The following is a 144,179-nucleotide window of genomic DNA, read 5'->3' as shown; positions in this document are numbered from 1 at the left end:
CAAAATTAATAGACAATAAAAACACTTTCTTCTTGTATTACATGCTCGATATATCTATCTACACAAAAAATTTGGAAATGTTGTTCAAAGTTTGATACTAAATTCTCAAAATTGATGGACAATAAAAAGGAAAGATAGAGAAAGACACACACAAATTTGGAAATTTTGTTCAATGTTTAATGCTAAATTCTCAAAATTAATAGACAATAAATAAAAACATTTTCTTCTTGTATTACATGCTCGATATATCTATCTATAGAGAAAGACCACTCCGCTGGGGATCGAACCCAGAATCTCTGGTTTCGTAGACCAGCGCCTTATCCATTGAGCCACGGAGTCGACTTGTTGCTATGGCTCCTAGGGTCTATTACATATCATTTGTTTGCTTTTATTCAATCTAGTTTAATTTTCATAAACTAGTCATAGATAAAATTAAAATTATTTAAGGCATTTTTAAATCTAATTACAATATATACATGTAAGTAACTTTGTATAGTAACTAGAAAATGTGTTTTTAAGAATCTATAAAAGAATAAATAAATAACATGTTATAAATGGTTAAACTACATTGGTAGTAAAATTTTATACACTACCAATCTTTTAATATTTTTTTATTTTATTTTTCGAAAGGTATATGCTTTGGTAAATGACTTTAACATATGGTCATCACTTAAGATGTTGGCGTGACCATATCTCCCTCCAATATAATGGATATGTAGCAAAAACCAAATATAAATATTATTTTTCACAAAATATAACTGATATAATAATATCTTGTACTCCAGAACTAAACTCTTATGAGATGTACATTTTTTATCTTTAAGGTTTTTGAATATCCCTTATGAGAGATATTTAATAACTTTAATTATGATAATATTTGTCTAAATTACTCCTTATCCCTCCATTAAACATCTTACTTGATTAACACTTCATTAATTGGAAAAGGCAGGATAAATTTGAACAAAAAGAAGTAAGAAATTTATTTTCTTTTAAATGTTAAATATTTTAATTTAGGTGATCAAATTGACTAATATTTGTTATGGGAGGAGGGCAGAGGGGTTTTTTTTTATTTTTTATTATTTATTCTTTTGATTTACATAGTGGGTAGGGAAAGAGGAAATGGGAGAGGGGATTATAACGTGGATTCAAACCCTCACCAAGAAGGTGAAAGTTCAAGTAACCAACCAACTGAGTGGGATCGGAAAGTGAAATAATATAACGATCCAACCACCACAAATCGGTCAGTACACAAAATGAATCTCTTTTTTTTTTTTTGGTTAGATAACAACAGATTTAATAAAATCTAAGTAATGATCACAACAAATATTGTACTTAGAATAACCATACAGCACAATATAACAAGTAACAATCATCCAAACAAGCAGTCTCAATTGGTAATTTAGTATTATACCCGATTCCTGATATGTTTATTCACTAAAACACAAAACATTATAGGAAATACAGTGGTGTACATTTCCATCCAACTTTATAATTGATTTCTGCTATGCTCCTCTATATTAGTATGTAACAATAAACTCCAGTTCACAGGGACTAATATTTCATATGGAGGTTAATCAGCAATACGTTTATCATCCATACCCCTCAAAAATCCAACTTCCAAAGGGCCATCGCAGAACGCTGTCACAACAAGAACTGAAGATGAAATTTTTAGGCCAAAAAAAAAAAAAAAAAAAAAAAAAAAAAAAAAAAAAAAAAATATATATATATATATATATATATATATATATATATATATATAAAATAAGAATTACAGAGAGAAGAATTACCTATCTACATGAATGTAGAGCAGAGAAACTATACTTGCTCATATTTGTACAAAGAAACCAAAAATTTTAGTAGACTTCCACATTCCATTGCTCTGCCTTCTTCAACTGCTTTTTGTAATCTGCCCAATTAATACCTTCGAAAACATAGCCAAACGTTAGGCTTTGAATGATATGTCTGGTGGATTTAGACCACTACTAAAAAATCGAAATTAGCCACTAACAACTTATGTAGCTAAACAACAAAATTCGGATTATCAAAAAAAATTGTTAGCTCCAAGCAATTTAGTGACGGATTAGCAACAAAGTTTATAGTTAATTCTAGTTTTTTTTTTTTTTTTTTTTTTTAGGTCGTGAGTGTCTATATTGGATTTAAGTTATATACACTGACGGTTTAAAACATTTTTACACTATTGATATACGTTAACTGGCTATAGTAGGTAGTAATTGCTCTACCTTAGAATTACCAATTAGACTTGCTATGAAGAGTAACCTGTTATTTTAGGCCACTTTAACTTGATGATGTAACAAACTTATATCACTTGCGGTGAACAAAACTCGAATTCTTTTGCATGTGTATGTTTGAATAATGAGTTATTTGAACTTATGTTACCATCTCTTTCAGCAAGTGAAGTCATTATGTCATCAATTCCCTGCTCCATGCCCTTGAGTCCACACATGTACACAAATGTATTGTCTTTCTTGAGCAAAGTCCATAGTTCTTCAGCATATTGAGCCATTCTGGTCTGGATGTACATCTTTTCACCTTTCTCATTAGTTTGCTCCCTGCTCACAGCAAAGTCCAGTCTGAAGTTTTCTGGGGCCTTCTCCTTCATTTTCTCGAATTCCTGCAACAAGTTCCAAAGTTATAAATCTTAATCCTGCATTGTTACTTAATAATGTTTAATCCAAGAAGCATTGAAGAATCCAATTACCTCCTTGTAAAGCAGTGAGCTACTTGTTGGAACACCCAAGAAAAGCCAAGCCAAACCATTGAACTGCATAAACCCAAAGCCGTATTTAAGGAAATAATGAGATAAGGTAAGATAATGCCACTAAAATTCTAGCCATACGACTCTGTCAAGAATTTCTGCTAGCAGCTGTGTAGTTTAATTACATACGCAAATGCATAATCTAATAGATTCAAAATGAGTGTGATCTCATTATACATAAGCATTTTTTTTTCGTCTGTATATGTAGTTCGAGCAAAAGTTATAGGTTCAGTTGAACCCACAAAGCCCCGAGATCCGCCTATGTTTTGAAAGCATGGTATAGAAGAACATTGAATTTTCCAATATACAATAGTCAACTTTAGTATTTTCACCATTACATTCATCACAGTACCCCTTTTATCCCAATTGTATGACAACAGATAAAATACTTATGACTCCTCAAGCTAACCTCTTCGTGAGTTTTTTAGTTCATAGAAGTGAATGTTTTTACTTAAAATTTCAATGAACCCTTTTCTTTTCTCAGCGTGTCCATGAAACCGACAATAAAAATGATTTGTTAAAAATGATTTCTCTGGCATACCTTGTAATCCTCGTGCTTCTCAAAGAACATTTTCCACAAGAATGCACGGAAAGGAGCTATTCCAGTTCCTGTGGCAAGCTGCAAGATGAAAAGATTAAAGTCTAATTACATCTGTGCTTGGGCATATTGATGTTATAGTGATAAGAAGGAGCACTGGCAATATTTACCATTACAACTGTAGCATTGGGATCCTTTGGCATGAGCATTTCTTTCCCAACAGGTCCAGTAATCTTAACTTCAGCTCCAGGCTTCAAGTCGCCTATTATATTAACATTTGAAAGCAAGTACATGGCTATAAGCATCTATATCATATATTCATTGAGTTTATTTCACTTTCGTGGAAAAGACCAAATTAAAAAGATCAGTGCTGCTATCTTAGTTTATGGTTTTAGGGAGTCCTTGATTCTTACATAAGAAGTTCGAGCAGACCCCTTTAACTATTTCCCCTTTGTCATTGGTGTAGACAAGCCTTTTGACACACAGAGACACCTGTATGAAACCTCTGGTTAATACGAATACTAGAAGAAGGATGATAGCTAGCTAACTAACATATCTTAGTGAAATTGAAATACTTGACCTATGTTAATCAACCTGCTGAGCATGACCTGTGTAATCAGTGGGAGGGACACCTTTTACTAAGGGGTGTCATACAACACCGCTTCAAAAATAGATTTCCTTACACATGTGTATAGTGAAGATTTTTTAAAAGATAATGTGTATATATACAATGGGCCGACACCACTTGAAAATACTACGAAGTAAATACTTATCAAACTGAGACAGTAAGTAAAACCATAACACCACTCTTACAAGACAAATTGTGACAATAAGTCGACACATATTATAAAAAATGATGTGTATGCCGCTGCATGTAGTATTTTGGATAGAGTTTGAATGAATTGGAATTTCAAAAGCTTACGGTTTTGGAGTCTCCAAAGTCACCGAGGGCACTGCTAGCGATGGAGTACAATCTGAGCTTGTGAGGCTTTCCATTACTGTCAACACCATCTGGAATCACTCCAATGGATTGGCCTTCTCTGTATGGTATCTCTCCTGATCAACCCCAATAAAAATAATCAGTTACATCAAAGAGTTTACAAAGAGTTTAATTTCACAGCTAAAAGAATTTTTACTCAACCAATCAAATCACCTAATTCATAATAAGTGAAACTAGTTACATGAAAACATAAGTCAGATAACCTACTACGACATGTTAAATTATGTTAACAATGTAAAACTTATTTACATTGGTAGTGTATATAAGTTAAATCGTTTGACAAATTCAGTAAAACAAAATGAACTACTCCTATTATGTTAAGGCGATACCCTCAGTGGAAAAGACCATATGCCAAGTTTCTCCAGGGGCATCATCTCCAGTGATCTTAGTGTTGAGAAGACATCTACCAATGTAAGGTTCCTTTGGCCTGAATTTGTTTACAACTACGCCCTCGTCCTGTTTCTTTGATACCTTCTCAACCTTTGCAGGAGCTTCTGTTGTGACTTGAGCTCTAATAGGAGACACTTTTCTGCCAACTGATACATTTCTGTGGGACAAAGGAACCTGCTCAAACAAATATAACTTGTGTACACTATGAAGTCACTTCAAAGGTAATTAAATTTCACTATCCATGATCAGTGGAATAAGTAATCTAGAAAAAAAGATGGTTGATCTTCTACAACGTGTTAAATTACACTGATTAATAAGTGAAATATATCTTGTCACAATGTCTGAGTTGAAGGTTGAACAAGGAAATTAAAGAAACAAATTTGGATAAAAAAGTGTACCTTGTTGAAAGTGATTTTTTCCGCGGAAATAAAGGTGGTTCTGATGGAAAGAGAAGTGGAATTAGAGGATGGAAGAGAGACTGAAGCACTTAATGCAGCAGCCATGGTTATGATGCTGAGAAATATAGTACTATAAGAAATTAAGAGTGGTGTATCAAAATGTTGGTTGATAAGAATAATTTTAGGACAAAGGAAGGGGGTAGGATCTTTTTCTGGAGTTATGAGTTGATTAAGCATTGTGTGGAGGAGATTGGAAGAGCCACATGTGAGGATAAGAAAAAGGGAACCTGATTTTCCCCTCTATTATTGAAAATAGTTCACATTTCCCCATTATACTTTTGGTCATTTTTGCCCCTACCGTTACCTAAGCAGCAATATTTGCCCCCCATTTGGGCGGCAGTCCACCATGGCAATTAAAATTCCACGTGGCCTGACATTTGGATGAGCCTGACCACCCTCTCCCCTCTCCATTTCTTTCTTCTACAAACAAACAAAGCCACCTCCAACCACCATTGAAGTCACACCCCACCACCATCTCCTCCAACAATTACATCTTCTTTTTTGCTAACCCATCTCACCGGAATCACCATAACCGCCACTACTATCACTTTAGCCTGATACTGTCCATTTATCTAACTTCAACCCAAAAACGTCACAACCATTAAAATTCTTAAAACCCATTTGACAAATCTGAAGATACTTTTAGATAAAAAGTTTAAATCTTTCAATAACATAAAAAAATGTCTTTTAACTCTTGTAAGCATTAACATCATTGCTAATCTTTCTGCTAAATCTTTACGATAATATGAAAGATTAAGAAAAAGTGTTCATCATTGTGTAAAAAATACAACATTTGGGTATTGAATGCCTGAAAGTTTTGAAAATAAGAGGGTTATTTCAAATGAATCTGAGGGCGGTGGTGGGAAGATTGAGTTGGGGTTTGAGAGGATAAGTGGTATGACAGGGTAAAGATTTTGATTGGTAATGGGTTCTTTTTCATTTGGGTTGAGATGGAGGAGAAAGGGGAAAAAGGTTGTTTTGTTGTCTTGGGGGTGGTGGTGTGGTGTATCGAAAAGGTGAGAGAGAGAGAGGACTAGGCAGTGACGTGTGGTGGTTGTGGAGATGGGTTCGCCGGAGTTAAGGTTGTTTTGGTGGTGTGGTCGCCGACAGTAGGGTGGTTGCGGCGGTTTTCCGGTGTTTGAGGGTGGTTGGCGGCTGCTCCCAACAATGGGAAGAAGAAATTATTTTTAGGTTTAGGGTTTGCAGATCTATTTTTAAGTTACTTGAATCTAATTTGCAGAAATTGTGTGGCTTTAATGGTGGTTGGAGGTAGAAGAAACAAATGGAGAGCGGAGAGGGTGGTGAGGTGGCATGCCACCTCATCCACATGTCAGGCCACGTGGAATTTTAATTGCCATGGTGGACTGCCGTCCAAATGGGGGGCAAATATTGCTATTTAGGTAACGGTAGGGACAAAAATGGACCGAAAGTATAACGGGAGTAAATGTGAACTATTTTCAATAGTAGAGGGTAAATCAGGCCCTTTGCATAATTCAAGCCTAAGGTCTTTTGCAATAATATAAGTTGTAATATGTGGCAAATAAGGAATACGTCTTTCGATTTTAAATGTTCATTATAGACACGATGCAGGACGACTAAGGCAGAAAAAGAAAAGCAAAGTCAAAAGTCCTTGTATTAGGGTATAAAAAGGGGTTGGATTTGGAAATTTTCTAGAACTGAAATTTTTATATTTTTTACCCCCCTTTTTTTCATTTAAATGTGCTTTTTTAGTTGCCTATTAATTTAATATGGGTAGTCAATTTTTTTTGCTTGAAATGACATTCTCGTCATTTTTTTTGCCCGAAATGACATTCTGAAATATTTCAAAAGGTCACTCAACTACGAGGAATTATATAGCAAAGTCATTCGACTTTGTTTTGTATCAATCATATTTGTCATAAAAAAAATCCCACTAAACCCCCTTAACTTTTTGGATTTGAGAAACAATACCCCCTTCCCCTTTTGAATGAGACAATAAACCCCCTTCATCTTAAATCTAACAGTCAAGGTGAATTGACAAATTTTATGTATTTTTAAAAGCTCACAAATGATCCTTAATTAGTAGGATTCTAACATGCATTCTTACAATTTTATTAAGAAAATCAATTTATAGTATTACATATAAATTAAAGTTCCAGTTTTGAAAAATTAATATTTCAACTATCTCTTGTTCTATTTACTTTTCCTCTTTTGATTTCAGCATCCAAATTTTTAGATTAACTAGTTGGATATATCGTAATATTTTATGTCATTCTTACATATTAAATAGTTTATATTTTTTAAAACATTTCACTCGTAAGCATAATAACTAAAAATTTACAGTTTGAATCTTAAAAATCAGATATTTTATAATTTTAAAACTCAGTAAATTGTTAAAGCAAAGGAAGTTTTATTTCACGCCAAAGGAGCATGAGGTAATATGTACTTGCATAAAAAATGTTAGAGCAGTTAGACGAGTTTGCTAATTTTATATGTACTATTATTGAGTTCCTTTTGGTAATTTTTTTATATTTTAAAAATATGAGCAATAATATATCACATTTTTAAAATATATAAAATTTGTCAATTCATCTTGACCATTAGATCTAAGATCAAAGGGTTTATTGTCCCATTCAAAAGGTGAAAGGATATTGTTTTCAAAGCAAAAAGGTTAAGGGGGTTAAGTGGGATTTACTCTATTTTTTTTATGACAAATATAGTTGAGTGATTTTATAAGAGAAAAGTTCTAAGTTGAGTGATCTTATTGATACAAAATAAAGTTAAATGACTTTCGAGTGACCTTTTGAGATATTTACCCAAAATTCATACATACTTACATAGTTTAGTTATTTTAATGTGACAAAATATATTTTATGACTTTACTGTCGTGGTTGGGTAAAGTTTAAATACTTTAATGTGATAGAAATAGTTTCGTTATTACTGTTATGCAGCAAAATATTTAGTGATTAGATATGAAATTAACTATTTTACTTGTGTTGTTGTGAGCCATATAGTCAAATTTCGACTGAGATCCTTTTTTTTTTTTTTTGGTAGGGTGAGAAAACATTTTATGCCTGCATCCAAGGGGGCTTTATCCTTCATCAGATAATTTTTTAAACACTTGTTATTAACATCTGGTGGCAAAACAATATTTGACCCTTCATCGCTCTTTATTGCAAGATAAATCCCATTATCTGGAGAAAATTTAATTTCTTTATTGCAATGCTGCAAATATTCAGTTTACTTGATGTAGAGTGAAGATGGTGGACACAGGACTTTAAGAGCTGTTTAAATTGACAAATATTGGCATGAAATATCCTCAACAGTTGGAAGTGAATCAGTCATAATGTAAAATAGAATATTTGGACACAGATGTCACATAAGAACAGACACTGTTACTTCAATAATATCAGGTGCTTCATAACAGAGCTAAATTAGGATAGAATATTTTTCATATCAGTATCATATATTCTTGATTTTGTAAAGTATATTTCTGATTCTTATACCTTTAATTGCTTGATAGGATTCATTAATTTTACTGATATTGTGGGATCTGTTACCACATAATTCTTTGTATTTAAACAGCACATTGTCAATGAAATACAACAGCCTTTTCCTGTGTACTTTGCTCCTTTATGGTATCAGGGCAATCAACACTCAAACGAGTATAGACTCTCAATCATCTTCCCATCTCATTCACAAAGTTTTTTTTTTCTTTTCCCCTATCAACACCACCTAAAATCAATGGCGGACTCATCTGCTTCGGACATTAATCCAAACAACAATGAAATCAACCCCTCTTCCACTGTTATTGATGTTGCTGCAACCAAAACTCAGATCATTAACATCAACCCAACTGCACAACTTCCAATCAAACTCACTGGTGGTGCAAACTTTGCAACATGGAAAACTCAAATCCAAAAGGTCATGAATGGGTTTGACTTGATGGGTTATCTCGATGGATCCATAACGCCACCTCCATGCACCATTAATCAAGGCACGCAGGATGTTGTCAACCCAGATTTCAAAATCTGGTTTCAGCAGGATAATCTCATCGGCAACGCCTTAATGGCATCTGTCGACTCCACCATTGCACCATCAGTTGCCTCTACTGAAACTTCAAAAGAAGCGTGGGATTATTTGCATACCACATATGCGAATAGATCTCAAACCAGGATCTACAGTCTTCGAGATGCCCTGGCCAAAGTTCAATGAGATCAAAAATCTGTCACCGATTATCTCAGAGAAATAAGAATTATCACTGATGAGTTAGCTGTTGCCGGTGCTCGCATTTCGAATGAAGAATTGGTTGTAAAAATTCTGAGTGGTCTTGGACCTGAATATGAAGCCCTAAGTACTGTTATTCGTTCAAGAGATTCACCTATATCATATGAAGAATTGGCACACAAGCTCACAAATCATGAACTTTATCATAAGCAAGCTGAAATGAAGAAACCAACAACTCCCATCACTGCTCAAGTTGCACAGAGAACAACCAATAATAATAACAATGGCAATAGGCAAACTCACCGCTGGTCTGGTCAGCCTCAGTGGCATCCCCAAGCTACTCCTCCTGGATTGCTAACCAAAACACTCAAAGCAATGGCAACTTCTCCCAGCCATGGCGTCCCTCCATTCCTTTGCAGGCCAAAATGCAAATTCAATGTCAATTGTGTGAAAAATTTGGCCACACTGCAAATGTTTGTTGTTCAAAGTCACATATCATATTGAAGCCAAGGCTATGTATGCTGCTCGATCTTCTTCTGCTGCTGCTCCTTGGATTCTGGATACCGGTGCTTCACATCATATTACTATTGATCCTCAAAGCATAGCCTCTCCACATGAATACACGGGTCTTGAACAAGTTTCAATGGGTGATGGTAATGGTATTTCGATAACCCACACTGGTTCCACTACACTAAATACTCCCATTCGTTCCTTCTCATTACATAATATTCTACGTGCTCCATCTATTAAAAAGAATCTTATATATGTTTCAAAATTTTGTCAGCAAAACCAAACATCTATTGAATTCTTTCCTTTTTCTTTTGTTGTGAAGGCACTGACTACGGGGGCACCACTATTACAAGGCAGGAATAGAGATGATTTGTACGAATGGCCAAAGTTTGCGACTTCATCGTATTCATCTCCTGCAGCCTACACAACAAATACTTTTAAAGTTCCTATATCTCTGTGGCATCATCGTTTAGGACATCCTAATATCTATCTTTTGAAGCTTCTTTTAAGAAATTACCATTTGCCTTATTTTGATAATTTTCAATCTTGTAATTCATGCAATTGCAATAAAAGCCACAGGATTCCTTTCTCACAGAACTCTTTGCAAAGTTCAAGGCCCTTTGAAACACTTTACACAGATGTTTGGGATCCTTCACCTGTTATCTCCCTTGATCAAAAGCGTTATTATGTTATTTTTGTCGATCAATTTACAAAATATATTTGGCTTTATACACTTAAACAAAAAATGATGTGCTCAAGGTTTTTTCTGAATTTCGGTCACTTATTGAGAACTTTTTTAATACTAAGATTCTCACCCTCTATTCTGATAGGGGAGGAGAATTTAAGGGACTAAAATCACTTCTTGTTGAATTTGGCATTCAACATTTATCCTCTCCCCCATATAAGCCACAGAGAATTGCCTTAGCTGAAAGACGTCATAGACACATTATAGAAACTGCTAGAACCCTGCTTCACCAAGCATCACTACCACCCCAATTTTGGAGCTTTTCTTGCCAAACTGTTGTTTACTTAATTAATAGATTTCCTGCATCCTCTACTAATATTTCACCATATCAAGCTCTCTTTGGTACCACTCCCAATATTTCCTCAGTTTTTACGTTTGGTTGTTTATGTTATCCTTGGCTAAAACCATATACTAAAAATAAACTTGAACCAAGATCCACACCATGTGTCTACTTAGGATTCTCCACTCACTTTCATAGTCATCAATGCTTTGATCCCGAATCCTCAAAAATATATTTCTCCCGAGATGTTAAATTCCTGGAAAATATTTTTCCTTATGAAAATATTTTTTTCAAATACAAAGGATCCTCTCATAATATTTCATGGTTTAATTCTATATCTAATTCAAATACATCACCTTTTACTCAATATTCTCCAAATCATAAATTATTTTTTCCTATTACTCTACGCAGTCCGCTCCCGATCAAAGATCCAAACTCGGTTCTTCGTACAAATGACTCTACTAGACCAGCAATAGTTGTGCACCCTCAGTCAGAGAGTAATGCCATCAGAAAAAATCAGGTAACTTTCTCCCCTCTCAATATTTCTTCCTCTCCTATTGATTCGCACACGATTACCCCTTCTGATTCCCCTCCTCAACAACACCACTCAACACAACCTAACGTCCCTTCTCAGACCGACCAACCTTCACTACCTCATCGCCCTGTCACTCCTTCCCAAAATCAAATTTCTAAGCCCAATCCAAAGTATGCGTCCATGGCCACAGTCACATCACAAATACCACCAGTCACAATCAAATAAGCTTCCAAGGACCCACCATGGAGAAAAGCTATGCAGAGTGAATTTTAAGCCCTCATGAGTAACAAAACATGGGACCTTGTCCCTCCATCTGATCAACAAAATATTGTGGAGAATAAATGGATTTTTCGCATCAAGCACAAAGCCGACGGATCGATTGAACGGTACAAGGCTCGCCTTGTAGCAAAAGGTTTCACTCAGCGATCTGGAATCGATTATGTTGATACTTTCAGTCCCGTTGTCAAACCAACAACCGTTCGGACAGTAGTTGCCATCGCCACACAAAACAAGTGGTCGCTTCATCAACTAGACATAAAGAATTCTTTCTTACAAGGTACATTGACAGAGGAAGTCTTCATGAAACAACCCAAAGGTTTTGAGAATCCCGATTACCCGAACTATGTATGCAGACTGAATAAGGCCATATATGGTCTCAAAAAAGCACCTTGTGCTTGGTACACCGAGCTCACAAATTTTCTCACCTCTGCTGGTTTTCGCAAGACTCATTCTGATCACTCTTTATTTACCTTACATTCTCACGCAACTGTCATTTTCTTGCTTGTATATGTAGATGACATTGTTATTAAAGGAAATAACATTCAAACCATTAACAACATCAAGAAGGCACTCTCCAACCGTTTCTCTCTCAAAGACCTTGCCCCCCTACATTTTGTCTTGGGCATTGAAGTAATTCCTCAATCGGATGGCTTATTTCTTTCTCAGACCAAGTACATAATGGACGTGTTGCAGGAGTTCTCTATGCAGGACTATCAGGGTGTCTCAACACCTCTCTCTACCACGAGTGCACTTCGATTGAATGATGGCTCCCCTCCTACAGATGCGAAGCAATATCGAAGTGCAATTGGCAAGCTCCAATATCTTGCATTTACTATACCGGACATAAGTTTTGCTGTTAATAAGCTTTCTCAATTTATGCACCAGCCACCTCACACACACTGGCAAGCAGTGAAGCGTCTCCTTCAGTATCTCAAATCAACTATCCATCACGGAATTCTTTTTCGTCGCGGATCTAATGCTTCCCTCCATGTCTATAGCGATGCCGATTGGGCAGGTGACTACGATGATCGCACTTCTACTTCTGCTTATATTATCTATCTTGGATTAACACCAATCAGTTAGTCGTCGAAGAAACAAAGAACAGTCGCTCGATCTTCAACTGAGGCTGAGTATCGTGTTGTTGCTCATGCCGTTGCCGAGACAAATTGGCTCACCAATATTCTCAAAGAGCTTCGTATCTCTCTTGATAATGCACCAACTATCTACTGTGACAACATCGGCACCACCTACTTGTGCCAAAATCCAGTTTTCCACAGTCGAATGAAGCACATAGCCATTGATTTTCATTTTGTCAGGGATCAGGTTCAACGTCAATAGCTTCGCATAGTCCACGTTCACTCAGCTGACCAGCTAGCTGACCTACTTACTAAGCGCTTATCCAAAGCACAAACTCAACGGGCTGTCTCCAAGTTAGGGGTCGTTCCACCACCCCCTAACTTGAGGGCGCATAATGGAGCTAAATTAGGATAGAATATTTTTCATATCAGTATCATATATTCTTGATTTTGTATAGTATATTTCTGATTCTTATACCTTTAATTGCTTGATAGGATTCATTAATTTTACTGATATTGTGGGATCTGTTACCACATAATTATTTGTATTTAAACAGCATATTGTCAATGAAATACAACAGCCTTTTCCTGTGTATTTTGCTCCTTTACTTCAAAGCCTTTTTTCCCCTTCTAAATCTTCTGTGTTTGAACTAGGAGCTGAAATAATTTTTCAATTCTATGCGTTGGTTGCATTCATTCATATATTCTAAATTATGAATATCATGGTCCTGAAAAAGAAGGTCTGAAAAGATGCACAATGGCTGATTTAACATAGAAGGTCGGAGTTACCATTTGGGTATTGAATACAATTTTAGTATTTACTTGGCTATAAGTATTTGAAAATACTGATATTCGTGTAATTTCATGCAAAATATTGAAATACTGGTTTGAAGGTGTATTAAAAGTGAATTACTTGTTTTCACTCAAAATTTTCATGGGCGTTTGGTAAACACTGGATTTGAAGTTGAAAATAGCGTATTTGAAGTTAAAACTAAGAAAGAAAGTTTTTACTTTGTAGGCAGTTGTGTTTGGAGGACTCCTCTGGAAATCAAGTTTGTAAAGTTGAAAAATTGTGGGCAATTCATAAGGTTGTCTGTAGTCGAACTGTTTGATAATTGTCTTCCAACAATAAAATGCTGGATAATTCATGCCTGTATTGAAAGTCTATCTTCACAACAACAACAACAACAACATACCCAGTATAATCCCACCATGTGGGGTATGGGGAGGGTAGAGTGTATGCAAACCTTACCCCTACCTTTTAACGGGCTGAAATTCTATCTTCACCTGGGCACATATATTTACCTCACTGTAATTGTTACACATTCTTTAAGTAGTCTTGATGGGAAGGCTTTCCATGAGAAACTAAGAGAATTGCCTTTCTGGTCTCATGGAGATCACCAGTAGATCAGTTGCGAGAGCTAACAACTAGTATATTCACAAAAGTATGGTACTCCTTTGTCGAAAAGACTTATTTACTATTTCTTTTTGAAACTTCACATGGTGAAATCAGCAACTCTTACGAAAAAAGAGTGAACAGTCTTAAGCAGAATGAAAGAAAAACCACAAAGCCGAAGGAAATTCATTATTCATATTTCATATATTGCAAGAATAACGGATTTATGTGTCCTAATCTTACATATAATAGTACAGCTTGTGAAGCTAAAAGCAACAAAGGAGCAATGGGGATTCACTGAGGTCTTTTTTACACAATTCTTGCTGGCAAAATAGATTGATTTTATACACTCCATGACTAATGAGTCATAGCATTTCATAGTTTTGATGATTCGACAAACGAGCCAAGGACCAGGTCCTCCATCATGTCCCATGGGAGTACTGCACGGTACTTAACAGCTGTAAAGTTGCTGCATTGTTCAGGCAGAACTGCAGCAGCACAGCTATATGTAAGCTAAAAGCTAAAAGCCCTTCAAAAGTCACCATCTATGGTTACATGTTTCTCACATGCTCTCTATTTGGTCTCATATATATACAACATGTTGGGATTATTTGACCTAACACTTGAAAAATAAAAAAATCTATATTTCTCTCAAGTGTGGCGGCTACCTTCCTCAAGGTGTACATAAGAACAAGATCTCAACAATCAGAGGGACCATTTCCTGCCACTGAAGACATCTGAAGTCCCTAGCATAGTTGGGTCTTGTTTCATGTTCTTAATATGTATTCCTACACTGCTTGTCAAGAAGCATCATAGTAGGACAGATTTCAATCTTTGTAACTTTATTTTCTTGGCTATAGTTAGCTAAGTATCAGTTAAGTCGTTGGCTAGAGTTAGTCAAGACTTGGAGCTTTGCAATAAAGTTATTTTAAAGGTGCTTACAATGGGTGTATTGTAAGGATTAGGGATTAAGATTTTAATTCCTAGGTTGCAATAGGTTGTAATCTGAAGTTGCTCAGTTAGTGAAGTTGGAAATCTTACTGGCGGTAGGTCGTGGTTTTTAATCCCTTGAGCAAGTAGTTTTCCACGTAAATTACTTGCCTTATTTACTTCCTGTCATTATCTGTGAAAACAGTTTAAGAACCAGGTCCCTTAGACTGTTTTAGTAAACTCTCAGGTTGTGAACTAGCAAAGTGTGAACCCATAGGTTCTATCAACTGGTATCAGAGCAGGGACTTTCTAAAAGGGTAATACCTATTAATACCTAATTTTTGACCTCCCATAATTTATTTTAATTGCTCAAAATACTTGAATGTTAAATGGGGTAATATATGTTTTCTTTTAGAAAGTTAGGGTGGTTTTATAAACTATGAAAAGAATGTTTTACCTTTGTTGTTTGGTAAAGTAATTTCTATAATGAATCATTTGAAAATTATTTCACAGCAATTAATGATGTACTTTACTAATTTCAACCAGAAAATAGTGTAAAATAGCTATTTATTTAATTGTGAAATTATCAGAAATTAATTAGAAAATATTCACCCCATTTTAATTCAAGGAAATTGATTGATTGAAATAAATAATCATTTTTATCCCCAAAATTTTATTTCGGCATACTCCATTTATATAGGCAATTCTCAAATTAATTATAATTAATTTAGATGAATAATTATGGTTATATTTGTAAATTTCTTATTGTATGTTTAATCATGGCTACAATTGAAATAATCAATTAGTTAGGCAAACAGGGCCACAATTGAAAATAACAAAATTCATGTTTTAAATCAATTAAGGTCATGCTTGTAAATTCAATATTTTGTGAAAATCAGTCGTGTTTTAAATTAATTAATTATTTAGTTCAATTTAATTACCTAGCAAATCAATCCCTTTAATTGTTTTTTTACCGACCCATTAATTTCCATTTTTGTCCCTTATATATACGTATGTAATACATCTATGCATATATATATATATATATATATATGCATATAATAGATTTGGGTTGCCCATTTCAAAGGGACTGAGTCCAGCCCAACAAGGGCCAGACCCGACCCAATTTGGAAATAAGAGAAAGGGGACAAGGCCCCTTTGCCATTTTCGTTAATAACACATACATCTATAAACATATATATATAAAAATAGATTTGGGCTGCCCATTTCAGAGGGACCGAGTCCAGCCCAACAAGGGCCAGACCCGACCCAATTCGTAAATGAGAGAAAAGGGACAAGGACCCTTTTCCATTTTCGTTCATAACGCCCAAACGATCTTTTAGGCGTCTCTCTTCCCTCTCCCTTCCCCAAACCCTAGCGCCGCCCCTCTTCCCTTTCTCTCTCATCGCGTCATCAGTGCTACTTTTGGCAAAATTGCAGATGTACGGTGCTTTTCCAGGTCTGGTATAACCGGATCAAGCAAAGCATTAAATGCTCCCACTCGTTTTCGCCTAAGCCCACCCAAACACGGTATTATCACTCGATTTTCTTCACCTTTTTATATTTCAACGGTAATATATCTGCAAATCTTTATTTATTTTTGGTTTTTTGTGGTTTTGAATCCATGAATCTCATTGGTCCAAGAATGAACCGAATGGATCGACCATTTGAGGGCAAAATCTGACCCTCCATGTTTTATTCTATTTGAATCGTGGTCGTTGAGGCCTGAATTGAAACTTGATTTACAAAGTTCGCACCTTGTCCCACATCGGCGGGAATTAGGGTTTTCACTTCAATTTGGGGCTATAAATAGAACCCCTAGATTACATTGTTTGACAACTTTGGGCAGAATATAATTATATTCACTCATATACTCGAAATACCTATGTTTTTGGCATCTTTGCTTTAAAACTTTAAGAGTTCGAGTAAGTTGAAATTTTAAAGTTTTGATCTCTGGTTTTTCTGTTGGCTTTATGATTTTGAGCATATTTGGGGGGAACAACTGAGTTTTCCAAGTCCAATTCTTGACCAAGGCTGCACTCGAAAAAGGTAATCTTTCATTCCTTCTTCCTTTTTATTTTCTGTATTTTATTTTTTGTTGTTATGTGTAGTTTAGTGTAGGTTTAGTTCATATTCATGTTGGTGTTTATGTGTGATTAGTACAACTTAGTTTAATTAGTAAATCTGTGATTGAAGTCATTATTGATATTCAAATTAGGTAGGCCTATTTTAATATCATGTGTAGTATAGTTTTATAGCTAATACTGCTCAAAGTCTACCTAAACTTATGTTGTCTTTATATTTCCTGCTTGTTATGGTTTCTTTTGGTATAGTTGTGTTAAGATTGGAGTAGCTAGACCATGATCCAACACTACTATGTATTGTTGTCTGTTCTGCATCAGGTCAGACTCTAGTCTAAGCATCACTGCATGATGTCTTGCTTGTGATTAACAGAGTTTACTTGATTATGGGCCTGTATTTAGTTATTGAGTTGTTCTTGGAACATTGGCATGTTAACGGGGAAGTCTATAGAGCTAGTTAAGATTCTTAAGAAGAGGAAGATTAATATAGCTTGTGTCCAAGAGACCAAATGGGTAGGTCCTAAAGCTAAGGAGGTAGACGGGTATAAGCTTTGGTTCTCTGGTAGGTCGAACTATAGGAATGAGGTAGGCATTATAGTAGATAGTGAATTGAGGGATCAGGTGGTAGAGGTTAGGAGGGTCACTGATAGGATGATGTCGATTAAGATGGTCGTTGAAGGGCTCACTTTGAACATCATTAGTGCATATGCGCCGCAAGCGGGCTTAGGCGAGGAGGAGAAGAGGCGCTTTTGGGAGGATTTGGACGAGTTAGTGGGAGGCATACCTGCCTTCTGAGAATCTATTCATGGGAGGTGATTTCAATGGGCACATCGGGCCTATTTCGGGAGATTATGATGATGTGCATGGAGGTTTTGGCTTTGGGGACAGGAATGGAGGAGGAGTCGCACTTTTGGATTTCGCAAGAACTTTTGGGTTAGTGATAGCCAATTCGAGTTTCCCAAAGAAGGAGGAGCACTTGGTAACCTTCCGTAGTTCGGCGGCTAAGACTCAGATAGACGTTTTACTCCTTAGGAAGGATGATAAAGGTCTGTGCAAAGACTGTAAGGTCATCCCGAGCGACAACCTTACAACTCGACATAAACTCTTGGTAATGGATTTAGGGATCAAGATGACGAGAAAGAAGAGGGTCGTGGGTGATCGGCCTAGGATCAGATGGGGGAGTTTACCATGACTAGTGCCTTGGAGATGGGAGAGAAATTGCAGGTTGTGGGGGCCTAGGATAGTAGTGGGGATGCGACCAGTATATGGGATAGAACGGCTAGTTGCATTAGGGTAGTAGCTAGGGAAGTGCTGGGGGTCTCGACGGGTAGTCGTGGTGGGCATCGAGGGGATTGGTGGTGGAATGGAGAAGTGCAAAGGAAGGTGGAAGATAAGAAGGTGGCGTATGCGAAGTTGATAGAAAGCGAGGATGAGGTAGAGAAGTAGACGAATGGGGAAATTTATAAGATGGCGTGGAAGGAGGCGAAGTTGGCGGTTTCAATGGCAAAAACGGCAGCTTTTGAACGCCTTTATGCTGAACTAGAAAGAAAAGGCGGGGATAAGAAATTGTTCAGGCTAGCCAAGGCAAGGGAGAAGAGGGCACGTGATGTGGATCAAGTGAAGTGCATCAAGGACAAGCATGGCAAAGTATTGATGTAAGATGCTCACATTAGACGGAGATGGCAATGATATTTCCACAAACTCTTGAATGAAGAAGGGGACACGGACATTGTGTTGGGAGATTTAGAACACACAGGAAGGCGTTGCAATTTTGGGTATTGCAGAAGTAGTAAGGTTGAGGAGGTTAAGGGTGTTGTTCGTAGGATGCGCAAGGGAAGAGCGACCGGACCTGACGAGATTCCTGGAGAGTTTTGGAAGATTGCGGGCTCGGCAGGTTTGGAGTGGCTGACTAGGTTGTTTAATGTCATCTTTAAGACGGCAATGATACCCCAAGAAAGGAGGTTGAGTGTAATGATCCCTCTATACAAGAACAAGGGCGATATCCAGAGTTGCAACAACTATAGAGGTATCATGCTGCTAAGACATACTATGAAGTATGGGAAAGGGTGGTAGAGATGAGGGTAAGGAGGGGCGTATCTATTTTAGAGAACCAGTTTGGATTCATGCCGGGATGCTCAACTACAGAAGCCATCCATCTTGTAAGGAGACTGGTGGAGAAGTATAGGGAGAGGAAGAGAGACTTACACATGGTATTCATCGACCTAGAAAAGGCTTACGACAAAGTCCCAAGGAAGATCCTATGGATATGCTTGGAGGCTAAAGATGTACCTGTGGCGTACATTAAGGTGATCAAGGACATGTATGAGGGAGCCAAGACCAGAGTAAGGACAGTAGGAGAAGACTCAGAGCACTTCCCAGTTGTGATGGGGTTGCATTAAGGATCAGTTCTTAGTCCATTTTTATTTGCCTTGGTGATGGATGAACTGACGCGGCATATTCAAGGTGAGGTGCCATGGTGTATGCTTTTCACAGATGACATAGTCCTGATCGACGAGACTCGTAGCGGAGTTAACGCTAAGCTGGAGGATTGGCGACAGACTCTGGAGTCTAAAGGGTTTAAGCTGAGTAGGACCAAGACAGAGTACTTGGAGTGCAAGTTCAGTGAAGCACCTCAAGAGGCTGGCGTGGAAGTGAGGCTTAGTACCCAGGTCATCCAGAAGAAAAACAATTTCAAGTATCTTGGGTCTATTATGCAAGGAGGTGGGGAGATTGACGATGATGTCATACATCGTATTGGGGCAGAGTGGATGAAATGGAGGCTCGCTTCCGGAGTGCTATGTGATAAGAAGGTGCCACCACAACTTAAGGGCAAGTTCTACAAAGTGGTGGTTAGACCGACTATGTTGTATGGGGCAAAGTGTTGGCGAATTAAGATCTCTCGCGTTCAAAAGATAAAAGTTGCCGAGATGAGAATGTTGAGATGGATATGTGGGCACACCAGGAGTGACAGGATTAGGAATGAGGCTATCCGGGATAAGGTGGGAGTGGCCTCGGTGGAAGACAAGATGCGGGAAGCGAGACTGAGATGGTTTGGACATGTGAAGAGGAGAGACACAGATGTCCCAGTGCGGAGGTGTGAGAGTTTGGCCATGGATGGTTTCAGAAGAGGTAGGGGTAGGCCGAAGAAGTATTGGGGAGAGGTGATTAGACAGGATATGGCGCAGTTACAGCTTACCGAGGACATGACCTTAGATAGGAGGGTATGGAGGACTCAGATTAGGGTAGAAGGCTAGTAGATAGTATCGTTTATCCTTTCATATTAGTAGTCACATTATCACGATATAAGTTTTTATGCTTTGATTTTCGCTACTATCTGTTATTCTGTATTTTGATTATCTTATTTTATCTGTGATAGTCACTGCCCCTTTGCAAAATGCTTCATCATAGCTTAGTCGATTTTTTTATTTTCATTTCCATATCGCTTTGAATTTTCTTGGCCTTATCTGACCTCTTTTATGCTTTCTATTGAGCCAAGGGTCTTTCGGAAACAGTCGTCATACCTTGGTAGGAGTCAGGTCTGTGTACACTCTACCCTCCCCAGACCCCACAGTGTGGGATTTCATTGGGTTGTTGTTGTTGTATTTAGTTATTGAGTTTCCTGTTTTGGCTTAAGCTATGCTATGTGGTTTTAATGTTGAACTCATTTTCTAAGATAGACAAGATAGATTTAATCAAACCATAAAGTTGAATGCTTGAGGGTTTATAATATTGTTGAGGTTTAAGTGGTTAATAGGACTTGGTCAAGTATCAAACTAGTTGAAAATGGACTGTCTAAGCTAATTGATGTGGCCTGTATGAACATATGATCTCCATACCTCACCTCTTATAACCTAGATCTTGCTTGATATTTCAGTAATTGGCAAAATACGAGGCTAATTACGCGTTTTGAATGGCTTAAAAAACTTAGGATCAGAAATCATCTTAGTCAATTGATTAGGCAAAGAACAGGGTCTAAAAAGGATTAATGTTAGACTTGCATTAAAGATAATTGATTATTTGGAGTCTGATATAGATTTTAAAAGTTAAAAGGGAAGGTCTAAACATGTTAAACTTTTGGTTGTCTTTCTGCACCTAAGTGTAGAAGGTCATCAATATCCCAAAGTGTTTTACTATGTTGGGGTGGTTAGGGAAGCTTAAAATAATTTAGAAGGGACTGTGAGTTGATTAATCTGTCCAAACTTCTATTTGACAAATCAATAATGCTTCATTTGGTATGGTTCTTAGTTGTTTGTTTCTTGACTAGTGCATTGGCATCAATAGGATCTGTTTTATGTGTCTTAGATTGGGCTGAAGTGAAGTTTGTGACATGCTTAATATGATAAGTATGCTTGGGTGTAACAAAGACAAGTTATTTAAGTGCTTGTGCTTTGTTTAAAGCCTTAAGGCTATCATACTCAGTGATGGTTCACTTGGCTTCCTATCTGATGCCATTGTTAACTGCTTGTTCTTGTTGCTGAGTTGTCTTCTGTCCTCTTTGGTTCCATAAGTAATTCATCACTTTTTTTTGTTTAACTTAAAACTGCCATACCTATAATGTTGAAACTTGTATACCTTACCTGCATAACTGATATACGGCTGTAGAATTTGTATACTGTCCAAGTTGGAAGGTATATACTTGTGGAGTGTATGTCTTTGTATGTCTATGTATATGAAGTGTATACATCCAGTACATTAGTGTCATACATTAGTAACGAGGTTAGTAGGGTCCTTATGGATTAAGCTTAAACCTTCCCTAATGTTAGCCATGCTTGGGATTCTTGAAATTCCCTTAGAACTTGTGCAACATTGGGATGAAGAGGGTGAAAGCTTTCTAATATGAACCCTCTATACATCTTCATAGATGTATACACCCTATATACACAGAACCTTATTTAGCTCTGTGGACTGAATATTGGACATATTCGATTAGTTGGGCCTTAGCCCATTTTCTGTGATGGTTTGATTGACTGTTAGGTGCATTTACATGTTTATTAATCCTTTTCTCTCTTTATTTGTGGAACACTCTCCTTGCATTTTTCTGGGTCATCCTCTTCGCACAGGGATTGGGTTGCGGCCCAATTCCAACTTGTCCATTGCTGAGTATATATATGGAAGGGAAGCTAATATTTTTGAAGGCCCAATCATGGATGAAAATGGTGAAGGCCCAGCCATGGGTGAAAATAGTACTAATGGGGCGGGTAGCCCATTAGTAATTTAGATTTCTTCTTCCCCATTCTATAATTATTTGTTGTTTGTTTTTTTGGGTTTGTAAAATTAAACCTTACTATAGTGAAACCTTGTGGGATGTAGAGTTAGGAATATCACCTAGTTGGTAGGTAATTAAAGATAAAAGGGGATCAAATCTTTCAATGTTTAATTCAAAACCGATTTTCAGAAGAAGCGGGATATTTGACCAAGTAAAACGGATTTCTAAAATAAAAAGATAAAAGGATTTTCTCTTGAGACGGAAACTGTGACATTTTTATGATGTTGATCTGTGAGTGGTATAAAGGCTTGTACATATTAATTATGGATTTCAAAATAATCGGAATAACTCTAAGTTAAAATTGAAAATGATGTCAATGAACTTGGAGATGAATAACTTGTTTATTTGGACCTAGAAGCCCATCGTAACTGGATTAGACTCTCTTGGACTGAAAAAGCACATTTTTAGACTGTTTTACGTCGGAAAAACTGGAACGTCTTTGCTGAGCTTTAAATCCTGACTGATTCTGTATAAAATGGACTTTGCCTTTGGGCCTGAAATTAAAAAATATTGGACTTAATAAATGGGCCGAAAATGATTTTGAAGACCAGCCCAGTTCGTGATATAGAAGTGGACTTCTCCTTTGAGATTTTGGACCCCCAAAAAAATGTGATATCCTTGGGTTAAGTATTTGGGCCGAGAAGAAATGGACTGGCTCAGATTGTTGGTTTGTTGGACTATGGTTTGGACTTATTGGGCTTCACTAAAAAATAAACTTAATAAAACAGACTTATATATATATATATATATATATATATATATATGTATATATCAAAATGGGAATATATCCCATATTTTCATAAGTATATAAAACCCGTAAATACTAAACACATTTCGTTAGGACTAGAATAGTAGCGACTCTACTCGGGAGCGATCCCGGGTGTATCCTAGTTCGGAAAACGAAGTGGGTTGAACACTTATGCGGATTTTCTAAACCAAAACCCCTTATTTATAGGGGGACTTTTTGCTGGATTTTTCCAAAAAAAGGAGATGATGATATGAACATGAAAATGCTATATTTTTGCGGAAAACTTTCACACATAAGAAAATAAACCTTACAGTGAAGCTCGTAGGTCAAACGTATTCTACGGATCTTTAATACCAGGGTGCTTAAAACCTTCCCTGAGGGATCACCAGAACCCTTACCTCAAAATTTGGTCCAAAAAGACTTTCTTGATCTGAAAAACTCTTTGAATCCGGTTTTCCTAATTTTCCTTTTGAATAAATTAGGTGGCGACTCTAATAACATAAATATCCAATTTAGAGCAACAACAACCTCGGATTACTTTTATACCTTAACACGCGTAAAAGCGAACCGTAACAATACCTAGAAAGGATCCTCTTATGGCCAGTTCACCAAACCTAGAGAAGAGAGAATCTAGCACAAGACCGCCAAGATTCAATGTAGAATATTATGATTGGTGGAAGGCAAGAGTGCAGGGGGTTATAGAAATGAAGGATAGTGAGCCTATTTAAGATCTTGAGAGAGGATAGTCAAAGAAAGATGACTCAAAAAGTGACGACCTCGACATGGAGTATTTCACTCAAAGATTCCAAGATATGGCTCGAAGAATCAGTGGGATCCCAAAGAAAGGAAGATCCAGCAGGAACAGCAAAGAAAATAATTGTTGCCATAAGTGTGGAAAGCATGAACACCTCTCAAAAGAATGCCCTCCTCATATACAGATTCATTACAAGAATCACACTGAAAATACAGCTGCATGGAACCAGGTCCCTGTCAAGAAACCCAACAGAAGAAATGATTCTGACTGCTTGGTGAAGCAAGCCATGGCTACCAGAAAAGACTTCTTCAATAAGTCTGAAGATGACCAAGGTGATACAACTATGATGGGTGTTGACAATGAACCTGCAGAACATGAATCTACATTTATACTCAGGGTAAGATCTTTTGCTGGTAATGGTAATAAAGAAGATGTCAATGACCTTATAGTCCATGAGCAAAATGTGAGATATCAAGGAAAATGTGAAGAAGTAAAAGAGGGAGACCAGGTTCCTGACAACAAAGCAAATCTTTTGATACTCAAAAGGATCTGGAAAGCTACTCTCAGAAAAAGTTGATATCTCTTCCAGATCTTTTGATTAATATCTATCATGGCTTGGCTGATATGTTTAAGCAATCTAGAAACAACGGGACTGTATCCACAATGAATCCAAAGAAACAAGTCAAGGGAGAGACCAGAGAAAATGTCTTGGAAATCAATCAAATGAAGAAGTTAACTAACATTTCTGCTAGACTAAAACAGGATATCTATGAGATTCATCTTGAGATTGAGAAAGAACTTGAAAAGGCCAAAGAAAATCTCATTGTTGAGCTTGCAAAAAATAAGCTACTTCAGGAGAAGGTAAAGCAGACAAAGACAGATCTTGATATGTCATATCTCTGGACATGGACTTTTGGTAAAGATATCTCCGTCCGTAATCGATATGATAGGAGAAATAACTCTGGTGCTGAAAGAATCAAAGTCTCTCATTTTACTCAGGGAAAATACAAATCTGTGTCTGGAAAATAGAGCTTCTCTCATCATTACCACACTGGTTATCTTGAGACTTGGGACAAAGAAAAGGCTTAGCCTGAATGGAGAAAAAGAGAGGTTTTTTTAAACGAACCAAGAGACATGGGACCCGGTCCCGGGAGAATAAAAGGTAAGCAACAAGGATGTGTGAACAAAGATAAAGCCTATCCATTTTACTGCCACTTGGGACCCAAACGGAATTGGGTTCCTAGGGTGAACAGGTGATCACAATAGAAGGCTGGAGTGAGAGAAGGCAGTGAACATGATTAAGATGTTAACAGTTCTGAGCATATAACTGGAGAAATGGATAATCTCTCACTCAAAGCCTTAAAACACAGGAGTGTTCCAGTGTGTAACATGAAGAAGATGATTCATTCTTCATATGAGCAAAAGTGCAAGGCACTCTCCCTGATAGATTGTACACCTATGCTAAAAGAATTGAGTTACAAGTGCATGAGTGAGTGTCAACCGAAGGGAGGCAAGTTGAGCAAGATTCAAATGCTTCCACAAATGGCTACTCGACTGTTCTCAAATCTGTAAACAATAATGTCGTCAGTGGAAGAAATGGTCCAAATGAAGCAAGTGAAGGGTGGCTTGTCCTAAGAAATGTGCTAAAAGGTACTCACTCTGAGTGAACTGTGGAATGCAAAGCCAAAGATCATGGTTTCTCCATTATTATAATGAAAGTTGAACATCAGATAGTTGATGCTGCACCAGACACTCTTGAGGATAAACAAAGAAACAGAAGCCATGCCTCAGTAGATGTCAATAATAAATCATGTATAGAAGAACCTGGTCCCTTGAATCCTGAAGAACGCATTGAGGATGCTAACTGAATAACTGCTACACAAGAAGAGCTCTTTTTTGATTTGATTAGAAACAATGTGTGGTACCTAGTCCCCAGTCTTTAAGACAAGAAAAGCATCTTGAGTTGTGTGGATTCTTTTCTGCAACAAGGTGGTAGTTCAAGGCTACAATCAAGAAGGAACTCAGGACCTGGTCCTCTACTATTCCTTAAAAAATAATGTTGATTTGAGTGGACATGCTGATGCTGACTATATTGGACTCCTGGTAGCTAGGAAGAGCACATCTGGATTGTCACATTCTCTAAGCAACATGAAGATTTCGTGTGCTGACTGATTGTGTGTTCAAGCTCTACAAAGCTCTTTATGGTTTAAAGCAAGCCTCTCGGGCATGGAAAGAGGAAGAAGTATGTTGAGTGTGTAAGGTTCAAATCAAGTCCAAAGAAATCTCAGTTCAAAGCTGCAAAGAGAATCTTAAGGTATCTCAAGAGGACTCAGGACCTGGTCTTCTACTATCCTTCAGGAGGAAATTCTGATTTGGCTGGAGATGCTGATGCTGATTGTGTTGGATGTTTGATAGGAAGAGCACATGTGTGGCACATGATCTGGAGACACGCTTGATCAAGCTCATCTAGCTGCTCCTCCTCAAGATTCCCTAAATGATTGGTTATGTTAAAAGAAAATGTATAGTGCTAAAGGTTTTTTTTTTCGCATCTAACTCACCTCTATACTGTTGCAGGTATACACACATGGCATCTTCAGGACATCATAAGTGTAGGTGACATTGTATTTTTCAGAGTCTTTCCCTAATTCTTAAAAGAACGTCAAGGAACCTGGTTCCTGTGACTTAGGTTAGCAGTCTCTTTAGCACTTATATGTTATTTAAACTATCATAAGGTGCAATGTCATTAAATTCCTCCTACCAAAATTTTTAAAAATTGGAGCCCAAAACGATTCATATTCTCTGAGCAATCCAGGCGTGTAGGAAAAATATTTTGTCAACCTATTAGAACTACATTCTCATTTAAACCAAAATTCTTGTCTTCTTCTCTCTCATTACTCGTTTCATCTTCCATCTCTCTGTGTAACATTCTCATTCCTCTGTCATTTTTGTTCCAAAATTGACCATGTCTCAAGATGATTCCATCCTTTCCATCATACCAGAAATGGACCCTTCTCTCCCATTTTCCTAAAACTCAACTCCATCAGACCCAAAACCGCTAGAATCGCCCTCAGAAGCACCAATCTCCACTTACCAAAACTCATTTGTCTTACCACTAAAGCCCAAGGTTTCTGGTCTCTCTAGAAATTGCAGGAGTCAAACCTCAAAGAAATTCATCTCTTCCTCCACAACCCCTGCTCCAAATGAAAAGGCTAACTCAAAAGAAAGTGGTCGAACTCTCATTATCTCAAATTTCCTCCTAAATACTAAGGATCTTGAGGAGAAAGATGATGGAGTCGAAGTTTCAAGCCAAACTGAGGCCACTGAGAATATGGGTATCAAGGATCAAAACAAAGATGCAGAGAAATCGAGTCCTGTGGTCATGCATGAGACTATTAGGGTTGATAGTGATAAGAAACAAGAAAAGGTCATTGATAATTGAGATTCTGAGGAAGGCTCTCTAAAATCAAGTAACTTCATTCCTCCAGTAAGTAATAAAAGTATAGGAGATTCTGATCTTGTTGAAAATTTATCTGAAAAGAGGTTAGATGTAGAAAATGAAAGGGAAAATATTGTTCTTGATTCTGGTGATATTGTGAACACTGTAGATGGTAGTCCAAGGTTTCGAAGGAAAAATATTCATGATCAAGAAACAGGGGATACTAACAAGGGACCTGGTCCGTTAACAGAAATTACGGATATAGAAAACACTGTGAATATCCTGTCTACTATAGTCGCACCATTAGGCTATTCTTTTCTTGAAAAGGAACCTGGTCCCTCTAATCCATCTCAGGAAGATATTGTTGATTTAGATGATGATGTTGTTTTGAAAACCATATTCAAAAGGTCCTCGAATAGTGTAAGGCAACAAGGTAAAATTTCAAGAAAGCAAATCACTACTAAGCCACCCACCACTAGGCAAAGGAGCAAGGCTCAACGTGAGACGGGTCAAAAGGCTGGCAGAGACAAGAATGTTGGAAGGAGGAGAAGAAGGCTAGTTAAGCGTGGTGTGATCGATGAGAAAAAGACATGAATGTGCCTGATGAAGAAGAAGAAGAAGAAGAAGAAGAAGAAGAAGAAGAAGAAGAAGAAGAAGAAGAAGAAGAAGAAGAAGAAGAAGAAGAAGAAGAAGAAGAAGAAGAAGAAGAAGAAGAAGAAGAAGAAGAAGAAGAAGAAGTTGAAATATCCTAATTAAGGAGGAAAAACTCCAAAAATCAAAAGGAAGACAAAGGGAAGAAAGTTGTGGAAAATGAGGCAGAAGTTGATGTTGAAAAATGAGACTAGACTCTCTAGGAAACGAAAGTGAGGTGCCGGAGAGGAACCTAGTTCTTTTAAGAACAGAAAAAGGGTTGAGGATTTGGAACTGCAAAGGCAGGAAAATCTAAAAGTGCAGAAAGTTCTACTTGGAAGACTTTTTGACGATGATATTGCTGAAAAGAAAGGGATGAAGGAGCTGCTAGAGATAGTTGAATTTTAGAAATGGGAGCATATGTGTGTTTCCCCTGCTCCAAGTGCTTTTGAGGATGAAGTTAGTGAACTTTATGCCTCTTTGATGTATACTGATGAATGATACGCTCAAATTACACCAATTAACGGTATAACGCGGACGTTGTCAAATATAGTAACCCAACAAAGTTGGGGTCGAATCCCACAGGGAACAATATGTAGGCAATTTAAGCACATTAGGAATTATCACTAACAATAGCTACACCGAACGCATCAATGGTGGTTTTTGATAAGGTTTTGATAAATACGGAAATATAAATTCTAATCTAGAAAACAAGTAAATTGATCAATGGCCACAAGAATGGAATAAAGGAAACTACTTCTCAAGTAACTATCCAAAATATTTCACGAATTATAAATAATAGCAAGTTTATTTTATTTAGCCTCCGATAATGACTCTAAATTAACTTCTCCCGAAGATTAACTAGACTACCCTATTGAAGATCCCTCAAGCAATTAGGAGCATTAAGAATACCCGAATATGGCTACAAGTGGTATCGCCTATTCCTAGGTCAATTTCCATTAGATGAGAGTTAACGCCCCAAATTCATGTTAATTATTCTATCCCAACCCCGTTCTTCCTTTTCCAAGTTTCAAACAAAGTAAATGGGCAAGTCCTAGGGTTAGCTACTCCCTTGAGAAACGTTGAAGAACAAGAATAATTAAAATAATAATAACTTACTTGATTAAAAATAATGTCGATCAATAAATAAGCACCACAAGAGTATCAATCTTAATTGTCACCAAGAAATTCCCATAAACAAGGATTAAATAAAAGAAAGAATATTTACGTAAGAACCCTAGCCTCCAAACTTGTGTTTTATGCCAAAGATCAAAATATAATAACTCATCACTATTAAAACCCTACAATGACTATTTATAGGTTCTGAAAACGTGAAAGTTGCAGATTTGCACTTTGGTCCCCGTCGATACAAAATACGGTCCGTAAAGTGAAATACGGACCGTGAACCAGTTTACGACCAGGTCTTCCTTCCAGTTTTGAACAACTTCAATCTCTTGAGATACGGACCGTAAATTGGTTTATGGTCCGTAAACTGCCCAGTCGTCTTTCAACTTCCAAGACTTTGGATTTTTGCCAAATGCTCGAATGGTTAAATACGCTATGAAATACGGACCGTAAAGTGGAATACGGTCCGTAAAAGTTGTTCGTAAATCACCATTTCCTTAGCCTGTCTTTCTGGTTTTTCTTATTCTTTAATACGCCCATGGAATACGACCCGTGTTTAAGAATACAGTAAACTGAGTTTACGACCACTTCTGCACTTTCAACTGTTTTCATTCCGAATCTGTTCTGTTACCTGAAAAACACTAAAAACCACGTAAAATCACATAGACTTGCTTAAAAACAAGTAAAACTTATAGCCGAAAAGCATCGATTGTGGCATAAAATCACGCCACATCAACACCCTCAACTTAAAGTATTTGCTTGTCCTCAAGCAAGCCATACAAAACAACGACTCAATCTAACACCTAGATATCATAGAATAACAATGTTTACATTGGTTTTGACTCTGAACTACCGGCATGCATGTTTTTCTTCCAAGGACCACCCCAATTTTCTGTTTTAAAGCAATATACACAACTCAAGAATGTTATGACTAACAATGAAGCTTCAATGCATGACATTACATTATCGAACATATTATGATGCACACAAACGCTACTTTAGGCGGTCACTTTATTTTGCTCAATTCTCATCCTTATGCCCTCACATAGACCAAAGAATGTCCCAACACACATATATACAACAAGAATGGGACGAACATGAAAGAGAAGAGAAAAACACTCACACTCACAAAGAACTTCATATCTACACATGCAAATACCATAGGCTTGCCCTTATTTTCTATGTTGTCACCCTAGGCTCACTCGGTTGTGATCACATTAGCACTTGTTTTGGCTTGTCATGTAGGCTAAAGGACGGTTAGGATACTTTTTGGATATTAGTGACTCACCCAATCGCTTCACCTTAATTCACCTCTTTTCTTTCCAACCCCTTTATTTTCTTTCAAGTTTTCGACCTCGATGTGGTTTTACTCCTAACCAACTTACAAATCTTTTTGTGTTACAATTTTCTGATTTTTTTTCTTTTTTTTTTTATATGCAACTACCACATCGAATCTCCACTAGCAAACTCCACCACCCCCAACTTATATTTTTAACATCTACTCCACATTTAATTCACCCCCAACTTAGGCATTTTGCCTCATCTATCTAGTAGCATCAAGGAGGGAACGGGTGCGAAGATGGATTAATTGCACAAAGGGTAAGGTTTCACAATTGGCTAGCCAAGAAAAAGGTCAAAAGACTCAAAAAGGGAAACTACGGATATTTGAAACTTTTGGTAAGTCTTATTTAGGCAAAGTGACTATTTACACAAAGAAAGCCTAAGATCATCTCACAACCAAACTAACTTTCGGATTTCATACAAGACCAACCGGGCAAGTTCTAGATTATACATGCATAAAAAGAACCAAACTAACAGCTCACACACACATTGGCATAAGGACAATTATTTTTACACTTGTGAGCTCCTAAGTAGTCATTTATCACACACAATACCCCAATAATCATAATGTCATATAAAGAATCAATCATGTTAATCAATAACTGTTCTAACTATGCATTTTTCAAAATTTCGAGGGGTCCAAAATTTCCAACAACCATAACAACATGCCATCAGTTACAGAGTAACACCAAATAAGTCACAACTACTCTATTCAACCTAAGTAACATCCTAAACATGCCAGTTTCAACAAAAAATATAAAACCCTTCAGGAAAAGAACTCTGGCAAAGAAAAGCCGAGGGGGGTCCTAAACACATATTTACAATACAAAAATAGGGTCATAAACACATATTTACAATACAACAATACCAAATAGCCACCCCCAACTAAAAAATTTGCAGTGTCCTCACTGCATCACATAAGCATACAACAAAATCTTAGCATACCTGCTGGCACTGAGTACTATAGTCATCTCTGCTCACCATAACAACAATCTTCCTTTTCTTCTGCACATTACCATCCCAATTTCCTTTTTTGTTTTTTTAATATTAGTAAAAAACTAATAAAATAAATTATTCTAAAAATTTATAAATGATAAATTTCCTCCCACCAAGCGCTTGATTTAACGTCGCGACACGACGGTTACCAACTTTGCCGCTTTTCTCGCCATTTGGAGCTTATGAATTGAGTACCCAACTTGGATTCAAGTTTGTGACCACTAGCAGCGGGGGGTGGTAAATAGATGACCACGCCAAGCAGAATATTCTTCGTCTTACACTTCTTGGTTTTCAAGTGAGGAATGTCGTTCTGCCTTCTTGAATTTTCAAATTGCAAAATATAAGGCTTTTGAACTTCCTGAATTACGACATCCTCTTTTTCCCCCGGATTGGAGTCAACACCAACCAGATTTTTCAGAACAATGGTTGACTCCAATTTTTTTTTCTTTGGCATTCCCAATAAGCTCATCTACATGATTTATCCTTTCATCTTGAGCATTGGGGAGTTCATAATGATTTTCCCATGGAGGATTTTCTTCGTCTGTCATCAAACCAAGTTGGAGACTAGTTTCCAAGTATTCTTCTAAGGCTTTTTGATTTTCGCTACCCTCACCTAGCAGGCACTCCATCATCAGTTTAAACTCACCAATTTGTCCATGCTCACAATAAAAATCACTACTAAACAAGTTTTGATGGAAAGATGCCATTTTTTTAAATAAAATAACACACATAAAACAACTATACAAATATTCACAGGTTCGGTTCACAGCAAGTTAGCTCATTTCCTAAATTAGCCAAAATACGCCAATTGTTCCCCGGTAACGGCGCCAAAATTTGATGGTTTCAAATTACACCTATTAATGGTATAACGCGGACGTTGTCAAATGTAGTAACCCAACGAGGTTGGGGTCCAATCCCACAGGGAACAATATGTAGGCAATTTAAGCACATTAGGAATTATCACTAACAATAGCTAGACGGAACGCATCAATGGTGGTTTTTGATAAGGTTTTGATAAAATACGAAAATATAAATTCTAATCTAGAAAGCAAGTAAATTGATCAATGGCCACAAGAATGGAATAAAGGAAACTACTTCTCATGTAACAATCCAATATATTTCACGAATTATAAATAATAGCAAGTTTATTTTATTTAGCCTCCGATAATGACTCTAAATTAACTTCTCCCGAAGATTAACTAGACTACCCAATTGAAGATGCCTCAAGCAATTAGGAGCATTAAGAACGCTCGAATATGGCTACAAGTGGTATCGCCTATTCTTAGGTTAATTTCCATTAGATGAGGGTTAACACCCCAAATTCATGTTAATTATTCTATATCAACCCCGTTCTTCCTCTTCCAAGTGTCAAACAAAGTAAATGGGCAAGTCCTAGGGTTAGCTACTCCCTTGAGAAACGTTGAAGAACAAGAATAATTAAAATAACAATAACTTACTTGATTAAAAATAATGTCGATCAATAAATAAGCATAACAAGAGTATCAATTTTAATTGTCACCAAGAAATTCCCATAAACAAGGATTAAATAAAAGAAAGAATATTTATGTAGGAACCCTAGCCTCCAAACTTGTGTTTTATGCAAAAGATCAAAATATAATAACTCATCACTATTAAAACCCTACAATGACTATTTATAGGTTCTGAAAACGTGAAAGTTGCAGATTTGCACTTTGGTCCCCGTCGATACGAAATACGGTCCGTAAAGTGAAATACGGACCGTAAACCAGTTTACGACCAGGTCTTCCTTCCAGTTTTAAGCAACTTCAATCTCTTGAGATACGAACCGTAAATTGGTTTACGGTCCATAAACTGCCCAGTCGTCTTTCAACTTCCAAGACTTTGACTTTTTGCCAGATGCTCAAATGGTTAAATACGCTTTGAAATACGGACCGTAAAGTGGAATATGGTCCGTAAAGGTTGTTCGTAAATCACCATTTCCTCAACCTGTCTTTCTGGTTCTTCTTATTCTTTAATACGCCCATGGAATACAGCCCATGTTTAAGAATACAGTCTGTAAACTGAGTTTACGACCACTTCTGCACTTTCAACTGTTTTCATTCCGAATCTGTTCTGTTACCTGAAAAACACTAAAAATCACGTAAAATCACATAGACTTGCTTAAAAAACAAGTAAAACTTATAGCCGAAAAGCATCGATTGTGGCGTAAAATCACACCACATCAATGACTCAATATTGGTCATGACTGTGAATGGGGTAGCGTTTGAAATTGATGAAGCAAAGTTAGGTGTCATTCTTGGTGTTCCGACTGATGGGTTCAAAACGGTTGATGGGGAAGCTTCATTAGCCTTCAAAGAGGTGATAGTCAAAAGGGGTGTGTCTGTGACTGAGAAGAGGCTTTATAAGAAGCAGCTTCAGCCTGAGTACCAACTGTTGTTTGAGTTGGTTAACAAAACACTACTTACAAAAGCGAAAAGATGATGCATTACCTCTACCGGGGATCTGGTCCTCCTTGAAGCTATAGAAAACTATCAATGCATCAGTTTACCAGCCATAATGATTAAACACATGAACAAGGTGGTTAATGCCAGAGAAGGAAAGCATGGTCTTCCATATGGCTTCTTTCTTACTAGAGTTTTTGACCACTTCAATGTTAAGACAGGAAAAGCCACTATCGGGACTAGAAAGAAAATGTTCACGATGGGAACCTTGGATAACTGTGAATGTATGGAGAAGAAAAGAGGTATTGGCAGCCACTTAACCATATCTAGTCTTATTGAGGTATAAGAGCGTGTTCTTGCAGGAATTGAGAGGCTTCAAGTTGAGGTAGTTGTTTTGAAGACACAACTGGTTGCTAAGGCTTAGGAACCTGGTCCCATCACAGAAATGATCGCTGTTAATGCAAATTTGAGAGCTAAGAACGAAGAGCTGGGGAACAAGCTGGATGAGCTGCGTGATCAAACGATCTAGGATCAAAGAACATCCCTCAAAGCCTTCTCTCGATAAATCCATTCCAACCCCAGCCCTGTCACTATCTTGTTTTTCCCAAACCCTGTTTTATCTATCTTTTGTTATGACGTTGGCCGTTTTGACTCTTTAAATTATTATGTTTTGTGCTTTTATGACTGCTTACTGCTGGATATGTTTAAACGATTATTGTTTTATGGGAAACTACTCTATTTTGTACATTGTTTACTCTACTCTCTATGCCCCGCTCTTGTTATGTATGTTTCCCAAGTGGCTCTAAGTTCATGCCACTGGACTTCTGTTAGCATGTGTTTTTATATTTCTCTTTGCGATGATGCCAAAAGGGGGAAGAGTGTGTGTTGTGAGTGAGTTGAGCTTGTTGGCTCTGAGTTAATGCCACTGAACTTCTATTAGCATGTGTTTTTGTATTTCTCTTTTCGATGATGCCAAAAGGGGGAAGAGTGTGTGTTGTGAGTGAGTTAATGCTGAAGTGTTTGATAGCAACCTGGTTCAAACTCTCCAACATGAAGTGAAAGTGAAGGTGTGATCCTACAAATGCAAAATCCATCTTATGCAAATAGGGACCTGGTCCCGTCTATGATGGATATGGTATATTTCTCAGGGAGAAGTCCTAAAAATGTTGAATGTTGCTTAACAATAATTAAAATTGTCTAAAGGCTAAATCGACAAAGGGAACCTGTTTTCCAACTACTGACGAAAAATGCAACAACATATTGTTGAAGCTAACTATTCAAGGGAACGGTACAATGATGCTGAGGGACATGTCCTCAGGGGGAAGTTCCTGGATACGAGCTGGTTGAATACTGTACAGTTGTTAGTCTCACAGGAACAAATGAAAAGCTGCATCGTCCATCCTACCTGAGCTTACTATGAAGAAGAAACCTGGTCCTCAGGGGGAATATCACTTACAAGTTTTGTCATCATCAAAAAAGGAGAAATTGATGAATTATAGCATTTCATAGTTTTGATGATTCGACAAACGAGCCAAGGACCAGGTCCTCCATCACGTCCCATGGGAGTACTACACAGTACTTAACAGCTATAAAGCTGCTGCACTGTTCAGGCAGAATTGTAGCAGCACAACTGTATGTATGCTAAAAGTTAAAAGCCCTTGAAAAGTCACCATCTATGGTCGCATGTTTCTCACATGCTTTCTATTTGGTCTCATATATATATACAACATGTTGGGATTATTTGACCTAACAATTGAAAAATCAAAAAGGCTATATTTCTCTCAAGTGTGGCGGCTACCTTTCTCAAGGTGTACACAAGAACAAGATCTCAACAATCAGAGGGACCATTTCCTGTCACTGAAGACATCTGAAGCCCCTAGGATAGTTGAGTCTTATTTCATGTTCTTAATTTGTATTCCTATACTGCTTGTCAAAAAGTATCATAGTAGGACAGATTTCAATATTTGTAACTTTGTTTTCTTGGCTAGAATTAGCTAAGTATCAGTTAAGTCGTTAGCTAAAGTTAGTCAAGACTTGGAGCTTTGCAATAGAGTTATTGTAAAAGTGCTTACAATGGGTGTATTGTAAAGGTTGGAAATCCTACTGGGGTAGGTCGTGGTTTTCAAACCCTTTAGCAAGGAGTTTTCCACGTAAATTACTTGCCTCATTTACTTCCTGTCATTATCTGTGAGAACAGTTTAAGGACCTGGTGTCACACCCCATTTTAACCGGGTTGGATTTAAGGGAGTATGACGTATTGGTGATTCCTATTTGTTTTATTTAAGGAGTCGCCACCTAATTAATTTAACGGTGAATTAGGACACCTAAATGTTAACTAAGGTAAAGTGAAAACTAAACCTCCGTTAATAGTCTGCTTAACCAGTGTGATTCTAGGTAAGGGCTCTATATTATCCTAAAGGGAAGGGGTTAGGCATCCTTTAGAATCCGCTAACTACGGTTGTCCGGCCAAACTTAGGTTAATTAATTAGGGCTAAAGATGCAAATATAATATTTAAAATTAAAGAAAATAGCTTATAAATACTACTAAAGTTTTAAAGAAAATATAAAATGCTGCTTAAGATGAGGCTTAGAGAAAGTATAATGATTTGCGTAAAAGAAGATTTTAAATGCCATTTCGAATAAAACTTATAAAAATTGCTAAAGCTCTAAATAATGATGCTTTTTTAAAATAAGATTTGCATAGAATATATAAATAGAAGAAAATCCGGGTTTGTGCAGCGTTTTAATAAATATTTGAAACAACTCAAATGGTGAGATATTAATGATTCTTTTTTTTTTGGGATTTAAGAGTATAAACAAAAATACAAAATAGCTAGTGTGAATTTTAAATAAAACTAATATTATATCCATACGGTGATGTGGAAATGCTTAGACTCATTTTTTCTTTAAATATGACGGAAAAAGGATATAAGTTTACCTCCTTTTCGTTAACTTTATTAATTATGCTCGGCTAAAAATATGTATAATTGGATAAATCTTGAAAACAATGTTTATGAAATATGCTTGAGTTTATATTTGCGTATTAGTAACGTTTTGAAATGTTTAGATAATAAGAATAAAATATGATTCTTTTCATTTAAAATATATATATAATCATTTTATTTTGTAAATCGATTTTCAAATAAAATAAATATTAGACATTGTAAATGATTTTAGCATGGAAAGAAAAGGAATGATACTTATGAGATTAATTATTGGTTTTATTTAATTTAAACTAACTACCCATTACTAAAACTAAACCTACTAATTATTTGAGATTTATCTAAACTAAGAAAACAAAACAAATAAAGAGTTAGTTGCATAATACAAATTAATATGCACAAAATAAATAGAGGAATAGATAATTTGAATGGGTTCAGCTCATTTTAAAGAAAGCTGTTGCAATCGGATTGTTTTTGGCTGCGGACTATTCCAGTCCATTGGGCTTGGGCCACAGAGTTCTATGGGTCATTTTTTTGCTGCGGACAGAGGGCTTGGACGGATTTCGTTGGGCTTTTAGCCCAACACCGAATACGGAAGAAGAACGAGTCCCTCGGACTCGTATGTGGGGTTCATGCATAAAAAGATATGAGAGGAAAAAGATTAGTATACGATCAATAAGGCTTAAACAGGTAAAAGTACAAATTCAAAGCAAACTCCATAGATTATATGTATATACTATGTATATTTGAGTATATCTCATACACACACAGTCATAAGGAGGTACTAGACATACTAACATATATGAATTCAAAACAACCCAAAATCATCACAGCATTTCGCATAGATCTGATGCACATAGGATTTCCTAAGATATGCTTCAGGTAGACAGAATATTTCAGCTAAACATCAATAATTATTCTAGTATTTATGCAGTTAAATCAGCTAGCAAAGGGTTCAGTAGGCCAAAGGAGTTGAGGTATCACATGGATGGTATAAAACAGATAGGAAAGCATCTGATACACATATTCAGTAGAGCAAGAAAGGAAGACATATCTATATTAACCATGCTACACCCAAATCATGATGCAAATGAGGTTATGCCATATGCAGATGAATAGATGCTCATTGAGAGTGAATCCAGATGAAACAAAGTGCAGGAAAAGATGTAAACATGAAAGCATTTGAAGCTCAGAACTTTTAAAACCAGAGGCACTACATGTTTATGAACTAATTGAAGTTAAATTTAGATCCTTGTTGATTTTATTTAGACCTGTTGTCGTCATTGAAAATCCATTTTTTAATCATGATGAAGTACATATGAATCCAAATAAACTCAGACCAATACTAAACCTATCAGAATTCAACTTATAACCTTGCATGGAAACATCAATAATATCATATACAGGTTAATCATCAAGAAAAGACTTAAGTAAAGGCATATTAACCTGACATAGAACCATTAATACAAGCTTTTGTTAATAATTTAAATCGATGCTTAAACAGCCACATTAAACAGTTTCATACCATTTGGGTATGTTTTAGATGTGTAGAGCCCCCTTTAGAACCTAATGAATATTTTTATAACTTGGTTTTTGAAAGAAGAAGTAGAAACAGGCAGGCTAGACCAGAATAAATCTTGCCAAGGACCAAACTCTTATGTTGCCATAAGGGCAGATTTATATAAATTCAGATTGCCAGGAACCACAAGCTTTTTACAACCATGATTGATAGAAGAGAAAAGTTGACACACACAACACTGGTTTAGGAAGAACCAGCCAGACAATTCCAGTTTCAGTTTTTAAGGAAAATAAACCTTCACATAAAACTCATACCAAGCCTCGCTTATTGTAATTCCACACTTTCATCATTTCATATATTCCAAGCCAAACCAACATACCAAAGCAAACACAAAGTACAATTACATGCATGACCAGAGAATTTCTCCAGAGTCCAATAAACCAAACAAAATGAGAACCAGCACTTGAAGTAAGAAATTTGGACGTTTATTCCTTGTCAAAGTAAACTTATTAAACTATATGCAACATCACATAGGTCTGTTTAACAGTCAGCTCCTATTCTAAGATAGTTCCCTGAATTTGACACAATTTACATGTACACCATATTCTAAAAGTTAGCAGTTTCCATTTCTTAATTCGAAAAAAAACAAGCTTTTAATTCTAAATCTAATCTTCAAACTGGCCTTGATAAACCAATCCTTATTTTCAGCAGATCCTTCAAATGTTTCTGAGCGTGTTATTACCAATTTAATAAGTTTTTTTTATCTCCATAACTCATCCTAAACCTATACAATAACTATTTGTCAAGAAGAAAGAGAAACAATAGATCTTTAAACCAATTGAACCCTATGTTGAAACATGCACAGTCAACACGATCACGGAAACTAAAATAAACAGGACCAAATATGCTTATTATAACTAAAGTAACTGCAGACAGGCTAAAGCGCAACTAAGCAGGTTTTCAACAAAACAGGGATAGCATATTTCAAATTTGATTTAACATTACTGGTTCAAAACTCTTTTTCTTTTATTTCACCATAGAAGTGCTTACAAGATAATGGTTTGGAATTCTCAACCTTTCCTTTGGAAACAATACTTGAGATTCAACGAAACCAGTTGAATTCACAGATTCTACAGGATCATAGGCTTTATCCTTCGGAAACAGAACCACGGGAAACATGCCATAGTCTTGGTCACTCTCAATGCAAATAAATGTCATTTTAGTCTTAGCAAATTCATCTCTAATCTCGTGGGCTTGCGGGTTATACTTATCATCAATAGAACACTATAAAAGCAGTATTGAATTCAAACAAACATCGTAGAGGAAATAATCATGCTGTATCCAGATAGGGGATCATGAGTGACTTTAAACTCCAATAATCAAACAGATATATAGGCATGCTTCAAATCCCACATCAGTCTAAAAGAAAATCCAGCTTAACCCAACTAACACAACATGCTTAGCTAAACATACTAGATTAACTAACCTATCAAACACATTTAACCAAAATTAAACTAAACAAAGACTGATATATACACACGTCTCATTATATGGAACTACTACACACACTTCTGAAACAAATTAAACCCAACTTGACATTGGAATATGCTTAACCCCATAGATTAATCACGCTGACACATAACATGCTTAACTGATGCTAAAATTAATATCAACAGATAGGGACATATAATTTAAACTAAAATACAGGGAATACACGCGAAATAAAAGGGACAGGGGATTACCTTCTTCAGGTGCAGTGAAGTGGGTGCGAATCTTCGATCTACACTCGAACACTACTCAATCGAGGTTGCGAGACTCGGACTCACAACAACCACAGAACAGACAAAGAAAAAGAAATTCGTTTTAGTATTTCGACTCGATATTTTGAACCACCACAACCACTGTAGATTTGACATTTTAGAAAAAAACTTTGGGGTTTCTCAACTTCAATTTCTAGGGGGTTTCTACGGCTAAAAGAAAATGGGTTCTTGGAGGAATTTTATGAATTGAACAAAGATCCTCTGTTCTTGAGGGATTTCACCCATCAAAAATCCTCCTTTTACTTGACTTGGACAACGATTATATATAGGGCGAATTAGGGTTTTCTTCGACGAAGAGAGAGAGAGGAGCGGAGGGACAAGACAAGTGGGGAACAGAGGGAAATGGGAGTGGGGTAGGCGGCGGTGGTGGCGGGGAACAGGGAATAGTGGGTGACAGAGGAGCGTGGAGGGAGAGAAAGAGGGAGAAAGGAGGAGGAAAAGGGAAAGGGAGAGAGAGAGTGAGGGAGGCGGCGATGAGGGTGAAGGGGAAAGAAAGAGAAGGAAAGGTTTTTAGGGTAAAAGAATAAGGAAATGGGGTTGGACCGGGTCGGGTAACGTGGGTAATGGGCTGGATCAATTTTTGGGCTAGGTATTAAATGAATGGGCTGGTCCGAAGTGTTGGTTAATTATTTGGAATAAGATGAATTAAATTGGGCTGGTAAATTAAAATGTGGACTGATTTATGAATTGGTCCGAAAATAGTATGGGTTGATTGGGCTATTGCGTTTAAATAAAGACCTACTTAAATAACTTGCGTTAAAATATTACGTAACATAAAATATGCAATTATTAGTGCTCAGATAAAAATGGCGTTGTAATAGCCGTGCAATAATATTTCGAAAATCCACAGTAAATAAACACTATTATTTAATTATGCAAAGATAAATGCGATGCGTGTGCGTAAGCTGGTAAAATACCGAAATGATAAAAATTGTGAATTATAATAATATTGGTAACATAATAATAATAATAATAATAATAATAATAATAATAATAATAATAATAATAATAATAAATAATAATAATAATAATAGTAATAATAATAATGATGGCTAGTAACTGTAATAGAATAATGAAATGCCGGTATTGATAAGAGGCTAATAATTATAGTAAAATATAAATATATATTTTTTAATTTTCCGAAAATATTAGAAGCGTAAATAGGTATTTCGGAGGAGAGGCGGGACAAAATTGGGTGTCAACACCTGGTCCCTTAGACTGTTTTAGCAAACTCTCAGGTTGTGAACTAGCAAAATGTGAACCCATAGGTTCTATCAATGACCATAGGAAATAGGAAGAAATTTTAAACATAAGAAATAGAAAATCTCATCTAACAATATACAAATTATGCATATCAAGTCGTTGATGCTATCAATCAATGGAATCCCCTTTATCCTCCAGATTGATAGAGTTCCAGCCTACTTTTGGCTTCCTGCAACAATGTCTCCACCTTTTCATCTTAGTTCAAGTGTGCCTGCTTTGACGCCCATTCGATCACTGAAAGCACCCCGGCTTGAGCAAGCTCTTCACTATCAGAGATGTGTAATGCAATGTAGCATATTATAAGCAATGCAGAACTCTGAACTATTTGTTCACCAAAGTGAACAAGTTGAACCAAATGCCTTGCACCTCCAGCTCTTACTATTGTTTTACAATGATCTATGTGAAGGTAGTTATCATTGCAACAAAATTTCGTGGGAGCAGTGGCTGCTTCATTTGAAATCTCTGTTTCTTGTTCATCGAGCAGCTTTACTAATGTGCTAATCGTCCTTGTGTCTATAGCTCGAAAAGTCCTAGCCAAATATCCAATTGCTTAAATGCACGGAATAAGCATATTGAAATCTTGTTTCTCAATAATTCTCAACAGTTGATTAACAACAGCTTTGCAAGCAGGCGAATTAGGGTAGAACCCTGACCTTTTCAAATCAGAATCTTTCTCCGCCATAGTTGTGATTTCAATCAATGCCATCGTGGAATTGTACTGAACATCTTCGGCCCCTTTCTTCAATAGTACTGATAAGCAAAGTAGTGCCCTTGTTTCAGTAATGCTATGGCAAATAGGTGAATTTCCCTTAGCAAGTTTCCATAGAGCTCTTGCAGCTATTGCCTTCATATAAGCCTTGGTAGTAGGGTCCTCCGATTCTCGCCCTTTATTACTGACCCCTTTATTATCATCATCCTCATTCACCTTGTGCTCACTAGTCACATGACTAGCTAAAACAACAACATCAATTGACGTGGCTTTGCTAACAATAGTGTACTTGCTATTTTGCCTGGACCGTCTCAAAAGCGAGATGGCTAACAAGTAATCTTATTATGTTATGCTGATGAAAAAGATCTTGACATTTGGGATGTTGTGCGACAAGTTCAGAAACTACCCAAGCCACCACTGCCTGAACTTTCATAAGACCTTCCTTGAGGATTTTCACAAACAATGAACACACCCCAGCATGCACTATGTGTTTGACGTTTTCAGGGTCACGTCCTAGTAATCCAATTGCCTTTGCAGCATTCTCCTAACCCTTTAATTTTCCTTTCTTCAACAATTGCAATAGTGGCTCTACTCCACCTTCTTTAATTATCAATTTTCTGTACTGATCATCGTCTCTTGCTAGTGAAACCAATGATGCAGCAGCATCAGATCGATCATTGACCGAAACAGTATACAAAATTTCTATATGTTCCCAAATAATGCGCAAATCGTCAGCTGAGGTGGAGATACGGAGGTGCCACACATCAGTAGGGCTATGCAAATTAACGATTAAACTAATAACCCGAACCGATTATTGGGTTATTGGGTTAATGGTTCGGGTTAATGGATTACTGGTTCGGGTATCGGGTGGTGCCCTGTGGTTATTGACTTATTGGGTCGGGTCACGGTTTGACCATTTTTATTAACGGGTGAACCGATAACCATTTGTTTAATTACAATTCTACCCTTCCATATACAAAGTCGATTGATTAGAATTAGGGTTCTCTTGATTTCCACTTCATAACCATTTTCTTGTTTTCTCAGATCATCAGGACATGTCAATGGTATTGATGTGAGATTATTTTTTGTTTTCCCACTGAAAATGCTACTTTTTGATTTTCAATGGATTTTAAATTTAGATTCTATTCTTTTTGTACTATATTCTTCTGAAAATTGTCCTTTTTTTAATACTACAGTTCCCTGTACACTAGATAATTTCAGTGATGGTGTACATGGTTGATGATTAAGGAACTTGTCTTTCTTCGACTAGTTGTGTCACGCCCCGAACCATGGCCTGGGCGTAACACGGCACTCGGGCCTTGCTTGCATGTGTCCGAGCGAACCTCATTTCTTGCTTGTCAACATGGGCATCAAAACAATATAATCTATATGATGCAATTTAAATGAATCATGAAAATGTAATTTGCGGAATAAAGTCTTGAAGTTATCTCATAGCATGAAAAATCATGAAAACGTAATAGTATGCACGCATGAAAACATAACTGACTTTGTGAACTAACATCTGTCTATGAAACCTCTAAAACATGTCTGAATACTAACTACCAGGACATGGCCCTGGACTACCATAAGCTGAATACTAATGCAGATTCCATGTTGAACCCCGAGAGAAGTGGGGCTCACCAATAAGCTGATATCTGAAGTGATCCTACTGCGCAGATGTATGCTCCTGAAAATCGATATCTGCACCGTGAAGTGCAGGCCCCGGGCAAAAGGGACGTTAGTACATAGTGAATAGTACTAGTATGTAAAGCCTGCTGAAATGAAGAACATGGCACAACATAGATATAGGATACGAACTGAAACTGAATGTAACTTGAACATGGAAACGTGAGTGAAGTCTTAAAACAGTAATCAATAGAAATACTTGTATGTAAAACTACTTGTAACGTGGGGAATGCTATAGTATAACCGACAACATGGTCTGGTACTTGCGTCCTACCAGCAGAACACTCACAACCTTGCTAGGGATATGAGATTTAAGTAATAATAAGCATGTAAGGATCCAAACTGCATAAAGAAGGTGTTGCCTCCTTGCTGACAACCCTTATCCTACGGTGGCAACGTAGTTTCAGGCTATCTGAGCCTTCTCGGTTAACTAAGCAATTCCCAAAAACATGAACATAATATAGTTGGCTAAGAAGCCCATGATTTTCGTGAAATAACTTGTAAATAACTTGTAATCATGATTTCACGAAATAACTTGTAACATGGTTTCATGAAATATCTTGTAATATGGTTTCTTGAGATAAGTTGTCGAAGTCTTGCAAACATGTTCTTGATTCATGGGTAATAACAATAGTTAATAATTATATATATAATTGATTTGAAAACATGCTTGTAACTTGCTACATAAAATCATAAAGTATAACATAATGAGAACACATGAGGAAGAATTCATGATTCATGGATTAAGCTAGGGTTCCTAATAACCGTAATGGAAGATTAGGAATACAATAACGAATATAGATACAAAATTCATGTACATAAATACATAAATATGGGCTACCAATATGTTGGGTTTAATGCCCTAGGGTTTGAACTTCATGGATATCAAGAAACGGAGCATGGGGAAGAACGTAGAGATTCCCACATGTGGATGGAAGTTCTACATACCTTAATTGCTCCAAAACTTGAATTAAAGACTTGAGCTTTGAAGAAGGTTTCCAAAATCTTGAATTCTTGAACCTTGAGATAGGTTTTCTTGAAAACCCTAGTTTTGGAATGATGATTTCTTGTTTAGATTACAAGGATAGGTATTAGAATTGAGTTGGAATAATTAGAGTAGGCTTACCTTGATGTTCTTGATGATGGAAGAGGGTAGGAGGTTGTTCTAGGGCTTGAAGGAATGAAAAATAATGATTTGAACTGATATGGATGAATATATACTGTTCTGGAAAAATTAGATTTTCGGCCTAGTTAAATACTGGCCGTATTTTGAAATACGGGCCGTATTTTGAAATACGGGCCGTATTTTGAAATACGATCCGTATTTTGACATATCGACTGCACTGCGTCTCGTCAGTAAAATGGTCATAACTCTTTGCACAGGTGTCTGTTTGACCCCCATAATATACCGTTGGAAAGGTATTTTAAAGCTCTACAACTTTCATACAGGAAGTTTTCCCAAATTCCAAATAAGTTTTGAAATACGGGCCGTATTGTGAAATACGGTCTGTATTTAACCATATGACATTCAACTACCAAATTCCAGAATGCTCAGAAATCCTTGGTACCAGTTTACGATTTGATTTACGGCCCGTAAACTAAAATACGACCACTGTTCATAGGCGTAAACTCCCATCCTACAACGGAACAAGGAAATTCCAATTCCCACATTCTTCATATGATTTTCTAAGTCTTGGATCATGGTCAAAGCTTACGTTAAAGGTACGGGGTGTTACAAGTTGATTTAGAAATTTATCTTTATTTTCCTCTTTTGAAACCAGGTCAAACTTTACACGGTTGACTACAATAGTAGCCGAAGTTCTTGAAATTTTTTGCGTGAAATCTTAACGATTAAACCGATAACCGAACCGATAACAAACAACAACCGATTTATCGATAACCCATTAACCGATATCTTAACGGGTCTTTAAAGGTTTAACAATTCTACAAACCGATACCGAATAAGTTGAACCGATAACTTTAAAACCCGAACCGAACTGACCGATATGCACCCCTACACATCAGCAATGGAATTCTCTAATTGTGAATACAAGTTATAGAAATTTGAAAGAGGGATGATGGTAAATACGCGCTTAACTAGTGCAGAGTAGCATTTGCTAACAATGGATAAAGCGTTTTCCAGGGCTTGTTTAGTGTCGTTAATGATTCGCCTCGTGGGGCATTCGTGAAGGTCATTACTAGCCTGTTGTGCTCCACGAAGCAGCACAACCATCTTCTCAGTCTTGGACTTTAATTCAGCACATTTTTGCTTGAATGTATTTGCCTCATCTGCTGCCTGGATCACCTGGTCAACTAATTGGATTGGCTTCTCCAGGATTTGCTTCACTATGTTTGCCATCAATTGGGATTTCCATTAACTAGTGTCTAGCAGTGGCAAGGCCACACTTGGGATTTAGTCTGTTATGTAAAATAATTTTTGAATTACCTTTGACACTAAACTAGAATATTTTGTTTATTGTAAGAGGATTCAACAATTTATATATTGCAAAAAAAAAAAAACTACTTTTTCCTTATTTGCACGGTGTACCTTTTTCGACAAAGTGAGTTCAATTGAACCCTCTTGCATTCACCTAGCTTCGCCCCTGTGTCTGAGAGTAGGCAAGTTACAGCCTTCATTCAACATACTTATGGTTGAGTCAATATATGCTTTGCTCTAGCGGAGGAATTCTTGCTCTTTTTTTGGTGGGAAATTGCAGACTAGAAGTCCAATAATGGAGTCTTCATTTTAGCCTACGAGAGGATCTTGACGACAAAAAATGATCCATAACCAACGCCCAAAGAAGCTGCGACAAAGTGGGGTTAGATGTAACTTTTGTTTTGTTGTAGTATTATATACTCCTATAAAATGGACAAAGAGATCAAGAGTGTGACATATAGAGAAACAAAACTTTTTTTGGTTAAAAAAAGAAGACTTCGACTTGGGTTTTGCGGTATAATACTCCTAGTAGATGTTTACATTGCGGAGCTTCTATTAGAGGTTGGGCAATGGAAGAGTTAAGTTTTGGGTTTATTACAATAAATACCCTTGTAATATGACTTAAGTTTTTCGTACACTTCCTGTATTTTAAAATCAATACTCACACCGTTTATACTATGGAAATCCTAGGCTTGCAAGCCTATGAGGCATATCCAAAACTAAGTATATTAAAATATAATTATTAATAAACAAAAAGTCTATCTTGTGTAATGTTAAGATAATTTTGAAGCGGAAGAATAAATAAACGAACTAACATAAAGTGAAAAATTCGTATATAACAAATATTATAAATGATAAAAATACATATAACTTACATGTTTAAAGTGTAGTAAAGTTACTATTAATAATCGATATATCTTATTAAGTAATTTTTGTATCATTTCTTATTTATAAGTTTTAAAAGATACATGTCTCAAAAAATGTTTACTCTCTATTTTAATCAAATGAATGAATAAAAATATTGAACAAAAATGTTTATCTTCTTTATGAAATTTCATAACAATAAATACATAAAACTTTTTATTTTATAATTTTAATTTACTTTATAATAATTATTTTTAAAATACTTAGTTACGGATATTGTATTGGTCAAAATGTTCTGTTAGATGAATACACAAGGCAAAAGAAGATGAGCTCGATACAAGCAGGGGGCAAGAACTGCGCCTAAGAAGTCCGAATGGTGTACAAAAGAACTTCCAATTACGAATGCCCTAGATTTCGTTCCGAACACTCACAACACATCACAAGCCCGACATTTATCTCATGCATCCGGAATATGAAAGTTGGAGATAAATCTACACCCCGACTTTCAAGGGATCACGATCTATCCTATCTCAAAATCTGCGACCTTCACGCCAGTAACAACTACTACGTGCCTAGGATTCGGGGAGTTAGTCGGCTAGGTCAAACCTATACATACCCCCCTTAATCCTTGATTTGTGCCCCATCTTGTCTCTCAGCAAAATACAATTTTATTTACTGTTGTTCATTGTGAGTTCATGACTATTTGCGCACACTCTTTCATCAAGCATACAATCTTTTTAACATTCCAAGGGATCGAATACAATTTTCTCTCTCTTTTTATTCAGTTATTTTGATTATTTATTCTTTCACCCGGTATTAATTATTATTCGTTGTTTTTCTAAGAAGAATGTTTTCAAAAAACAAAATTGACCAACCGAACAAGAGAAAATTGAAAGAAATTTTTTCCTTCATACCAAACACATCCTAAACCTAAATAAATAAAATCAAGTACTGATCAACAATGTTAATATATAAATAATCATAAATTATGAACTAAAGAACTAATATCATTATAATTATAACTAATCCTATCAACAATAGCAACTCAAACAATTTCTACAACTCTTCTTCATTGTATTGAAATCTTAAAACTTTCGATGCATTTTAAATTTTCCTACATCATATTGAATGTCCATTTAAAGATATTTGCATGTTATAGAACATCCCATTCGAAATACATCATATTAACACTTATAACATTACATTTCATTAAAGGGGACACAACCTTGACTTTTTAATCCAATTAAGTAAATCTTTTAACAAAATAGCATTTCTCAATAAAATAGAGATGTCAAACTCTTTTCAAAACTAATGTGATAGAATTACGGCTATACTCAAAGGTTACACTAGTCAAGTAACATTTTAACACCCTATTCCCTGCGGAAATCGACCCTAACATTATTAGGTTATTATATTTGACACGGACCGCTCTATACTATTTATATAGGTGTAATTTGAGCGTATCAATTATTTTGATTATTTGTTTTTGCTTCGCCAAGTCTTAATTATTATTCGTTGCTTCAAACCTAACATCAAAGATTTACATAATAATTTGCTAACTTCATTGCTATAGACCTCTTTCAAATAAATTCAACTGGTTTTCCTAATAAACGAACTTTAGGCTAAACAGATATACCTTATAAGGTGTGTAACGTGTAGGATTTTTGTAGTACAAGGGCTATAAGTGTTTGATTTTAAAATAGAAGGGGTATATCAAAAAATGAGTCATATTGTACGGGTGTTTAGTGTAATTAACCCTTAAATTTTCTGTGACTGACTTCCAGAGTCAATTGGTTTTACAAGGTTAAGCGCATCTTTATATATTTCGTTTCTTATATAAAATTGTTGAATATCGGGTTGTGGGTCGCTCTATATGAGCTGAACCCGATACGTATAAAAGGGATAATGATAAGAGCGGTTAAAATCAAAATTTCCTAGTAGTGAAGTAACTGCTCCACATGGTAGGTTTTAAGTGTGACCATATTAGTTTACAGAGGTAGATTAAAAAAAATTCTATGTTTACTAGAAGCAAAACACCACACCTTTTTCTTCCTAAAAGAAAGAAAAAAAAATTGTTTTCTCTTATTCTTTCATAAACACACAAAAGGAAAAGACATTAGTTCATGATGAGAACTCCGTTTCAAGAAAAACGAAGTTAGCTTGATGCAATTTTTTGACACATGTTCTGTAAAACTTCCGTTGTTGTTAAGAGGTACATAGCCAATATTTCTATTATTGTCTAAATTTTTAATTGGGTATCAGAGCCTTTTTGTGTGTTTTGTTGATATGAATACACAATATTCTCGTAAAGAAAAAAAAATTTAAACAAGATTCTGCTCTAAAGTTGCGCCGAGAAAGGAAAAAAATCGCTATTTGATGTCACAGACCTTTATGGAGCTTTGGGAGGAATTTGTGTTACACCATAAGTATCATTCTTTGCACTTTTTAGTTCCGTAAACGTTAAATATTTTTTGGGCAGAAAGAGATTACATTGGTGCTTCTTGAATTTTAATGTTGAACATATGGTTCTCCTTCCTCTTTTGTTAAACAAATTGTTTTGTAAATAGTTGCATCTGCTCCTGTTTCCAAAGTTTTTATAGAAAATGAAAATTAAGATTAAAACAAAAAATTTATCAAAATTTACTTATTATAAAAATCAAATATATATTTATATTACATCATTTGTATCCAATTTTTAATTCAATGAACCAAACATCTCAAAAAATAAGTATATTCATTAATAATTTTGTTCTATTAATACCGATATTATAATTCTTACATAATAAATTTGGGATAACTTATTTGTAAATTAAACGATCCTTAGTTTGTATAATTCAACAGTACTAGATGGAGAAATATGGTGTATTATGAAACAATACTCTGCTTTCATTATCAAATTTTACCGGGCAAATATAAGTAATCAACCTGTCCAATTTTTTAACCATACATGATCCAACAACTTCGACAAGTTACACCACTAAAGGATGTGGTACAGTGGAAGGGACTGCTTCTCCATTAGCTAGATATTTCGAGTTCGATCTTTGGGTATGGAAAAATCGTTGGAAGGGAACTCTTCCCACCGAATGGGGCCCTACACGGCGAACCCGAATATAGTCAGGCTCCAATGCAAGTATCCGAGTGAGGAAAATAAAACACTTCGACAAGTTACTATATTTATAATATTGTGAATATTCCAAGCTCTCTATTTTTTTTCTAGAACTCATGGCTTCTCTCTCTACACTCAATGAGAGAGAAGTAACACACACCACCACTATTGCTAAGGAAGTAATTTCATCAATGGGTACTAAGGACACAACTACGGAGGAACAAGACCAAATAGCCCGAAGCATTCACAAACCCCACGTCCATCTCATAAAGTAAATTTTTTGGACACTCTTCAAAACAATATATGAAATATGGATATTCATTTTGAATGTCAAAAACTTGACTCATTGACCCTCGAAGATGAACATGAAAACAACTCAAACCATCCCAATTTCATTCCTATCACCAAAACAGACAAGGAACGCCTATACCAACCATGGAAATTTGCTGTAATCGTTAAGCTTCTAGGTAAACACATGGGGTATAACCAACTCCAACAAAGGATCCCAAAACTATGGTTAGCTGTGGAAACTATTAAACTAGTTGATCTAGGTAATGATTTCTGTATCATATGATTCAATAATCCCGACCTATATCATAGAGCCCTCCATAAAGGACCATGGTTCATAAGTAACCAACTCCTTACTGTTAGACCTTGAACCCCTATATTCAATCCCAACCAACAATTGACCTCTTATGCTACCATCATGGTCAGACTTCAAGAACTCCCTACTGAATATTATGACCTAGATATCCTTAAAAAGGTAGGGCAAACTATTGGGACAGTACCTAAAATTGACAACTGCACCACTTTCACATCTAGAGGAAGATATGCAATAATGTGTATATGTGCGGAGCTAGGAAAACAGCGGCGTAGAGATGTGATGATTAGGTACCACCGACAGTACATAGAATACGAAGCAACAACACCACTATGCACACTATGAGGGAAGCTGGGTTACACAGTCCATTCATGCCCAGTCAATACAACACCACCTAAAGTACTCTCCACCTGAGTGTTTAGACAAAGAGGATGCAGGATAGAAAACCGTCAACTACAAAAAAGGTACCCTACTGATTCCTCTTTTCATCAGGGCAATACCTCTACCACCATTAATGAAACCACCAGATACTTTGCAGATCCAGGAAAAGAAAAGATATAAAAAAGAAAAAAGGAAAAAATGAAAAAGAAAAGAAAGAAAAAGACAAAATTGAAAAAGAGAGAAAGGGAAAAAATCAAAATAACAAAAGAAAATCAAGAAGTTAAAACGTTGAACCATCAGAAGTACAATTAGAAAAAAAATGAAAAAGAAAAATATAAGTCAGGACTTAGGAAGAAAAAAGCAAAAAAACAACATGCTAATTGACCCTATTCATCCACATCCCCTAGTAGAAGCCAAGAGTCAAAACCAACAAAAAACAAGTACCAAAAAGAAAATTCAATCCACTATTATCGATAATAGTAGCCTAGGAGAAAAGTCGGTGACTACCTTAATATCCAAATTCATCAACATACCCCTTTCCACCATTCCCACAATATCAGCAAAGCCACAAAAAACCAAGAAAAAACATTCATTGACAAAAGAACAAGACTTAGCCACATCACCCACAAATGAACCAATAAGTAACTCTACGAGAAACACGTCACCTATATCCAAAAAGCCCCTCCAAATCCAGACACCACCACTTTCAGAAACCAAAACAAAAAAGGATCCTCCATTTAAAAAACCTTGTACCAAAGCACAGTGCTCGCGCGACATTACAGCTTCGATATGACCACTTTAGACAAGTATGAAAAAAATTAAACCTCAAATCTAGAGAAACCCCTGCAAATTCGCCATTAATGAACTATTTTAACTCTTTTCATTATTTGAAACCTACTACAACCACAAACCAATCAAAAGATTACCAAAAACAACTCTTATTATGATTATCCCTCTACTAACACTATATCCAAAACATCACCAAACTCATCAATTGATTACACTGACGGTCCATCTTCTCCATACGCCACCATGTCACCCATTCCTCCCCCATCATCCTATATACAAACACCAACACTTATCCCCAAAACCTCCATAGCTGAAAATCCTTATGCAAAACCAAGCTCGTTAACGCAAAACACAACCCAAAACAACTATAATGCCGAGATACTTTCTCCCTCACCACCACCGGTGCCCTCGCCATTACCACAGTCATTACCATTAATCGGAATACAACACCGAACACCTACCTCGAACCAACGACCTACAAATTCATGGCCCATCCCAGACTTACTATATACAAGCAACCTTCCTTCTAGTGGAAGTACTAGTGACCCAACAAGCATTTTACTACTCCCTAGTCCAGTACCCTTACACCTATACGAACCCAATGGAAGTACCGTTCCAACCACGACCTAAACCCCAACCCCAATTTGGAACCTCGAATTGCTACAACAACATGCACTGATGTTCCTCGAAAACACCCACGCCCTAACCCACTGAATCACCTAAGACTTGAACTCACACTATCAGACGCAAACAACACTCTAAGAACTACAAGTCCAAGAGGTTGGGGCCCTAGAATTGATTCACCAGCTAAGTTTATTCAACAACAACAACGAGGCAGGAGGAAGTGGCGGTTGTGGTAATCGAGGACAATCAGCACTTACACCCACCGTGATTTTGTCAAACTTATTGGATACCGAGGAGCACCAGATGACGGAGGTACAAGCAGAACTACCAGATCTACCGGATAACTTGGATGTAGAAGAGGATTAAGTAGTACCGATCATGAAGCAGGAACCATTCTTTCACTTACCCCAAGATGAGGAAATATTAGGGGAAGTCAACTTCTGCAATCCCCAATGGCAGGATCCAAGCATAAGAGGTCAGACTCCCGAGAAAGTAACACTGAAGAGCACATTCTCGTTGACACTTCACATAAACGAGGAAATAAGGTTTTTAGTCACTGTGCCATTAGAGGCTCAGAGAGTGGCAATGAACATAAGAACATATCCATACACTCTCATCCACAAGTATGGGCTGCTAATGATTCCGACGCTAATAGAGGAGGACATACCCATGGCCAAGTGCCTTTCGCATCCATTACTAGCCCATCCGACAATGTCACCAGCACAAGGAGAGAGCTCTATCACATAAATAAAAGTACTTCTATGGAACTGTAGAGGATGCAATAATCCCGACTTTAAAAATTTTTTAGAGCATTAGTTGAATGGAATAACCACAATGTCATTTGTCTGACTGAAACTAAAATGGAAGACCACCAACCTTTGCTAGAGTTCCTCAAATTTACTGACCTATTTGAGAAAAGTGACGACGGATATTTTGGAGGAGTAGCATTCATGTGGAAAAGCAGTGATACGGAGGTGGATCCAATTGCAATCACCAATCAAGAAATTCATGTAAATATCCAGGTAAACCGCCAAACCAAACTCAACCTTGGTTATTTTCTCTGGTTTATGCTAGCACTGCGTTTAATAATAGACAGACCTTATGGGAAAATCTAGAAAATGTTGGGAAAGCTAATACTAAACCTTAGTTGCTTTATGGGGGACTTTAACGAAGTTACCTCTAGTTCCGAAAAATATGAAGGAAACCCTGTGAGCCGTAGAAGAGCTTCTGCTTTATAAATTGTCTCAATAATATAGACATGGTTGGCCTAGGTTTCACTCGTAGTAAGTATACGTGGACTAATAAAAGAAAAAATAGGGCCCATATTATCCTTGAACGTCCAGACAGGTTTTTTGCCAACACTGACTGACTAATCTTTTTCCTGATGTAACAGTCACACACCTCCCACACACTCATTCTGATCATTTCCCTATTATTTTAAATATCGGCAGACCAATAGGGAAACCTGGACATAGATTTCAACTCGAAACCATGTGGCTCAGACATCCTGATTTTCAGGGCGTAGTACAGCACTACTGGCAAAACTTCTCAAATTACATATTGGCCCTTACAAACTTCACAAAACACACTATTCAATGGAATAAAGAAGTTTTTGGCAATATTTTCAGGAAAAAGAAAAACACTCTCGCTAGAATAGGGGGCCTACAAAAAATGGATCCTACTATAAAATCTCCTTACCATTTTGACCTTAAGGATCAACTAATAATGCAATATAATGATATTTTAAAGGATGAGTAGGATTTTTGGAAATTGAAATCCAGAATCCAATGGCTTAATAAGGGCGATGCAAACACTAAATTCTTTCACATTTCTACCATTCCAAGGTCCAGGAAAAATAAAATCCTTGGACTAAATGATACCGTAGGGAACTGGACCTACAATTAAAGAGACATTTATAATATTATTCTTAACCACTTCAGTGATACATATAGTGCTGGGTGACAATCAAGCTATAACTTGGATACTTCCCGATATAAACCTCGTAACGCCCTATCCAGTACGAACAAGTTAGCCTTACTAGCCCATTAACACCTATGGAAATCAAAAAAGCCATCCACTCTTTTCAACCACTAAAATCACATGGACCTGATGGCCTACACCTAATATTTTCCCAAAAATACTGGGAAGACACAAAGGATGCCATAACACATCCCTGTAACACTGTTTTTAACACCTATTCTTTCCCTCCACCTCCCCCCCCTGCCCCCGAAAAAAATTAAAGACACCTACGTCACTCTTATTCCCAAAATCAAGAACCCTACCAATATCACCCATTATAGGCCCATAAGTCTTTGCAGCACTATTTACAAGACTATCACAAAAATTATTGTTAATAGAATTAGACCTCTTCTCGATAAACTGATCAGTCCTACACAAAGTAGTTTTATTCCGGGAAGGAGATCAACTGACAATGCCATCAATGTCCAAGAAGTTATTCATTCCTTTAGGAAAAGCACCAACAGTAAAAAAATAGTGATCAAAATTGACCTTGAAAAAGCTTTTGATCGACTTGAGTGGCCTTTTATTTATTCTTGTCTAGATGATCTCAACTTTCCACCTAACCTCATCAAGTTAATTATGAACTGCATCACTTCCACAAATACTACTATACTCATCAATGGAAAACCTACTAACTTCTTCCAATCAACTGGAGGAATCAGGCAAGGTGACCCCCTATCTCCCTACATTTTCATTATTTGTCTTCAAGCTTTATCTAGGAAAATTGATCATGAGGTAGACATTGGTAACTGGAAGCCTTTAAACTAAGCCAAACAGGACTCCACCTCTCCCATCTCCTTTTTGCTGATGATCTAATACTTTTTGCAGAAGCAACTACACATAGTGCAATCTCCATTATCAATACCTTTAATAGCCTAACTTCATGCTTTGGACAAAAAATGAATCACAAGAAGTCTAAGATCATTTTCTGTAACAGTTTACCTCAGGAAACCATTGAGAATATTTCTAACCTGTACTTCCCAGAATTTTGGAAGATACTTAGGCTTCACCATCTCCAATAAAAACCCTAAGAAGGCTGACTACTAAAGTATTATAGACAGAACAAACATTAGATTACAAGGATGGAAAACAAAAATGCTTATTATGGCAGGAAGATGCACCCTTGTGCATTCTGTTCTTAATGCCATTCCTATCCGCCAAATGCAAATCAACTTGCTTCCTACCTCTATTAGAAATCATATTGCACAGCTTTAAAGGAACTTCCTATGGGGATCAACTGCTGAGAAAAGGAAAATTTCTTGCAGGTCTCATTTGGAGATTCCACCACCAAAAGGAAAAACTTTGGGCAACAATTATAAATGTAAATACAATCTTACCAGAACCTCCTATAAATATTTACCTAAGCCTAACGACTCTTATATCCTTAAAAGTACTGCTAAGGCTAACTATTTTTTTTAAAAGGGTATAGCCTGGTCAATAGGGAATGTTAACAATATCAACATCTGGGAGGAAAATGGATAAAAAACAATTACTCACTAAGAGAACTAATCAGTGGACCCTTAAATTTACATGAATCAAACTTCAATGTCCAGTCCATCATTCACCATCACTGTGACTGGAAACACTGATGCTTTATCTTTTATTCTAACCCCTCATATTAAACAAATGATCCATAACACCTATATTCCTTTTACCTAAAAGCCAGTACAATTTCTATTGGAAAAACTCACCCACTGGGCAATTTACTACTAAGGATGCTTACTCAATATACCAAAATAGTATTGCCCATACTACCCAACCACTTGCCTTCGCCCATAAATGGATCTGGTCATTAAAGTGCCCCAACAAACTTCAATTCTTCCTTTGGCTTCCGCTTCATAATAGACTCCCCTCAGCAATACACCTTGCATATAGAAAAATAATTAACAATGCCAATTGCAAGCACTATAACTTACAAGAACACTTGTACCATATATTCTTCCAATGCCCTGAAGGAGCCTCAATATGGCCTTACTCCAACATTAAAATCCCTATGAACCAACTTACACCTCCTGGACTAAAGACAACTGCTACTCCGACAAATCATACCCCTGTCAAAATTCCCGTATTCCTTTCTCTATCCTCATCCCTTACACACTCTGGCACATTTGGATTAATAGAAATCACAACATCTTCAACAACTCCACCAGTTATACTAACAACCAACAGAGCCCTTGAATTTATTTACATGACCTACACTAACCACAAAATCAAGCTTTTACCACAAATTAGGAAACGTTGGACACCCCCAAACCTTTACAAATTAAATGTTAATGGATCCTTTAGCATTGGAACAAATCAATGATGAGCAGGAGGTGTGATACGCAACCCTCAGGGCAATGGATGGAAGGACTTGCATCATCAATCAAATCTCAGTCTGCTTTACACTCAGAATTACGGGCTATGCTCTTGGGATTAGAGCTGGCACATACGAAGAATCTATTTCCACTTATAGTGGAAACATATTCTAAGGTATTGGTAGAATACTTCAACGACAATACCGCTATTATAACTCGCACAAATTTGTTAATGGATTGCAGGTTCCTTCTCCAGGCACTGGGGAACCCTCTAGTACAACAAATCTCCCGTGATGGAAATCAGACTGCAGATAAACTAGCAAATCCTTTACATCTATCTCCGTATTGTAAAAACTCTTACTTTTCTACACTTTCTTTTCACTTATAAAATTTCCTCTATTCAACAAAAAAAAAAACTATATTTATAATATTATTCTTATAAGCAAAAGAAATATTTTCATTTTTTTTTCTTCTCGAATTATGTGGAAATATTTCTATTTCCTTTTTTTATATATATATTTCATCTTATATCCCATGAAGAGCATTTTTCTCCGGGTGAACTGGTTAAATGACCCTCTACAAAATATAACAGATCGTCTCTGTATTATTTCAGAATTGCCCATGTATACAAAGGACGTCCATTCATTTTGTAAAGACCTCTTTTTAACTAATTTCCTCTTATTTTCCTCCAACCTCCAGCCCTGCACAACTTTAAGGAGTCCAAAACCAAAATGACTCAATAAAAATCCAAGTGAACCAAAATACCCAAAAAAAAAAAATGGTACAAAAGTACCTTTAGCGCAGTAAAATACTGCGCTAAACCAAACTTTCTCTCACCTAGCGCAGTAAAATATTGCGCTATAGGACATCACCATTTTCCCAAAAGAGCCTCTTATTACATTTTCACACTTTTTTACGTAATTTAACCGTATATTAATCATGCTTTGAGACTCCGGAACTTCAATATTTTATATAGAACCCTACTTATATTTGTACGATTAATAAGGTAGGCTCAATACATCAAGGATACGCAAAAGTTTGGATTGTCGTTTTAGTGGTTGAAAAGTGCTCGAAGTCCTTTTTTGTTTGAAGACTTGTAGTCATTAGCTTTACGTTATTTATCTTTTAGGGTTTCGTGTTATTTTAAAATTAATGCTTAACTTTATTTCGAATGTGTCACTTTTTTTTTATTATGAATTTAGGATGTGAAACTATAAACAATAATAAAGACTAAGATAATAATTATAAATATAAATAGATATGCAAAAAATATATAATATTTACGATAAACTGTACAGCACTAATGTATATACACTATCGTGGATGGTCCCACATGTGGTATGCCTGAGACTATCCTTAGGCCTAAGGCTCATACCATCCCCACCGCTCTCGCCATCGTCTTCATCGCCCTTTTTCCTCTTAATAACCGGGCGCTCCAAGTAATGATCATTTCCTCTTCCCCTGGCCCGTGCGCCCTTGACTAGAATGTGCTTCTTCTTGGGATCTGGTCCCGCTAGCACGGGCAGAACCTCATGCTGACGTGGGTCTGGAAACTCGACCTTTTCCTCGTCGGGAGTCGCCACCGCAGGCGCCGAAGGATGAACCTGAAAAGTATATAATAATTAGTACCATTTCTTATTTATATTGAATACATTAACATTTGTTGAATAATCAAACCTGTGTATCAACGGGCGCCTGGGTAGGCTCCTGAGATGGGTCTGTAGGCTCCTGAGATGGTTCTGTAGGCTCCTGAGATGGTTCTGGTGCAGAATATGAGGTAGTCTCCTGGACGAGATGTTGTTCGAAGTCCAAATAAATGTTATAAAAATTAAATAAATATTTACCTTATATTGAATAAAATTAACTTTAAGTAAAAATCTCACCTGCGCCTAGATAGTCTCATGAGAAGACACCTCTGCCTCGGCAGGCTGATGAGAAGGCTCCTGAATGGGTCGCTCCTGTGGACCCACTAGCGTCGAATCCTAAAATATGAAAAAACGAAATAATAAGTAACTTACATATTTAAAATAAGTACTTTAAATAATCAAATATGTATTTTAAATATTGACCTTATATTGAATAAAACTAATTTTAATAAAAAACTTACCTGTGGCTCGACAGTCACATGGGAAGACACCACTGGCTCGGCAGGCCCATGAGAAAATGCTTGAGTGGGTGGCTCTGGTGGACCCGCTAGTGCCGAATCCTAAAATATAAAATATTACTAAATAATGAGTAACATATATATTTAAAATAAGTAATTTAAATGAACAATACTAATCGGGATAAAAAACTCATCGAAGTCAAGAATCCTGGCTCCTTCTAAATTCCTCACAGGCCGCTCATCAGCTAATGAAGAGCGTAACGCCGCCCAATCGACGTTATCACGCTCCTCCATGTATGCATTTTGGCTCGGCTGTGATGAAGACCCAGGTATCTCAGCAAGTAGGAGTGCCCGCGTAAACGTAGGTGAGTCCCCAGATGAGCTGCCACCGGCCTGGAACGGTTGCGGATGGACTAGAACGGGAACGTCCTCTAGAATGGGATCAACCTCATTTACCAGATGGTGTCCTCCACTACCAGGTCCTCTAGCAGCAGCACTGTGTCCTCTGGCAGAACGGCGTCCTCTAGTAGCACGTCCTCCTCCTCTTGGAGCACTCGGTCCTCTTCTTAGCTCTGGCTGATACTCAGCCTCTAGAACAGGATCCCGCATGCGCCTAATTCTCCTGCCTACCAGATATCATCCTCGGATATCCGTACCATCTCCGACACAAGCCCCGCAAGCCCGGGGTAAGGCATATACTCTAACCCCAACATGCGTAATCGTTGTACGGCCACCAGCTGCATTTGTGTTCAACAGTAAAAAAAAAGTTATTTTTTAAAACGTAACAATTAATGCAATTAAATAAATCTAAATACGATAAACTTACCAATACCTCGTACTGCCCCGTGAGTGCTGAGTATCCTACATCCCTTGCGGGACGCAAAGCTGGGTTGCCGATCAATCGACGTGTGATCTGATGATACCAGCGCATGTAATCCTCAATGGGAGTCAAATGACCGACCACCGCTAAAGTGCCCAACCTGTTCTCCCAATGGTGGAGCTGGACAGCCATGAAAGCCAGAAAATCATCATCAACGACAGCCCGATCGTCCCGCTGGTAGTGTCGGAGCTCATGATGGACGTCAGGGGGTATACTCTGTGTATGCCCAAACTATCGTAAGACACGCTCGGGCATGTGGTCCTCTACGATGTCCAGGTGTATCAATGGACATCGCGACCTCCAAACCCCCGTAACTGCCCTGCAAAATGCCAGTAAACCATCTAATATAGCAGCGTACGACGTCCATATAAATAACTGCATAACATATAAATACAAATCAGTGATCACCAAGTAGAAAAGACGTTTAATTAAATTAATAATGTAAAGTTAAATAGTTTTACCGCATAATCCGCCATGTGATCAAGCTGTTCCCGGAATGGAAGAATACTGTGGTGCGTATCCACATCCCGGTCAAAACCCGTTGTCCACCTCCTCACATAAGGCATCTCAATCTCGAGGTGATGCCTAGGTATGGGCTGAAAAGGCAGCATCTTCTCCCACGCCCATAATTGTAAGCGATATTAGAAAATACGATTTTTTAGTCGTCGTTTCAAGAGGTTTGTTTACATTAAAGGAACGCACACTTAAAATATTACCTGGAGAAGAGCGAAAAATCCACACACATCGCTGACAGCACCAATAGACGCTTGGCATAGGCATCTGTAAAGGTACGCCAAAACAGCACTGCCCCAGCTGTAGTCTCCCAAGCGGTCCAGATGTTCTAAGAAGACCAAATATCTTAAACTGACAAAGGCACCTGATGAATTCGGGAACAAGATGCCCCCGAATATAATAAGCAAGTACAAACGGGCATGACGATCAACAGCGTCCTGCTGGGTGCCGTCCTCAACAGGATCCAGACCCTCCAAATAAGTGTAGAGTGCACTAATCTGAACCCGACTTTGTCCCGACATCTGACTCTCAGCACCAGGCACGAAGTGGGTGAGCCTAGTCAACTCAGTCACCCATGTCCTACCAGGAGAAGGCTCATACCGAGTGTATCATGGCTCTCCATCTACCCACAATCCAAAGAGGACCTCCACATCCTGAAGTGTAATCGTGGCCTCACCGGTGTGAAGATGGAAAGTATGTGTCTCCGGCCTCCACCGCTCAACGATGGTCGTAATGAGCGCCCAATCATGCTGTACCCGACCAATGGACACGCAGCGATAGATGCCGCCCCGAAACAATATCTCTAAGACGCGAGGGTGTAGGGGGCACTCGCGTAAAAGAGTCCACGCTCTCTGCAGCCTACGGGGACGGAGCCTAGTCGATATCCCTATAGTACCAGCCCATAATAACTCTGACCTATGATTTCCTTGCAAATACAATATTGATCTATCATCGGGCCTCGGGTGAACAACGGGCCCCGGGTGATCATCAGGCCCAGGGTGATCATCGGGCCCCGGTGGAACATTCGGATCCATGAAAGAGTCTAGTCTGTACAAACTAAATTAGTCATTACTCTTGAAATGAAAGAGAAATTATATTAACTAATTAATAATTTTAACTTGGAAAAAAAATATCTACTTATTATCTTGAATACAATATTTATTTTGAATGTATAAATCTTTATTTGATAGTCTTTTCCAGTAATATTTGTTTAGAACTATATTTTGAATATGTGATATATTTTTAGTTGACCAAATAGCCAACAAATATGATAAAATTAGACTAAAAGAGTATATTCATCGACCACATTTTTTTTTGGTCCTATACATTTTATCGTTAACGTATGTATTTATGAAATTCACAATAATTTTTATTTTCGTGAACATAAATATTAAAACAAGAACTTTAACTATTCTTTTTTAGATAATCTTTTTTTATTTAACATATATATTCATACTTTTAAAATAATATAGATTTAACAATTCATAATCATTTACAACTTGTTTGGATGGTTGTTACCTATTGTATTATATTGTCTTGTTAGTTTAAACACAATGTTTGCTTTGATTATTACTTTAATTTTATTGTATCGTATCATTAAATCCATCGTTACGTAACGAGGAAAGGTCCTACTTTATATAACGACTGATTTGGTCCTATACATTTTATCTTTAACGTATGTATTTATGAAATTCATAATAATTTTTATTTCCGTGAACATAAATATTAAAAGAACTTTAACTATTCTTTTTTAGATAATATATTTTTATTTAACATATATATTCATGCTTTTAAAATAATATAGATTTAACAATTCATAATCATTTACAACTTGTTTGGATGGTTGTTACCTATTGTATTATATTGTATTGTTAGTTTAACTACAATGTTTGCTTTGATTGTTACTTTTATTTTATTGTAGCGTATCGTTAAATCCATCGTTACGTAACGAGGAAAGGTCCTATTTTATGTAATGACTGATTTAGTCCTATACAGTATAACACAATACGATACATTATGAAACAATACATAACAATCATCCAAACAAAGTGTTAACAAAATAATAATTCATTAACAATCAACTTCTTTCAATTCATAATCAATATTTAACAACTAATTCATTCATAATCAATATTTAACAAATAACCAATTAACAAAATAATAATTCATTAACAATTAACAATTCAAAAATAACTAACAATTCATAAACAATTAACAAATTAACAACTCATAAACATATAACAACTAAACAAATCATAAACATTTAACAAACTAACAATTCATACGCATTTAACAATTAATGAAAAAAAAAGGAACAGTGGCAATAGCCACTGCCCAGCGCGATGAAAGCAAAAAAAAAAAAAAGAACTTTTTTTTTTTTTTTGGAAATTAACGACGATTACATGTAAAACATGCGTACAATATAATGTATATAACAAATTAATAACAAAAGTTCATAGTAGAAAACCTTAATCGAAGATTTTTGTAGAGTTGCGTTAATCGAGTTGTACGCCGCTTTTTTTCCACAATTCGAGCTTAAAATCTTGCTCCTTGACTTGAATATACCAAGAATCTAAACTTTCCCAACGAAAATTAATAAAAAACGATGTATTTTTATGTGGGATCACGTTGAAATCGCCTCCAATGGCATTTTTGAATTTTTTAACGCCACTGGAGGGACTAGTGGTGGAGCCGAAGGGGTTATATGGTGGTGTCCTATAGCGCAGTATTTTACTGCGCTATAGGTGAGAGAAAGTTTGATTTAGCGCAGTAAAATACTGTGCTAAATCACTTAACGGCACCATGATTAAGTGCTTTAGCGCAGTAATAAAGTTACTTTTGTGCCAATTTTTTTTTTTTTTAGTTATTTTGGTTACTTGAATTTTTATTGAGTGATTTTGCTTCTGGACTCCAACTTTAAGCCCGTGAAGAAAAATAAAAAAAAGCAATTTGAAGCTTGCTTTCACCTTTTTTTCCTCTCACTCCCTCTCTCCATTCTCTCTCTCCTACTATAAACCCCAAGTCCAGCTCCGGCGAGACCCGACCCGACCCGCGCGGCAGTCCGGCTCCGGGGAGACCCAAGCGACCAATGGCCCTCTGTAAGTATCTTTAAATTAAACTCAGAGAAGATAAAGTAAAAAACCCTAATCCCCAATTCAGATTTTGTTTTAATTTAAGGTTTATATATCCTAACTCTCATTTAAGGAATAAATTGTGAATGGATATCCCTGTGTAGGTGAATACATTTTTCTTAAGGTTGTACTATAACTTAGTACTAATTTTGGAGATCATGGAGAAAAGGGCTTTTTATTTTTATTCAGGTCATTGGTATAATATTCTACTAATGATTTTCAACTGAATCAAGCACACAACGCATTACGTAAAACAGCTGAAAGAACGTTTTTTTTTTTTTTTTTTTGATAACTAAAAATATTATACAAGAACATTTCTTACCATGTGTTTTTATGCTGTTGCCTATGATGAAAAAGGAAATGAAACCTTTCATTTGATCTTAGAAGCTATTGCCTATGATGAACATGGATGTTCTGGTCTTTAGTATTTATACAGCGGCGGTGTCTATCAGCCTTCCCATGCTTCAGACTATTCTATCGGACCTGCTATCATAATTCTACCCATGTTTTTTTTTTTTGTCTTCTCTGCTGGGTTGTTCTGGTTATTATTAGTAGACGAGCACTAAATCCTACGAGTTGCAGATAAACATAAAACAAAAGAACTGAAAATGTAGATTTAGTGTTTTACCAAATACTGTCCTTTACTGATTGTATGTAAAAGATACTGATTTTTTTTTTTTTTTTTGCAGCAGTCATATTGTTAGTTGTACTCAAAACTAATTTTACTACCAAAAAGAGGGAAGGATAAGAGAAGAAGAAAGAGACAATGTCTTTAAGAACATTTTGGTTGTTGCTCCTTGATAAGACTTTGGCTTAATACATAGTTTGTCCCTTTAGTTTGTAGTCAAATCCAATTTACACTTCTCAATTTCACGAGAAATCTTTGACAAATCAAACGTTTTACCAGGTGTTTTTGATACACATTACCTTTGTGTTTGACCATTTCTTCCACATGTGTATGTCACACGCCAATGGATTTGTCACGCGTGTTTTAACTAAAAAACACTTAAAATGAATAAATGAAAAAGCTAAGGAAAAAAAGAAGAAGAAAAAAGCGCACCACCTTCCTACCATTGGAGCCACCTCCGTTGTCCCTCAATACATCGTCCACTGCAAAACACTCTTTACAGATTCTACCAGAAAATCATCATCCATATTCAGCTGTGATTTTCTGGTAGATTCTACCAAGAGATAGGTTAGTTTTTATTTTTTTGCTTAGATAAGAAACTATAAGTGGTCCATTCACTCAGCCTTTTTCTGTGTGAAATACGCGCTTGCCATGTAATTAAAGAGGTTATTATTAGACACATTTAGGGAAACATTTGGTTGGTGTGTAAAAGGTTCCTGTGAAACTTGGATGTGTAAAGGGGGTTTGGCTACAAGCTGAGGGGGTAAACTATGAATTACCCCGAAGACTTTTGATAAGTAATGCATGGGTGTTCTAAAATCTTGTGTGATAATTCATATTAGCTGTGTTCTGTTTTTGAACCTAGTCTAAGTTGTGATTTAACAACTTGATATCTTGGTGATAGGAAGGGACCAGATAAATGGGAATGTCGGCTGCAAGCTCTGTCAGTGAAGCTATGAAATTGTGCATATTTGATTTGAGAAGGGGACAACATGAAGGGCAGGAGTTGGACAAGATTTTATATTTCTTTCCTGCTGATTTGCCTTTCCCCACCCAACTGTCTGTGATAGGGCTTAGTGAAGGACTCATAACATTTACCAGGTGTGTTGCAATTGGCAATCACATATCTGCACCTGTATCGATGAATGAGTTGAAATTCATGTTTGAAAGACTCTTGCTTAAAGACGGGATATCTAGATTGGTTGTTATGATTTTTATGTTCTTACATTTCTTCTTTCATGCTGTCTCGATAACTGATCTGCAATGTGATTTTAAGTCTGTATTCATGGATATAGCTACAATTCTTAGTTTTAGGGAGAATTTTGCCTCTGTTCATCTCCTTTTATAAATGGTCATTCTTATCGAAAGGATTCTTCAGCCATATCATTAGGTAGAAAGATAGCTTTTGTGTATTCTCATATTAGAGAAATTAAATATCTTTTTTTTAAAAAAAAAAAAAAAGAGCTTAAAGGTTGTTCTTAGATTGAAGTTGATTTTCTTAATGAAGAGCAATCGGATCCTGACGTGGATGTGTTATTTTAAGACCAAGAGTGCTTCATCTTGTGTTTATCTTCATTTTCTTGCTCTGAAAGGTAGATGTTCCTTTATATGTGAACTGGGCCATCTGGATGCTGTTGTCAACTTCTTACAGTTGAATGCTAGATGGCTCTTTCATGTGATATGATAATTTTTTTTTTTTTAAAATTCATTGCAGAATATTCTCTCCAGAGGCTCCATGTGAGGTTATAGAAGCAGAGATGCACTCCCATGTTTTCTACGAGGCAGAGCGTGATATCTGGATGGTGATGGTATGACCTCTTGTGCTCATATGATCATTTTTCGTTATTCAATTAATGAACTTTTCCTGGCATTTCATGTTACCTGTCATGGTTGAAGTTTAAAGATTCTTGGGTGAACTGTATGAAAGATAATTCCGCCAATGATCGAGTTGAATAATTGCATGTGGTGATTACTAAAGTGTTTGGGAGATTATATGATGTTGGTCTGTCAAACCTGCTAAAATTGAAAGTTTGATCAAGTATGGAGGCTGGCTATAATCTCCCTGATGTAAGCTTTGCTGGATATAAGTGGAAACGTCCCGCACCATCAGATTTGACAAATGGAATTTGGTTTTGAATTTGAATGATTTGATGGGCTTGTTAAAATCTCTGAATAGTTAATGTAACAGAAGTCCGTCTTTTAATAAGAAAAAAAAAAAAAAGAAATCCCACAAGTCCGTCTTTGATTATCTTATTTTACCTGTGATAGCTACTGCCCCTTTGCAATCATGGCTTAGTTGCTTTCGTTATTTTCATTTCCATATCGCTTTGAATTTCATGGCCCTATCTGACCTCTTTTTATGCTTTTTATTGAGCCGAGGGTCTTTCGGAAACAGCCGTCCTACCTTGGTAGGAGTAAGGTCTGTGTACACTCTACCCTCCCCAGACCCCACGTTGTGGGATTTCACTGGGTTGTTGTTGTTGTAAGTCGTTGTTGTTGTAAGTCCGTCTTTTAATATTTGCTGCAGCACCATCTTGGTACTGTTTCTAAATAAAACTTTACCTTATCCAACAAAAAGGAAAAAAATGACGCTACATGCTGACTTGCTTCTTGGATTTTTCCTTGCCCATACTTGTATAGTTTTACTTATGAACAGTTCCAGGACTGCCACATGCAGTGAACTAAAGCCTAGAAGGGTGGGGACTAGATTAGGAAAAATGAAAAGAGAAATGGTAACTCAAGAGGAAATTTCTTTCCATAATACTGCTGTTTGATGTCTAAATAAACTGCATTTTCAAAATAAGAAGTCTAAATAAACTGCCAAACATCATAGTTGCCAATTTCCTCATGTTTTATTTCCATTGCAGAAGAAATTTATTATGCTTTATAACTTTTCTGTTATATATTTGCTTTTCTGGTGATATTAGGTGGTGGAAAAAAGTGAGTCAGAAGCCATATGGCGTGCTGCTTTACGAAATGTTCTTAAAGAAGTTCACTCTCTCTTTGTGATGTTTCATGGGTCCATAAGAGCATTACTTGATAGAGAACCGAGTGGAGGGCTTACCCGGACGCATTTGTATTATTTCATTATGGATTATTTAAGTGGTGAGGCATCATTAGATACCTTGAAAATTTGCATCTCTCTTTTATAAGAAAATATTCCTGTTCAAATTATTTCATTGCAAGTCATGATTGTCAGCATTTGAAAAGCGGCCTTCATTGGAATTTTGCTGCTGGGGTAATACTGTAGCTTCTGTATCTAATAATTCCATTTCAGTTTGTGCAATTTGAACATTAGACTGCCTTTTGAATGCTTCACCTATTAATTTTCTCCATGGCAGATTTTCTTTCTGGGAAGAAGCTTCACTTGCCAAATTTCCGTGACTCTTTGAAGGAACGTGGAATGGTGCAGATGTTGACTATTGGGAGGGAAGCAGCACTTGAAGTTCAGGTTTGTCGTTATCAGTTTATTAAAAACACTAAAATTGTTGAAGTCCAGGCCATACTGGGATGAAAAGATAAATTAGTGGATTCATTTGTTTTGCTGGGTGTATTCATTATATTGCTCAGCTCTACGTGTCTGCTGTACTCTTCTTGTTGGCAAAAATTGATCAGGTTTGTGCAGTTGCTTAGCTTTGCCCTAGTTAGGAGCAAGTTTTGACTTCTCTGCTCTAATCTAAGACACCATAAGCTCACACTTTTCACATGGTAGCTTCTGCCAAAAGGTCGTGGCATCTTGATGTCAAAGAAAATCCCAGCTACTAAGGTCGTGGCATCTTGATGTCAAAGAAAATCCCAGCTACTATCTTTTTGGAAATCAGTCATGATGTAATTATGTGAAACACTTGGCGCTGTTTTATTTTCTGAATGATGTAATAAAGATATAAGTGTGTTATCGTGCAACGCAGAATAAAGATTGTTTCTTAATGACGTAATAAAGATATAAGTGTGTTATCCTGTCCATACTTGATTGCCATTAGATCTTCATTGCTTTAATGGAATTCACTTTCGAGGAATGAAAGAAGAATTTGGTTGCCCACATGTAGTTGGAGGAATAGTTCTAGAAACTCCAAAGTCTCGGCATATCAAACATCTCGTTGACTTGCTTTATTTTCCACCTTTAGCATATACACTATCGCCTCATTGACATTATTAGAAAATATATGTTTAGAGCTTCAAAGGTTTGCAGTTACCAGTTTCAAAAAAAAAAAAAAAAAAAAAAAACTTCAAAGGTAAAACTTTAACTACTGTTACATGTCTCAAAAAAAAAAAAGAAGGTAAAACTTTAACTAATAACATCTTTAATGATGAACAGCTGTATTTAATCGTCTCTCCATCTCCCTCCTCCTCTCTTTTGTAAAGATAACGGTGCGAAGTAATATTAAAATCAAGCTGGGTATATGTGGTAAGAGTGAAATTAGATAATGCATTATTATCTCATTAGTTTCTTTTTTATTCTTTAATCCATATTCTGATTATGAGTATTCATGTTTAATCTTGGATATATTATTCGTATCACACACTTCTGCTTTGGCTTTTACTTATTGCAATAGCGGTGGACATACTTGTGAATGTGCTTTCGATACCAATAGATTTCCTTCCAAAAATTTTATGATCTACTATAACCCCCACCCAGAAAAAAAAATAAAGGAATACGAGTGTATCTACAACATGCCCAGTGTAATCCCACAAGTGGGGTCTGGGGAAGGTAGAGTCTAATGCAGACCTTACCCCTACCTTGGCAGGTAGACAGGCTGTTTCCGAACATGAGTGTATCTACCAATAAGATTTAAAGAGAAGGATGTTACTTAATATGTGGCCTTACTGATGATTTGACTCTATTTTTTATGTCCCCTTTTGATTGAGGTGTATGAAATCCAATGCCTGAATGTAGATTTTTGTTATCAAGGCTAACGTTATTGTGCAGATGCCATCATCTTTTGGTCTATTGTCATTCTAACTACAGTTTCTTGCGTTGGGCATTCACAGTCACTTGTAAGGGTGCTAGAAACATGTGCTGGCTGCACACAGAGCTACTCACTGATCATGTTCCAGGACTTGCTGGTGTCAACAACTCTTGCTCCTGTAGGCTTCTCTCTCTCTCATTTTCACTTGAACTTTCCCTCTTTTTACTTTTAGTTAGACCTGGCAGTTGGATCGGGTTAGCCCAGGAAACTGGCCCAGAAAATATAGGCCCAGGAAGGTTAACTGGCCTGGCTAGTCCAGGCCTAAATGCTAGGCTTGGGACAGTGTCAGGACTTTTAGCACATGAATTGGCTCAAACAGGGGCCTACATCCAAATACGGCAGGGAAAAGAACACTACCAATCAAAACATAAAAATAAAAACTAAAACTAGTGATTCCAGTTTATACCATTGCATCTGTACAGGGACAAATGAGCTTGCTCTCGGAGAATATATCAGAGGTTCTTGTTCACTTATAAGGTTGGGTTAAAGCTCAACTAAGAAGTTAAGTGGTCAAAAATGATTCAAAGACGAAAGAACGAAATATATCTGAACATGAATAAGCTATCTCACTATATTAGATTGGGATTTCTTTTGTTAAATTTTTGTTTATGAAATGAATGTTTATTTTATTTTATTTGTACTTTTTGTTAAATCTAATAGCTACTGTTAATTTAACTTATTGTTCCACAAGTATTTCTTGTTTTAATTTACGAACTATTAAACAAATAAACAAATACAATGTTACGTTTGCGTTTTTCAATATTATTGTTGTTTAATTTTAGAAGTTACATTTTACATTCTTCAAAATAATTATTGCCAAATTCTATTTAAATAAATACAATGTTAAAAGTTTAAATAAACCCCGGCCCAGCCCATCAAGAACCGGTACAACCGGTTAGTAGTCCTGATCCGTGGCCGTACCCAAACCCTAAGAAATTTAACCGACCCAGCCCGGCTAAGTTGAAACCAGCTTGGGCTGGTTCAAGCCTTGCTAGTCCCAACTTAACTAGGTGATCCTACGCCAGTTCCCAGATCTTTAGTAACTTTGTTATAGAAGCAGTTGCAATTCAAAACCAATAATTCTGCATTGACAAACTACCTATGTGGGATCCTTCAAATGTCATGTTCTGTTCTAACCATGAATGGTAACTATTTACCTTTTCAGGGTGACTTGATTAACCTATTCACATATACTGTCATGAGGCTGACCCCAAATGCTCTGTCTGCTGGAGCTAGCTCCTGGTCCTATTTACGCAAGGGGAGCACTACTGCTAATGCTTCTGGGTCTTTATTGACAAGCTCTACCTCTGTTCTGGACCGGTACTACAGCTCACGGGATACTTCTCCAGTTGGAGTTCGTAGCTATCAGGTTGTTAGGCCCTTACAGCATGAGAAATGGTCTAAAGGGAAGGATGGATTCCTTGTTACTGATATTTGGGGCACAGAAGTTGGCAGCTTGAGTCCTAGCAGTCCAACAATTTGGCTCAAGCAAACAGAGGAGAGGATGTATCTTTGTGCTTTTCAGCATAGGAGCCTCACCATAATACTTTTCATTCCTGTCACATCTGTACACAATGGGGAGCAAGGGTTATCAGTGGTGAAGCATCAGATTCTGGAGAATGTAAGTTGATACATCAAATGGTTTTATTTTCTTGAAAATAAATTGGTCCATATTTAACTTGCTACTTGTTGTAGGCTGTTTCTTTTGACCTACACTGACTTCCAAATTAGGAACGCTTTGTTTTGGACATCATTCTGTGAACTTTATCTTATATCTTAAAGGCTAAAGCTATTCTATGACTTCTTTTGAAACATTAAAAAGAGAGAACTCAGTGATTATAAACTTTTCATTTTAATTTTACATTTGCTGTGGATAATGATTAAGAAGTCTAGTATCTGCCTGGTTCTTGTTGATTTTCTGCATTCAGTTAACGACTTAATGTTAGCAATGGTGAATGTGAGAAGAAAGTAATTGCATAAAGTCGCTATGGTGGGCCAGTTAGCAGCTTGGACCTTTTTATGCCTCAAGCTTCCTATATAAGGAGGAAGGTGTCTCCATTTCCTCGTCTTTTGTTGGGAGTATATAGAAGGATAGATGGTTAACAAGGGTGGAGGATGTTGGAGTAGTTGCTGACAAGTAAATGGGCAATAATCCTAATTTATCTGGCAGCAGAATGGAAAATCAAGGAAATAAAAGTTTATTGTACTGTTGCAGTTGGGATGAACAGAGAAATGGAAAATGCCATTCTCTTATGAGCAGGAAAAGAGGAACTCTTTTCAGTTTATATTGGCAATACACTAAAAGTTTTCCTTCATGGAGATCTATAGCAACTCGGAGGCCTGTGTATCTCATGGAAGTTTTAACTGTCATGGACAGTAAATTGTCTCACCAATTCTTCATTTTTGTTTCAGTATGTGCAATCTTGCATTTTGTTATAGGGTTCAGTCTGACACATGAGGTCAATCTGACTGCAAATATAAAATGGAAGGAAATTTGTAATATGTCCTTGTCAAAATTAAAGTTACACACTAATAAATCATTCTGATGTAATTTATATTGGTTATTAATTCAACTCTTTGGTGTACAAAAGCTAGAGTCAGTCGTAGACATTCTGTATCCCATGCTTTTTCTCTTGTGAATTCTTTTGACTTGGAAGGGATAGAACTCTTTGTCTCATGTGTATATTTTATTTAGTTAGACAACTGTAATAGTATCAACTTAATTGTATTCTAAACTTGAACATTTCCTCACTAACAAGCTCACTGTATTGGGTCCTGGGTTTCCTTTCCTTGGTTGTTTACGTGCCCTTCGTTGAAAAATACATATCCCATCTGTATATGTTCTCTAGGTTTTACTAGACTTCTTAGAAGACTTAAAATAGTGGCTCGTAGTGGTTACGAGCAAAGATAGTTTTGGTTTGACTCCTCATAAGTCGAGTGAGCACTAGTAAGATAATCACTCGATGCAAGAAGATTCTGCAAAGTTCCTTGAAAGGAAAAACAGAAAACAAATATACGAGCTCAAAATGAAAATAACTGAAATAAATATCAACCATAGTGCTTTTATCAAGATTATGTTTCTTTGTGTTGTTGGTGCGTTTTCCGTACCATTTTCATTTGCTGAATATACTCTCTGCTTTTGAGATTAATACTTAATAGTCCTTTCGCGAGCATACTTGTGATATATGGAATTATTATCTTGGTTAGTTTATGACATATCTTGTAATTTTAGGCATCATCCAAGATATTCAAAGTTGAAGAGAAACTATCCCGAGGATGGGGTGGCGAGAATGCATATCATGTGAGTGGTTACCGCTACTTACTTGTGGATGGTGATAGATGCATCTCTCGGGCATCTCCACCTGGAAAAGTAACAACTCTTACAAAGGTTAGATCACTGCCCTTTTCCTTCTTTTGGTTGTCAAAGCTTTCATTTTATTTCAAGCCACCTATTATAATAATTGTTTTCTTTGTTCTTTTGACTATATGTCGGAAGTTCAAGTGTGTGCCTATTTAATAGGCATGTGAAAATAGTAAAGAAGCTAAAGGTTATTTGTTGTCTCTAATTCTGGCAGCTCTTGCTCCTTAACTCTGTTAACATTTTGTCACATTGTATGGGTACTGCAACATACTTGTTGCCGACAGATATAACACCGTCTCTTTAATATAACTTTCTGACGTTTTTCCTTATTGCTTGAAGGCCTCTTTTACTTTACATTTACGTGGTGACCTGTTTCTTGTTAAGTTCACAAACATTTGCTTAATGAGTGTTAATCATGAATTGGTTATGTTCTTTTCTCGCAGAATGATTTAGCCATAGTAATCAGGTTTGCGTACTGTAAAATTAGATTTGATAGTTACTCTAAAAAATCTGATAATGCGTGCAGGATTCTTTAGTTGCAATGAGTAAGCTCCGAGAAGAGGTTGACTTAGAAAAGAGCAGAGCCAAATGTGATGGCTCTGACTGCGAGAAAGACCAAGAAATATGCATTAGAGCAAAAAATGGTGCTTGGGTGATTTCTCGGTTGACACGAGGGAAGGAGCTTTACATGGTACTTGAGAAAGCCAATGAAACCCTTCTTTACGCCTCTGATGCTGTTGAAAAGTTCAGTGACAGGTAAAATTTCCCGGGGAAGGTCCAAGCCAAAAGTATATTTACTGAAAATTTCAATTCTAACGATGAATTACTTTTGAAATCGTAAGGATTCTTAAACCTACATGTGCCTCAAAATGTCCTCTTTGAATTCCTTGTTTTCTTACGTTTCCAATAGGATTTAACTTATATATAACCGACCCTCAAAAAATTATATTTTAACCTATTGTAGCAAGTTAACCTGCCTTATTTTCAGGTTACTAATTTGATTGAAAATTCTTTTGCACTCAATGTATAGAAGTTAAAACGCTTTCCAGTAACCCTATCACCCTCTTCCGCATTTTGATGGGTGATTCAGTGGTATTATAACGATCTTTGGAGTATGGTTAGTCTCATGTTAACTTTCTTAAATTGTACAGGTATTGCAGTGGAGTTTTTTCTTTGTAATAGGAAAACCAGTTTTTGGTTTTTGCCGAGACACGCGAATACACAGGAAATCTATAGCTATTATTTTGTTGTTAGTCCAAATGTGTGTACTGTTTATAAGTAAATACACCTGTCTGTTCCCTTTGGAATATTTGAATCACTTGTATAATGATGCATTTTTTCTCCCTGTAATTTCAAGTAACAATTTGTAACCCAGTTGAGTCTTCGCTGGTCTCTTGAAATAGGAGAAATGTGAAGAAGAAAAGAAAAGAATGTGGTTGTCTGTTTAAGAATTGTCAACTGCCTGAACACATAAAGTAGACCCATTCGCAGGTGGGGTGTCTCCGGTAATAGTCTAATTGATATTTGATTTATTGTAGAGATTTAAGTTAATTTAATTTACATATTAAATTAGTGGTAATTAAAGTAGCACGAAAGGCCTTGTAGCTTTGTTAAGTAAAGTTGGAGCGAACGATGAAAGACCAGGTTTCAGTTCCAATTGAGACTACCATGTGAACACCCCAACCACCACCAACATATCATGTGTAATCCCAGTATCCCACGAGTGGGGAATGTGAACATCCCCATTGTTTAAAAATTTTGGTCATACAAAAAAATATTACTAAGATTTTAGAAGTAATTTAATAGAAAAACACACATCTCCAAAAGTCAACCTAATGATCGAAGTATCACAACCCATAATAGAGTTACTTGAACCCTGTTAATTTGGTTTTTTATTTGTGAGGATAATTTCAGGAATCTTTTTCAAGTTTTACTTCATAACACTAACCTTTTGAGAGTGTAAATTGTTATCATCATTGTTTTAAATAACATAATATTGGGAAAAGGGTAAAAAATATCTCTCTATTTTGTTTTAATGGCTAAAAATATCATCCGTTACAGTTTTGAGTCATTTATGATCTTGCCGTTATGAAAGTGAACAAATATACCCTTCATTTGACGGAAATTCCCAAATTAATTCAAATAACCCGATTTTACAAAAACTAACTCGGTTCCCTATTTTACTCGCCCCGATCCACCTCGTAAAATAACCCATTCTTTTTTCTCTGCCATATTTTCTCCTCCTCTGGCGAACTCCATCCCCGACCAACCACTTCTCCTATTCCCTCCCTCTTTCTTGAGTTTATATCCCGTTTTAGAAATTTGGGCAAAGCAGCCATCTTCGGCGAACCACGAAATCAATAAACCATTCTTAATATAAATATTCTCGATGTAACATAGGCTTGAGGTTGATCATGAAACAGAAATTCAAAAGAGGAGTTAACCGAAATCAGATAAATTTAATTCGAAGGCACAATATGTACACCTGCAGCAATCAACAGTTGATTACCACAAAAAGTGTCCACAGATGTGAAAAAGGATGAGTTTTTGTGTGTGTATTTCAACATAAAAAGCCAATTCAGAATCATAAACCCATTAAAACTTTCGCCGGAGATGGTTGCTTTGCCAAAATTTCTGAAACAGGATATAAAATCAAGAAAGGGGAAGGGAATGGGAGAAGTGGTTGGTTGGAGATCGAGTTCGCCGAAGGAGAAGAAAATATGGGAGAGAAGGAAGAATGAGTAATTTTAGGAGGTGAGTCTGGGCGAGTAAAATAGGGGAGCGGGTTATTTTTTATGAAATCGGGTTATTTGAATTAATTTGGAATTTCCGTCAAATGAAGGATATATTTGTTAACTTTCATAACTGCAGGGGCATAAATGACCCAAAATTATAATGAAGGATATTTTTAGCCATTACAACAAAGTAAAAGGATATTTTTGACCTTTTTCCTATAATATATCTATTTTTTTTTTTTTTGGGTACAATATGATCTATTGCTATAGCCAAGAAAATATATGTACGCATACATTTTAGAGATCTACTCCTATGATTTCAAGTACTTTTTGATAATGCATTAGATAAAAATCAATGCGTTTACCACTTATAAAACTCATAAAAAAATATCATTTTTGCACGGATTTCCCTTCAAAGGTGCTGGTCTTTAATTTTTGCCCTTCAAATTGCTGGTCTTTAATGTTTGCCCTTCACTTAAAAAAAATGACTGAAAATATCTCGAAGTTCTGGGTTCGAATCCCGCTCAGTAAGAAAAAAACAATTTCGCAAGGCCAGCTGGAATTCTACAAAAAGCCTAACTCTTGCCCAAATAAGCCTAATTTTACAATGAAACTCTGCTTTGTGATTTTTTTTTGACAGACTCGAAATTCGAATTCAGAACCTCAAGATATTTATGCGAAGGATAAAAATTAAAGACTAGCAATATTGAGGGGCAAAAATTAGAGACCACCCCCTAATAAGGGAAATCGTGCAAATTGCCCATTAAATATTGAACAGGACAAAAGGAATAAGACGGTCTCCATATAGCATCAAGATCCACAAAATAAGAATATTTAATTTGGTGAGGCAACAACATGAAATTTGAAGAAAAATAGCTAATTTGCTTTCTTTTGTAGAGAAGATAGTTGATCGCTAACTGCACAGAAGATTGAAGAAGAGGATGAAGAACGTGGAACAAAACCAGTATTTGCAGAGTAGAGAGGACTTTCCAGCCAAAGAATTTAAGCATTTTCGCTTAAAGAATTTACTAAACAAAAGAGTATATTGTTAGGAAAAGTTAGTTAACTTGTAATTTTTTTGCATTAATGATAAATATGTCAGACGGTGCTAAAGGGAGGCAAGGGGATAATTCTCCTCGCAAATAAAAAAAGATGATCCTATTTGTTATATATGAACTGTTAACTCCCTTTGAAATAAAAAATAATCTAATATAGTGAGAGTTCAAAACTTATTTAGCTCACATATTCAATAATATTGTATACTGATAATTTTTTATTTCGCCAACGGCTAGCAGTTAGCAGAGAGGTCGGTGAAAGTCCTTTTGAAAAGGGTAAAATATCAAATCATAATTTAAGATTTGCAATTTTAATAGTGTAACCAACAAATTTCCGAGTCTTTAGAAAAATAAATAATCAAGACAGGAAAATTGAGTAACAAAATGTAGTATTTGATTTCAAGAATGTTGAGTGTTACAATCTCTATATAATCCTCTGATTCTCCAACAATAACGTAAACTATGTTGAAACTTGAATATGATTTAGATTCAAGGGCTTCAGCAGCTTGATCTTGAATCTTCGTATTTGAATTTGGATTTGGTATTTGCCACGAACAAGTAATTTGATCTTGAACGCCTTGATACTTGTCTTCGTTCTTAATCTTGAACTTTGAACTTGAACTTGAGCTTGAGCTTGAACTTGATGGCTTGGATGCTTGAACTTGTAGCTTGTAGAGAAATATGTAGACTTTGATCCACGAGCTCTCTTCTTGCTTCTTGTTCTTAATTCCTCCTCCTTTATGAGTTATGAGGATCCCTATTTATAGTTTTTAGGGAGGTACAGCCTTGTCATTTGATTGGTCAGAGCATATCATCCGTACACTTGGCATGATTTCATTGGCCCATTAATTTGACTTGAATTGCCACCTCATTTGACACGTGGCGCGGACTTGCATTTCAAGATAGGCTTGGACTTTGGGCTATTAAAGTGGACTCATCATTAAGATTAGATGATTAATCCAACCATATTAGCCACATTATTTGAACTATTTTCTTAAATTTAATATAGTCCAAATTAATATACTGATTTAAATCCAATAAAATTTTAAATGACTACAAAATGCCCCCTACTTCAAGACTTGTCGTATTTGATTTTTTTTTTTTTAGACTAGGCTTGAAGTACAATAAAAGATGAAAAACACGTTTAGAGACTTGAGACGTTTATTTTGTTTCATTTTTTTTTCTAGCGGATTTAGTGGACTGCTGGCCCAATTACTTTAATCTTGGGTCTTGCTAACAAAGAATGTAGCTTATGCAAAACTGATTGGTAATTTGAAACGTTGGGTGCCTTTTTTTTTTTTTTTTTTTTTTTTTAAATACACGTTTAAAGAAAGGATTTTTAGTTCCCTTAGAACTCTTCCATCACTTGGACTCCTTGTCCATCAATAAGATACTTGCTGCTTCTTCTTTTTTTCCGTTGCTTCACCCGTATCCCAAATTTTAGGGATACCAAATTCTATTTTTTTGAGAGACAGTTACTTGCAGCTGACTAACGGATTAAGAAGCTCTTTTGGACACCTATATAAGAAGCCAACCTTCTCAACTCAGAGCACATCACAATTTTCTTTTTGCAGATTTTTGTTATCGCAGTTATCTTCAAACTTTAGCTCTTCTTCTTCAAGGTTTGTTCCTTCTCCTCTTAGAGCAAAATAATTTATTAGCTTCGCCTCTTTATGTCGGAGAATTCTTGGCTTTATTACCAACTTCATTCCAAACTTGTTTACTCTATGTCACTTTAAGCAAAACGTACACAGCATCATTTTCTTGATACTATTTACTCCTTCCCTTAAGTGAAAGTAGTAAAACTTAGTTTCCAGCATCCATTTTTCTTCATGCTAATCATTTTGCTTTCTATATGGCACTTTGAGCAAGTACCAGACACTTCTTCATGTTTATCATAAATGATTTCTTTCCCTTCTGAGATAGTACTTTGAGCACAGTATGAACCATATTTTTTTTCTTGATTTAGGCTTTTGTAAATTCTTTTTATAGCAACCAGAGGAAAAAAAAATGATACGGCCTCGTATATCTTGGGAGTCATGTCAAGACAAATAACTATGTAGCCTTGTATTTGAACTCTTCAATGTAACTTTTTTTTTTTTTTTTTGATCAGCAAAAGAGAAAATTGGCGTCTATTTTATTTCCAGCGACTAGTCTCCCTTTTCTTGTGCCATATTTATCATATATGTAGAGCCATAAATTTAAATAGCTCTATGATAATCCTTTGAGAGATTGATTTCATATTAAAATCTTATCTCGGCTTTACGCGATATTTATATGACTCGCACCCTATCTCTTGTATACATTTTTTTAACAAATGCATGATCAGTGTGATCCTTAGAAGAGACCAGTCTTAAGGCGTAGTACAGGGTGAATCTCTTTTTATCAGCGCCTTAAGATTTGGCTATGATTTTATCTGTGATGATCTCTATTATTCATTTCCTTGTCTTTGAGTTGGATGATGATGACTTCTTTTGCCCTTGCAGCTCAACAAGATGGTGAATTTTAGAGGCTACACTTCCCCCTCATCCAAACTTAAGTATCTTATTATTGAGAGTAATGATGGTGGTGCAGCAGTGCAAACGAAATTAGTGGTTCATACTCCCTTAACTGGATGGTATGCAGGTTCGTGGCCACCCCTTCGGAACTCGCTTCATATGTTAAACTGGACTTCAGAATGCAAATCTACTTCAACTCGAACTTCCCAGATGTGGTCTCTTCAGGCACCCAACCACCGCAATGCAAATATTGCAAGCGCGCTTCCAAGCTTGGGTCGTCGCATAGTCCGAGGAGAAGTACGCTGGGGAGAGACGGTAGTGTTCGAAGGTGAATATTGTCACATTCCAGGATATTGGGAGTGGGCCGAGGATACACTCAGTAGAAGTCAAGAAGTCTTAAGTGCAACAGATATCTATGATGCCATTTATGCCTCGCTTTTCACGTATGATCGGAATTCAAATATATTGCAAGCATTTTGTGAGGCTTGGTGCCCCAAGATGAATACACTCCTTACATCCGTCGGGGAACTATCTATTTCTTTGTGGGACTTACATACACTTGGAGGTTTGCCGATTGGAGGTCATTTCTATGAGGAGGTTATCCCTGAAGCTAAGGAACTCACAGGAGTTGACACGAAAAATCAGAGATATATTTCACGAGTTTGCGAGTACTTGTTCACCGCTTTTCATTATCTTCAAGAGGGCAGAAGCGATAACCCGAGGGTCTCTTTGAGCAAGTGGATACAATTTTGGTACAAAAGAGCTCTAAAGTACCAACCTGCTCCGCCAAGGAGGGAGAAGAAATCTGCGCGTTTTAAATCAACACACAACCTTACTGGAGCTATACCTAAGGCGTCCCAATGGTCAAGAGAGGAAGAAGCTGTATTTCATAAACTTGGAGTGAAGCCTGCAAAGAGAGATGAAACATATCTTGCAGCATTTTTGTCATGTTGGTTGTGTGCTTTCGTGCTTCCTTCCGAAGAGGGTAACTTCATTCGTCCAGGGACTTTTAAGATTGCTACTATGATGGCAGCCAAACGAAAGATTAGCCTCGCAGTGCCGGTTTTAGCAAGTATTTATAGCAATCTTAATAATATTTCCCGTTCGTCGCGACTTGATCTTATCAAAGTCCGTTTTCCAATCCATTATATTTATGGTTGGCTTGCTTATTATTTCAAGACTCATTTTGTGCTCGTAAATGGACCGTCTAATCCACTGATGGTGGCATATTCGGGAGAGGGTGCCGCACGGTACTTCGAAAAAAAGGATGCAAGGAAGCGTATCCATCAAGGAGATAATGTAGCTTGGACTTCAACTATGTTAAATAATTCTGAGCCTTACAACTACGTTGATAATAATGATGCACAAGAGCTGGAGCTAAATTATTTTATGAGCGTCCGCTTTGGATATCTCTCCTTGAGGGATGGAAACTCTGTCATTATCGAGCCATATAGTCCACACCGATTCAGTCGTCAATTTGGATTTTATCAAAAAATCCCAGGTGCTTTGGCCAATGATTATCGCAGTGCCTCATTAGCTAAAGGACTCCAATTTTGGCGGATTTGTGTGTTATCCAAGTCTATTTCCTGTGCGACTTTCCCTCCTATTACACCTAATGTGAAGAAACTCTTTGCCGATGATTACAGGACTTGGTGGTTGAAAACACATGGAAATTTTCTTGATGACTACTTCCAATATTTGGTGGATGCAGCTGGGCCAATCTCTAATGCGCTTTTAAAGGGTACACATCAAGGATGCACCATTGCAGCCCCAATGGCTGATGATTCTTTCCTTCCGGAGGTCATATTGACCGAGAAATGCAAAGGCAAGGGGTCTCAGTTACTCATAAAAGCTCCAACAGAATGTTTGGATGATCAAGGCCACCAAGGTGGCAGAAGCTCATTTCTGCTGAGTAAGGCTGCTCAAGCTTCTAACAAGAGATCGTCTCGAGGCGAGAGTGATAGCAGTTATGAAGATCGTTGTTGGAGGAAAGTGAGGCCGCGTTCAGAAAAATTGGAAGATACCAATTTGGCAGTGGTCAAGATTCCTGACAGCGTTGATAGTCCTTCAAGGACCGTGACAACTCTTATTAGAAAGGTATGACTTAAGGCCTTCAGTTTGTCACACATGCCATAATGATTTTTACTAACTATTTGTCCTCTTTTTTTTTTTCTTCAGCCAAATAGTGTTGGAGCATTACGACGGGGAAAGTCAACGGAGAGCGGTGAGTCTGTTTCTGGTGCGGACCTAATAAAATCCTCTTCCATAGCAAAGGCAGAACAGGGGACAACTTCTATTTTTCGTGATAAAGTGAAAGAAAAGTTGAGTTCCGACTTGCATAAACGTACATCAGCTGTAGTCTCTGTATTTGACGGAAAGAAGGTTGTCCTGAACTATAGAAAGATGTTTATTTCTAATCTTTGGGTTGTGATTCGAGATAAGCTTTCCGGAAGTGATGTAGATAGGCTTCCTCTCTTGAAGAAGAAATCCAAGTGATTCTCCAGGATATGGATGGAAAGGATGTGGATGTTTCCCCTTTGATGAATTTATTGAAGTCGTTTTTTGAGCTTGCAGCTTCGTACGACCAGGCACGGTCAGACCTACATGATAAGGAAAGAAATATTTATAGCAGCCAGAAAAGAAATATTTATAGCAGCTGGAGAGCATCTTTCAAAGACCTACATGGAAGCTGCCAGAAAAGAAATATTTATAGCAGCTGGAGAGCATCTTTCAAATGCCATGTTTGAAGAACACGAGAAGGTCGAAAGAGCTTCATCTATCCGTCAATCTCTAGATGAGGTGCGAGAGAAGTTAGAAAAGCTGCGCGCAAAGGAGAAGAAGTTAGAACTCCTCCTAGAAGCCACTGAGAAGGAAGTCGAAGGTGCTAAATTGAGGGCCTTGACTGCTGGAAAGGAGTTCGACGCGTGCCATGATGTAGACTTGTCGAATGCCAAGGACTCAATTGACTTAGAGCAGAAGAAGGGGCGCCTGGAAGCTATGCGCCAAGACTTAATCAATTACAAATTATGTTTAGATTAGTCTATAGAATGTATTTCAATTGCTCTCTTTCTCTTTTTCTTGCCTTTGATTGATTAATGGATGTTATTATCAGAAATAAAGACTTCGTCTATTTTGTTTTAGACTGCGCATTCTCCTTGATACGTCCTGTGGTTGTTTTTTTTTTATTTATTTACTATACAAGAATGAGATATCCATCGTGACACACTGATACCACCAAATTTCCCTTAAACAGTATTTTTTTTATATCTCGAAGTTCCCAAGGGTGACGAAGATTTGAATTTAGAGGCCACACACTCATTTCCTCTTACAATAACGTTGTTCATCAGCTTTGCGTCTTTGTGCCAAAAAATTCATATCTCGATGTAGGAATGGCGAAATCACGAGCTGTAAAATTCCCCGGAAACTAGACTTCTAAATCTAGGAAATATCCAAAATTCAAAGTTTTATACTTTCTGAATCGTCCCAGATATTTCCTAGAAGTCTGCCTTAGATATCGGCACGCTGGCAGGTTCAGATTCGCGCGGCCTCACCAAAAAATTCATATCTCGATGTAGGAATGGCGAAATCACGAGCTGTAAAATTCCCCGGATACTAGACTTCTAAATCTAGGACATATCCAAAATTCAAAGTTGGATACTTTCTGAATCGTCCCAGATAATTCCTAGAAGTCTGCCTTAGATATCGGCACGCTGGCAGGTTCAGATTCGCGCGGCCTCACCAAAGAATTCATATCTCAATGTAGGAATGGCGAAATCACGAGCTGTAAAATTCCCCGGAAACTAGACTTCTAAATATAGGACATATCCAAAATTCAAAGTTGGATACTTTCTGAATCGTCCCAGATAATTCCTAGAAGTCTGCCTTAGATATCGGCACGCTGGCAGGTTCAGATTCGCACGGCCTCACCAAAAAATTCATATCTCGACGTAGGAATGGCGAAATCACGATCTGTGAAATTCCCCGGAGACTAGACTTCTATATCTAAGACATATCCAAAATTCAAAGTTTGAAGCCTTCTGAATCGTCCCAGATAAATCCTAGAAGTCTGCCTTAGATATAAGCACGCTGGCAGATCCGGACTTGCGCGGCCTCACCAAAAGAAAAATTAATATCTTGGTGTAGGAACTTCAAAGTCACGAGGGCTTTGTCCCATTGGAAAGGTAACTCCCAAAACTACGATCTTTATAAAAATCACGGCCAAGAGCTTTGCAGATCGTTCTTTAAAGTTAGCTCGGATTCTGCCCTACTCGACTTCTTAGTTTTGCGCGCTTTGTATAACTTGAGTTCGGTGTTTTCAACTCCTCCACTACTTGGTCTTCCCAAACTCAACTTACAAATGTCATATCCATGACGAGGACAGAGGCATAATTCACGTTTGATTCATCTACACAAGCTTATTTTTTTTAATGGCGTCATTACTTGATAGAATGGATGCGATGTTCACATAATGCCATACTATTTTTTTTTCGTGTGACTGAACTTAGAATAATACTCTAAGCGCCTACGTACCTCGGTGAAGAGGATCAAGTCATACCGTAGTTCAGAAAAATGTTTTTTTTTTTTGGGTGCGTGTGTCCTAACTTTTGCCTAGGCTGCCCTTTGCGGGGTTTTCAACCTAGCGGACATTTTTTTTTTGTGTCCTAACTTTTTCCTAGGCCGCCTCTTGCGAGATTTTCAACCTAGCGGACATTTTCTTGGGCCGTGCACAGTTTATACTCTTGCGGGCCAGGAATTGCATGCAGTTTATGCTCATGCCTTAAGGAGCGTATTTCTTCTCTTCAAGGATAATATCTCTTCATGAATTTCCCATTGATGGGCCCAATTCGCAAGCCTTCTGAGTCAACAAGCTTAAAAGCGCCACTTAAGTATACTTCTTGCACAACATATGGCCCATCCCATTTAGCAGAAAATTTGCCCCCAGATCGATGAGAAGTAATAATTGGCCTTCTTACAACAAGGACTTGGTCACCCACTTGGAAGCATCTAAGACGAACCCTTTTATTGAAAGACCGAGATAGACGGGCTTGATAGCATTCCAGGCTTTGTTGAGCTTCTAGCCTCTTTTCATCGAGAGCTTCCAATTCTTCGAGGCGCAATCTAGCATTTTCTTCATCAGTGAGCCCTTCTTGAATAGCAAGCCGCAATGATGGGATTTGACGCTCAAGTGGAAGGACTGCTTCAACTACATAAACAGGCAAATAAGGAGTCGCTTGCGTTGGTGTGCGATAGGTGGTCCTGTATGCCCAAAGAGCTTCTTCCATTCTTTCATGCCAATCTCTCTTAGATTTGGAGACGACATTCTTCAACAAGTTGCAGAGTGTCTTGTTAAATTCTTCAGCGAGGCCATTGGCAGCGGCATAATACATAGAAGAATTACGTTGCTTGAAGCCAAAAAGGTCACAGACCTTAGTCATCAACTTGTTATCGAATGGCTTGCCATTATCTGTCAATATATATCGAGGAATGCCGAAACGATAGATAATATTGACTCGGATGAAGTTTGCCACATTCTCCTTCTTTACTTCTTTAAGAGAAACAGCTTCTGCCCATTTCGAGAAGTAATCAGTCACAGCCAAAATGTATAAATGACCGCCAGAAGACTTTGGCAATGGCCCAACAACATCCAAACCCCAAGCTTCAAATGTCCATGAAGCCACGGTAGGGTGCAATACTTCTGGTGGTTGATGTATGAAATTAGCATGGAATTGACAAGCTTTACACCTTCGAGCATAATCCAAGTAGTCTTTCACCATAGTTTTCCAATAATACCCCATTCTTTTTATATGAAAATGAAGTTTTGGCCCAGATTGATGCGCCCCACATACTCCAGAATGTGCTTCCTGCATGGCTTGAACGGACTCATCTGCCCCCAAACAACGTAAAAGTACTCCATCGAATGATCTTCTGTAGAGTGTATTCTTATAATAAAGGAAACGAGGGGCTCGTCGTCGGATTTCTGTCTTCCTTCGAAGATTTTCTAGCAGTATCCCATAACACAAGTAATCAATTATTGGTTGTCGCCAATCTTCAATTTCAACCTCTAAAGTGGTGATGGCATGCTCAACTTCTTCTTCACATTCATTTGGTGGTGGTACTACCCATCTCTGGCAAACGACGACTTGCATTTGATTAGGTGATACTAATGCGGAAGCTAGAGCTGCTAATGCATCAGCCTTTTTATTTTCCTTTCTAGGAACATGTTGAATAGTCACTTCTCCTAGCCAACCTATCAATTTCTGAGCATAGTTGCGATATGGCAGCAACTCTGGCTTCTTAACCTCATAACTACCCAAAACTTGATTGATCACCAACTTGGAATCTCCAAAAATTTGTAGCTATAATTGTTTCATGTCAACAGCCATTTCGAGCCCAAGTATGAGTGCTTGATATTCAGCAACATTATTGGAGCAGTGTTGTGTTAGAGTGAAGGAGTATGGCATGACCTCCCCTAAGGAAGTGACAAACACTATTCCAGCACCAGCTCCTTCACAATGTGCAGCACCATCAAAGTACATTTTCCAAGGAGGTTGAATTTCCATAAGCATTGCATCTTCATCAAGTAACTCATCGAATAACTCCCAATCATCTGGAATTGGATGGTTGGCCAAAAAATCGGCTAGCACTTGTCCTTTTGCTGCCTTTTGAGAAATATACACAATTTCAAATTTCTGAAATTGGAGGTACCACCTTGCTAAACGATCACTTAGGACGGGTTTGGACATGACAAACTTGATAGGATTTGCTTTCGAGACGAGTCGCACCACATGAGCTTGGAAGTAATGCTTCATCTTTTGAATTGAGAATACAAGTGCCAGACATAACTTCTCTATGGGTGAATAATTTATCTCGTTCGGTGTCATCATTCTACTCAAGTAATAAAGTGCATTTTCTTTCCTTTTATCGTTTTCTTCGGCTAGAAGTGCTCCTACTGACCTTTCTTGTGCCGCGATATATAATATCAACAGTTTTCCAGGTATGGGAGCTACAAGTACTGGAGGCTTCATCAAATAAGATTTGATGCTCTCGAAAGCATTCACACAGGCTTGGTCCCATTCAAAAGGAATATCTTTCTTCATAAGACGACTGAATGGCTGACATCTCCCAGCCAGATTTGAGATGAACCTCCTAAGGTATGCCAACTTTCCTTGCAGGCTTTTTAACTCATGGATATATTTAGGTTCGGGCATCTTCAGAATAGCATCGACCTTAGCTTGATCAATTTCGATCCCTCGCTGTCGGACGATAAATCCGAGGAACTTTCCAGAAGAAACTCCAAAGGCGCACTTCAAAGGATTCATTTTGAGTTGGTATCGTCGAAGTCTTTCGAACACCAATCTCAAATCTTTCAAGTGGTCATTTCTCTCCCTTGATTTCACCACCAAGTCATCAACATAACACTCGGCGTTTTTATGTAGCATGTGATCAAAGATTTTCTGCATGGCACGTTGATAAGTAGCACCGGCATTCTTTAAACCAAAAGGCATCACCTTGTAGCAATATATACCTTTAGGAGTGCGGAAGGCAGTAAGTTCTTCATCCTTTGGTGCCATGCGAATCTGATTGTACCCAGACGAACCATCCATGAAAGACATTGCCTCATATCCAGTCATGGCATCAATCATAAGCTCGGGGATTGGAATAGGAAATTCATCCTTAGGGCATGCATTGTTAAGATCCCTAAAGTCAACACAAACTCGGATTTAGCCATTCTTCTTTCTTACAGGTACGATGCTCGAAATCCATGTGGGATACTTAACTTCACGAATGAAACCCGCTTCAATGAGTTTGTTCACTTCAGTTTCAATCAAGGGAACTAGTTCAGATCTAAAGCAACGTTGAGCTTGCTTAACAGGACGAGTACCCCCTTTTACGGCGAGACGATGGACTGCAACTTTGGGATCTAATCCTGGCATCTCCTTGTAACTCCAAGCGAAAACATCTTTGAACTCCATAAGTAGCTCAACATATTTGTTTTCTTCATCAACATTCAGTGAGGCACTTACATATGTGGGCCTTGGGTCTTCACCAGTTCCAAGATTAACTTCCTTTAATGCATCAATAGTCGTCTTTACCCCTTCCTCAAACTCAGGCGGTGCATCTTCAGCATCTTCATCTTCTTGGGGGTCACCATCATTGAAAGATATGTGATGACATGCATGAATATCCACAAACTTTTCCTCAACTCTTGGATGAAGCGTAGTGCTTTGTTCGTCCCAGATTGCGATGCGATATGATGATCCTACACTTTCTCGTCTTCATCACGCCCCTTGGTATGGATTATGGTATGTGTTTTTGCTTTGAGGACCTCCCCACATGAAACTACAAGTTTTGTTTCTCGCCTCATTCTAGAAGGAATCAAACTTGGGCAATCCTCGAAAATGTTTTACTTTTGAGCATAAACAGGAGCTTCCATCCTTCTATTATTTCCTTGGTGCTTGTATTTCTTCTTCAATGGTCCCAATCTATCAAACACTGAAATCCTTGGAGTTGGATTGGTAAGTCGATCAAACACGGAAAGCCTTTGGTTAGACGCTGTTGACTCTTCTTTAGTGGTAATGTAGTTGTTGCTTGCCCTTCTTATAGAGATGCGGACTGGTGAAGGTTGTTTGTAACCCAAACCTTCATGTGATTGTTTGACAGCATACCCTTTCTCTATCATCATCCTCTGAGTAGGGTTTAGTCCATGACTTCCCTTTCCAACAGCTTCTGGTAGGAACTTCCCTAATTTAGAAGGCTCATTGGGATTGTATCCAGCTTTTGCCAATAACTTGTAGGCGTTTGGGTCAAAACCCTCATCTGTACGCTTTTCTGGAAGTGATTCGTGTGAATTGGATGATTTGAAAAATCCTTCCACCATTTTTGAAGATGATTTGATTGCATCAATTTGCTTTATAGGAAAGGTCAACCCACTTAACATATTACCCTGCAACTCAGAAGAGTGGCCTTCACCCGTCTTCGCCTTTGGAACATAGTGAAGAAAAGAAGTATTTTTATTTCTTGAAGATTCCATGTTTACCTTGGGTACCTTGCTCACGTTATTAAGCGCTTGATTCTTTTCAACTATAACCTTTACCTTTCCAGCTGTTGGATCATCCATCTTTGCAGTACCAACCTTTTTTATTGGCATCGCATTATCCACTTTAAACTCCTTCGAGACACAGTTCTTCAAGTAGAATTTCGCATCTGCAAAGTGTGCTTCTGTCTCAACAAAAGGCTCATCATTAGCAACTATCTTCTTTTGGACCCCATTTTCAAGGTATTTAAAGCACTGATGGTAAGTAGATGGAACCACTTTATTTTCGTCATGGCCTTCCTAACAAAATATTATATGAGGTCTTTGCGTCAATCACGTGCATCCATGCGTTTGAACACATACCTCCCATATTTATTTCCAGCTTGACAACGCCTATAGCTCTTTTCCCCCCTTGATTAAATCCCTGAATCATCAGACGACTTTCAGACAGTTCATCTTCCAAGCTCTTTCACAATGCGGATTGGGAGAATGTTGACTCCAGACCCATCATCAATCATGATTCTGTTAACTTTATGCCCACGCACAAAACCAACCATATATAAAGGACGATTATGCAGTGTTTGGCCTAACAAAAGATCATCATTAGTGAATGTGATTTTTGCATCACAAGTGTCCACTTCTTCAGAGTGAGTCTCGATGAGGTTTTCACACAATGGAAGTGACGGCAATGTCACATCTTTCTTTTTCATCTCTTCTTCATCAATATTGCAACATGAGGCCTTAGCATCATAGTGAGAAATTTTCATGCGAAACCAGCTTGGCAAGAATTCCTCTAATGTTATTGGACAACGTGGCCTTTGATAGTAAGCCTCCTCGTTTGTTGATTTCTTCACATTATTCTGTACCCCTTGCTTGTTAGGTATTTTCATCATCTTTCCTCTTGTCACTTGCTTATTTGGCTCTCTTCGTGAGCTTGTTTTGCAGCGTCTCCGCCGAGTCACTAAAGTCCATCCATCATCATCAGTTTGATCAACATGAGATTGACTTTCTTCAAAAAAATTCTCCTTCACTATTACATCATGCATTATAGGAAGGCAACATGGCATGTTGACATTGATGGGATCGAAGTCACCAAATTTAATCGTCTTTGGTGGTGACGCGATCAGAATATCTCCACATTCACATACTTCAGCAAAGTTACAAAGAACTATGGGATCCAGCGAGCCAAATGTGACTGAGACTTGATTTGAACTTTCCTTCTCATCTTCAAGCAATATCTTACCTTCGTGGGCCAAATCCATGACCTTTTCTTTGAAGATGAAACACTTTTCAATAGGGTGACCCATCAACCGATGATACTTGCAGTAATTTGGATCATTAGTCCTCCCAGCTTCATTTGGCCTCTTCATTTCGGGTAACTCAATAAGCTGCAATGCAAGAAGTTCTTCAAATATTGCTGGAACATCTGAGTCTAGGAATGGATACTCTTTTTCTTGCATTTCCTTCAAAGTTAACTTTTTGCCACCATTATTTTGGAAAGATGTAGTCTTCACACTTTGCTTCTTGCTTAGCTTTGTGGTGACCTTTAATGGTGTAGAATTAACATTCATCGACTCTTTTCTTTCAGACTTTGGCACAAACCTACCCCCCTCTTTCCTTCTAGTTTGTCTTTCCCTTTACGAGGCTCATAAACTGGTGGCCCTTGATTTCCGTTTGAGGACATGCTTAATTCCATATCGTGAGCACGTGTAGCCAATTCTTCAAAAGACTTGGGCTTGATTCCTTGTAGGATATAAAGAAGTCCCCAGTGCATTCCTTGGATACACATTTCAATGGCAGAAGCCTCACTAAGTCTGTCTTTGCAATTGAGGCTAGCATTTCTCCATCGACTGATGAAATCAATGACAGGCTCATCTTTCCATTGACGCATATTTGTAAGTTCAACCATGCTTACAATACGCCTCGTGCTATAGAAGCGATTGAGAAATTCATATTCAAGTTGCTCCCAGCTATCAATAGAACCAGCATCGAGATCTGTATACCAGTCAAATACATTCCCTTGCAAGGAGCGCACAAGCTGCTTAACAAGATAATCCCCATAAGTTCCAGCATTATTGCAAGTTTCCACGAAGTGAGCAACATGTTGCTTTGGATTTCCTTTACTATCAAATTGTTGAAATTTTGGAGGCTGATAACCTGCAGGCATCTTTAACCCATCGATCCTTGAAGTGTATGGCTTGGCGTATGTAATCGAAGACTTAGCAGCAACATCATACTTGTATTAATTGTTCCCATAATGAAGTCCTTCAGTCGATGAATTGGGATTAATCCTTCAGAGGATACTTGTAGTTCCTCAGCAACATGCATTTGTTTTGTAGACAGATCTTCTTTTTCTTGTACCATAGGATTCTTCCCAGGTGCATGACTCGAATCCCTCTCCATCACGCTATCAAATCTGTCTGTCAACTTGACAATTCGATTATCTTGGTCTTGCACATATTTCGTCAAGTCACCAATCGTCTTCGTCAAGCTCGCGAGTTGTTCTTCAACAGTTGAGGTATTAGTCATCCTTGCTTGGATGGATGTTGTAGATGATGGAGCAAAACATGGATTTTCCCTCAAAATGAAATTCGAAAGGAAAAGATTTTGTGGAGTGATTGAGGCAGATCTGGTGATCAAGGCATCATCTTCATCTTGGATGATGAGATTCTTAGTTTGGAGTGGGCTAAGATGAGCCAACGTCTTTTCAACGATCTCAACGATATTCTCTCATTCTTCCAATCCATCCGGAAAGACTCTTGCCCCCTTTGAGGATTGAAGTTCAAAGACAGGAACTGATGCGGACAGCACTTGAGATGCTTGTTGTCCTAGTAAGTTTGCTTTGTTCCTAGTGACAGGTCCCAAACTTCCCATTGTAGTTTCCAATATGTTTTCCACCTCAGAGGAAAACTTGGAATCAGTACCCTTAATAGCAGTAGACTTGGAGTTGATCTTCTTGGATGCCATTTCAGTGTTCTTGCGATTTGATGATTAATGTGAAGAGATGAGAGGTAGAGAAGGTCCCACTGGGCGTGCCAAAATTTGTAACCAACAAATTTCCGAGTCTTTAGAAAAATAAATAATCAAGACAGGAAAATTGAGTAACAAAATGTAGTATTTGATTTCAAGAATGTTGAGTGTTACAATCTCTATATAATCCTCTGATTCTCCAACAATAACGTAAACTATGTTGAAACTTGAATATGATTTAGATTCAAGGGCTTCAGCAGCTTGATCTTGAATCTTCGTATTTGAATTTGGATTTGGTATTTGCCACGAACAAGTAATTTGATCTTGAACACTTTGATACTTGCCTTCGTTCTTAATCTTGAACTTTGAACTTGAGCTTGAGCTTGAACTTGATGGCTTGGATGCTTGAACTTGTAGCTTGTAGAGAAATATGTAGACTTTGATCCACGAGCTCTCTTCTTGCTTCTTGTTCTTAATTCCTCCTCCTTTATGAGTTATGAGGATCCCTATTTATAGTTTTTAGGGAGGTGTAGCCTTGTCATTTGATTGGTCAGAGCATATCATCCGTACACTTGGCATGATTTCATTGGCCCATTAATTTGACTTGGATTGCCACCTCATTTGACACGTGGCGCGAGCTTGCATTTCAAGATGGGCTTGGACTTTGGACTATTAAAGTGGACTCATCATTTGGAGCCCAATCAAATGGACTAGCCCAATATCTTTAAGATTAGATGATTAATCCAACCATATTAGCCACATCATTTGAACTATTTTCTTAAATTTAATATAGTCCAAATTAATATACTGATTTAAATCCAATAAAATTGTAAATGACTACAAATAGTACTCGTACTAAAGTTTAATATTTCGTTCGATTCAAAATAAGCGTTCATTTAACTTTTTTCATACTAAAAAAAATACTAATTTCTGAAAAAAAAAGTACTTTAACTAAATTATTTTAAATTAATAAAATTCTTGCTTATTTATTGTCTTTAATAAATAGGTACAAATCTAAAAAATAAAATTAATTCCTACACTTACTTTGAAACAGAAATGAAAAAGGTCGAATTATTTAATCCAATGGGAAACAAGTACACTACTTGGTACTGGCGCGGGAAATTCCCAAGACAGTTTAACAGTTAATATCTCAACCACCCATCACGCGTATTTTTACGCGTTTGGCCCTACCCTTTTCTTCTTCTTTGTTTTTTGTCCTTGAAAAATTGTCTTCTACTCCTCCATCTTCAACTTCACTTTGAACTTTGATCACTGTTACCTTTCTTCTTCAAAATGGCTTCACAAAACCCTAATTCCTCTCGAACCTCAATGTATCCTCGAGTAGTAATTGACCAAAATACCCCTCTCCCCTCCTCTTCGCGTCAAAATCTTTACCCAACCATTAACATGAACGACCTTGTTGACCAAAATACCCCTGAAGAAAAACATTATTCCCCATCTGCGCCTCCTGAAACCATTGAAGAAACACTCCTCACTATCCCCGGTTCCATTCTCCATTTGATCGACAAAAACTACTCAGTGGAACTCGCTACCGGCGATTTATTCTTACATCGTATCCGACAAGGCAACAACATTGTTGCTGTACTTGTTCGTGTCGGAAATGAAATCCAATGGCCCTTGACTAAAGATCTTGCTTCAGTAAAACTCGATGATTCCCATTATTTTTTCTCATTTCAAGCTCCTAAAGACGACGATGATGAATCGGATAAAGAATCAAACGACTCGTTGAATTATGGTTTAACGATTGCTTCAAAAGGACAGGAGAAGTTGTTGAGGGAACTGGATGGCATTTTGGAAAATTACAGCAATTTCACGGTGCAGAAAGTGGAGGAAAAGGTGGCGGTAGCATTGGGTGGACCGGTGGATTTGAAGTCGGAAAAGAAGGAAGTGTTGGAAGGGCGATGTGCGGCTTATTGGACCACGTTGGCGCCTAATGTGGAGGAGTATAATGCTAAAGCGGCTAAGTATGTTGCTTCCGGTTCGGGGCATTTGATAAAGGGGATTTTGTGGTGTGGAGATGTGACTGCTGATAGATTGAAATGGGGGAATGATGTTTTGAAGGATAAGTTTAAGGCAGGTTCGAAAGCTGAGGTCAGTCCTGAGACTTTGAAGAGGATAAAAAGGTATGGCCTTTTTAGGAGTCTGACTTATTGTTTTTTTTTTCACTTGCCTGGCTTGATGATTAGTTAAATATCTTTGTTTTGCTGTTGTTGGTTGTTGTTTTGATAAGCTATCTTGTGAGTTTTTGAATATTTTGCAAAGTAAGATCAAAGTATAGTGTAGTTGATTTCTCTGACGGTCATTCAACTAATGGTAATTATCTCATAAAGTCACTTTTCAATGTTTTAGTATTTTGAAGATTGTGATGAGCCAATGCTAGTTGAAGGTGTGAAAGTGTTGAATTCGAAAGTTTTAGCCTTTTCTCTTTTGTTTTCCTGTGACAAACTTCCATTGAGTGAGAGGATATTGAAGGGAGAGATGGTAGTTTGATATTAGGTCACTTGGAGTGAATTTCTAATTTTACTCATTACAAGGTAATCAACGATGACTCTTTAATATTTCACTTGAGTCGAATATAGGACAAGAAATATGAGGATACGATGGTTTCTAAGTTTCTGAATGTGGAAAGAAAGGGGATGCAATTGTCCACATTTGCCAGAAAAGTATGATGGTAAATGTTCTTGGTGTTTTAGAGATTTTGCTAATCCGAGTAAACTGTTGGACTATGAAAGTTTAGATATGACTTTCTTAACTGTTTTGTCTATAAATATTAAGACTGTTAATTTAGTTGGAATATGTTAGTCCTTAAAGTCCATTTGCCGGACCAAGATAATTTTGATTCATCCGAGTGTAACTAGTTTCTATTACTGATGATGTTCCTTGTAACTGCAAATGTCTATGAATTCTAAAATCTGGTATATGCTAAAACTACAGCATGAGAAGCTGCCATGTTAGATTTTTAATGACAAATAAAATAGAAATAAGCGGCACTAATATTTTGCTATCACCCATCATTTCCACTCCTAGGAAATGGAAAGTATTATTAACCTGGATTCTTTTTTCTTAAGTTACCTCATGTTGATGGATATGTATATCCCGATACGAAGATCAGAAATACTCATGTGAATAGTTGATGTAATAATTTCGACTTATTTGCCTGGCTGTTTTTTAGGGTTAAGCGAGTGACAAAAATGACAGAGAAAGTGGCAGTTGGAGTCCTATCTGGAGCTGTGAAGGTTTCAGGATTCTTTACTAGGTCTGTTGCAAATTCCAAAGCAGGGAAAAAGTTCTTTAGCCTCCTGCCGGGGGAAATGGTTCTTGCCACTCTTGATGGATTTAGTAAGTCATGCCTTTTTTTTTTCTTCTCTGTTCTGACCAATTTTGATGGCTTCTGGAATCTGTATGGCTCTAAGTTCTGCTTTTTCTTCCCCAGCTGCTTCAGGTCACAAAAAGAAATTCAAGCATAGCTTTATAATCCCTATATCATCATTTATCCTAGTCAAATGGATTAGCTAAGATATCATGTTTAAACACTGTAGGGTTCATAGCATCAAGGACATGTCTGACAGGAGAAGAATAAACCTTAATAGATCTTCATCATTTGTCTTAATGCAAAATGAACCAAGTTTAACTGGAAAACATTTATTCATTATACAGTGTTATCATTCAACAGAATAGCACATTTAGTGCATATACATCAGCAGCAAATGAGTGATATTGCACTCTTTTCCTTTTTTGCCTACTTCCTCCTTTCTTCCTGTACTCAATGGCAACCCGTTCTTGAAACTTTTAAACAATAATTTTTTAACTTGTCTCCTAGAAAGAAAAAAAAAGTAAAATAAAAGGATGTAAGCCAAAAAACGCCTCTTGTATTCGCTTGTTTTCTTGAGTTAAGAGTGCTGCGGATTTGTAGAGGAAACATGTGTTATTAGGTAAAACAATCAGAACATTAGTCGTATTTCCTTTGGTGGATAAGGTAGATATTTGGAAAATTCCTGTACCCAAGCAGGATACCAAAAAGCAGAGAATACGCAATAAATATGGTTCTCTACAAAAGTCGCACAATTATCTATACAAGCATGAAAAACAAAAGCAGCAAGAATTGACAGGTTCCTCTTTTTTGAAGAATGGGATGCAAACTTCAGAAATATTAAACAATCCATTATTCACAGAGTGACCTCTGATCGTTCGCCTATAATGTTGCAATGTGGAGGTTGGGAAACTACAAATTCCTACTTAAGTTTGAAAATTGGTGGCTGGATATAGAAGGGTTCAATGAAAGAGTGAAGGGGTGGTGGGATTCTTTCAACCACAGTGGGAAACCTGATTACATTCTGGTGACAAAGCTAAAAGCTTTAAAGGGGAAATTGAAAGAATGGAGCAAGACAGCACAAGGCAATCTGGGAATTCAAAAGCAGAAAGTGTTAGGCCAACTAGCTAAGTTGGAGGAAACACAAGAGCAGAGAGCTTTAGAGGAAGAAGAGATAGCCTCCAGGCTAGCTCTCACCATGGAATTTGAAGATATAGCCAGAAAAGAAGAGACAAAATGGAGGCAAAGATCGAGGGCAACTTGGCTAAAACAGGGGGATACGAACACTAGTTTTTTTCACAGAACAGCTAATGCTCATAGAAGAAGCAACACAATTGGCAAGCTGAGGGTTAGAGGAGAAACAATAACTGATCCAACAGAGGTGCAAGAGGAAATTGTTGATTACTATGAGAAATTGTATACTGAGACAGAGGACTGGAGACCACAATTAGACATGAGAGATTGCCCCATGATTGATGATGCTGACAATAACCTCCTGCAGGCACCATTTGAAGCTCAAGAAATTCTGGACAGCATAAAAGCTTGTGCAGGTGACAAAGCACCAGGCCCGGATGGATTTACCATGACATTTTTCAGTCAGTGCTGGGAAATCATCAGCCCAGACCTCGTTGCAGCTTTTCAGAATTTCCATAAAGAAGGAATCTTTGAAAGAAGCCTCAATGCCACTTTTGTGGCACTCATTCCAAAGAAGAAGGGAGCAGTGGAGTTAAATGATTTCAGACCAATCAGCCTAATGGGGGGGGGGGGTTACAAGATCATAGCTAAACTACTAGCTGAAAGACTGAAAAAAGTTATTCACAAGCTAGTGGATAGACAACAGATGGCCTTTATCAAAGGCAGACAGATCATGGATGCGGTGCTGATTGCAAATGAAAGTGTGGAGTCTAGACAGAGAAGCCAGAAACCAGGAATTCTATGTAAGCTAGATATACAGAAAACAAATGATCACTTGAATTGGAATATTCTTGTTCAAATGCTACAGAAGATGGGTTTTGGTGCCAGATGGATCAGATGGATAAAGTAATGCATTAGTACAGTCAGATTCTCTGTCTTGATTAACAGAACCCCAAATGGCTTTTTCCCCTCTCAGAGGGGTTTGAGACAGGGAGACCCCTTATCCCCATTTCTCTTCATCTTAGCAATGGAAGGTTTGAGTAACATGATTCAAACAGCAAAGGTAAAAGGTTGGGTCAGGGGATTTCAGGTGGACAACAGATTAGTAAATAACTTGGAAGTAACTCATTTGCAATATGCAGATGATACATTGGTTTTTTGTGAAGCAGTGGAAGAACAGATACTGGTTCTGAGGGTCATCTTCATCATATTTGGAGCAGTATCAGGGCTACATATCAACTGGGGGAAAACCTTCATTTATCCCATCAATGAAGTAACAGATTTGGAAAGTTTGGCAGAAAAGTTGGGAGGTAAAGTAGGAGAACTTCCAACAACATATCTAGGCATGCCTTTGGGAGCAAAAAGCAAGTCTAAGGGAATATGGAATGAGGTGGTGGAGAAGTGTGAGAAGAGATTAACAAACTGGAAAAGTCAATATCTCTCCTTGGGAGGAAGACTGACTTTGGTCAATAGTGTGCTTGATGCTCTACCTTCTTACATGATGTCAGTTTTCCCTGCTCCAGTGAGTGTGATAAAAAGAATTGATGCCTTAAGAAGGAATTTTTTATGGCAGGGTAATGAATACAAGAAAAAGTTCCATCTGGTCAATTGGGAGGAAGTAACAATGAACAAGAAAGAAGGAGGTGTGGGGATTAGAGACATGAAAATGCAGAACAGAAGTTTGATGATGAAATGGTTATGGAAATTTGCCACAACTGACAATATGCTATGGAAGGAGGTCATCTCTGCAAAGTATGGTATGGAGAATAGCTGGATGACAAATGTGGTGACAATACCATATGGTTGTAGTGTATGGAGAACAATCAGAAATCTATGGCCTTTAGTCCTAAACAGATCCAGGTTCAAAGTTGGCAATGGCCTGAAAGTTTCCTTCTGGGATGACAAGTGGATTGGTCATGAACCTCTAAAGCAACTCTATCCAGATCTCTACACATTATGCCTTCAACAACAAGCTATAGTTGCTGAATTATGGACAGGACAAGGTTGGAATTTACACCTCAGAAGACATTTAAATGACTAGGAAACAGTGTTATTAAAAGCAAAAAGCGCAAAAAAGCTCTAAGGTCAGCTGGGGCTTTAAGCGCGCGGGCTTTAATGAAAAAAGGCGCAATGGTGAAAAAATACAAATATATATATATATATATATATATATATATATATATATATATATATATATATATGTTTAGTCTAAGACTAATGATAATAAGCATGAACAACAAATATATGGACAACAAAATTGTAAAAACATTACGATAAAGTGAAATATCAATAATCTAGTGTCACCTCTTCAAGAGAGGCTCATTATCAAGGAAAAGTATGTCTTAGAGCCTTGTTGATGACACTGAAGCGCAAATAAAGCGAGGCAAAGCGCTCAACATGTTTTGAGCCTCGCTTCAAGGCTTAAGCGCGCTTTAAGCGCACCTTTGACAACACTGCTGGGAAATGGAAAGAATAGTGGCCTTCTACTCCACAGTTGATCAATTCAATAATTTAACAGGAGAAAGAGATACTATGGTTTGGAAGATAGATAACAAAGGTTTGTTCACTGTAAATTTTGCTTACAGAGACCTGAACACATCAAACAACCAGGAGGTAGGATGGCCATGGAAGATGATATGGAAAACTAAAATACCTTACAAGGTAAATTGTTTTTCCTGGCTATTGGCAAAGGAAGTAGTGTTGACTCATGAGAATTTAAACAAGAGGGGGTTCCAGTTGTGCTCTAGATGCTATTTATGTGGGGAACAAGCAGAGACAATCAACCATCTTTTTTTACACTGCAAATGGGCAGATCAGTTATGGAAGATATTCATCAGTCTGAGGAAGATCAGGTGGGTGAAAACAGGGAGCATTAAAGGAGTTCTTAGCTGCTGGAACAGAGATGGCAATGCTGCAAGACAGGAAGAGAGATGGAAAATTGTCCCAGCATGTATTTGGTGGATAGTATGGAAAGAAAGAAATCAGAGATGTTTTGAGGTGCAAACAAAGTGACCTACAGAAGTTTAAAATGAATTGTTTAGCTCTATACTATTTTTGGTGTAAATAGGAAGTTTTAGGTCAAACTGAAGATATTTTTGATGTTTTAGATTACTTGTAAGGAAGAATATAGATAGGAGATCAAGCTGTAAGGTGTAACATTTTGAAAGGGGGACTACATTCTTTTTGATGTAGTATACCTGTGGATATATAGTTAACTGTTATCATTATAAAAAAAAAATGAAAAACAAAAAGAGGTTATAGACGAGACTACCTCAAATATACAAAGTCATTCTTAATCCCTTCAAAAGCTATCCTACTTCCCTCTTTCCACATAAACGATAAAGAGCTAGGGGGCGGCATACTTACCTTCCCCCCCCCCCCCCCCCCCCCCCCCCACACACACACACACACACACAAAAAAAAAAAAAACAGAAAGAAAAGGAAAAGGAGCTAGGGGGCAACATCCACGCTAGGTCTTCCCTTCCTTCTTTTGAAAGCCCAATAAACAGTGCATCCTTTACCGGGCTTAACATCGTCCAGTAGTCGCATATTTTTAGGAACATAGGTTCCGTCATGACCATGACAACCTTTACAAGTAGCTTTGTTATTTTTGTCCTAGCTGCTTTTCTTGGTAGTGGTTCATTGGCTCAAGAATTTAAAATTGATCCGGTTATATTGACTGAGCTTATGTAATGTGATTTGAATGTTATGCCTATGGAGGCCTTCATTATTAATCTTTCAATACTGATTTCGGTTATCGTCAATGTTCATTGTGGTTTCTTCGTGGAATACTTGAATGTAGAGCTTTTGGAAAATTGGCTTCTCCAAGCTTAGTAAATATGTAATCATCTTATAAGTAGACATATCTAACCACTTGTGTCTCAGTAGGAGTTTGTAATTAGGTGATTGCTAATCGTAATACACCTGTCCAAATTTCTGGGTCCATAGAAGAGAGAAGGGTATTCAAGCTTATGTATTTGATTCTTCCTTTGGCTATTCGGATCCTTATTTTTGGATTAAGAGAATATTCGGATCCTTATTTTTGGATTAAGAGAATAGAAAACCCCCGTCCCCCACCCCCTTTTCTTCTTTTATTTTCTGATAAGCTAAGTGCACAGAATTATGCAAAGGGAAAGCAAGGAGTAGGAGCAAAGAGAATAACAAGAGTTTCTTGTGGCATAATTCGACATCTAATTATAACTCATTTTATTCCAAAGTTCTCCTTTTAGATTACAGAAGTATGAATAAAGCAGGTTCAATTTCCTACTTTTGCTGCTTAGCTATAGGTGATACGAGAGTCAATCTTTATTTCAATGCCTTGCTCTTCCCATCTCTCCTTTTATTCTCTTTCTAAAGTTCATCAGAACTTTAAACTATTTATCCCTCCCATTCCCCTCTTATTTCCCTCCTTTCCTTTCTCAGCTAATCGTCCAATTCAAACATGAAAACATCAATTTTCCTAGATCAGACAAAGCATCACCGCTGCATCTACAGGATTTTAGCAAAAATTGCCACCGTGCACAATGGTGTAGTATGCAATGTTTGAATGGACGAGACTGCAGTATAATACATTGCTGTAAGATGGAGGAGGGTGTGTGTGGGGGGGGGGGGGGGGGGGGTTCAGTTCTTTATATATGTCTCTGGATTGTGGTTGTTTTTTATTTTTTGTCCTCCGTGGCTAGAATGAGTTGATCACCAGTTTACTGCAGAAGCAGTAGCCAGTTTACAATATAATAACAGGCTTGGTCGAAGCACTTTCCTGCGTAAAAGTAGGATCGAGATAACTTTGAGTAACTGTTTATGTTTGGGTGAATCTGCTTCCTCCCCCAACCCCACTCTCACAGTGGAGGCCAAGTGGCATTGGGTGACATGGTTCCGTTAACTTTATGCATCTTGCTGGGGTTTCAGTTAGAGTACAATATGTATACTGAGGACTCCTAAGATGATATTTGGTGGTTTCAACTTCATAAGTATACGTGCTGGTTCTCACAGCAATTCCATTTGTCTTTGGCTCGAGTAGCTGTGATTTATTTGTTTTTCCGTTTTTGGTTACAGATTAATGACTTAATCTGGAAGAAGCCTAATGCATATATTCTTGTTAATAGGCAGAATATGTGATGCTGTTGAAGTAGCTGGAAAGAATGTGATGTCTACATCAAACACTGTGACGACTGAATTTGTTTCTCACAGGTGAAGCTTAATTGTAGCAGAGTTTTTCATACCTGAAAAATTGCCAAAGTAAAATAGATCATCCAAATGGGTAGAATAAGAGATGCACTCAAAGAAAATCCTTTCCTCTCCTCACCTTGTTCCATCTTTAGCATTGCCGACATCTATGATTAAGTATATGATCAGTTATCTTGTGTACATATGCTTTTTTCTGATATTTACTAGGAAAGAAAACTAGAAATGCATATGGTAATTGACTTTCATATTTTTGTTGCAATAAATTTTCATTTATTTTGTCATGTTTTCTTACTCTTCATGATAGTCTGGGTATGTGAAAAGGACTCAACTAAGTGCTAATACACTGTCAGTGGGGGTAATACACTAAGATGAAGACGTGCCAGCTCTAATGGTTCAGATTTGAATTAAAGGTGAATTTGTTTTGTAGGTATGGAGAAGAAGCAGCTAAGGCAACCACCGAAGGGCTTGATGCAGCAGGGCATGCTTTTGGGACTGCCTGGGCTGTGTTTAAGATCAGACAGGCACTGAACCCCAAAAGTGCCTTGAAGCCCACTGCCCTAGCCAAATCTGCTGCAAAAGCTGCTGCTGCGGCTGCTAAAGCTGATAAGAAGGCTAAGAGTTCCAAGTAGTCACTGATGTTGAACTAGCATTGCAGGTGCTGTCAATTAGAACCCACTCTTAGATATTTATAATTCATTTATATTATTAATTATGATAAGAAATATGGTTCTTTGTTGTAGATATACTGTTTTGTCCACCCACACTCTCCATCTCTACTTTCTGGTTTTTTTGTATTATTTGTAGAATGGGTAATTGACAGTGGAATACACTCTTTGCATCTTGTTCGAGCAGTAGCTTTCATCATTAGGCTAAAGCACAATGTTACTGGGTTGCAGTCATCCATAATGGTGTTCTGCTGAGGAGTCCTCAAGCTCTTTTTCCCCTTCTGCACAGTTTTGTTATTGCAGTTGTTAGTAGTTCAGATTTATTATGATGATATTATTGTCAAGGATGATGCACTCATGGAAAGGAAGCTACACATTAAGTGAGTGAGGGACAATTACTGTTACGGGGTAGACTGCTAATATTATTAAAGAAAACTAAGCAAGAGATGGATTTACAAGGGCACCCAAGGGTGTGGCCTATTGATCAATGAAATTGGTGCAAACCTTGGAGACCAGGGTTCAAATTCTAGTAGAAACAATAAAGCCGGTACTTTTGCTGGTGGGAGGTAGCAGTTACCTAATAGAATAGTCGTGCAAACTGGCCTGGACACTACTTGTTATCCCAGAAAAAAAATGAGGTTCTGTGTGCATCGTGGCCCTCATCCCTTAGGAGTTCTACGGTTGAGTTGTCTATATTGAGTATTGGCTACAAATGATTAAAGTAAGTGCTACTAGCAACAGTTGGAGCTAGTTACTGGTAAATCTTTGTAGAATCTAGATGTCCTTTTAGGTTTCTGCATATCAGCTACGTATCTGCAATTCCAGATTTTTTGGTGTTGCTGTTTTTTGATTTCAGTGTGTTCTTAATTAACTTCACGCGGTGTCTTTGCTTGACATGTGAATATGAAGTTAATTTTGGAATTACATGCCAAAATGCAATTTGTTAAGTTTTAACAGATGAAATAGACACCATTTGGATCTGACTGTGTTATCTTTGCTTTTTCTCTTGGGAAGCAATGCGCTTTTTCCTTTATACTTGTGAAGCAGTATGTTGTGAGAAAAGCTCAATTTGGCTGGGGCTCTGATCTGCAAACTGATGTCATTGTAAAAAGATTTGGTAAGTTGAGAGAGGTGGAGACAAGCAGCTCTTAGCAATGGCCATTAGGCATCACCAGAAAACGCTCGAGATAACAGGCATCGGCTCTGACCTCTTCATATTATTTGTGTGTATGTGTGTGTATACAAGTGAGAGCACCAACCTACCTGCTGTAAACTCTCTGGAATTTAAGTTCACATTCTTTTTTTCAATCTTATATTTATGTGATACCAGTAAAGATTAAGATTAGGTTATTTGTTACGTTGAATCAAATTAATCACTGAACTTAGTTTCAGCAACAATTCACCTCACTCATAGTTTCGTTTAACAAGGTTCCCATTGTAGTTTATGTCGGACCCGAAGTCATCAAATTTGTAAACTCTAATTTTCTTTGGGTTATTGTTATAAATCTGCAGTCATGCCAGACCAGTTAGAACTAGTGGTATATATAAGGACTTTTTAAGACGCATAAAAAGCTGTAGCAGTTTTTGGGAGGGGTGGTTTCGGTAGGTAGGCCTAGAGACGATACTTGAGTTAGAATGATAAGTATTTGACGTTGAAAGAAGTCTTCTAGTCAGCTGGCAAGGTCCAAAGATAGCAAGGAATCAGAAACAAATATGGAGAACCATTCCATTATGCATATTTTGGACCTTCTGGAAAGAAAGGAAGGATGCTTGTTTTGAGAACAAAAAGATTCGCATTTCTAGATTAAAGAATACTTGTGTTCAAAATCTGTTTTTTTGGTGTAAGAGGTCTTTAGTGGAGAGTATGGATCAGTACATCGACTTTCTAGATTTGCTAGGAAAAATGTAACTGGATGTTTAATTCTGTAGACATTGTATGCTTCTGATGTTTCTTTTGTACTAGCTTGGTACTTCTGTTAATAAAACTTTACCTTATAAAAAAAAAAAAAAAAAAAGATATTTGACGTTGAAAGGAATTGTAGAAGTGAAAATGTGTTTAGACATGAATTTCACTTGGAAAAAAAAAGTTGAAAATTTGTGAGTGAAACCTGTATTTTCACTTGAAATACACGAGAAAAAAATAATTCGAAATAGTTCATTATTTTTGGGCTTAGACTAAGAATCATACTTGTTTCTTTCACATGATATTGTACTTCATATTTGCAATATGGAACAATTTTGATCCTCCCTCAAACTTCTGTGTCTTTTAATGTTGAGACAAGGGAGACGATATAAAATTTTCTTTCCCATTCCAAAGGTAAAATCCTCGCAGCAGCAGTTGTTTATTATAAATTGGTATTGAATTCAGAGATGGGAAACAAATCATAAATTTCTTCTCCAAATGAAAAACAATTAACCTGGCAAGAATTTGCATTTCTAATTTTTATTTTTCATCCCCTCCAATCCCCAGCAGGATACCTTCCACTACATAGAAATTTTAATCACATAGAGACCAAATATGAATAATAGAAGAGTTGTTGATTGGCTTTTCTTTATTAAATTAAACTAGCAGCAATATCAATATGAAGTGGTCGGCTCAAGCTTGGCTTAATATGTCACCTTTATTCATTCTTCATGAATTGATATTTGAAACTGTCCCTTAATGTTTTACGCAACTAACTGAAAAGATGATGAAGAAATCAAAGTTGTGAAGAAAATTGGACCGGGAACACTGAAGTAACCGTACTTGCAGCTAAATTCTCCTACAGATAGCATTGGACAGTGGACACTGGACAGCATTGCTTGTTAAATTTTGAAGAAACCAAAATGACAGCTTCATAAGAATTTTGCATAGACCAACTTGATCTTAGGGGCATTTACTTCAGCTTTCTCGACAGCTATAAGGACACAATTCAAAAATGTCCGAGAGTTCATGTACTCCTGAAAAAAGGCATAATCAAAGAAAAATGACGGGAAAATAATAAAAAGAAATATTGGCCCATGCAGGTCTCGAACCTGCGACCTTCGCGTTATTAGCACAACGCTCTAACCAATTGAGCTAATGGGCCTTGATATTGATTGTAAGCTATGTTTTGTAATACGTTCAATCCAAATAGTGCAATTTCTTTCAAGTTCAAAACCTTTTTAAGAAATATTTTCGTAAGAACTTAATTCTAAACCCGATTCAGACGCCACGAAACAAAGGACTGCCTGTAAATGCAATGACAGATAAAATTAAAACACAAAGAAAATTGTACAATTCAGTTGTATCAATCATCACTAACTCTTAAATCCCCAAAGTTGTATGACCAATATAAAAATCTTCTCAGAAAAGAGGGCATTGATCCTCATCTTGCAGAACATAAGGAACCAGCAAGGAATTATTGAATTCCAGCATAGTGGCAGCATAGGTATCAATCTCTTCATTGTAAGAAGCAATATCATAATTGACATTCCTCGTAATGCGACACAGAACAAGTCCTCATGTTGAATTTGACTGCGTTGTCTTAACACCTGTAGTATTTTATCGCTAAGACAATATTCTTTTATACTCCACAGATGAATTCTACTACGATGATCATCATCAAAACAAAAGCTTTTCTTGAATCCAATCATTGACCCTTTCTTATCGTAAACTGGTTTACTCTTGTCGAGTCCTTTCTATGAGCCGCCGCCAACAATTGCCCGGTTGAAGTTTCCACCATCCCCCTTTTTTTGTTTAACTGAGTAAAGAAATAGTTTACATTAGTAGCCCTCTGACCCACTTTCCGGAAAATTGTATATGTAAGGTCAAATTTAAATTTTATGCGTATATATCCTATAATGAATCACCTTGAGGGCCTTGACACAACTGAAAAGCTTAGCTCAGTGGTCAGGGTTCAAATTCTCCCCACGGTTGCTGGTTCACTTCTCGCTCCAGCGACCTTGGAGAATTTGAACTCTTTGACTAAGCTAAGCTTTTCGGCTGTGTCAAGACGGTTCATTGTTGGATATACAACAACAACAATCCATTGAAATCCCACAACGTGGGGTCTGGGGAGGGTAGAGTATACGCAAACCTTACTCCTACCAAGGTAGGATGACTGTTTCCGAAAGACCCTCGGCTCAATAAAAAAAAAAACATAAAAAGAGGTCAGATAAGGCTAAGAGATTCAAAGCGATATGAAAATGAAATAACGCAAGCGACACAGATAACATAGGGTAATCAAAGCACAGGAAATAACAGATAATGCAGAAATCAGAGCACAAGAAATTATACTGCGATAATGCGACTACTAATAAGACAGGATAACGAGACTATCTACTAACCTTCTACCCTAATCTGGATCCTCCAAACCCTCCTATCTAAGGTCATGTCCTCGGTAAGCTGTAACTGCGTCATGTCGTGTCTAATTACCTCTCCCCAATACTTCTTCGGCCAACGATTCATTGTTGGATATATATACATAAAATTCAAAATTTACATTACATATAGTGTAATTTTCCGGTGAAGTCCTCTCAGCTAGATCCGCCCCTAGTAGACTTCTATTCAGATGGAGAAGTGGAACTAGAGCATAAAATTTGCAGCTTTTGATGAATTGCCTGTCAATTTTTTTTTACACCAAGCATAGCTCGTTTGTTTGTGGTTGTGTTCTCATTTGCTGTTTTTTAATATGGGAAAATTTCGAAGGGTTGCATTGCTACATTCAAACAAAAAAATAAAATAAAAAATTGGATTTTGGAGTCAACACTTCCCAACCAAATAAGCAATTATCACAATTTTATCCTTGCAGTAGCATTATAAGACTGAATTGATCCACGTAAAAAATACAAGTTGTGAAAAGCTTTTCAGCAGAATTAGAGAACTAAAAAGATGACGGAATCCTCGAGACATTAGCTCGATGACCCAATTTCTCCTGAAGATAATTCAGAATGAAGCCATCCACAAATGATCAAAAGAACTCCTCTCATCTCTTTAACCCTTTATGTATGCCGAACAACACAAACAAGGAAGTAGAATGGCATTAAGAAAACAAAGGTCATGGCAAAAAGCTGCATCTACAAATTAGATGAGACATTGGAGGAAAATATTGCAAAGAATGAAAGCACGATGGAGAGAACTAGAAATGCAGAAAAGTTATGCGAATGAATGATTTTGTTTAATTAAAATTATTTCACGAAGTGAGTGTCTATGTTATGTGTGTCGATTGGCATAATGTAAAGTTATCTGTTTTTAAACAGTAAATTCCTTAAGCTTCCTCTGGAAAAAGAAAGGCCATCCAAGGAAAGTGTTAATTATCAACTGGACTATTCATTCAGCTGCCATTAGGAGGCATTTTATGAAGGTATATGAGAATCAACCATGATAATTTTATTTTCTCAAATTCTGCTTAACAACAACATATCCAGTGTAATCCCACAAGTGGGATCTGGGAGGGTGATGTGTATGCAGACCTTACACATCTGCTTAAGTATCATATAAATATAAGTTTCTAGAATTTGTTGTGAAAAGACACACAAGATACTAAGAGTTGTTTTTCCTACCAGCTTTAGTACTTGGATATAAGAACTTGGAGACATTCACATCCTGTGGTTTCTTCAATTTCTCTTTTAAGATTCATAGCTGAAACCCCAAGAGAGTCCCTGCAGCCAATCAATTCAATAAGCTGGAGTGTTGGAACATCGACAAAGCTAGGAGGGATCTCCCCGAGGCGGTTACAATGTCTTATAACTAACTTCTCAAGCACGGGAAAGGATGCCTCTGAAACTTTCCATTCTTTGATATACATAAACTCTAATGTCAAGTATTTGAGTGCATGGAACTCAACATAGCTGACGTCCCAACACACTTGCCCCGACAAATCTATTATATCTAATTTGAGACTCTCAAGATTCCGCAGTCTTGCAATAATGTGAAATAACTCTTCAAGTAGAAAATCGCTGTGAAGATACAAATACCTGAGATTTGAAGGGAAGACAAAGTAGCTGGTCCATTCAACTGAAACCAAGTATCTTTCGTCGTCTGAGAGATATAGTTCAAGAGATTGAAGGCGAGTATGAACTTCTGGTATGGGAAACAAAGAATGACTAGGTACCCCTGCAATGCTGAGGCTGAGTTCTTCAAGATTTGGAAACCTCCACCAGAACCTTGGATTCATACCGTCCATGCATATACGGCAAGTGCGAAACGTCTTCAAGTTCTCTAGCTTAGCTTCTGATGATTCTTCAAGAATTTCTCGATCATTGTTTTCCCATATAAAGGAAAATTGGCTTCTTATATTCACATGCCTTAGCTTTGTCATTTTCCAGATAGCAGGCGATGTCCTTAACTTCTTCGTTGAAGAAACCTCTAGAGTTTGCAGTTGGTCTAGGTGTGATACCCACTTGAATTCAAATTCTTCGACAAAAATTGCAAGGTACCTCAAGCGAACTAGTGAGTGTACTGCCCCTGCCCAAGATCTTGGCAATTGCACATCCAATAAATTCAACGCCCGGACAAGTCTTAATTCGACAAGTAAAGGTAAAAGAACTGATCCTTTCCATGTGTTGAATTTTGGATGAGCGATGAACTCCAAAAACCTAGGACATTGACCATAACATTTTTTTCCCTTGGAGTCGAATGATGGAATCTTATCCATCAGATATTCAGAATGATCTAATTGATTAACATGATCATCATGAATATAAGTGCAGAAACGCAATTCCTTGGGATACAAATGTTTGTATGGATTATATGGTACTGTCAGCTGCATAAATGTTTCTTCTCTAAGCTTTCTGCAGCAAAACTCACGCACTACATCATGAATTGTGCAGTATTCTACGTCACCATTAATTCTCCTCTCAGAAACCATTACTAGGCTTCTATTAAGTAGATCATTCAAGCAAATTCTAGATGCTTCCTCCATATTCTCTTTGTCAATGTTCAGTACAAACTCTTCAGCCATCCACAACTTCAGCAAATCAGACACCGGAATTTTGCAATCTTCTGGAAACAATCCCATGTAAAGAAGGCAAGGCTTTAAGTGGTGTTCTAAATGTTCATAACTTGATTGTATTACCTTCATACTCTGCTCTCCTAAAATTTGAGAACTTAAATCTTTTGCAACCTCGAACCACAAGGACGCCTCCCTTTCCATTTTCGCAATAATTCCAGCAGTCAAGACAATGACAAGAGGCAATCCCTTACAGTGTTGGGCAACTTGTAACCCAGCTTCCAATAGATCCGGGGGACAACTTTCTCCTTGAAACACTTTCTTCTGCAATAATTCCCAACTCACTTCCAATGTTAGAAATCTAAGAGAATATGGATCACCGCGGTGTTGAAGATGCTTAGCCACTTCTTCAATTCGAGTTGTTACCATTACTCTACTTCCATCTTCACCCCTAGGGAAACATAATCCCAAATTATCCCACGCATCGATTTCCCATATATCATCTAATACAATGAGATATCTCTTGCCCATTAGACTCTTGCGCAGCTTGTCAGCTATATCATCATCTTCATCGATCTCGCTACGTGTTGCTTGTTTAAAAATCTCACTCAACAACATCCTCCTATTATATGCTTGTGAAACAGCACACCATATTTTGACATCAAAGTGATTAACGATAGAATGGTTGTTGTACACCTTTCTTGCCAAAGTTGTTTTACCCAGTCCTGGCATTCCAAAGATGGAGATAACATCTAGCCCCTTTGTTCCTCCAGTCAATTGTTGAATTATACTTTCTGCATCTTTCTCAAATCCCACAACTTCCTCATCTATTGATGGAAAATATTTGGTTGAAGTCCCTGCAGGAGCTTCAGTTCTTTTTCCACATGTCTCGACTTCCTTCATGTCAATTAGCTATTTACTCAGTATCTTTAACGATTGTAGAAGCTATAATTTTTCTCACTATCTTAGAGTAAGTAGCTCTGTCACCTTCCAACTAGCTCTGTCACTTTCCATAAGTAAAATGAAAACAACATTAACAATCTTCATAATTTAGCGAAACAGGTCACGGGTTCAATCCGTGAAAGCAACCACTAATACTTGCATTAGGGTAAGCTGACTACATCACACCCTTGGGGTGCGGCCTTCCCAGACCATGTTAAGGCACGATGCTTAGTGTACCGGCTGCTCCTTTTATAATATAGCAAAACAATCCAAACCAAGAAAAAAAAAAGTAATGCCACGTATAAAGTCTTTATGTCTAAAGGCCAATAATATTAAGAATGTTAAGTGTTTCGTTTTGAAAAATATGAGGTATATCGGTAATTAAGTATAAAAAATTAATTGAAGGACAAACTAAATTACAAATAGAAAGTTCTATGATTTAATTTATGCTTACTTATCAAACACCGGAGATAAGAAAATTTAAAAGAAACACCCTTATTTTCCTAAAAACATTTTCCAAGAAATTATTTTTTTTCCTTCCTACCAAACACACCCATTTTGGGCTTCTCGATTGTATACTTTTCTTTGTCCAACTTTACAATGTTTAAGGCCTCTTTAGCCAAACTATAGAAAGAAAAGGAACTCATAATCACAAGATAAAGAAATAAAAGATGTGAATATATTATTCTACAGAGATCGAAATGGCAAACTAACATAAAGAAGTGGAAACCTAAAAAGGAAATCTCACCTTCTGTTGTTGAGAGTGGACCAGAGAGATTAATAAATTGCTCCAAGCTTTCTTTTTTATTTTATTTTGTAGAATCAAGCTTGCTTCATTATGATGGTTTTGGGCTTAGAGAACTCAAAAATGAGAGAGAATAGTATAGGAGATGGTGGACTTCAATCTTGAAGAAGAAAATAGTGATATACATTTGAGGGAATTTCAACAAGTAAACAAATATATTCATGTTAATTAATCTTACACGTTAAGAACTAAGAAGGTATTTGGCCTAAGTTTAAATCTAACTACAATTTAGAACTCCCAAGCACACAACTTAAAATAGTACTATACTCCACATTTTTTCTGAAACAATTAAACATTAGGAGTACTCTTCTGTTCACATTAATGACTCATTCCACGTTCCTTTGTTCAAAGGAATCAAAGCTGAACCATGCATCCGGCATCCCCCTAATTTTTTAAATTTTAAAACCATCTATCCAGACTTTCATCTCTTGTGGTGATTATAAGCTATCCATGCTTTCACCTCCTGCGGTAATTTACTAACTTGGAATTACTAGCCAGTGAGAAATGGTGTTCCACTTGCAATTTTTATTTTTATTTTTTGTATGGGCTGCCAAGTGCCATTGGTCATAGTTTAGAGTTAGAATACATTAATTAATGATGTTGGTAATGCTTGCATAGTAGGATTACTGTAAACCTTAGAGTTAGAGTCAACTTAATATAATTTACGGAAAAGGCTCATAAATACCCCTAACTTATGAAAAAAGGCTCATAAATACCCTCCTTCCATCTTTGGGTCTAAAAATACCTTTAAGGTTTGTTTTTGGCTCAAAAATACCCCTCAAACTAACAGATCAAGTTTGGCTCTGTTAAAAAGCCACGTGTCATTTTTTAATTGACCCATTTTTTTTTAATTTCAGAATAATTAAAACCCACCCGGTTTTTTAAAACCCAAACCCACCCTGGCCCATTTTCACTCTAAATTAAACATGGTACAATCTTTTCGGATATTTTAACACAAACATTCAAGAATTTTTGGCCGTAAATTGGTCTGAAATCAGTCTGTAATCATATATGTGCGACTGGGCTAAGCTACGAGAAGACACTAAATTTTCGGATATTTTAACACAAAACAAAAATCTTTGTGATAAAATGGAGGATTTTGAGGAGTTATAAAATAGACGACTTTGAATATGGTGATTGCCATTTGAAATGGATAATTAGTGGGGGAGTGACAGTAATACATATGGTGTTGATGATGAATGAAGAAGAAAAAGAAGCAACAGTGACCAAGTGCGTACTGCAACTGATGGACAAATATCAAATCTTTAAGCAAACTTGAATGGAGGATTTTGAAAAAATAAAAGCAGTATAATGAAGAGGAAGAAGGAAATTAGATTGAACGGAGAAGAAGAGACTCAAAGTAGCAGCTTCAGAAGTGAAAACGGGTCAGGGTGGGGTTGGGTTTTAAAAAACGGGTGAGTTTTAATTATTCTAATTTTTTTTTAAAACAAATGGGCCAATTAGAAAATGACACGTGGCTTTTTAACAGAGCCAAACTTGATCTGTTAGTTTGAGGGGTATTTTTAAGCTAAAAATAAATCTTAAGGATATTTTTAGACTCAAAGGTGGAAAAAAGGTATTTATGAGCCTTTTTCCATAAGTTAGGGGGTATTTATGAGCCTTTTCCGTATAATTTATTCTAGATCCAAAATTAAGAAAAGGAATAGAGAATTTGAGTGTACAGACACCCACATCACATGCATGATTCGCGATCATCACAAAGTTGACTTAGTACATTTTCTTTTCTTCTTTTCTTTTTCCTATTGTCAATGAAGGAAAAAAATAAAATCCAAGCCCTCTTATGTTTGGTGGGTCTTGACAGCCTATTCTATAAGATGGGCAGTAATAATCCCTATAGTATACATATTCATCATATGTCGAACAACAATAACTTTTTAACGACATTTTCTCTCTCAACCAACAGTGACGAGTGTAACCCACGCGCGTCCAAATACAGCCTCACGACGGCCTTCACACGGTGCTTCCGGTGGGGGAACAGGCCCCTAACATTGGGACGACAACATCTTCGGAAGAACCCATACAAAAACCATCCTACGCAAACACAGTTTCAACACCTGCTCCTACTCCACCACTGGATAATCGATTTGGATGTCCATCGGTGTTAACTAGGAGAACACACCATAACGAAGTTCATGCTGTCATATTCAAATCCAAAGATTACTATGGAGTCATGGCTAAAGAGTGAAAACACACCATAATTGGAAAATTCTTAAAAGGGCGAGCTCAGATTGATATAATTCGATCGAGTTTTCTAGAGAATATCAATTTGAAGGAAAATACAGTAATTGGGGCTTACGACCACAACTCTGTGTTCATAGACTTCAAAAATGAGGAGAATTGCAAAAGAACCTATTTTAGAAGATCAATTGAAATCAATGGGGGTACAAATGTGGCACCCAGATTTCAAGCCTGAAGAAGACTCACTAATGGCTCCTATTTGGGTACTTCTGCCTAAACTTCCTTTTCACTGTCACACATGGCACTATGTAAAACAAATTCTATCTCCAATAGGAATCCCTCTTATTATGGATAATGCTACAACCAATAGGACTCGACCAAGTATGGCTAAGGTCCGAGTAGAAGTTGATTTGACTAAGCCTCGCATAGATAAAATATGGGTAGGTTTAGAGGATGAATCCTATCCTCTCAAAGGTTTTTATCAAAAAGTTGAATATGAAAGTGTTCCTAAGTTTTGTACTCATTGCAAAAAACTAGGACACTCTTTAGTTCAATGCAGATTTGCAAAGAAGAAAAATGATGATAATAAGAATGAAATGATCCAGGAAGGTGTTGATCAAGCTGTGACTAGTGAGAATAATGACAGTGAGGAGAAAGAAAAAGTGGAAAAGAAAAATGACACTAAACAGGTTGAGGAAAAAGCTGTAGAAATACATGCTAATAAGACCAAAGGAGAAAAACAAAGGGAGAAGAGAAAGCAAAGAAGGAGAAGAAATGCTCTTAAAGTTGTTAGAAACAAAGGCCAAGAAGGAATTAAAAACAAGGAAAAGAAGCAGTTGAAAAATGGAGAAAAGGAGAAACAAAATCAGGTCAATAATGATAATATTGATCATGATACCAATCAACTCCTTAATAAAGACACTGTCTCTGCTAATGAAGTTGAAAATCAGGAAAGAGATGTCAATCAGGAAAAGAACTCTCTAGGGGAGGATAACAACATATCAGAGGAACATCAAGAAATACCTAAAGAAAATCAGATTCACAAAACTGGGGTAGTGATCACCACCAATGACAAGGAGGAGAGCAGTAACAAAGATTTAAGTGTGCCCCATCAATCCCCACTCAAGACTCATAATGTGTTTGAGAGTATAGCTGATGACACCGGGCAGTTTGAAGAAGAGGAAGAACAGGGGTAAAGCAATGAGAACACCATATCTGAGGATCTTGTTCCAGGAGAAAGCCAAATGAAAATGATGCAGAAGAAACAAATGAACTCTGGTACTGCCAAGAAACCTCATGAGAAATCAGAAACAGGTTCTAGTAACAACAATAAAGTTGATATGGACAATATGCAATCCAAAGGAGACGCGAAAAGTGATCATGATCAAGCTGATAAATTATCTAATGAAGAAACTACAGATAGTCTGATCAATGCATTCTCACCAGAACCTAACATAGCTTCTCAAGTGAAGAACCAGATCAAGGAAGCTGTGGAGAAAGAGAATTTATCCCCCAGAGGAACTGAAATGCCCAAAAGAAAAAGCAACAAAAAAATTAGTACCTCAACCCCTGCCATGGTTACCAGAGGCAAGGGTAGAGGATCAAAAATGCAATTGTGAAATGTTCTTTATGATTAATACAATCATATGGAACATAAGAGGGATAGACTCCAAAGGAGCTTTAGACAGACTAAAAAAACTCACACATATTCACAAAGTCACTTTTGTGGCAATACAAGAACCTTTTGTTCACAATGCTATTATCAACAAGAACAAAGTCCAAAAATACAGAAGAAAGTTGGGATTTGCAAATGCTGTCACCAACAAAAATAGAAAATTTTGGTGTTTTTGGGAGCCTGAATTCTCTTGCAAGATGATTAGTGATCACAACCAACAAATCACAATGGAGGTCCATCACATCAGTAATACTGATGTCTTCTTTGTGACTATTGTTTATGCCAAAACTTCTGCTAGGAAGAGGAAAAGATTATGGGATAATCTGACAACTCTGAATAGTTACATTAACAATCCTTGGACCATTATGGGGAATTTCAATAGCATCATGAAAGCAGAAGAGAAACAAGGGGGAAGACAACATAGACTAAGCAGAAGTCTAGATTTTGTAGGATGTATGGAGGATTGTAGCATGATGGATTCTGGGTACTCTGGAGATAAATTTACTTGGACTAATGCTAGAAGATTGAGAGGGAGGATCCTTATGAGGCTGGGTAGAGTCATGTGTAATGATCTATGGTCTTAGAGCTTCTCTATTATCAATGTTAGGCATCTTCCAAGGATAGGATCTGATCATAGGGTCCTCCTTATGAAGTGTGGTAACATGGAACCTCCAAAGGCTAAATATTTCAAGTTTTTGAACTTTTGGATTGACCAGGAGGAATTCTTGGATACAGTGAAGAATTCTTGGCAAATAGAAGTGAGGGCAACCCCATGTGGATCATGCAACAGAAACTGAAGAGACTTAGCAATTGCCTTAGCCAGTGGTCTAAAAATATTGGCAATGTCTTTGATAAGGTGAAGGAGCTTAAAGGTCAAGTGGAAAGGGCAGAAATTTTATATACATCTCAGAACACTGATCAAAATAAAAGTCTTCTCCATGTTAAATATGCTGAGCAAATTCTTTGGATGAGCAAGGAGACTGCTATGCTTAGACAAAAAGCCAGAATTAAATGGAAAGAAAAAGGAGATAGTAACACTAAATATTTTCATAGTGTTATTAGACATAAAAGGAAGAAAGCTCATATATATAGGATTAAAAATGAGTTTGATGAATGCATCCAAGGTGTAACACCCCGCATCTTGGAACTGAGTTTAAGCTCATATCATTAGAGTTCTAGTGGAAACACTGAAGGTTTGAACGTTTTGCGAAAATGGTTGATAGGCCTATTTCGGGCAGCGATAACTCCTTGATCGGTTTGGAATTTGGGAAAGTACCCTCAATGAAGTTGTAGTATGTAGAAATATCTTTCTAACGATATAAGGACCAAGCCAATCCGAGATCGGAGCAAGGAGATATGATCGTCTCAATATGGCTAATAGTAAGGCACTTGAAATCCTATAGAATAGGCTAAGTTTTCGATACGTCTGCCTTCCAGTCAACTTTCGTGAAAATTCGTTGGGAATTTGGGAAAACCTCCTTGATGAAAGTTGTATCCCTTTGAAATACATTTCCAACGGTATATTATGGGGGTCAAACGGACATCTGTACAAAGCGTTATGCCCATTTTACTAAAGCCTGTTCGCTGGAAATTTTGCCTGTGTTACGGTGGACGTGACGGGCCGTAACAATGAGCCGTAACACACCAAAAATTTCCAGAACCTCACTGGAAATTTTCACTAAGGTACGGTCCCAAGTTACGGTCCGTCCTTCGTGTTACGGGATCGTAACATGGGGCGTATTTTGGTCCGTAAGTACGTTTTGGGTCACCTGACTTCGAGAGGCCATAACCCTATCATAAATTGGGAATTTGGGAAAACCGAAAGAGTGAAAGTTTTAGATAATTGAAATACATTTCCAACCATAGGTCTTGGGCCCACATGTGACTTCGGGATAGGAAGATATGGACGTTTTAAGACAGAAAGGTCCCAACCCGATTTCAAGTCGGGTCAAACCCATTTCCCCTTGGTATTTAAGGGAAATGCTCAACCCTAGCAGCCCCATTTCCTCATATTTTCAGATTTTAGAGAGAGAGAGAGGGAGAGAGAGGAGGGTTAGAGAGATAAAGTAGAGAATCAACCAAGTTGAAGGCCCCGAATCTCGAGGCTCGTGGAGGATAAAGTGTAGTACAAGTTGTTGCCGTCATTCTAAGCTAAAAATCGAACTTGGGGATGTTGATTTCGTGGTGACTACTCATAAAAGGTAATGTTTTTACTCCCTAATCATTTATAGTTGTGAATTGATGAATTCTTGGGAGAATAATAATTGGGTTTGATGAAGAGAATTATATGAACTATGTTAGAGTTATTGGATTGTTGACTTGGGATTGTTGTATTCATATGGGTGATGAAGAATGATGTTAATTACATCTAATTGAGATTGTAGAATTAGCTAGAAGTAATAGAATGGGGATTTGGTGAAGAAAACACCATTAATGAGGGTTGTGGAGCTTCATGCCCACCAAGTGTTTGATAAAATGCTTAGATGAACAAAGCATGGATATTGTTGCTAATATAGAATCCCTATGACCTGTATTGCTATAGATTAAAGTTGAAGGGATTGGAGGACATTGTGATACGCTCAAAAGCAGGAAGTTAAGGTATGTAGAACTTCCATCCACATGTGGGAATCTCTACGTTCTTCCCCATGATCCGTTTCGTAAAATCTATGAAGTTCAAATCCTAGGGCATTAAACCCAACATATTGGTAGCCCGTAATTATGTATGTATGTACATGAATTTTGTATCTATGTTTGTTATTGTATTCCTAATCTTCCATTACGGATATTAGGAATCCTAGCTTAATCCATGAATCGTGAATTCTTCCTCATGTGTTCTCATTATGTTCATATGAAACTGTATGATTTTATTTTGCAAGTTACAAGCATGTTTTCAAGTCAATTACAAATATATGATTATGAACTATTGTACTACTCATAAATCAAGAACATGTTTACAAGCTATTTCATGAAACCATGTTTACAAGTTATTTCGTGAAATCATGATTACAAGACAAGTACAAGTTAATTCACGAAAGTCATGGGCTTCTTAGCCAACTATATTATGTTCATGTTTTGGGAGTTTCACGAATTACCGAGAAGGCTCAGATAGCCTGAAACTATATAGCCACCATAGGACAAGGATCGCTCCGCCCAGTTAGGACGATACCTTAGTTTTACACTGAATGGATCCATCAGGCACGTTACCACCTTATACCCTGCCAAGGTATAGGGGCTCTGCTGGTCCGGCGAGGTACCAGACTCCACGTCTTCACGTGGTGATATCATGTGTCGGTTTATGAAATGCTCTCCCTACTTATCATGTGATATCATATATATATATATATATATATATATATATATATATATATATATATGTACTCATGCTCATGCTCATGTTCATGTCCAAGTTTTTAGTTTCAGTTCTTATCATGTTATTCCATGTCCTATATATATATATATATATATATATATGTACTCATGCTCATGCTCATGTTCATGTCCAAGTTTTTAGTTTCAGTTCTTATCATGTTATTCCATGTCCCATGTTGTTTCTTTCGGTTTCTTTACATACCAGTACATTCAATGTGCTGACGTCCCCTTTTATTGCCCGGGGGCCTGCATTTCACGATGCAGGTACGGATTTACAGGACGACGCTTCTGCTCATTAGGATTTGCATATACCAGCTTATTGGTGAGCCCCATCTCATTCGGGGTTTAGACATTGTATTTCCTTATTTAGTTTTGCATCTAAAGGTATGCTGGGGGCCTTGTCCCAGTAAGTATGTTTTCCAGTCAAACTCATGATAGAGGTTTCATAGACTAGACAAGTCAGTTATGTCATGTCAGACATTTGGAGTCGTATAGCCATTTTGGCTCACTCATGTTTAAGCAAGTATTTTATTAAGTATTATGACTTACCATGTTTTATAAAGGCTCATCATGTATTCACGTTATATTCCGCTTATGTTATGTATCATGATGATTCAGCATGCCATGTGGTTCGCTCGGTCACATGCAGTCAGGCACCGAGTGCCGTGTTACGTCCAGGCCATGGTTCGGGGCGTGACACAAGGGGATGACAGAATTGCTGATACTGTAATCAGACATTTCAATAGATTGTTCTCGCAGCCTAATCAGCTCACTGATTTCAAGATCTTGGATAATATTGAGAAACAAGTGACTATTGAGGATAATGAGAATCTTGTGGCTATTCCTAGTATGGAGGAAACCTATCAAGCTATTATTTTCCTGGATCCTGACAGTGTCCCTAGGCCTGATGGTTTTAATGAAAGATTTTATCAAGCTACTTGGGATATTATCAAAGATGATGTTCATAACATGGTAAGTGATTTCTTCAGAGGGGGAAAACTTACCAAGTTTTTTACCCATACCTGCCAGATCTTGTTACCTAAGGTGGAATCCCTTAGTAATTTCTCTCAAATGAGACCTATTAGTTTGAGTAACTTCTCAAACAAGGTAATTTCTAAGATTATTTCCAACAGACTGACTAACTTGTTGCCTAAATGGATTTCTCAGAATCATACCGATATCATTAAAGGCAGACTGATTACTGAAAATGTGTTACGCACTCAAGAATTAGTAAAGGACAGCAAGAAGAACAACAAATATGGGAACATAGTTATGAAGCTGGACATGGCTAAAGCCTATGACAAAGTTTCTTAGCTCTTTCTCAAAGCTGCTATCAGAAAAATGGGATTCTATGAATTTTTTGTTGATGTCATTCATAGACTCATTTATGAGGTTTGGTACTCAGTCATGATCAATGGTGTGAGACATGGTTTCTTTCATTCTACCAAAGGTCTTAAGCAAGGTGACCCTCTGTCACCAGGACTTTTTGTTTTGGCTGCTGAGACTTTGTCCAAGGCACTGAATCAACCACACAACAAAGAAAGGTATATTGGATACACTATGCAACAAAAGGAGCCTTGATCAATCATCTATGTTATGCAGATGACATATTCATTTTCTCATCTGGAAATAAGAGAACCATCAAAATGATCACTAGAATTTTAAAACAGTATAAGAAGGAATCTGGGCAAGAGATAAATATAAACAAAAGTGTTTTCTTGGCTGCAACTCATTCACCTGAGAATAGATGAAGGATTAGCAGGATTACTGGGTACAAACATCAGTTTTTGCCTATGAAGTATTTGGGATGTCCTATTTTTCCTGGAAGGAAGAGATTATTTTATTTTGCTGACATTTCTAAAAGTGTCATGAACAAGGCTCAAGGATGGCAAGGCAACATGTTGGCATCTGGAGTAAGATCAATCATTATTAAACATGTACTCCAATACCAAATCCTTCATACTCTAGCTGAAATGCCCCCCCCCCCCCCCCCCCCCCAAGGGGATAATAAAACAACTTGAAAAGTATTTTGCATATTTTTTCTGAGGACAAACTGACAACAAAAAGAGGTATCATTGGAGTTCTTGGACAAATATGTGTTACCCACAATCTGAGGGAGGTACATGTTTCAAAAGCATAGAGGACATCTGTAATGTTTTTGCCTCTAAAAGATGGTGGAGACTAAGAGTAGAAAATAACCTATGGTCTCAGTTTATGATGGCAAAATACTATCAAAGAGGTCATGTTGTTGCAAGAAATGTCCAAGGATATCAATCTTTCATTTGGAAAGAACTTTTGAGAATAAAAGCTGACACTGAACCTCACATCTTATGGAGGATTAATGAAGAAAAAATCTCATTTTGGTGGGACAATTGGATAGGTCTTGGTACTTTAGCTATCTATCACCATTCTGACAGTAATCCTGGTACTTTAATGGTAACAGATTGCCTAGAAGGAGACAATTGGGACATGGAGTATATTTCAAAGCTGGTTCCACCAGATATTTGCTATGTCATTTAGAAGGTGGATATTGGACAAAGAAACAAAATGGACCAGGCCATCTCGATTGATAATCCATCAGGACAGTTCACCTGTGCAAGTGCCTTGCAAGCCTTGAGGAAAAGATTGCCTGAATCCGCTATATGGAAGTGCATATGGAATAAAGGAAATTCTTTTAAAATGGCATTTACAACTGGAGAATCATCAAGAATAAGCTTCCTACATATGATAGGATTAAGAATTTCTCTACTAATTCAGATCCTATGTGCATTTGCTGTAATCATCCTAAAGAGGAGACTATGCTTCATGTCTTTATTGAAGGGGATTTAGCTATAAAGGTCTGGGGATTCTTCGGTCAGTCTTTGGGCATCAATATGCAGAATCAAACTGTCACGACCCAGCTAGGGGCCGCGACGGGTACCCGGGGCTAACCACCGAGCACCGCTCGCTCTATTACTCACTTTACTCGATTAATGCCCTTTTTTTTTTCTTTTAACTCAAAGCATGGAAAAATCATGGTTTATAGGGAAACATAAATACTTTTACATATATATAGATCTTTAGTATATCAAAATAATAAGTACACATATACATGAAAAATGTGAGACCATACTACCCACACTGCGCATCTACGAGCCTCTACTGACATGTTGCACATATAGACGGAACAAGACTCCGTCGTGCCCAAAATGTATATACACCAAAGGAATAATCATAAGCACCTCCGAACAATGGAGTGCTTTCAGTCCGCTGACAGCTCCTAAGAATCTGGATCAAGCTCGCCTCTCTGTCTACCTGTGGGCAAGAACACAACGTCCAAAGAAAAGGACGTCAGTACGAATGTTGTACCGAGTATGAGAGGCATAAACAATGAAGAAGGACAACAATAATATAATGAGAGCATCAATATGAACATCTGATTCTGAACGATAATGTCACGACCCGGCTAGGGGGCCGCAACGAGCACCCGGTGCTACCCCACCCGGGCACCCCCTTATCGTACATAACATATCATCTAGGTGAACCATAAGTCAATTCGTGCTTTTCTTATCGTTAATCATATTTATCCCATTAGACGACCATCATCATTTAACATATCATAGGCATCTATGCCACATCATAAGTACAAGGTCGACGTGGCTAACAAAAGATATACAAAACATGGGCCGACATGGCCGAACATCTCTACCCACATACACATGACTACGAGCCTATAAGAGTATGACATATCGTATGAGCGGGACAGGACCCCGCTATGCCCATAATTATATACGCAAAAGAATAAGTACCCAAAAGCTACGGCTCCGAAAGAAATGGAGCTCTGCTATGCAATCTCTGAATAAGCAGCTATGGATCAATTTTGTCTCCCTGTGCACCTGCGGGCATGACGCAGCGTCCACAAATAAAAGGACGTCAGTACGAAGAATGTACTGAGTATGTAAAGCATGATCAACATCAATATAGAAGCATAATAGATATCATATGAAATAGCATAGGAGGGGAGACAGTAATATCATCATCATCATCATGTCACTTACTTGCATACATCGTCGTTCGTATCCCATAATAATAGCCATACCACCTTGTGTTCATATTCGTATACATGCCCTTACTAAGTCTTATCACACTCATATTCATATTATATACATGGTCACATCATATACATAGTATTTACATAGCATACCCAACCTCGTAGGATCGGTGTGTCATACATACTTGGCCAACCAAGGCTCAAGATCATACATACCTGGACCTACCAAGGCGTCAGGGTTATCCGTACCATCTACAGAGGTGTGCGCGCGTTTCGTAATCGTATACATACTTTATACATAGTCATATACATATAGTCTTACCCGGCATCATAAGCTCGGGGTCTTATCATAGCCCTTCATAGGCATACATATACATATATCATAGCTCGTAAGCATCTCTAGTCTCATTTTACTCTCATCATCATTACTATCCTCATCATTATCGTTACATCTACATTATAGACTTACTCGTCATACGAGGAACATAGTATAATCATAGTACATATCAAGGGTCGTGAGCTTATGAGCTCGGAATGTCAACCATGTGAAGACAACATACTCATATAGAGGAATTAAGAATTTGGCCAAGAACCATGCCTTATGAAAGAAGGGTTAGCCTTACATACCTTTCCGTCGAACTATTCTACACTTGCACGTTCCCTTCCAATGCTAGCGTTTATACCTTCATTAATATCATAACAATGGCCATTAGTCATTCACATTATCCACATTGTCTAGATTTTCTCAATTTGCCTCTAATTCACCCACATTCATGGTCATAACACCCAAATTCGTCCATTCATCTAAAGTGTCTAGTTCATGATCTTAATACCATTTATAACACATTCATATCACAACACAACAACATTCATAACTCAATTCAAACTATTTCTCAAAATGTCACTATTCATCATTCATGACCTAGTTGACCATATTTTCTACAATCCATGTACTTTAATTCTCCAATACCTTAAACATCATGTAAAAATCATGAATCTTACCTTAGAAGTTGTAGGAACAAGCTTTGGTTGATAATACTCCTCTTTGAGCAAAACCCTAATTTTTCTCCATTTGCATTTCTTGACTTGAATGGTATTTAATGGCTTGCTTACACTTGATTCACTTGTCTTAATGTTATTGATGGCTTATAATCCTTGAAAACTCATATAATAAATGTAGAGAGAAGTGGTGTAATGTTGTAATGAAATAAAATAAGTCTTGATACTCATATTTAATGAATTGGAAAATCTGTGCTGGGTGAACAGTGGTCGTCCATGGAGGTTTACGGTCTGTATTTCAGTTTACGGACCGTCCCTCGTGGTCGTCTTTAAGCTTAAGAAGGACCAGAAACTTTGGCCTGCATGCATGGTGATTTACGACCATGCTTTACGGGCCGTAAATCACTTTACGGTCCGTCCACCAGGTCGTGTTTAGCCATTTCCTCGGCTGGCAGAAAGTTGAAGTTTGGCATGCCAGTTTACGACCTGGCAGTTTACGGACCGTATTGCACTTTACGGTCCGTATTTTGCAATATACGACCACTGGGCAGTTGCAATTCTGCAACTTCCCATATTTCTTAGACTTCTCATTTCAATCACCCCCGTCCATGCACATGCATTGCTCACCTTGTATCTCATCTTAACTTAGCCAACTTCCTCGTCTCACATCGGATACTTTCGAAATCTCGCCTTAGTTCATCAAACGTCGTTTCTTGCTCATGGACGTCATGCACTCATATTCATCACTAGTTCGTTCTCTTGCGTACCAACGGAAAATTTTCTGAGGTGTAACAGATAATCATGAAAGAAGTGATACAGGCTATCTTACTCATACTCATCATCAAATCATGTATGCATGACATGTAAGCTGCCCGTCCTTACCGGAACTGTGTGATAATCGATAATATAAGCCCGCGTCTAGGCCTCCCGCGTCCGGGGTACCATCTCATGCCGCCCACTAGTGGTGTCTGCCCACACCCGAAGGTTGTGGTGTATCCGTATAGCTGCCCGCCGTAGCGGTAGCTGCCTGCCGTAGCAGTGACTGCCCGGTCAACTAGGCGCGGTGTGATGCAATCATGACATGCTCATTATAAAATACTTATAATAATATGATTATCAAAATATGCTTATCTTAACATAATACATGCATAAGACTCAAGATCATACATACTCTATCGGGGTGACGTAAGGTCGTGATCCTCCTATTTCATTATGGAGCAATTATTGACATTCTGCCTCACCTTGAAGGAATTAGTACATAAGGTGAGTGTAAGCAATAAAGGGCATCATCATATCATATCTCTTATCTTATATAGACATGTAGAAATATAGGCTTTTAGCTTCTCGGGATACATGAACTCATGAAGAGGAAAAGAACTTATACTGTAGGATTCATGCCATTGAAAAGAAAGGACTAGTCTCACATACCTTTGTCGTTTAGCTACGTTATCGCTCACTTGTCTTCCTTCGAAGTCACGACGTTACCTTCACGAGAGAATCGTATTAACATTAGTTAACCGACTATAAAAACGCATCGCTATCTCTAAAGAAAATTAAGCGGCATTTCCTTTGTTTCCACTACCATTTTACCCGTTCTACTCCAACTCCTAAACATTTACAACAAAACTCATAATATTGCAAACAAAAATCCTCATTTGTATAATTTAAGCAAAATCCATCATTTTTCTCCAATTTCTCCACATTTATGGTTTTAGCCCGTTATCGCATTTCCTTGAGTTTAACACTTATATCATGACCTATACACCATTTATAACGTATTCATAATCATAACATGTCAACTTCCATGATTCCATCTAGCTACCACCCAACTATGACCCCCTTTTACTCAATAATGGCCCATTTTCTATGTTCTTCTACATTTCAACCATCTAAGCCTTCCAATACCTTGAATCACATGGTATAGTCATGAAACATACCTTAGATGATGGTTGGACAAGCCTTGAATGAGAATACTCCTTTAGCATAAAAACCCTTCTTCACCTCTTTTGGAATTTCTTGAAGAAGATGACCCCCAACTAGGTTTCATACACTTTGTTGCTTAGATTTGGTGTTGATGATCTTAGTTTCCTTTTGATTCTCTTGAATTCTTATGGAGGAAGTGTTTGGAGAGTTCTAGAGCATTCTTGAGTTGTGTGGATGAATAATGAAATAAAATGAGGCTTGAGTCCCTTTTAATGACCACAAAAGCTGATTTTTAATGAACAATCGTCGGGGTGAACAGTGGTCGTAAACCACAGTTTATAGACCGTAAATCAGTTTACGGGCCATATAGTGTGGTCGTATTTAAGCATGTTCAAAACAGAAAGGTTGGCTAGTGATCATGGTAGTTTACAATCGAGGTTTACGGGCCGTATACCAAGTCGTATTTAACGATTTCCAAACTTAATAGAAAGTTGAGATTTTGGAAGGCTGGAGGACGATGGTGATTTACGGTCCGTAAATCACTTTACGGGCCGTAAATCACTTTACGGGCCGTAAATCACTTTACGGGCCGTAAATCACTTTACGACCACTGGGCTGGATAAAATTCTACCACTTTCTTATTTCCAAAAATTCATGAATCATCACCCCTTACTTAGTAAAACACCACACACTCATACCCTTCTTTGGTCTATTCCTTGTACATGTACGGGGACTTTTCCGAGGTGTAACATTTTTCCCCCCTTTTGGAACATTCGTCCTCGAATGTTAAAATACCTAGGAATCTTAGAAACATTTCACCAGAGTTTCCTTTGTAATTTGACACTACCTATCTGCCATAACAACCCATAATATCTTCGTCTCACAGGGCTACATCACAATAGCAACATATCTATGGCTACACACGACCAAAACATGAAGATAAAGCATACATACCTTACGACCTCGGCGTGTCATCATGAACCTCTTCTGGAGATTGGAATAAATGGGGGTACTTGGCTTTCATCTTCTCTTCCGCTTCCCAAGTCATTTCTTCCCTGTTGTTGTTTCACCATCGAACTTTGACTGAAGCGACTTCTTTATTTCGAAGTCTCCGCACTTGTCTATCTAAAATAGCAATAGGTATTTCTTCATACGTTAGCTTCTCTGTCACCTGCACATCGTCAACCGGGACTATTCTTGTAGGATCCCCAATACACTTGCGGAGCATCGAAACATGGAATACCGGGTGAATTGATTCAAGCTCCGAAGGTAAATCCAATTCATATGCTACCTGACCCACCTTACGGACGATTTTATAAGGTCCGACGTATCTAGGACTCAACTTCCCTTTCTTGCCAAATCTCATCACCCCTTTCATCGACGATACTTTCAGAAATACCTAATCATTTACCTGAAATTCCAAATCTTGTCGGCGGTTGTCCGCATAAGACTTTTGGCGACTTTGAGCTGTTAACAGTCAGTCTCGAATGACTTTGACTTTTTCGACTGCTTGTTGAATCAGGTCGGGGCCTATCAATTGTACTTCTCCGGTTTCAAACCATCCAATTGGAGATCTGTATTTCCTTCCATACAATGCTTCATACGGGGCCATTTGAATACCAGAATGATAGTTGTTGTTGTAGGCAAATTCAATGAGGGGTAAATGCTCATCCCAACTACCACCAAAATCCAACATGCACGCTTGTAGCATATCTTCCAAGGTCTGAATAATACGCTCAGCTTGCCTGCCAGTTTGTGGGTGAAATGTCGTGCTGAACTTAACTTGGGTACCCAGCCCTTCTTGGAAGGACTTCTAAAACTTAGCTGTAAACTGTGCTCCCCTGTCAGTGATAATAGACAATGGAATACCATGGAGTCGCATGATTTCTTTAAGATACAGCCTTGCATAATCCTCTGCTGCGTACGTGGTTTTAACTAGGAGGAAATGAGCTGCCTTCGTGAGTCTGTCCACGATCACCCATATAGAATTGTATTTGCCTCGCGAGCGAGGTAATCCTACAACGAAATCCATATTAATTTCTTCCCATTTCCATGTAGGAATTTCCATTGCTTGCAATAAGCCTCCTGGATTTTGATGTTCGGCTTTCACTTGTTGGCAATTTGGGCATTGTGCCACGAATGCTGCTATGTCTCGTTTCATGCCATCCCACCAATACAACAATTTGAGATCACGATACATCTTGGTTGCACCTGGATGAATGAAATACCGAGAATGGTTTGCTTCCTCTAGAATCCGTCGGCGTAATCCTGCCACATCCGGTACACACAGTCTGTCTCGGCATCTAAGAACTCCGTCTGTGGAAACTTCAAATGGAGACTTCTCTTTTCCACAGGATACGTCCCTGTGATGACGCATTTGTAGATCTTCATACTGGCGTTCTTTTATCTCCGCATTCAAGGGAGAGACTGTAGGATCACTAACACTAATTCCTGCCTTACCCGAATCAAGTACACGTACCCCAAGATTTGCTAGTTGATAGAGCTCACGAACCATTTCTTTATTTTCTGAAGGGACTTCACTTAAACTGCCCATTGATCGATGGCTAAGCGCGTCTGCTATCACATTCGCTTTCCCGGGGTGGTATAAAATATCCACATCATAATCCTTTAACAATTCTAACCACCGCCTCTGCCGTAGATTCAACTCCTTCTACTTGAAAATATGTTGGAGACTCTTGTAATCTGTATAGATATCGACGTGCACACCGTACAAATAATGTCTCCATATCTTTAATGCATGAATGACTGCAGCCAATTCAAGATCATGAGTTGGATAATTCTGTTCATGTTTTCGCAACTGTCTTGAAGCTTAGGCAATAACTCTCCCATGTTGCATCAGTACACATCCTAGTCCCACACCGGAAGCATCACAATACACCACATAACCATCCGGCCCTTCTGGAAGCGTTAACACTGGAGCTGAGGTCAATCTGTCTTTTAGCTCTTGGAAACTACGCTCACAAGCATCATTCCATTGAAATTTAGCGGACTTCTGGGTTAGCTTTGTCAATGGGGCTGAGATAGAAGAAAAGCCCTCTACGAATCTTCGATAGTAGCCTGCCAAACCCAGAAAACTATGGACTTCTATAAGCGTCGTAGGCCTTGGCCAAGTTATCACAGATTCTATTTTCTGAGTGTCGACTCGGATGCCATCATCTGAAATAACATGGCCTAGAAATACCACAGAATTTAGCCAAAACTCGCACTTTGAGAGCTTCGCATGGTTCTGTGCGAGAATATACCAGAATATCGTTGATAAATACTATCACGAAGAGATCCAAGAATGGCCTAAACACATTATTCATTAAATTCATGAACACCGCCGGGGCATTTGTCAACCCAAACGACATCACTCGGAACTCGTAGTGACCATATCTTGTCTTGAAGGTTGTTTTGGGAATATCTGCTTCTCTAATTCTCACCTGATGATTACCCGATCTCAGATCTATCTTGGAGAACCACTTAGCGCCCTGTAATTGATCAAACAAATCATCGATTCTGGGAAGAGGGTATTTATTCTTTATTTTCACCTTATTCAGCTGCCTGTAGTCGATGCACATTCGTAGAGATCCGTATTTCTTCTTTTCGAACAGGACTGGTGCTCCCCACGGTGAAGAACTAGGCCTTATGAACCTCTTCTCAAGCAAATCTTTTAACTGTGCCTTTAGCTCTTTCAATTCTATTGGAGCCATTCGATACAGAGGAATTGAAATAGGCTCGGTGTCTGGTAATACGTCAATAGCAAAATCGATATCCCTTTCTGGAGGAAGACCCGGAAGTTCATCTGGAAATACATCTGGGAATTCATTTACTACCGGGACAGATTGGAAAACTGGTGGCCTTGCCTCCGTGTCGTGAACTCGAACTAGATGGTAAATGTAGCCCTTGGCTATCATCTTCCTCGCCTTGAGATAGGAAATAAACCTACCCTTTGGGGATGCTGTATTACCCTTCAATTCAAGTACAGGCTCTCCCGGAAACTGGAATCGAACAATTTTCGTTCGGCAATCAACATTTGCGTAACACGACGTTAACCAATCCATACCCATTATTACGTCGAAGTCTATCATTTCCAGTTCAATCAAATCGGCCCTTTTCTGTCGGTCACACATAACGACTACACAATTCTTATATACTTGCCTCGCTATTACGGGATTACCAACCGGAGTGAACACCTCGAAAGGTTTAATTGGCTCGGGTCTCACCCCAATACAATCAGCAATATACGGAGTAATATATGAGAAAGTAGAACCCGGATCAATCAAAGCATATACGTCACGGGAAAATATAGTCAAGGTACCTGTGACAACATCTGGGGAGGACTCAAGATCCTGTCGCGCTGCCAAAGCATATACGCGGGGCGGAACAGCACCTGAAGTAGATGCTCCCCCTCTGCCTCTGCCTCTACCTGCTGTAGTCTGAGAAGTCTGCGCTGTCAGGCATACTGAAGAAGACCCAAGTGCTGATCCAGTAGGCTGAGTCCCAGCTCTACCTCTCGCTGAGGGGCAATCTCTCATCATATGGCCGACTTGCCCGCAGGCATAACAAGCATCGGAACCCTGTCGGCACTGCCCGGAATGCAATCTACCGCACTGGCTGCACCGCGCTACTAAAGGTCTCCGCTGACCAAAATCTCCCCTAGACTGAAAATCCGAGGCCCTCGAACTCTGGCCCTGTCCTGACTAAAAAGAACGGTCAACTCTCCTATTCGGGAATCTGGGAGGTGCACTAGTCGCCGACTGACCGGAGTGCCTAGAATGCATCTGTCTCGGTCCCCCTCTATATTCACTGCTCGCTCCCAAATACCCAGCTCTCTTACCTTGCCTTCTGTCATTATCACGGTCACTTCTTTGCTGCTGTTGTCGTTCCTCAAGATTCTGAGCATGTGCCTGTATTCGGGAAATATCCATCCTGTCTTGCAAAGAGGCCGTCAGACAATCTCTAAACAAATGTGGACCTAAACCACTCACAAATCTGTGTACGCGATCGCCCATATCAGCCATCATAGTCGAGGCATACCTGGCCAGAGAATTGAATTGCATACTATACTCTCGGGCACTCATACTTCCTTGCTTTAGATTCAAGAACCTGTCCGCTCTAGCTCGGCGGACCTCAGGTGGCAAATAATGATGAATAAAAGCGTCGAAAAACGCTTGCCAAACAGGAGGAGGTGCATTTGCTGCTCTTGACGCTATCCAGTTGTTATACCACAATACCGCCACATCGCGGAGTCTATAAGAAGCCAACTCTACCGACTCGGTCTCAGAAGAATGCATAAGTTTCAGCGTCCTCAACATCTCATCAACAAAGCCTTGTGGGTCCTCATCCAGCTTCGACCCGAAAAATTCTGGAGGATTTAAAGTCAGGAAGTCACGGGCTCTCGTACTGGCGGAACGATCACTTGGGCCCGCATTCTGCCGCTGTGCCTGGGCGGCAACCAGTTGCGTCAGTAAGTGTATGCCCTCGGTCACTTGTTGACCCGAAGCAACTGGTGGAGGAATTGGGACTGAGGCTCCTCCCTGCTCTCCTACATTAGGCGAGGCCTCATTTCTGTGATTAACTTTCCTCTACATTCGCCGGAGGCTCCCTTTCTGCCCGCTTCTTCGTCGTAGCTTTGCCCTTCTGGGCAGCTGTAGCTTTTCCTTTCGGTGGCATTCTGAAATCACAACGCACTTTTAGGGGAGGATAAAATCTTAGGCATGGCTCTTGTTATATCCCGTATTTTATACGTTCGGATATTCCAAAGTAGCCGTGACGAAGTTGAGGGAATGATCATTTCCCCAAATTTACTTCAACGTACAAGTTGATTATAAATATTAATTATGGGCATTAGTAGAATGGAAATGTTGAGAAAGGCCAAGGGTAAGAAGGAAAATTCGCAAAAGGGTTCATGATAATAATGCGGGAGCTTAGGGGCAAAATGGTAATTTCACAAGGTATTCATAAAAGGCCATATTGGCCGGAAAAAAAAGGGGGGGATTTATGCATGTGGTCAAAGCTTGCATGACAAGAATAATTAGGTCATCTTTTGTTAAATTTCAAGAAAACTCTAGAAAAGGAAAATGGAAAAAGAAGAGAAAATTCTAGAGAGGGACATGTGCCCCGCACATGCTACTATAACTATATATATATATATATATGTGTGTGTGTGTGTGTGTGTGTGTGTGTGTGTGTAATGCATAAGAAGAGGCACAAGACATTATTTCAAGTTCTAGAGAAATCAAGAGAAAGAAAGGAAAAAGAAAGAAAAGAGAGAGAGGGAGTTCGGCCAAGGGCTGGCCGAAACTTGCCCCTCAAATCTGATCATGGAAAATTATTTTTCTTCTAGTTTTCTACTAATTGGAAGGTCCTCTTCGACGTGGAGTAGTCGTTGGAACAAGTGAATCATTCGTTTCGCAAAAACAAAGTTCTAGCCGAGAAGGGGGACTAGTGCTAAGGTAAGGTTACTCCTCATTTTTATATGTTAAAGATGATTGTGTATGTTGTGGAGTGTGTAGATGAAGGAAGTTCATGAAGTTGTGGTGAATTACATGTTAGCCGAATATGTGTGGTGTGTATGGTTAAGAGGAAATGATTTTATCTAATGGTTTGATTGTTGTGTTGTGAATGCCATAATGGAAAATGAATGAAAAGTATGAAATCATGCATGTTGAAGTTGTAATTGTATAAGTATGGTGTGGCCGTGTGTTGTGTGTAGCATGTAGGAATAATGAACCAAGTGTATTTAGCATAATTATGTGGTGTTGTAATGTACAAAAAATGAATGAAAACCATGGAATGTGTGTGTTGTGGTATTGGCCAAGAGTGGGCTGATTTGGAGGCCAATATGATTTTAATGTAGTCTTTTGTGTTGATGAAAATAATGTTGCTAATGTGTAGATTGTTAGTATGGTTTATGAGTTTGGAGGAAAAGAAATGTGTTATTGATATTTCCTTGGACTTGGAAGGTTTTAGGTCGCCTTATGTTTTGGGTCGGGTTGTTTTGGAAAATTTTGTGGATTGTTGGAAATGTTATGGAAGCATGTTTGAATGGCTTTGGATTGATTATATATCTTGATTTGAACGTAATTGGAATATCGTCGCATTATGCGAAAGAAGGTTGTTGATGTTAAAGTGCGTTTACATTAATGGTCGATGTTGTTAGAATGTTTGTTGTCATTGTTGTTGATATTGTGGCCGGGTCAAATTCCCGGATTGTTGTTGTTGATTTGGGGCTGAGCCGTATTCTCGGGGATGGTGTATTTACAGGGGAAATGCTGCCGAAATTTCGACAGACAAAGTGTTACTTTAAAGAATCAACTTCTAAAGGCTCTAATCAAGTTTTGGTAAACATGACCAATTTGTAGATTTTGGCGGATTTGGAACGTGAATTTGGAGTCGCATAAGAAGCAGAAAAGGTATGTAAGGTTTATCCTTCCTTTTTTGGCATGCCTTAGATGTAATAGGACTGGATACGGGCCTCAGGGACGATCCTATCCCTAGAAATCCAAAATTGAATTTGGCCCTTTTTCATTTAGTAAGATTGAATTCAAAATGTTATCAAATGTTGGGAAACTACCTAAACAACTATAAATTGCACCAATGAGATCCGACTACCCTAAAACCCTCACAAGTGACGTCATGAAGTGTAATGTACGTAAATTTGGTACGCCGCCTCATTTGACCCGAGGTGGGCCCATTGTCCCCGGATTTTCCTTATTGTTCCGTTTGATTTATTTTGAAGCAGAATCCAAAGAAAACTCTTGATCCTTATTCCGTGCACCGAATGACAAGTACTGTGACTATGCTAACGAGGATACTCCTATGATGACAATGATAATGATGATGTTAAGAAAGAGAATATGCCTATGATAAGTACGATAAGAATAATTCCATGACTAAGAGTCTTGAGCTAAGAATCCTATGTGAATATGAAAGTGTTATACTAGTTCTTGAACCTCAATTCTATTCCTTAGCTATAACACTAGTTTCTAAAAGACTTCAAAGCATATGCGTTGGCGGTTATAATGTCCATGATTTCATTCTGTGCTCTCTCTTAAGGCTATTTTCCGTTGGTAGTCTCACCTTAAAATACTCGTTCTTTCAAGGTGAGACAAAGTGACCATGATTATTCCATAATGTAATCGGAGGTCACCGACCTTACGTCACTCCGATGGACATATGACTTTCTTTGGGCTCTCATGCATGCCAATTGTATGACATATGTATATGAATGTGAATATGTATATGTATATGTATATGGGGAAAAGGGGAAGGGCCACTGTTATATCACCACCTAATTCAGCTGGATTTCGTCCCGGACGCGGGATATGGGATAGCCGGATACAGCGTCTGTATATGTGATATATATATATAATATGTTGGGACACTGTTGGGGAGGGGGGTGGGAGAGCCGATGCACTCGGCGTCTGTGAACGTAAATAACGAACACCGTTTTCTGAAATGTCCTGTTTTCTGTACACGTAAATAAGAAATACTATTTTTCTGAAAAAGTGACTAAGCATGCATGGCATCTGCCTGAAAGGCATTCATATGTACAGGATACTTCTGTCCCAAGATAAGCTCCATATGTCTATTCCGTTATTATTCATACTGTATATTCCTTTATTATGTCACTATTCATGCCTTACATACTCAGTACATTACTCGTACTGACCCCTCTTCTTCGGGGGCTGCGTTCATGCCGCGCAGGTACTCCTAGATGATTAGAAGACCTTACTGAAGATGTTCCAGTGGAGATGGCGAACTCCACTTGTCCCGGAGAATTGCCAGGTCCAAGTATATGCTATGATGTTTGTTTGATGTTAGAGACTTTGCAGACAGAGTCGTAGGTATTGGGTTGTCAGTCTGTAAGCGGCTCCAGCAGCCGATATGTTATTATGTTTCATGTCACGAGTCTTATATGATGTCAGATTTTTACTTATGAAGAAAAACAAAATTGGGGGAGCTTACTATGTATTTTTTTCTTAAGTGATTCAAGAGTTTCTATATGTAACAAGAGTCAGCGGGTTCGCTCGGCTCTAGATATGGGGTCGGGTGCCCATCACACCCTAGTAAAGTCGGGGTGTGACAGCTCTATCGCACGATCTCATAAGAAGAAAGATGGCCATTCTTCCTAAATGCCCTATAGCCTCTTGTTTATTAGCGTGGCGCGCAACACACCATAAACAAGACTCTACTAGACATGGCTCGTAGACACTTCCTAGGACGAACTGCTCTGATACCACTTTTTTCACGACCCAGCTAGGGGCCACGACGGGTACCCGGGGCTAACCACCGAGCACCGCTCGCTCTATTACTCACTTTACTCGATTAATGCCCTTTTTTTTCTTTTAACTCAAAGCATGGAAAAATCATGGTTTATAGGGAAACATAAATACTTTTACATATACATAGATCTTTAGTATATCAAAATAATAAGTACACATATACATGAAAAATGTGAGACCATACTACCCACACTGCGCATCTACGAGCCTCTACTGACATGTTGCACATATAGACGGAACAAGACTCCGTCGTGCCCAAAATGTATATACACCAAAGGAATAATCATAAGCACCTCCGAACAATGGAGTGCTTTCAGTCCGCTGACAGCTCCTAAGAATCTGGATCAAGCTCGCCTCCCTGTCTACCTGTGGGCATGAACACAGCGTCCAAAGAAAAGGACGTCAGTACGAATGTTGTACCGAATATGAGAGGCATAAAAAATGAAGAAGGACAACAATAATATAATGAGAGAATCAATATGAACATCTGATTTTGAACGATAATCATGAAAGAAGTGATACAGGCTGTCTTACTCATACTCATCATCAAATCATGTATGCATGACATGCAAGCTGCCTGTCCTTACAGGAACGGTGTGATAATAAATAATATAAGTCCGCATCCAGGGTACCATCTCATGCCGCCCACTAGTGGTGTCTGCCCACGCCCGAAGGTCGTGGTATATCCGTATAGCTGCCCGCCGTAGCGGTGACTGCCCGGCCAACTAGGCGCGGTGTGATGCAATCATGACATGCTCATTATAAAACACTTATAATAATATGATTATCAAAATATGCTTATCTTAACATAATACATGCATAAGACTCAAGATCATACATACTCTATCGGGGTGACGTAAGGTCGTGATCCTCCTATTTCATTATGGAGCAATTATTGACATTCTGCCTCACCTTGAAGGAATTAGTACATAAGGTGAGTGTAAGCAATAAAGGGCATCATCATATCATATCTCTTATCTTATATAGACATGTAGAAATATAGGCTTTTAGGTTCTCGGGATACATGAACTCATGAAGAGGAAAAGAACTTATACTGTAGGATTCATGCCATTGGAAAGAAAGGACTAGTCTCACATACCTTTGTCGTTTAGCTACGTTATCGCTCACTTGTCTTCCTTCGAAGTCATGACGTTACCTTCACGAGAGAATCGTATTAACATTAGTTAACCGACTATAAAAACGCATCGCTATCTCTAAATAAAATTAAGCGGCATTTCCTTTGTTTCCACTACCTTTTTACCCGTTCTACTCCAACTCCTAAACCTTTACAACAACACTCATAATATTGCAAGCAAAAATCCTCATTTGTATACTTTAAGCAAAATTCACCATTTTCCTCCAATTTCTCCACATTTATGGTTTTAGCCCGTTATCGCATTTCCTTGAGTTTAACACTTATATCATGACCTATACACCATTTATAACGTATTCATAATCATAACATGTCAACTTCCATGATTCCATCTAGCTACCACCCAACTATGACCCCCTTTTACTCAATAATGGCCCATTTTCTATGTTCTTCTACATTTCAACCATCTAAGCCTTCCAATACCTTGAATCACATGGTATAGTCATGAAACATACCTTAGATGATGGTTGGACAAGCCTTGAATGAGAATACTCCTTTAGCATAAAAACCCTTCTTCACCGCTTTTGGAATTTCTTGAAAACGATGAACCCTAACTAGGTTTCATACACTTTGTTGCTTAGATTTGGTGTTGATGATCTTAGTTTCCCTTTGATTCTCTTGAATTCTTATGGAGGAAGTGTTTGGAGAGTTCTAGAGCATTCTTGAGTTGTGTGGATGAATAATGAAATAAAATGAGGCTTGAGTCCCTTTTAATGACCACAAAAGCTGATTTTTAATGAACAATCGTCGGGGTGAACAGTGGTCGTAAACCACAGTTTACGGACCATAAATCAATTTACGGGCCGTATAGTGTGGTCGTATTTAAGCATGTTCAAAACAGAAAGGTTGGCTAGTGATCATAGTAGTTTACGATCGAGGTTTACGGTCCGTAAACCAGTTTACGGGCCGTATACCAAGTCGTATTTAACGATTTCCAAACTTAACAGAAAGTTGAGATTTTGGAAGGCTGGAGGACGATGGTGATTTACGATCCGTAAATCACTTTACGGGCCGTAAATCACTTTACGACCACTGGGCTGGATAAAATTCTACCACTTTCTTATTTCCAAAAATTCATGAATCATCACCCCTTACTTAGTAAAACACCACACACTCATACCCTTCGTTGGTCTATTCCTTGTACATGTACGGGGACTTTTCCGAGATGTAACACAAACTATTCAAGCAAGGTTTTTAACATGGTGGAAATTTTACACAAAGAACTCTATAATAAAAGTGGCGTACCAGTGCATTCCTGTCCTTATCTGCTAGGAGTTGTGGAAAGCTTGGAGCTCTGTTAAATATGGAAATAAGAAATATTCTGAGGCCAAGATTTTCTATGAAGTGGTTCAGCATGTGAAGTGTATCATGATTAAAAAAGGCTACAAGATTGACTTAAGAGATAATTGGAGTAGGATATGCAGTAGCATGGAAGCTCATAAAGCTTTGTTAACTAGCCTTCCTGTTGTTTGGAGCAAACCTCCAGATAATGTCATCATGATGAACACTGATGGAAGCAGCATGGTACATAGCAACAAAGCAGGAAGTGCCAGAAATTCTAGAGAAGACATCATTATGGCATCTGCTAAAGCAGTAAAATTTTGATCCAATAATAGTGCTGAAATTCAAGCTGCAAGATTTGGTATCAACTGGTTTGATCATAATGATATCAACAATGGTATTATGGAAGTCTACTCAATTCTGGTGGTAAGGTGGCTTGATGGTACATATGGCATCCCTTGGGAATTCTTGAAGGAAGTAGAAGCTATGAAAAGGATCATTGACAAAAGAAACATCAAAGTGCAACATTGTTTCAGGGAAGCAAACACAACAACTGACCTTTTAGCTAAATTTGGTAGTAATGCACAGTTTAGTTTGATAGCTAACTTGTATAAATCAATGCAGGAAATTCCAAGGTAGGCTAGAGGAGCAGTAAGGATGGATAAGGCTCAACTAGCAAACTTCAGAATCAGAATTACAAGAAGAAGATGAATTACAAACAGAAAAGTAAGGCCTCATTTGTTTGCACTCATTGGAGGTCTGAATCTGAATGGTTCAGACCTTAAGCCATTAAGTGCATTTATTTGCATTAAGATCTAAGCACTTATTGGGTCTGAATAGGTCTTAATCATTAAGATCTTGAATAAAGTCTTAATATTATTAAGATGTATTTTTGTATAGAACTTTTTTATCACCACCCCCAACCCCAACCCCACCCCCACCCACTCTCCACTCCAACCCCACCCATCTACCTCAACCCCACCCCACCACCCATCCATTCTAACCCCTCACTCCCCACCACCCCCACCCCTCCACCAACCCCAGTCCCACCCCACACCACCTACCCTCACTCCCTACCACCAAACCCTACCTCACACCACCTACCCCCACTCCCCACCTTACACCACCAACCCACCCCCACTCCCTAGCAACCCCACTACCAACCCCACCCCCACTACCTCCCGCCCCTCACCCCAACCACCCACCACCCACTTACCCCTCCACCCTCACTCACCACCCATACGACTACAAAATATCTCCACCATTACTAGTGAATGTAAATGTTTTATTTTTTTAATCAAATAATATTTTATTAAATTTGTATTTATTTTCTACTATTTAGTTACTTTTTAATTTGAATTGTATGTGTATTATGTTTAAATAAATACATTATGCACATTCAGATATTGAAAAACAAACAGTCTTAATCATTCAGTGTTCAGACCTAGAGACAACATCTTAATCATTCAGATGTGCATTCAGATTCGGACGTCTTAATCTTAATGAAAACAAATGAGGCCTAAGAGAAGAATGTAACGACCCTTCCGATCATTATGTCAAATTAGGACTCCGTTGGGAATTTCGAGGCCGCGGGTGGATTCGTAGGGCGTCTTTTTTGTATGTATGCATATTTTGTGTTGTGTTTTTTAGGCCTTGGATGAAATGTGGGTTGATATGGGGAAAAACTGGACAATATCGAGCTCACTGCCCAAAAAGAGTCGCTGTGGCAGTAGGATTACCGCTATTGCGGTACTCGAACCGCTTCCAATGGCCATCCATTTTCCTTGGTGGCTGCTGTAGCGGGCAATGTACCGCTATAGCGGTACCGCTATATCGGTAGATGGACCGCCATAGCGGTCACAGAGATTCTGTGGTGGGCCACTATAGCGGTCAAGCGGCGTGATGACCGTTGTAGTGGTCGACGTAAAACAGTAGCCCAAATTTTATATACTCAATTTTATTTCCTCTTTTCACAAAACCCCAACACATTTCCCAATAAGCACCTAGAGAGAATTTTCAAGCTAGGACAAGATAACTTTGAGAGGTAAGTTCCATTGCTTTTCATTCTATCATTCCATTCCCCTTCACTATTGTAATCATCTTCATGGGTCTTTAATGGTGAAAGTGAAGTAGAAAACCTAGAATGTCAATAAAACTTCTAAACTTGAGAGGTTAGGGTTATTATCGCTTATTTATTATTTAAATGGATTGATTAGTTGCTATTTTTCATAAATTGAACATTTAGAATCATAAACTCAGTGATTGGATACCTAGGGTTCTATAAAAATAGTAGCTTTACCATAAAAATTGTTTGTAATGGGAATGTTGATAGAAGATTGTTATAAAATGATGATTAATGATTACTAAGGGCCTTGATAGGTTGTTTATTGCCTAAAAAATCATCCACCCTTAGAATGGGGAAAGGGAAGGGTATTCTTGTTTTGGTGTTTGTGAATTGAGCAATGTGACTCATTGAGCCTTCTATTTTTAGACCGTGAACATATTGAGGCTTTGAGGAAAGGAAAGGTTGTATCAGAGTAACCTGCGTGTTCCAGCTCTACTTTGAGGTAGGTTACGATTTACTTAAGTTAGACTTTGGTTAGTTGATTGTATGTTTTGTGATCTCTTTAGGAGAAAGCATGTCTAGTTTTCATGCATGGTAATGTGTGGCTAAATTCGTACGTGAAAGTGATTGAGTGATTGTGTAGGCTCCGTGCCATTATTCCCGTGTGATTGAATCTACAGTGGATGTGTTGTGATGAGAAGCTAATATAATCTTCTCAAGGGTACTATGACATGAAATGATGAGTTGATTGTTAATATTAGGAAGGTAAGAAACATTGTTCTATAAGAGGTATGGAAAAACGCACATGTGACCTGGATTATGGGCTCGTGGTCTGAGGATCGTTCCGCAAATGTCCCGCGACTGAGGTTCGTTCCAGGGTAGAGGTTTGTGCTCGGGTCCGAGGAGTATTCCGGAACGAGTGGTACATGGACACCATGGGTTCCCTACAGGTCATGGCTACTGAGCTAGGACATCAGGTAGCATGTATGTACAGTGAGTGAGGTTATTGTGGTAAATTTATTTTCGTTGTGGCTTACGTGATTGTGATGCTTGACATTTTGGTGATTTGATTGTGATTGTCCTTGGTTGACTTGTTGTGATTTATTGATATTCATGTTTGTTGATTGGCTTGTTTTATTCTATTGATTTTACGAAATATGCATGATACTAATCTTAGTCGGCCTATGATATCTACCAGTACACAGTATTTGTACTGATATTACCTTGTTGCATTCTTTGAGTGAAAATTGTGATATAGAGAGCGTTGCTCGTCCTCACATCTAGCGTGGAGGATATTTGTTGACATATTTTTATGTGAGCTTCTTCCCATGCCAGGCTGACCAAAGATCTTCTTGCTATAATGTCTTTTCGTACTCTGGATATTATGGATTACTTATTTGTTAGACTTCAGATTCTTAGACATGTTTTTAGCTTAGAGTCCTATATGATGACTTTCGGATTTTGGGGATTTGTGATAGTTAGAACTTCCGCACTTATTTCAGTATTTTAATGCATGACATACTTCCTTTAATTGATGTTTGAATGAGTAATATTGTTTAGCTTGGTTAATATAAAATCGGATTGAATGGATAGGTGTCTTGTATGTTGGTCACTAGGATTTAGATGGGTTCCAGTCATAGCAAGTTTGGTCGTGACAGAGTTGGTATCAGAGCTTTAGGTTCGTCGATCTCATCGTACAAGGACTTGTCTAGCAGAGTCTTGTAGATCGGTACGGAGATGTCTGTACTTATGTTCGAGAGGCTGCCGGACACTAGGAAAACTCCCTTTTATTTCTTCTTTCATGCAACTTGATTCCAATTGGTATCTGACTATCTTTCATTCTCTCGCAGATGGCGAGAACACGCGCGGCAGTAGCTAAAGGTAGGGGTGGAGGCAGAGGAGCTGGCAGAGGGGCGGCCCTAGCTGGGGGCGGCATCCCAGTGGTTGACCCCGTGCCTTCAGTAGTTTCTAATGAGGCAGCAGGAGATGCAGCCGCACTAGCCCAGCCAGCGACAGTACCGGTTCTAACGGGAGCTGCAGCTGCTCAGGGTATACTAGATGCTATGGCACAGGTGCTTCATTGGTTAGCACAGGCCAGAGCTATACCAGCGGGTCCAGCAGGTAAGGGTGCAAGAGTAGAGGCCCCAGGTCCGGATACGGCACAGGCTCCGGGGGTTCAGCATGCAGCAATGGTGGCACCTCGCTTGGATGAGGTGTTGGGTTTTGAGGCCTTCCCGAGGCCAGTGATGACTAGTGAAGAATATGATGTGTTTTGGAGGTTCACAAAAATGAAGCCTCCTGTGTTCTATGGTACTGAGTCGGAAGACGCATATGAGTTCATCATCAACTGTCACGAGAGGCTCCATAAGATGGGGGTCGTGGATAAGTACGTGGTAGAGTTTGTGACCTTACAGTTCTTGGGTGATGCCAAGCTTTGGTGGAGGGCTTATGCGGAGTGTAGGCCAGCTGGGTCTCCTCCGTTGACTTGGATTCAGTTTTACTTTATGTTTCTGGACAAGTACGTCCCGTGTACTCAGAGGGACCGAAGGAAGGATGAGGTCGCTACTATTGGTCAGGAGGACTCGTCGGTTGCTGTGTATGAGTCCCGTTTTTACTCCCTTTCCCGTTATGCTCTTCAATTACTACCCACTGAGGGGGAGAGGATACGGCGGTTCGTGAAGGGGTTGAATACTGGACTTCAGTTGTCGCTGTTGACACCCAATTTTGTCCCGCCTTCCTTCCAAAAAATATTTATTGGCATTTCTAATAACTTAAGAATAGTCATTTATACTTTGCCGCAATTTTAATTAGCTTTCTATTAATATCGTCGTTTATTATCCAATTATAGTCATTGCCTATTATCATTATTATTACTGTTATTATCATGATTATTATTACTGTTATTATCATGATTGTTATTATCATGATTTTATAATTATTATTATTATCACTTTTAGCATTTTCTATTTACCGTCTTATGCACACACGCATCACATTTATTTTGTGCAATTAAACAATAGCATCTACTTACTGTTAAACTTTAAAAATATTATCGCACGGCTATTATGATATCATATAATTTTATTTTTTATCTGAGTACTAACAAATATATACCTTTATATTAGGTAATATTTTAGCACGCGTTAATACATAGTTAATTAAAATGGGTCCTTCATTTAAATTTAGAAGCCCATTCATCCAAATCCGAGCCCAAATCAACTAAATATTTTCGGACCAGCCCATTGCCACCCAAATAATATCCAACCCAAAATTACCAGCCCACTACCCGTTTTCAAACGACCAGACCCGTTCGTCTTAAAAAAATAAAAAAAGCGACTAGGGTTACATCTCATCTTCACGCCGCGCCTCCCCTTTTCTCTTTTTCCTCCATTTTCAGTTAAACCTCCATCTTGCTTTAGCCATGGAAAGAGACCGTCCATTCCGTTTCAGTGCAAATTTTGGATGGTTCCACAACCAAACGAACCCTAAGTCTACAGTTTATCAACGTCGTTGTCCCCTTTCGACCTCTGTGCACGCGAAAGCCATTTTCGGCCAAAAATGCAGTAACTTTCTGCATCATTAGCATTTGTTCTTCCAATTTTGGCAAAGCTTTTATGGTCTTTGTTTGTTTCCCTTAAGCCTGAACGGTAATCTCTAACTTTCAATTTTTCTTTGAGGTTTCCCTCCTTTGCCAAGGAAAAGATTCGAATCTTTTCAAAAGATGCGGATTTGAAATTAAATTGAACGAATTTCACTTAGGAACCCTAATCTGGAGCTATAAATACGAATTTGTTGGAACCTTGAAGGGGAGTTTGTTTTAGAGCCGCTTCTATCCCCTTTGAAAATACTAACATTCTTCAGTCCTAATACCTCTGGATATTCATTCGAAATACTAAGTCGTTTTTAGTCTCTTTTGCCCCTGCTACTATTTTAAATCCGAGCGCATTCAAGCTCGGAGTTTGTCCGCGTTCGAGCATAGATCGGATATTCAAAGCCCCTGTTCGCTGCACCCAAAAAATGTTAGTGCAATCCCTTTATCCCTTCCTTCTAGTTCGATTTGATTTTTGATGTGTATTCATGATTCCTTATTTGTGTGTGTGAACAAAAAAAAAAGGGGCTTTAGTATATTACGTAATCTTTTCATCCTTTAGCATTTATTTCATAGTTTTATATGCCTCTCTATTAAAGTTCATTATTAGTTTAGGCGTAGTTCCTTCGTGATAATTATATTAGTGTGGTAGTTCAGTAATTCTCCTTTTATTCTTGTTGGTTGCCGATTCTTACAATTGATATTTGATCAGAATTCGATCCTTATTGTGAAATGGATGTTTAGTCGACTTCAGTTGCGTATGAAAGCATGAGTAGCATTTTCGTGTTAAATGTTGAACATTTGCATTTTTTCTTTCCTACCAAGCTAAAAATGTATCAGCAGATTAAAGAAAATTGTGCGTAAGGTTAAAATAATTTTCGGTTTCCTCCTTTCTTTATGCTTTACGTATCCACAAGCATGCTCATTTCGGTGTATTGTTGTCATTATCAGTATAGCATGATGTGAATTAACATACTATAAGATGGTTCATCAATATTTGAGATAGGTTCTGTTTGGTTTAGAAAATAGGTTCAATAGGTTCAAAAATTTATATGTTAGTCATTTTAGTTTAAGACTGGAATGAGGTCCATTACTCACTTTTTTTGTGGTTTTAAATGTTCATCTTTGGTTTAAGGAAAAGCTAAATGGTTCCCTAACCTGTGGCAATCTTTTCATAACTAAGTATGAAGCCTCAGTTCATTTTTTGCTAGTTAAAGGAAGGAATAGCATTAACTTGTTATGTCCTTTTGTTGGTTTTTCAGCGTCTTTCCAAACTCTGTGTAGAACCATAATACTCCTCACCCTTTAATTTAGTTCACAATGGTATTTTAAGAGAGCTTTTTGGTTGCTGATTGTGGTCATAAATCTTGCAACTGATTAAGTGTGGAAATGATCATTGTGAGTTATGTCCAAAGAGCTCAGTCTACTCCCTGATTAGTCTTTGTTGTGATGCGCTGTGTGGTTATGTGACAAAAGGTTTGTTTAGTTATGCTTAAATCCAGAAACAAGGTTTAGGGGTTGTACCATAAGAAATCAAAACTTCCTTGTGCACTAAGTTTTTTGTGTGTTAAATTTTACACCGAAAGTGGTCTAATTCCTGCTTTTATTAAATATCTAAAACACTGGTCCTATAACTGTTTAATAAGTCCAATGATTACTCTTGTTCTAAAATATTGAAGGGATAATCAGGTAGTAACTAGGTTTCAGCTTGATTAAGTTTTAAAGAGACTTCCTGTAAAACAGTTTTCTTTAAGTTCAACAGTGTTTCTATTCAGGCCCTTTCTTGACTTGTTTGAAAAAAAAATGATAGTTGATTTGTTTGTTGAAAGTCTTTTGTTTGAGGTTTGGTTTCTCCTAAAATTCTGGGCTGATCAATTTAGGGAAGAGCTGGTCCTCTCTTATTCATTTATAGATAACATATGACATGTTGAGAAACTCGAGCATGATTTGGTTTAATTGACTTCTTTTCTTCTAGATTCCCCTGTGATTATTTTGTTCCTCGCTAGAGGTTGGATTAGTGACTAAATAAGCCATGTGAAATCTGCAGCACAGTGCCCGTGTTTTGTTAACTTCCTTGAAATCATAGATCTAGTTAGTATGCCGTCCTGGAGAAATTAGAGATATACTTAAAATTCTTCGACTTGCCCAGTGCTTATTGCACATATTAGCCTGAGAATTGAACCAGTGCCACATCTTTTCGTATGTCTAAAAGAAGAACAACTTTGTGAATAAAGTGATGGAACTGTTGTTTAAAAAAAAAAAATTTGAGAAGGAAAGATTAACTTCCAAATTTCATGAACATTTTGAACCTCCTTTTACTTATTGAATTGTTGTTACTGTTTTTACGTTGAAGAGGGGTTGCGCATAAGGACTAAATCTGAAAAGGGCTTATTTAGTTTGAATTTGGAAACGACACTTAATTATAGGAGTTAGTCTGCTCTTACGCCATTCTGGCAAGCTAAATTAAGATCTTGAAATGACTGTGGTTCTATGTTTTTCCATGTTGATTCTCGTTATAGGAGAAGATGTTCTTGATGATATTTGTAGAATTGATGTATCCAATTCTAGGAATTTTCTTCTTTACACTCTTAAATATTTGAATTGCCTCATTAATTCCTTATTTCTTTTCTTTTTTTTTTACATGTACACTTCGGAGCAAACGGAGTCTTGATTCGGGACTCGCGAAATGGAGTCTCATTATGAGACTCAATATATTCGCGCTTGGAGTCATCATACACTATCTTCCTTAGAATGCACCAAATAGCAAGAGGACAAGCCTTGG

At 37.8% G+C, this 144,179-nt stretch overlaps 7 protein-coding genes, 1 long non-coding RNA gene, 2 other non-coding genes and 1 pseudogene across 21 annotated transcripts; 5 read left to right on the top strand and 6 right to left on the bottom strand.

Moving 5' to 3' along the window:
• Positions 1–263: 263 nt before the first annotated feature.
• TRNAR-ACG (transfer RNA arginine (anticodon ACG)) lies at positions 264–339 on the bottom strand. Its single transcript has one exon. It is a non-coding gene; the product is annotated as a tRNA-Arg (tRNA).
• A 1,030-nt stretch (positions 340–1,369) lies between these two features.
• LOC132622203 (ferredoxin--NADP reductase, leaf-type isozyme, chloroplastic-like) lies at positions 1,370–5,372 on the bottom strand. 4 transcript variants are annotated; one of them, XM_060336764.1, is made up of 10 exons: positions 5,103–5,372; positions 4,644–4,896; positions 4,237–4,370; positions 3,728–3,806; positions 3,485–3,576; positions 3,318–3,395; positions 2,720–2,782; positions 2,398–2,632; positions 1,788–1,921; positions 1,370–1,653 (listed from the first exon to the last, which is right to left on the bottom strand). In XM_060336764.1, exons 1-9 carry the CDS (start codon positions 5,337–5,339, stop codon positions 1,854–1,856), a joined length of 1,239 nt encoding a protein of 412 aa, XP_060192747.1. In that variant the 5' UTR covers positions 5,340–5,372; the 3' UTR covers positions 1,370–1,653; positions 1,788–1,853. The 4 variants fall into 4 exon arrangements, with proteins under 4 accessions (XP_060192747.1, XP_060192748.1, XP_060192749.1 ...); XM_060336765.1 differs by having other exon boundaries at positions 1,370–1,638; XM_060336766.1 differs by having other exon boundaries at positions 4,644–4,878; positions 5,103–5,370.
• Positions 5,373–41,572: 36,200 nt separating this feature from the next.
• Positions 41,573–46,214, bottom strand: LOC132624195 (uncharacterized; annotated as a pseudogene).
• Positions 46,215–63,409: 17,195 nt separating this feature from the next.
• On the top strand, positions 63,410–74,008 carry LOC132621341 (vacuolar fusion protein CCZ1 homolog B-like). Of its 3 annotated transcripts, none has more exons than XM_060335567.1 (11): positions 63,410–63,568; positions 65,134–65,330; positions 65,944–66,037; positions 67,157–67,334; positions 67,429–67,467; positions 67,571–67,680; positions 69,219–69,314; positions 70,362–70,817; positions 72,429–72,584; positions 73,084–73,313; positions 73,709–74,008. In XM_060335567.1, the coding sequence occupies exons 2-11, from the start codon at positions 65,149–65,151 to the stop codon at positions 73,734–73,736; spliced, it is 1,569 nt and encodes a 522-aa protein (XP_060191550.1). In that variant the 5' UTR covers positions 63,410–63,568; positions 65,134–65,148; the 3' UTR covers positions 73,737–74,008. The 3 variants fall into 3 exon arrangements, with proteins under 3 accessions (XP_060191550.1, XP_060191552.1, XP_060191551.1); XM_060335568.1 differs by having other exon boundaries at positions 63,413–63,568; positions 65,138–65,330; XM_060335569.1 differs by lacking the exon at positions 67,429–67,467.
• LOC132621342 (uncharacterized) lies at positions 67,687–68,878 on the top strand. The gene is made up of 2 exons (XR_009575500.1): positions 67,687–67,954; positions 67,996–68,878. It is a non-coding gene; the product is annotated as an uncharacterized LOC132621342 (long non-coding RNA).
• Positions 74,009–77,521: 3,513 nt separating the features above from the next.
• On the top strand, positions 77,522–81,960 carry LOC132624806 (uncharacterized). The gene is made up of 3 exons (XM_060339528.1): positions 77,522–77,969; positions 78,834–80,942; positions 81,024–81,960. The coding sequence occupies exons 2-3, from the start codon at positions 78,843–78,845 to the stop codon at positions 81,339–81,341; spliced, it is 2,418 nt and encodes an 805-aa protein (XP_060195511.1). The 5' UTR covers positions 77,522–77,969; positions 78,834–78,842; the 3' UTR covers positions 81,342–81,960.
• Positions 81,961–83,644: 1,684 nt separating this feature from the next.
• LOC132624194 (uncharacterized) lies at positions 83,645–88,312 on the bottom strand. Its single transcript, XM_060339012.1, has 5 exons — positions 88,243–88,312; positions 87,254–88,175; positions 86,619–87,068; positions 85,310–86,543; positions 83,645–85,201 (listed from the first exon to the last, which is right to left on the bottom strand). Exons 1-5 carry the CDS (start codon positions 88,310–88,312, stop codon positions 83,645–83,647), a joined length of 4,233 nt encoding a protein of 1,410 aa, XP_060194995.1.
• Positions 88,313–92,013: 3,701 nt separating this feature from the next.
• LOC132625092 (protein EARLY-RESPONSIVE TO DEHYDRATION 7, chloroplastic-like) lies at positions 92,014–102,573 on the top strand. Of its 2 annotated transcripts, XM_060339864.1 has the most exons (5): positions 92,015–92,993; positions 94,043–94,209; positions 100,420–100,504; positions 100,929–101,156; positions 102,181–102,573. In XM_060339864.1, exons 1-4 carry the CDS (start codon positions 92,143–92,145, stop codon positions 101,128–101,130), a joined length of 1,305 nt encoding a protein of 434 aa, XP_060195847.1. In that variant the 5' UTR covers positions 92,015–92,142; the 3' UTR covers positions 101,131–101,156; positions 102,181–102,573. The 2 variants fall into 2 exon arrangements, with proteins under 2 accessions (XP_060195848.1, XP_060195847.1); XM_060339865.1 differs by lacking the exon at positions 102,181–102,573 and having other exon boundaries at positions 92,014–92,993; positions 100,929–101,352.
• Positions 102,574–104,160: 1,587 nt separating this feature from the next.
• Positions 104,161–104,234, bottom strand: TRNAI-AAU (transfer RNA isoleucine (anticodon AAU)). Its single transcript has one exon. It is a non-coding gene; the product is annotated as a tRNA-Ile (tRNA).
• A 183-nt stretch (positions 104,235–104,417) lies between these two features.
• On the bottom strand, positions 104,418–110,354 carry LOC132624010 (putative late blight resistance protein homolog R1B-16). Of its 6 annotated transcripts, XM_060338830.1 has the most exons (3): positions 107,104–109,755; positions 106,690–106,788; positions 104,418–104,888 (listed from the first exon to the last, which is right to left on the bottom strand). In XM_060338830.1, the coding sequence occupies exons 1-2, from the start codon at positions 108,978–108,980 to the stop codon at positions 106,695–106,697; spliced, it is 1,971 nt and encodes a 656-aa protein (XP_060194813.1). In that variant the 5' UTR covers positions 108,981–109,755; the 3' UTR covers positions 104,418–104,888; positions 106,690–106,694. The 6 variants fall into 6 exon arrangements, with proteins under 6 accessions (XP_060194813.1, XP_060194809.1, XP_060194810.1 ...); XM_060338826.1 differs by adding an exon at positions 109,768–110,354 and having other exon boundaries at positions 104,418–109,083; XM_060338827.1 differs by adding an exon at positions 109,768–110,354 and having other exon boundaries at positions 104,418–109,077.
• Positions 110,355–112,172: 1,818 nt separating this feature from the next.
• Positions 112,173–113,219, top strand: LOC132624193 (uncharacterized). Its single transcript, XM_060339011.1, has one exon. It carries the CDS (start codon positions 112,173–112,175, stop codon positions 113,217–113,219), a length of 1,047 nt encoding a protein of 348 aa, XP_060194994.1.
• Positions 113,220–144,179: the final 30,960 nt, after the last annotated feature.

The sequence above is a fragment of the Lycium barbarum genome, chromosome 12, assembly GCF_019175385.1.
Source record: "Lycium barbarum isolate Lr01 chromosome 12, ASM1917538v2, whole genome shotgun sequence".
Taxonomy (NCBI): domain Eukaryota; kingdom Viridiplantae; phylum Streptophyta; class Magnoliopsida; order Solanales; family Solanaceae; genus Lycium; species Lycium barbarum.
Note: the sequence above shows the minus strand (reverse complement) of the source record. Positions and strands in the feature narration are given on the sequence as shown.

Excerpts from the sequence above, each read along its gene's own strand:
- LOC132622203 (XM_060336764.1), bottom strand. The coding sequence starts at position 5,339 with ATGCTTAATCAACTCATAACTCCAGAAAAAGATCCTACCCCCTTCCTT. Across the intron at positions 3,577-3,727 it reads GGTCTGCTCGAACTTCTTAT|GCGACTTGAAGCCTGGAGCT; the intron begins GTAAGAATCAAG and ends TTAATATAATAG. Across the intron at positions 3,396-3,484 it reads CCAATGCTACAGTTGTAATG|CTTGCCACAGGAACTGGAAT; the intron begins GTAAATATTGCC and ends TTCATCTTGCAG.
- LOC132621341 (XM_060335567.1), top strand. The coding sequence starts at position 65,149 with ATGGGAATGTCGGCTGCAAGCTCTGTCAGTGAAGCTATGAAATTGTGC. Across the intron at positions 67,335-67,428 it reads CATTATGGATTATTTAAGTG|CATTTGAAAAGCGGCCTTCA; the intron begins GTGAGGCATCAT and ends CATGATTGTCAG. Across the intron at positions 72,585-73,083 it reads AAGTAACAACTCTTACAAAG|GATTCTTTAGTTGCAATGAG; the intron begins GTTAGATCACTG and ends TAATGCGTGCAG.
- LOC132624806 (XM_060339528.1), top strand. The coding sequence starts at position 78,843 with ATGGTGAATTTTAGAGGCTACACTTCCCCCTCATCCAAACTTAAGTAT. Across the intron at positions 80,943-81,023 it reads TGACAACTCTTATTAGAAAG|CCAAATAGTGTTGGAGCATT; the intron begins GTATGACTTAAG and ends TTTTTTCTTCAG.
- LOC132624194 (XM_060339012.1), bottom strand. The coding sequence starts at position 88,312 with ATGATTCAGGGATTTAATCAAGGGGGGAAAAGAGCTATAGGCGTTGTC. Across the intron at positions 87,069-87,253 it reads GCTCCTGTTTATGCTCAAAA|CACTACGCTTCATCCAAGAG; the intron begins GTAAAACATTTT and ends GGACGAACAAAG. Across the intron at positions 85,202-85,309 it reads TTGTCACTTCCTTAGGGGAG|CTACAAATTTTTGGAGATTC; the intron begins GTCATGCCATAC and ends AAACAATTATAG.
- LOC132625092 (XM_060339864.1), top strand. The coding sequence starts at position 92,143 with ATGGCTTCACAAAACCCTAATTCCTCTCGAACCTCAATGTATCCTCGA. Across the intron at positions 92,994-94,042 it reads ACTTTGAAGAGGATAAAAAG|GGTTAAGCGAGTGACAAAAA; the intron begins GTATGGCCTTTT and ends GCTGTTTTTTAG. Across the intron at positions 94,210-100,419 it reads TGCCACTCTTGATGGATTTA|GCAGAATATGTGATGCTGTT; the intron begins GTAAGTCATGCC and ends TCTTGTTAATAG.
- LOC132624010 (XM_060338826.1), bottom strand. The coding sequence starts at position 108,980 with ATGAAGGAAGTCGAGACATGTGGAAAAAGAACTGAAGCTCCTGCAGGG.
- LOC132624193 (XM_060339011.1), top strand. The coding sequence starts at position 112,173 with ATGAGGAGAATTGCAAAAGAACCTATTTTAGAAGATCAATTGAAATCA.